Source organism: Hemiscyllium ocellatum, chromosome 35 (assembly GCF_020745735.1).
Source record: "Hemiscyllium ocellatum isolate sHemOce1 chromosome 35, sHemOce1.pat.X.cur, whole genome shotgun sequence".
NCBI lineage: Eukaryota > Metazoa > Chordata > Chondrichthyes > Orectolobiformes > Hemiscylliidae > Hemiscyllium > Hemiscyllium ocellatum.
In genome coordinates this window covers 37,734,121-37,878,299 of record NC_083435.1, presented here as the reverse complement: position 1 = coordinate 37,878,299, position 144,179 = coordinate 37,734,121, and the positions used below count along the sequence as shown (strand labels likewise).

At 44.6% G+C, this 144,179-nt stretch overlaps 2 protein-coding genes across 2 annotated transcripts; both read right to left on the bottom strand.

Moving 5' to 3' along the window:
• Positions 1-14,513: 14,513 nt before the first annotated feature.
• LOC132832477 (zinc finger protein 676-like) lies at positions 14,514-20,950 on the bottom strand. The gene is made up of 2 exons (XM_060850520.1): positions 20,485-20,950; positions 14,514-17,642 (listed from the first exon to the last, which is right to left on the bottom strand). Exon 2 carries the CDS (start codon positions 17,465-17,467, stop codon positions 16,451-16,453), a length of 1,017 nt encoding a protein of 338 aa, XP_060706503.1. The 5' UTR covers positions 17,468-17,642; positions 20,485-20,950; the 3' UTR covers positions 14,514-16,450.
• A 36,587-nt stretch (positions 20,951-57,537) lies between these two features.
• Positions 57,538-125,719, bottom strand: LOC132832638 (uncharacterized). The gene is made up of 12 exons (XM_060850719.1): positions 125,060-125,719; positions 124,482-124,742; positions 105,398-105,673; positions 105,010-105,288; positions 101,228-101,347; positions 93,080-93,397; positions 80,711-80,845; positions 76,191-76,451; positions 73,123-73,398; positions 72,728-73,006; positions 71,144-71,250; positions 57,538-59,605 (listed from the first exon to the last, which is right to left on the bottom strand). Exons 1-12 carry the CDS (start codon positions 125,109-125,111, stop codon positions 59,276-59,278), a joined length of 2,694 nt encoding a protein of 897 aa, XP_060706702.1. The 5' UTR covers positions 125,112-125,719; the 3' UTR covers positions 57,538-59,275.
• Positions 125,720-144,179: the final 18,460 nt, after the last annotated feature.

Genomic DNA, 144,179 nt, shown 5'->3' with positions numbered 1-144,179 from the left:
CAACAACTTGCCCACCAATGACATCAGGCTCACTGGTCTATAGTTTCCTGGCTTGTCCTTACCACCCTTCTTAAACAGTGGCACCATGTTAGCCAACCTCCAGTATTCCAGCATCTCACCTGTGACTATCGATGATACAAATATATCAGCAAGATGCCCAGCAGTCACATCCCTAGCTTCCCACAGAGTTCTCGGGTACATCTGATGAGGTCCTGGGGACTTATCCACCTTTATGCATTTCAAGACATCCAGCACTTCCTCCTCTGTAATCTGGACATTTTGCAAGGGTCTCCGACCTATCACATTCCCCCCACCTTCATCTACCTATCACATTCCCAGCTACCTCCTCCCTAGCCCCACCCCTCTCCCTCTTATCTCTCAGGCTCCTTGGGCCAAAGCCTCATTCCTGATGAAGGGCTTATACCCTGAAACGTCGATTCTCCTGCTCCTCGGATGCTGCCTGAGCGGTTGTGCTTTTCCAAGGCCACATTTGGAGTACTGTGTGCAGTTCTGGTTGCCCTACTATAGAAAGATAAACTAGAAAAAGTGCAGAGAAGATTTACTAGGTGTTTACCTAGACTGGAAGGCTTACGTTGTAAGGGAGAGTCTGGGTAGGCTGGGGCATTATTCTCTGGAGCTTTGAGACTGAGGGGTGACCTTATAAAGGTCGATAAAACCATGAGAAATATAGATAATTGAGAGAGGAACAGTTATTCCCCAGGGTAGTGCAGTCCAAAACTATAGAGCATAAAGGTGACAGGGGAGAGATACAGAAGGGTTCAGAGGGCAATTGATTTCACACAGAGGGTGGTGGAGTGTCTGGAACAGCCTGCCGGAGGTAGTGGTAAAGGCAAGCACAATTTTATCATTTAAAAAATGTTTGTATAGGTACATGTATGGGAGAGATTTAGAGGGATAGGGAGGCAATTGGAACACGTTTAGTTGTGAACACTGGGTGGCATGGACAGGTTGAGCAAATGCAACTCCAGCAGCAGAAATTGCTGGAAAAACTCAGCAGGTCTGGCAGCATCTGTCAAGAGAAATCAGAGTTAACGTTTTGAGTAAGGTGACCCTTCCTCAGAAAAGTTCTGTGGCAGAGTCAACGGACCGAAAATGTTAACTCTGATTTCTGTTCACAGATGCTGCCAGACCTGCTGAACTTTTCCAGCAATTTCTGCTTTCGTTTCTAATTTACAACATCTGCAGTTCTTTCAGTTTTAAATTGAGCGAAGGATGGGTTTCTGTGCTGTAAACCTCAATCCTAGAGTTCCTATCGTCAGAACAGTTACAAAAGAAGGAGAGAAGTTGGGTGAAGAGAATAAAATACTTTGACTAAGTTCTGCTCTTCCAGCTTTTTCCATTTTTATTTTCAGCTTTGGGCACTTCTTTGCTTTTGAAACTTACTTTGAAGGTTTGTTCGTCCCGATCTCTGTAATTCTGGTTCCAACTTTACTTGCAGCTTTGCACTTCAATAAGACGCTTTATGATTGAGGAAAGGCAGTTGAACATTTGAGCACCATGAATTTTCGCAAAATGACAGGATTGACCTGCCCAGTCAGGAAAAGCGAATTCCTTCAAATTGCTCCAAAAACTGGAAGGTAGGACTAGGGTGTGTTTTTCTTCCTCAGCTGATGCAGCAAATGGACTGAACAATCTCCTTTAGGGCTGTAAACCTTCGTTAATGATGCTTTCTGCACTTCAACGCTCTTTGTAGATCTGAATGAAACAGAGGCCCATATAGGCCTGAATCCAGAGAGGGTATGCTGGCTTTAGGCCACATACAGGATCATGCCCTTGTGTTGATGAATTGGGGCATCACGCTGCGGCTGTACAGGACTTTGGTTCGGCCACTTTTAAAATACTGTGTACAATTAAAACACTGGTCTTCCTTTTATCGGAAGGATATTGTTAAATTTGAGAGGGTGCAGAAAGGATTTTCAAGGATGTTACCGGGACTGCAGGGTTTGAGTTATAGGGAGACACTGAATAAATTGGGGCTGTTTTCTCTGCAGCTTTAGAAGCTGAGGGATGACCTTATAGATGTTTATAAAATCATGGGGTCACAGGAAAGGTGAGTAGCCAAGGTCATTTCCCCAGGGTGGGGGAGTGCAAAACTAGAGGGCACAGGTTTAAGGTGAGATGGGAAAGGTTTAAAAGGGACCTCAGAGGTGACTTCATCACACAGAGGGCAGTGTGGGTATGGAATAAGTTGCCAGAGGAAGTGGTAGGTGCTGGTAAAATTACAACATTTAAAAGGCATCAAGATGGGTATATAAATAGAGGAATATGGGCCAAATACTGGCAAATGGGACCAGATTAATTAAGGATATCTGGTCAGCATGGATGAGTTTGACTGAAAGGTCTGTTTCCATGCTGTATTATTGTGATCTCAGTCAGTATATTGGAGAGAGAGAGAGAGAGAGAAAGAGAGAGAGAGAGAGAGAGAGGAACCTGCCATGTTTGTATCTATGTTGTTCAGTACCCATTCTAGTCTCAAAAACAAGAATTCTGGCTCTTTTGTTTTGTGTTTTTGAAAATGTAGTAGTCAGTCGTAAGACATTATGGACACGTTTTTGAACCAAGCTAGAAATTGAGAGAGTTGAGGAGGGGAGTCCAGTCAAGGAAGATGGGAAGGGGCTGCTGAAGATTCTGGCAATCAGTCAGTGAACTTGTTATCGTCTGGGGTTTCTATCAGATTAGGCTCTGGGGTGAAGAAGTCCCAACCACCAAGAGGTGATGAGCAATCAAAGGCTGGCAGCCTCAGAGTGTCAGAGTCCTCTTTCTCCACACGGACAAGATTCCAGGTTATAAGACAGTTTGTTCAGTGAACCATCTACAATGAATGGGAGAATTTTGTCTCCAGAGTATTTGTGGTCGTGTAAGTGTCATCCAGGGCATTCTTCCCGTCCACAAAGGGTGGGATGTAGGCTGCTGTCAGGATAGGCAAGGTGAATACACAAGGCAGACAGCAGGCTGGCATTTTACTGAAAGGTATTCTGGGTCCCAGGTAGCAATGGCTCGCCTGAGTTGCCATGTTTGAACACCAGATGATGTTGATCAGGAAACATAGAGGCTCAGTGGTTAGCACTGAAGCCTCACAGCGCCAGGGACCCAGGTTCAATTCTAGCCTCGGGCGACTATCTGTGTGGAGTATGCACCTTCTCCCCGCATCTGTGTGGATGTCCTCTGGGTGCTCTGGTTTCCTCCCACAGTCCAAAGCTGTGCAGGTTAGGTGAGCTGGCCATGCTAAATTGCCCATAGTGTTCAGGGATGTGCTGGCTAGGTGCATTAGTCAGGGGTCAATGTAGAGTAATAGGGTAGGGGAATGGGTTTGGGTGGGAGGGTCAGTGTGGGCTTGTTGGGTTTAATGGCCTGTTTCCGCACTGTGGGGGTTTCTATAATTCTATCTTGTTGCCCTTTGCCTTACCTGAGGATGCAGAGCAATGCAGAGAGGTCTAAGGAGGAAAATCCATCACCTCAGACCTAGGTAGGTAGTGAAGGTACAGTGGCGGGAGTGATAAAAGACTGCAACCAGAGGAATATAGAGATTTCAGCTCAGGCAGAAATAGTTCCAGAGGAGGATGAGATGAGATAAGACCATGATAGGATTTAGGAATAAGAGCGACAGGCAGTCAATATAAGTCAGCAAACCTCGGGTTAACGGGGAATGGCACTTATTGTGTGAGTTAAGACTCAGGCAGCAGTGTTGGATGGGCTCAAGGTTAATGTGAAAGGTGAAGTGTTAGCCATGAGAATATCTGAATTGTCAAATCTAAAGGTAACAAAGGCCAAGATGAATCTTTCAGCAGCAGAGTTTTGAAATGTTGAGGGATTTATCACTCCTGCTGATAACAAGCCGAATAGAAAAGCTAAGGTTCAATTTTCAAATGTACTTTGATGCTGTGATTATCTGAGTGGCCATTCAACACTTTATTCGAAATGTAAAATGAATTAGGTTGATCAGGACGGGGTGGTGGGGAGGTGTACAGTGAGGGTGGGGGGTCAGTTCCAGAGTTTAAGAAATGCAGTCACTCAGCTGCATTTAAGAAGGGTGTGCTCAGGATCCATTCCTGGGATGAGACTGGAAGGAGCCTGTTCCCACTAGGGCTTAGCCCCATCTGACATTTCACATTGTCCTTGGGATGTACAATCAAGAATGAATAGTGTCTCAGAGCTTAATAAGTCTCACATTAATGTTGAGAATACCAACCATTGTATTGTGTCACTGTGTTAAACAGGTTAGACTTCAAACAGATCTAGCAACTCAAGACTGGACATCTAATGAGATGCTGTGGACTATCAACAGCAGCAGAATTGTACTCCATCACAATCTGTAACCTCATAGCTCATCATATCCCCTACTCAACCATTATCAACACATCAGGAGATCAACCCTAGTTCACTGGAGAGTGCAGGAGGGCAGGCTAGAACAGTACCAGACATTATCTGAAAAGGTGGTGTCACCCTGGTAAGGCGGTCAAACAGGACTACTTGTGTGCTAATGATAGACAGAGCTAAGCAAACCTACAAACAATGGGTCAGGTCTAAGCTCTGCACATCCAGTCATGGATGGTGGTGGTCAATTAAACAACTCACTGGAAGAGGAGGCTCCACAAGTATCCCCATCGTTAGTGATGGAAGAGCCCAAGGTATTAGTGTAACAGATGAAGCTGAAGCATTCATGATAATGCTCAGCCAAAAGTGCCAAGTCAATGGTCCCACTGGGATCTAACATTTGTTATGGGCATGAGGTGTGCAATCAAGAATAGAATGATCCCCAGCATCACAGATTCCAGTCTTCAGCCAAGTCGGTTCACTTCATTTGATATCAAAAAATGTTTGGAGGTACTGGATACTGCAAAGGCCCTGATAACATTTCGGCAATCGTACTGATGGTGCGTGCTCCAGAACTTGCAGCTCCCCTAGCCAAGCTGTTCCAGTACAACACTGGCATCTACCCGACAATGTGAAAAACTGCTCAGCTATGTCCTGTACACAAAAAGGACAGATGACTGCTCCATCAGTATACTCTCCATCGTCAGTAAAGGGATGGAAGGTGTCACCACCAGTGCTATCAAACAGCACCTACTCAGCAATAACCTGCTCAGTGACACCCAGTTTGGGTTCTGCCAGGGTCACTCAGCTCCTGACCTCATTACAGTCTTGGTTCAAACATGGACTGCATTCCAGAGAGGAGGGGAAAGTGACAGCCCTTGACATCAAAGCTTAATAGATGGCTTGGAAAGGGTGGACGCTAAGAAATTGTTTCCGTTAGGCGGGGAGACTAGGACCCGTGGGCACAGCCTTAGAATTAGAGGGGGTCAATTCAGAACAGAAATGCGGAGACACTTCTTCAGCCAGAGAGTGGTGGGCCTGTGGCATTCACTGCCGTGGAGTGCAGTGGAAGCCGGGACGCTGAATGTCTTCAAGGCCGAGATTGATAAATTCTTGATATCACAAGGAATTAAGGGCTACGGGGAGAATGCGGGTAAGTGGAGTTGAAATGCCCATCAGCCATGATTGAATGGCGGAGTGGACTCGATGGGCCGAATGGCCTTACTTCCACTCCTATGTCTTATGGTCTTAATTCAACTGAGTGTGGTATCAAGGAGCCCTGACAACACTGGAATCAATGGGTATCAGGGAAAACTCACCGCTGGTTGAAGTAATCTCTGGAATGCATGAAGATAGTTGTGGTTGTGGAGGGTCAGTCATCTCAGCTCCAGGGCACCTGTGCAGGAGTCCCTCAGGGTAGTGTCCTTGGCCCAACCATCTTGAGCTGCTTCATCAATGACCTTCCCTCTGTCATCAGGTCAGAAGTGGGGATGTTCACTGATGATTGCACAATGTTCAGCACCATCCGCGACTCCTCAGATACTGAAGCAGTCCATGTTTAAACGCAACAGGGTCTGGACAATATCCAAGCTAAGGGTGATGATTGGCAAGTAACATTCATGCCACACAATTGCCAGGCAATGACCATTTACAGTAAGAGAAAATCTAACCACTGCCTCTGACATTCAGTGGTGGTGCCGTCACTGAATCCCCCACTATCAACATTTTGAGGATTATCATTGACCAGAAACTCACCTTAGACTCATCATATAAATACAATAACAGATCACAGGTTAGGAATCCTGTGGCAAACAATTTACCTCTTAATTCCTTAAAGCCTATCCACCATCCGCAGGGCAAAAGGCAGGAGTGTGATGGGATCCTCCCCACTTGCCTGGATGGAGGCAGCCCCAGCAACACTCAAGAAGCTCGACACCATCCAGGACACAGCAGCCTGTTTGACTGACACCACACCCACAAGCATCCAGTCTCTCCACCAGTGATGCTCGGTAACAGCAGTGAGTACTGTCTACAAGATGCACTGTAAAGTTCATCAAAGAGCCCTATGACAACTCCAAACCCATGACAACTTCCATCTAGAAGCAACTACATGAAAACACTTTCAAGTTCCTCTCCAAGCAACTCACCTTCCTGACTTGGAAGGATATCACTGCCATGGGGTCAAAATCCTGGCATTCCCTCTCTCATGGATTGTGGGTCTCCTTATAGCACATGAACTGCAGTGATTCAAGAAGGCAGCTGCCCATCACCGTCTCAAGGGCAACTAGGTACAGGCAATAAATGCTGGCCAGGCAGCAATGCTCAGGTCCCATCGGTGAATTTTAAAAAAAGAGAAATGCAAACTGATTAGCAAGAGCCAACATGGGTTTAAAGATATTTTCGAATGTATCTGTTCAGCGATGTTATTATGTACCTCTTGAGCAAGTGGTACTTGAATTCAGGTATCCTAGTCTGGAAGGACTGTATGAATTTATAAAGGTCATGTGTAATGGGCTTCATTAGTCGTTCCTTCAAAAGATACTAAGTATTTGACAGGGCAATGTAGATTGCTGTAGATCATACGGACTTCCAGAAAGTATTTGATATATTTTCATATCGATGCAGTTTGCTAAAATTGAGGTTGATGGAATTAAAGGCAAACTTGGTCTTGATCGGAAATCAGAGACCTGTGGTAAGGGATAAGGACTGACATTAGAAGGAAGTGACTAGTGAACTATAATCTGGTGGGTATATATTAAAGTTCCACGTTGCTGCCATTCTGCTATTCCCACAAACTCTCATTAAAGTTTGTGAACCATAAATATAGAACTAAATGATGACTTTGTAGAGAATCCTTATTTTTTAAAATTTATTTTCTTTAAAAAATAAAATGCATAAAATTGTACTTGTAAGTAAGTATGTCACTGTTACTTTCAACAAATAAGAAAATGATCTATTAGAAAGTAGTTTTAGGATACTCTAACACTCACGGAAACTGAAGAACAACATCTGCATTGAACAGTTCAGCCTGAAATCAATTTTCTTCCTCCTAGGCATGTTCGTAAAAATGTGAAGATTACTAGAACCCCTCCAGTATGGGAACAAGTCCTTCACCCCAGAAACTCCCCCCCAAGCCTCCAAACAGTAAACCACCCAGATGCATTCCCTGAACCTATTACTTTATATATATTCCTGCCTAATGCACCTAACCTGCACATCCCTGAACACTCTGGGCAATTTAGCATGGCCAATACAGCTAACCTGCACATCCCTGAACACTCTGGGCAGTTTAGCATGGCCAATTTACCCGAACCTGCACATCCCTGAACACTCTGGGCAGTTTAACATGGCCAATTCACCTAACCTGCACATCCCTGAACACTCTGGGCAGTTTAGCATGGCCAATTCACCTAAAACCTGCACATCCCTGAACACTCTGGGCAGTTTAGCATGGCCAATTCACCCGAACCTGCACATCCCTAAACACTCTGGGCAGTTTAGCATGGTCAATTCACCTAACCTGCACATCCCTGAACATTCTGGGCAGTTTAGCATGGCCAATTCACCCGAACCTGCACATCCCTGAACACTCTGGGCAGTTTAGCATGGCCAATTCACCCGAACCTGCACATCCCTGAACACTCTGGGCAGTTTAGCATGGCCAATTTACCCGAACCTGCACATCCCTGAACACTCTGGGCAGTTTAGCATGGCCAATTCACCCTAACCTGCACATCGCTGAACACTCTGGGCAGTTTAGCATGGCCAATTCACCCGAACCTGCACATCCCTGAACACTCTGGGCAGTTTAGCATGGCCAATTCACCCTAACCTGCACATCCCTGAACACTCTGGGCAGTTTAGCATGGCCAATTCACCCGAACCTGCACATCCCTGAACACTCTGGGCAGTTTAGCATGGCCAATTCACCCGAACCTGCACATCCCTGAACACTCTGGGCAGTTTAGCATGGCCAATTCACCCTAACCTGCACATCCCTGAACACTCTGGGCAGTTTAGCATGGCCAATTCACCCGAACCTGCACATCCCTGAACACTCTGGGCAGTTTAGCATGGCCAATTCACCCGAACCTGCACATCCCTGAACACTCTGGGCAGTTTAGCATGGCCAATTCACCCGAACCTGCACATCCCTAAACACTCTGGGCAGTTTAGCATGGTCAATTCACCTAACCTGCACATCCCTGAACATTCTGGGCAGTTTAGCATGGCCAATTCACCCGAACCTGCACATCCCTGAACACTCTGGGCAGTTTAGCATGGCCAATTCACCCGAACCTGCACATCCCTGAACACTCTGGGCAGTTTAGCATGGCCAATTCACCCGAACCTGCACATCCCTGAACACTCTGGGCAGTTTAGCATGGTCAATTCACCTAACCTGCACATCCCTGAACATTCTGGGCAGTTTAGCATGGCCAATTCGCCCTAACCTGCACATCCCTGAACACTCTGGGCAGTTTAGCATGGCCAATTCACCCAAACCTGCACATCCCTGAACACTCTGGGCAGTTTAGCATGGCCAATTCAACCGAACCTGCACATCCCTGAACACTCTGGGCAGTTTAGCATGGCCAATTCACCCGAACCTGCACATCCCTGAACACTCTGGGCAGTTTAGCATGGTCAATTCACCTAACCTGCACATCCCTGAACATTCTGGGCAGTTTAGCATGGCCAATTCACCCTAACCTGCACATCCCTGAACACTCTGGGCAGTTTAGCATGGTCAATTCACCTAACCTGCACATCCCTGAACATTCTGGGCAGTTTAGCATGGCCAATTCACCCTAACCTGCACATCCCTGAACACTCTGGGCAGTTTAGCATGGCCAATTCACCCGAACCTGCACATCGCTGAACACTCTGGGCAGTTTAGCATGGCCAATTCACCCGAACCTGCACATCCCTGAACACTCTGGGCAGTTTAGCATGGCCAATTCACCCGAACCTGCACACTCTGGGCAGTTTAGCATGGTCAATTCACCTAACTTGCACATCCCTGAACATTCTGGGCAGTTTAGCATGGCCAATTCACCCGAACCTGCACATCCCTGAACACTCTGGGCAGTTTAGCATGGCCAATTCACCCGAACCTGCACATCCCTGAACACTCTGGGCAGTTTAGCATGGCCAATTCACCCTAACCTACACATCCCTAAACACTCTGGGCAGTTTAGCATGGCCAATTCACCCTAACCTACACATCCCTGAACACTCTGGGCAGTTTAGCATGGCCAATTCACCCTAACCTGCACATCCCTGAACACTCTGGGCAGTTTAGCATGGCCAATACACCTAACCTGCACATCCCTGAACACTCTGGGCAGTTTAGCATGGCCAATTCACCCTAACCTGCACATCCCTGAACACTCTGGGCAGTTTAGCATGGCCAAGTCACCCGAACCTGCACATCCCTGAACACTCTGGGCAGTTTAGCATGGCCAATTCACCCGAACCTGCACATCCCTGAACACTCTGGGCAGTTTAGCATGGCCAATTCACCCTAACCTACACATCCCTAAACACTCTGGGCAGTTTAGCATGGCCAATTCACCCTAACCTACACATCCCTGAACACTCTGGGCAGTTTAGCATGGCCAATTCACCCGAACCTGCACATCCCTGAACACTCTGGGCAGTTTAGCATGGCCAATACACCTAACCTGCACATCCCTGAACACTCTGGGCAGTGTAGCATGGCCAATTCACCCTAACCTGCACATCCCTGAACACTCTGGGCAGTTTAACATGGCCAATTCACCCTAACCTACACATCCCTGAACATTCTGGGCAGTTTAGCATGGCCAATTCACCCTCACCTGCACATCCCTGAACACTCTGGGCAGTTTAGCATGGCCAATTCAACCGAACCTGCACATCCCTGAACACTCTGGGCAGTTTAGCATGGCCAATTCACCCGAACCTGCACATCCCTGAACACTCTGGGCAGTTTAGCATGGCCAATTCACCCGAACCTGCACATCCCTGAACACTCTGGGCAGTTTAGCATGGCCAATACACCTAACCTGCACATCCCTGAACTCTCTGGGCAGTTTAGCATGGCCAATTCACCCTAACCTGCACATCCCTGAACACTCTGGGCAGTTTAGCATGGCCAATACACCTAACCTGCACATCCCTGAACTCTCTGGGCAGTTTAGCATGGCCAATTCACCCTAACCTGCACATCCCTGAACTCTCTGGGCAGTTTAGCATGGCCAATTCACCCTAACCTGCACATCCCTGAACTCTCTGGGCAGTTTAGCATGGCCAATTCACCCTAACCTACACATCCTTGAACACTCTGGGCAGTTTAGCATGGCCAATTCACCCTAACCTACACACCTTTGTGACTGCGGGAGGAAACCAGAGCACCTGGAGGAAACCCATGCAGACATGGGGAGAATATGCAAACTCCACACAGACAGTCACCCGAGGCTGGAATTGAACCCTGGCGCTGTGAGGCAGCAGTACTAACCACTGAGCCACCACGCTGCACTCTCAAAAACAAAACTGTAGAGTTGGGAGGCATCCCAACAGTCTCTGGTAGGAAGACTGCAGATTGCACATGAGTCATGTTGGTTCAGGATGGTGTTGGGCTGCTGGTCACCATAAGCAAGTGGCTGAGTATAACAAGGTGGCCCGGTTAAATGGCCGTCCCTGTTCCCTGGGACTTTGTCTCAGTCATATCAGGATGTTTCAGTCCCTGGAGCCCTCCGCTCTTATATCTCCATCCACTTTCTAAGACAGTCAGAGAGTCATACAACACTGAAACAGACCCTTCACTCCAACCAGTCCTTGCTGACTATAATCCCAAATTAAACTAGCCCCACCTGCCTGCTCCTGGCCCATCTCCTTCCAAATATTCCTTGTTCATGCACTTATCTAAATGTCTTAAACATTGTAACCATACCCACATCCACCACTTCCTCTGGAGCTTCATTCCACACAAACCACTCCCTGTGTTAAAAAAAATGCCCCTCATAGCTCCTTAAACCTTTCTCCTCTCACCTTAAAAGAGGTGATTCTCCCACCCTAGGGGAAAGAAACCTGCTATTCACTTTACCTAAACCCCTTGTGATTATATAAACCTCTTTCAGATCACCTCTCAACTGCGTAAGTGAAAAAAGTCCCACCTGTCCAGCCTCTCCTTATAACTCAAAAAGTTGATAAGGTATTGCACACGGGACTACTTAACAAGAACTCATAGTATTGGGGCTAGTGTATTAGCATGGCTAGAAGCTTGGCTAATGAATAGAAGATTGACTAATAAATAGGCAGAGAGTTGGGATAAAGGTAATACCTGTAACTAGTGGTGTCAAGAGGGATTTGGTGTCCTTGTGCATGAATCAGCAAAAACGAGCATTTATGTTCAGAGGGTAATAGGGAAATGGAGTGCTGGCCTTTATTTCAACAGGAATGGATTATGAGAGTTGAAGTCTTGGTAAAACGGATCAAGGAACGAGTCAGACCACACCTAGAACGCCGTCAACAGATTTGCTCCCCTTATTGAAGGAACATATTGGTTACTGGAGGCAGGCAGCAAAGCTTCACCGAGCTGTTCTACGGTATGGAGGGATCTTCTTACGAGCCAAGGCTGGACTGGTTTGGTCAGTACTCATTGGGGTTTAGAAGACTGACAGGCGACCTTACTGTGATATTCACAGCAAGCTTGATAGGGTTGATGTGGGGAGGTTGTTTCTTGATGCAGAGTCAGCGAGACTTGTAATGTTAGTTTGCTCTGTCTCTCTCTCTCTCCGTGGATGCTGCCTGACCCGCTGTGATTTCTGGCGTTTTTTGTTTTGGGTTGTTTTCCCTTGTTGGCCTTCTGCTGGCATACTCTCACCCACTCCCCTAACCCGTAATCTCAGGGTCAGGTGGTGCTCATTTCAGACAGCGATGAGGGGGAAACTCTTCTCTCAAACAGAGGTGAATCTGTGGAATTCTTCACTACAAATGGCTGTTCAGCTGAGTCATTCAAAATGTTCGAGGTTGAGATAAACAGATTTTTAATCTGTAATGGAATCAAAAGGGATGAGGAAAAGACAATGGTGGAGTTGAGGATTAGTCATCTCATTGAATGGTTCAATAGACTTGACAGGCCAAATAGAATCCTAGAATCCCTACAGAGTGGAAACAGGCCATTCAGCCCAACAAGCCCAAACTGACCCATTCCCCTACTACTCTACATTTACCCATAACTGATATACCTAACCCACACATCCTTGAACACTATGGGCAATTTCCCATGGCGATTCACCTGACCTGCACATCTTTGAACTGTGGGAGGAAACCAGAGCACCCAGGAAACACATGCAGACACAGGGAGAATGTGCAAACTCCACACAGACAGAGGCTGGAATCGAACCTGGGTCCCTGGCGCTGTGAGGCAGTAGTGCTAATCACTGAGTCACCGTGCTGCCCCCACTTCTGTTTCCCCACCTAACGGCCTCATGGACAGTGATCTGGATATGAAAGAAACAAATAATCCGAGGTGTGTGAGTTCACAAAGACCCAAAACTCTAACAGCCGATGAGGCAGAGTTGAGGAGGAGCAGAGACAGTGGTTAATATAGCCAGAATCATTCATTTTTTATGTTAAAAACAAGAAAATGGTGGTGCAATAAAATTGTCAAAGGTGAGGGGGGGGATCAGAGGAGCTGACAAAATTGGCACAGCAGGGATAAAATATTGGGAATTTTATCAAAAAGGAATTGCTGCTATATAAAAAATGAAGCACTGGCATTTTTTGTAGTAATAAATACTACAGAAAATACTACAGTAAGAAAAAGCTGAGACCCACAAGTGCACACTGAAGGGTGTTACCAAGGGTCAGTAATAACAGTGTGAATCTGATTAGAAGCACAGACAATTTTTGAGCTGGTTGGGGAATTTGTACTGAAAGTGATTCCCACGGGAAAGGGTCTGGATTTAAAAGCAGGCAATGTTGGTGATTTCATTCAAACAAAATCTGCTGAGTGGAACAAAGAAAGAATGGCCCAGCTCACCTTTGAAGGGTAAATTACTCTGGCATTTTCTTGTTATCAGTCTGGGGCATGGACATGGTGAATAGCCAAGGTCTTTTTTACAAGGTAGGGGAATCCAAAACTAGAGGGTGTAAGAGAGAAAGATTTAAAAGCGACCAAAGGGGTAACTCTTTCACAAAGAGGGTGGTACGTGTATGGAATGAGCTGCCAGAGGAAGTGGTGGAGGCTGGTACAATTACAACATTTAAAAGGCATCTGGATGTTTATCTGATTGGAGGGGTTTAGACAGTTATGGGTCAAGTGTTGGCCAACGAGACTAGATTAGTTGAGGAGATTTGGTCGGCGCAGACAAGTTGAATGGAAGGGTCTGATTCCGTGCTGTGCAACTCTGTGACTCTGATGGAACATTGTTGGGACAGAGGAGCTGCCTAAGGAGCTAGCAAGGTTGGCAATGCAGGGTTTGTGCTTGGTACTCACACTGGTACCCAATGCCAGCAAATGTTGGGCATGCAGGGAGTGGGTATGAGAAACAGGTCCTATCTGCCATTTTATAATTACTCAAGTTGTTCTAAATCTGCAGAAATCAAATACTCAAGCCTGAAAGTATAAATAGTAAAAACTAAGGCAAACTCTGATGTAAAGATAATAATGATGAAAATAGCACAATTTGCAAGTTATGTGAAAAAGATCCAGAATGTAAAATACATAACGAGGGCTCTTGTGATACAGCAGTAGTGTCCCTACCTCTGAGACAGGTGGTCTGGATTCCAGCCCCAACTGCTCCAGATGATCACCGTCATAAGATGTTGATTAAAATAACCAAACAAATGCCATAATTTAATAACTACAGTTAGGTTTTAAGGTACACTGTTAGTCACAAATGGTTACTCAATTGGCAGCATAATTAAAAACATTCATCACTTGTTTCCAGTAACTATTCGTGTAGTTAGCTGCATAGATGCTGATAACCACTTATGCATTGGCCTTTGCTCCAGAACTGAAGAGTGTGGTGCTGGAAAAGCACAGCCAGTCAGGCAGCATCCGAGGAGCAGGAGAGTTGACATTTCAGGCATAAGCCCCCCATCAGGAAAGGTCAATTTCTGATGAAGGACTTATCCCCGACTCTCCTGCTCCTCAGATGCTGCCTGACCAGCTGTGCTTTTCCAGCATCACACTCTTCGACTCTGATCTTCAGCATCTACAGTCCTCACCTTTTCCTTTCCTCCAGAATGTCTGTTCAGGCTAGTGGCAATGATGTATGTTTGTTGGGCAGGTCCGCACACATTATCAAAGTGAAAGGTTTCGAGGAGGGGCGAGCAAGGTGCAGCAGAAACAATGACAATTTATTGAGTGACTGTATTCGACAACAGAAGACATAAGTGATGCTTAGTGGAAGATCCTTGTTTCAATTTGTAAAAAGCAGCATGCTAATAGACCACTTATTTTAGGCTAAAGCTATTTATCAAATTTATTGCAAGGTATAAATTTAGTCAGCAGAGAAACAACAACTACAATGAGGGTTCTTGTAGCACAGTGGTAGCGTTCCTACATCTGGGCTAGATTGACGGGGTTCAGTCCCATCTCAGGCTCTGGTGGCCACGAAGGTGACATAATAAGATCAAACACAAGTTGTTTTACTAACATTGATGTTTAAATAATTTTCCAAAACCAAGATATTTAAAAGCTCTTGGGAAGTATTGTCCTCAAAGTTTCACAGATTTCTGGATGATCGGTCCTATATGTCCAAGATGTTTTCCTGTTCCATGGTTATAGCGCTATTAGGTTGAACTAAGTGAAATCCTGGAATTGAGACAGTCCCCTGGAAATATATTCTGTCAGTTTTGCTTGAAGTAAAGGCCAGCTTCCCTGAAGGTCACCCTCATCAATCTTTGATAATTGATGGTAATATTCAATCCACAATATTGTCAGAAGGAGGCGAGACATCCAATGGGAAGATATTTGCTTTGCCCCTCTCGTTAGTAAACTTGCAAAAAAAGCTTCTTGAAGTTAAACAAATGGGATAGGATTGACATTCCTTCACTCATGGATCACTGCCTGCTGATCTTCAGTAGTAGTCTTGGTAACTCTCCCTTGCTGGTTTACCACTGCCTTCCATTCTAGGTACAAGTCAAGAAGACCGGTCCTAAGACTATCTTGGCTGGAATAGAAATTAAACCCGCTGTTAGTATTACTGGGAACCCTCCGGCCAACTGAGCTAATGGATGCAATATCACAAGCAAATTAGGAATCCTTTCTGATTTTGAATGTTCACTACAAAACAATTGGTGCTAGTTGTTTGTGGTCAAACATTAACAAATAAAATTAAATTCATCTGACAGAAAGTTGAACAGAAAACAAAATTCCTGTGTGATAGTGTTGCTACAAATGTACATTAATGAACATAATATGGAAATATTTCACACTATTCAATAGGGTGAAGAGCCTGTTCAATATAACCGTGCCATACAAATGACCAATGGCCAGACAGATATTCTTCCTGTGGCCAAATTAAAATTTAAAGGTTGAAAGCAAAGATCACTTCAGAGTTTGAATAGAAAGTCAGATAAGAAAGAACTTCTTAAGGAAGTCATACTGTGGAATTTGCTTAAAAATGTGGAAGAAAGTCATTGAGGAACTTTACAAGTGTGTTGAAGGAATTCCTAACCTCTTGTGGCACATATTCGAGGTTCAGGCATATATTATCCAGAATGTTCTGTGAAGGGTCAGAAGTGACCAAAGGCGATAGATGAACACAAGAGTGGAGGTGACTCTGGGTGTGTCGTCTGTTTATAATTCTTTGCCTAAACAATCTTCCCATTCCCCTGCAGAGAGTGGTTATACCAGTATACTGCAAGAGAGGAGTTAACAAAACAATCCTGATAGATGTCATGTTGGAGTTGTCGAATGGTAGAATCTCACAGCATTGGAGCATCGATAGCTTTATAAAAGAGACACTTTTCTGTGCTCCTTTCTCGGAATCCTTCAAATCCTTGCAATTATTTTTGAAAGTTACCACTGAATATGCTTCCACCTCCTTATGCAATACATTCCAGGTCGTTGCATCAAGTATTCTTCTACTTTGCGAAGGTACGGATGGAAGGATTTCTATGCAGTGTGAATGTGTCTGTGTATTTCTAGAGAGGAGGAGTAGGTAAAACAGCTCTGACAGAAATCGCACTGAAAACGTCTATCACCCTGGTGTGAGAGCTGGTGTTTCAGAAGGTCTGGGAACACGGTGAACCCTTTGTTGCAAAATTCACATTTGAACGGCTTGTCAGCAGCCGGAATGCACTGATGTCTCAGGAAGTAGGAAGAGCTCAAGAAAGCTTTGTCACAAACCTCGCACCTGAATGGTCTCTCCCCCGTGTGGATGCGCTGGTGGACCACAAGGTACGCCGAGCTGCAGAAATCTTTGTCACAAGTCTCACACCTGAAGGGCCTGTTGTCTGTGTGGCTGCGCTGGTGAGTTCGGAGGTACGATGAGCTGCAGAAATCTTTGTTACAAACCTTGCACCGGAACGGTCTCTCCTCGGTGTGGGTGCGCTGGTGCTTCCGGAGGTACGAGACATTGCAGAAACCTTTGTGGCACACCTCACAACTGTACGGTCTCTCGCCAGTGTGGATGCGCTGGTGCACCACTAGGTAAGCAGAGCTGCAGAAATCTTTGCTGCAAATCTCGCAGCGGAACAGTTTCCCTCCTTTACCAATGCACTTATGGTCCAGGAGACCTGTCGAAGTTAGGAACGCCTTGCTGCAGGCTTTGCACTTGAACGCCTTCTCCTCTGTGTGGGTCCGCCGATGGTCCACCAGGTGTGACTGCTTCAGGAATGCTTTGTCACAAACCTTACACTTGAACGGCCTCTCCCCTGTGTGGACACGCCAGTGTTGCAGCAGTGTTGAAGCCTGTGCGAAGGCCTTTTCGCAACCTTTGCATTTGAACGGCCTCTCGCCTGTGTGGACGTGCCGGTGCTTCACAAGGCTGGACGAGTGGCTGAAAGCCTTATTGCACACCTCACACTTAAACGGCCTTTCCCCAGTGTGCATGCGGTGATGGCTCACTAACTCCGACCACTGTTCAAAGCTCCACCCACACATGTCACACTTGTATGGTTTCTTCCCCATGTAGATGCCCTTAGGCTCCAGGACACTCTGGACTAAGGCTTTGCCAAAGTCTCACCCCTCAATAAGACTTGAAGCCGCCTGTATTATGGAGTCCTTCCTTTGATAATGAGTAGGATATACCCCTTCCATGTTTTCTTCCTGTATTCTCAGTAAAGTTTAATACAATCTGATCTTCCTGTAAGATAAAAACAAAACGTTACATGTTAGGCAGGCTGTTATTTTTCTAAAATATTTTTATTGAAAACCTTTTTAAATCTTTTACAAAACATCTATATACAAAAAGGGTAACACCATCAAAACAGAAAGAAAAAAAGGCAGTACAACAAAGCCATAACGCTGTATTATTATTAATGCATGACCTACTATTTTACAGAACAAACACACCAACCTTAACTTAAACTAAACTACAAACATATTAAATAAATACTAACTTAAACTGTTTTGTTTTATTCGCGTGATTAGGTATTGCTCATTTTTAGTCATTAAAGTCATTCTGGTGGCACAGTGGTTAGCACTGCTGCCTCACAGCGCTAGAGACCCGGGTTCAATTCCCACCCCTGTGCAGAGTTTGCACATTCTCCCTGTGTTTGGTCCGGTTTCCTCCCACAGTCACAAAGATGTGCAGGTTAGGTGAATTGGCCATGCTAAATTTACACTGTAGTGTTAGGTGTAGGGGAATGGGTCTGGGTGGGTTGCTCTTCAGAGGGTCGGTATGGACTTGTTGGGCCGAAGGGCCTGGTTTCACGCTGTAAGTAATCTAATCTAAATAATCAGAGCCTTCACTTAATGAAACTTCCCTGCTCCTGTCTTTTCAACTGAGTGAGGGTCCCAACTTCATTGCCGCGATCATCAGTCCAAGACTGTCAGCTTCCTTGCCCATATCTGTTCTTAACTTCATGAGTAAGTCACAGACGGATCTTTCTGGACTACCTTGGTTGAATGGTTAAAGCACTGAGGTTGAAATTGATTGGTGTTTTCCAATATAAGTTTGAGTCCTGCTGACTACACCTAAAAGGCGGCTCTTGGAGTGCAGTGCTTATTCCCTATCGCTCAACACGTCATAACATATCCAAATAGATTGGTTAAAAACCTGTCCAATATGTACTAACATTAAAACTGAACAGCTTCCAAAGCACTTACTTTAGCTTTCACATTTACCAAGCAGAAGATGACCTATTGTCCAGATGTGGTTTCACTCAGCACATTCTGATGTAAATCCAAATGCTTTTCTTATAATCCCATCAAGATCCCATTAGCTTTGAAGGTAACAGACATGCAGATAAGTGACGGGCTTTCCTGACCTCCCAATGTCACTCCAGCAAGACTCCATTGTGAAGCAGCTGAAAGTGGCGACTGTACTGAGTCTGGGGGCTTGGCCCTGAGCATTAACTTGGAATGATGGATTTGGTCTGAGGTGACGCCTATCTGAGCTCAATTCCAATCACCCTGGCACAGAGAACTTAGCCCTAACATTGGACATCTCAAGATGCATTTCCTGGCCAAGATCCATGAGTTGGAGTGGATTGATAACAAAATTATGAATGTATAAAAGTTAAGATTTTTACAAAGTGCTTTCAAAGCAAACTTTACGATTGGTATGATGGATTTTACATGTTGATGTATAATTGTATTTTGAATATTACTATGCTGATTTATTGCTGTTATTCACATTTGGGTTCAGGTATTCAAATAGTATCATATCAGAAATTAGTTTAAGAATCACTGCTGCAGATTTAAGATATCCCCATTGTTATGTTTCAATGTACATTCCTGTCATTCAAGAAATTTCTATTTGTTTTATGGTTAAGTGCAAATCACCACACCCCAAATACTGATTAAAAATCTTTCTCAAAACTGTCTCAATGTCTGTCTTCTGTTTCTTTCATGTGACAGAATAATACCTTAACTTCAGAAGGTGACAGAATAATACAGATGAACTGAAAAAATGTTGATCAAACATCAAAGATCATACGAACAATACCACAACATGCATTTTAAAGTAAGAACTTTAACCTTAATTGCCGCTTGAAGAACAGACAGGTAGACGGATGGAACAATTGCCCTGTCCTCCTCATTGTAGTATTTCTGCTGTATTTCTGCAGTTCGGAATGTTACCCCTATTGAGGAGCTGAGCAGAAAACCAGCTGGAAGGCGGCTGAGTTCAGCTTGAGAAATCGAACTACATACTATCGTATAGTTCAAAAAAATGTGTGTGGGGGGGGGTGCAAAAAAGAAATGACAAGAAACATTGCGCCAACAAGATGTCCAGTGTGGAAATTAATCCAGGTTTTGTTTTTATTCTGTGGGCTGAAAGCTGGAGTTCTCCTCCAGAAGCTACACAAATAACTTCAGTCTCCAGGATTTCGTCCTCATTTCTGATTGCATCCTGACTATCAACAGTGGAGACTGCTCTCCTCCTCCTAGCCCTGGTCCCTCCTTCCCTTCACCTTCACAGATATACCTTGTTTTGAATGTCTGGAACTATTCCTCTGAGCTCCCAGTGGAGCCCCCTGCTGACCAGCTTCTGACCTGTTACAGCTGGGGAGACCCTCCGTTAAAATCCCATTCCCACTCCCCCACTCCTGTCTCTGCAAGCTTCCGGGTGAAAACTAAAACTCAGACGTAAATAATTGTGGGGAAAAAAAGGACTGCCAATCGAACTCATTTCAACCCCTCACTTGGCATTTAAATTCATATGGCAGTGAACCACCTTCCCCCTCTTCTGGATAAAGCAAAGAACGAGTTAATAAAACATTAAATCATGAAAACGTTGCAAATCACACTCAGCAGAGTATGGCGGTTCTCATCATACATAATGACTGAGCTGGGGGTAAATTTAGTAAGTTATGATGAACAATTTCCCCTGAGCGAAGTTTTATTTTCAGCCCAAACCTGTCAGGATAAAACCAAAGGAAAGAACATCAATCTTGGTCTTCTGTCATGGCTGTAAGGTTACGTTAAGGTTATTCCTGGATCATAACAAAATCTAATTACTGTACATGAAACCAGCCACTTACGTTCCGCCCAGCCTTCTCAGAGAGCATCTCTTACTGGAAATGGTTTTTGGTCTGAGGTAGGGTAATCTATAAGGACATGCTGCAGCGTTTTCATCATCCCTGTCAATTCAGAAAGGAGACGGTGTGTGTCATCGCAGTTTCCAATAAACACTCTCAATGTCCAACACTCAGCTCCAGCCAAACAATTCAACACACGGGAACCTCTCAAATGGATCCTCTTGCACAGACCCCAGGAGCATTTGCTGTTCCCTTCCTGAGTCCCCTCTGGATTGTCCGACCGCCTGACTCGGAGAATAACATCACACAACCTGTCCAAATCTCATTCCTGCACCGTCTTCACTCCTCCCACTCGAATGCAGACGTAGACAGGAACTGAGCATCCTGCAAACAAAAGGGAGGAATGTTAGGGGACACTGAGCGGACCGTTTTGACTGGCATTTCTAGCGACGAATCAGGGACTGGAGTAATCCAGCCCTCCCTCGGTCTGTTGTATTGTCAATCACAATTCGCAACCAGTCAGTCTGCACTGAGAGCGGGACTTCCACTGTGCTGAGAGTGGAAGCTGATATATCTGAGGAGATGCTGTATCAGCACAGACACAAAGCTTGGCTTGATAGGGTTAAACACATATCGAGTTATGTGCTTGGACAAGGGCGCCCTCACCAATATCAAACAGGGATTCCAAAGTATAACAACAGATGCCAAATATTAATAATAGTTGTACACTTCCCCAGTGTCACAGACACAGCAACAGTCAAGACAAAGGCTGGCGGTGAGAAGGTCCCTCTCCCCCCCACACACACTAATTGCTCATGCATGCCCCGAGTCTCGCCATGTCTACAGCCGGGAGGACACTGTTGTCCACCCCCTTCAGCAATGCTCCTTTTCAGTGCAGGCTGGAAAACCGTGTCAAGTTTCATCTTGATCAACGCCTGGATGCCGGAAGCTGCTTTACCGGATGGTCCCAGGCTGATTCTTCCAGCAAAAGGCGGAGTGAGGAACAGGCTGAATAGTTATTGTACATCAAGGGGCTGGGAATGGGCGAACCCGCTCAGGCTGTGTGTTTGACACATTTGTAGATATTAACTGAAATTGAAAACATCGGGGCGACATAGCCTTTTGGAATAATTTTGGATATGGTTTGCATCTCATGTAATGTCAACTTTGAACAGTCATGTGATGTACTTTAAGCCCAAGGTAACGTTTATGCTCCGTTTGAGTGTCCTACCTTATCTTATCAAAATCTATCATCATGACTCTCCCTTGTCTAGTCTCCCCTTAAATGCATCTGCACTATTCCGAAGGGCCTGTTTCCATGCTGCACACCTCTATGACTCTATGTAGTACCGCATTCTTTGAATAAACTAGTTACATCTGAATTATCTTGTTGACTGTCTGTATTGATGGCCTCTGGTTAGACCCTTCCCTACAAGAGGACTCGGCCTGTTTATTTCTTACTCCTGACTTCTGTTTCCTGGAAGCCATTGGGTGATTATCTCAGCCATTTGTCTCCCATGCTCTGACATTATGCATTATGAGACTGTTATGAGGCCCATTTTCAAAGCCCTTTTGAACATCCAGACAAACTGCATCTATTACCTTACTGCTGCAAATAATGACTAATAGTGGTTCTGGCACCAGTCTCTGTAGAACACTAATTTTCATCATTTGTCAATCTGAAGATCTACAGCTTTTGTTTTCTGGTTTGCAGTCAGCTCATGACTCATTCAGGTACTTGTCTCCCATTTCTTTGTTCTCAACTTTAATCTGTGTTATACTGTATCAATGGCATTTTAGAGAATCAATTTTAACTCAGGTGAACCCATTGCAGTAAGTTAAAATCAGGCTCATTGTTAGCTGGTGTGCTCTTACCAACTCTTGCTGTAAATTTCTTCAATAATTCTGAGAGTGTGGTCAAATATGATCTTCCCTTTCAAAATCAGTGCAGGGGGGATCCAAGATGGCGGCGACCCAGCAAGACTGAGTCCACAGTGCTCTACCCAAAACTTGGGCAAAGTGGATCACCCACCCCCACCACACTCACTAAACCATTTATAATAGTTGTTAACCTTAAATAGTTACCTATTAGTACATTTAAATAGTCTAATACTAGCTGGAAAATGAGTAAAGGGAAGGGAACAGGCGGCTCTAAGAAAGCAGGGACCCTTCCCCCACCCTCTCCCTCTTCAGCTGCAACAAAGGTGTCTTCAGCCACTTCAGGAGAGTTACCAATGAAGATGAGCTTTGAGGAGATGTTTGCCAGGTGGGAGGCGAAGATTGATGCTTTTATCGATGAGACTCGGCAAAGCAGAGAAGCACTATCAGCCGAGCTGCAGAAGCAGGGCAGAGACATTCAGGAATTGGAGTGCCGAGTCAGAGAGGTGGAGTCGAAGGCCGCAGCCTCAGAGACTGGGATAAAATCAACAGCCGACCACATCCGTTTTCTCGAGAATCGAGTCCAGAACCTAGAAAACCACATTGATGACCTCGAAAATCGATGTCGTAGAAAAAATATTCGGTTGTTGGGCCTGCCCGAGCAGGAAGAGGAAGGTCAGCTGACAGCATTCTTAGAGCATTGGCTGCCACAACTTTTAAATCTGCATAATGGATCAGGCCAGGTAAGGGTAGAATGGGCCTACCGGGTCACAGTACGTGGGCCCGGCTCAACCCAGCGCCCACGCCCAGTCCTGTTCCAGCTGCAGAGCTATAGGGAGAGGCAGATGCTCCTGGAAGCCTCAAGAAATCTGGGAAAAGATCCCCAAGCTATGACCCACAAAGGATCCAGGATCATGCTGTTCCAGGACTTCTCCCCAGCTTTGGTCCGAAAGAGGAAGGCATTCGATGAGGCGAAGAAGCGTTTAAGGGACTTAAATATCCAGTACTCCTTACGATATCCAGCGACGCTACGCCTTAGCCACGAAGGATCCATATATAACTTCAGATCACCGGAGAAGGCTAAGGAATTCTTGGACTCTCTTAAATAAGCTGTAAGAGATTGTGGACGTTGGTCTGCCTTTCCCATTATTTTGGTTTACATACCTTCATCTTTTCCTATCTTTCCCCCTGTGTGTATGTATATATATATGTTGGGGCGTTTGGTTAATGTTGATGGGGAGAGGTGGTTACCTTATTCTATTTTACTTCTGTTTTTAGGAGCGGGGTTGTTTTTCTTTCCCCTGTTATTTTGTGGTATTATATTTAAGTATTACATGTTGAGATTGTAATCTTATAGTTATATATGGTATTAATATTCCCAAATATATTTAGGTGTGGGTGGGGGTGGGGTGTTCACTGTTAACTCTAGCTTTATATTATATTTGAATTCTCCTCATTTTATTGAGGAACACCTGGGTCAAGGGTGGGGCACTGGTTGGAAGAGGGTAAGATGGACTGTGGGAGAGGAAGTGACGCTCTCTGGGAACAAGGGAGAAAATCTCCAATTCGGAATGTTTTATATCTTTTATACTTAGAAAGAGTTTTTTGTCATATTGTTTTGAGTGTATCAGAGAGTCTTTACTTTTGTAAATCTTGTATGCTCCATGCTCGGGATGTTCTAGATAGGGTTTCCCCTCCCGAGGGGTCTCGGATCTGTCCAGACGATTATGGCTGAACAGTCGGTTAAGTGGTGCACCTGGAATGTCAGGGGGAGTAATTCGCCAGTTAAAAGGAAGAAAATATTATCAAATCTTAAGAAGGAGAGAGTTGATATAGCTCTCCTACAGGACACACACCTGTCGGATAAAGAACACTTAAAATTACGACAGGGCGGATTTGATCAGGCCTTTTTTTCCTCTTTTAATTCAAAAAGCAGGGGAGTCGTTATCCTTGTCCGGAAGAACTTCCCTTTGAAAATTCTAAATCAGATAAAAGACGAATCTGGACGATATATTTTGATTAAAGCTCTCATAAATGGAGAGGAATATGGGATCTTAAATGTGTACTGCCCCCCGGCACACCCCTTTAAATTCATAACGGAAGCTTTTTCAAAACTGATGGCCTTTGGTGCCCGTCATACAATTATAGGGGGAGACTTTAATTGTATTATGGATCCGGAAATAGACAGGATTCCCAAGAGTGCCGCTGGAGTATCTCCCAGATCTAGACAACTGGCGGACCTGAATAAAGAATTAGGATTGGTAGATGTATGGAGATGTCTCCATCCACAGGGTAGAGATTTTTCTTTCTACTCTAATCCACATAAATGTCACACAAGAATTGATATGTTTTTTGCCCCATCGATTTTTCTAAATTCTATAGCAACCTGTAAAATAGGTACTATAGCAATCTCTGACCATGCCGCTGTATACATGGAAACTAAGGTAAAGAACAATGGGACATCCGCTCGGCATTGGCGTATGGACCCCTTCCTGATAAAAGATAGCAAATTTTTAAAGTACTTCTCCCAAGAACTTAAAACTTTTTTAGAAATTAATACTGGTACGGCTAGCAATCCGTCAATGATGTGGGAGACCATCAAAGCTTATGCACGAGGTTTGATCATCTATTCAGCGATCCAGAGGAAAATGAAGGGAGAGCAACAGCGTCTGCTCGAAGCTCGCCTAAAAGCAGCCGAAACAGCATACGCTGATAGACCTTCTATCACAAAATTGCAGAGGATTACAGCTCTTAGGACAGCTTTAAACACCGCGCTTACTCAAACGGCTAAAAGGGAAATATTATTTGCGAAACAAAGATTATATGAATATGGCGACAAACCGGGTAGATACTTAGCATTTCTTGCAAAGAAAAAGAAAGCCCCTCAAACTATTCCGACCATCAAGGAAAGTACAGGTACCCTGACTCATGGTCATAAAAAGATGACCTTTAAAGAATTTTATTCTGAACTATATAGATCGCAGGATTGTGAAGATAGGATTAGGAGGATGCAGTCATTTTTAAAAAATTTGACCTTCCCGGACCTGACTCCGGAACAGGTGTCGGCCCTAAATACCCCTTTAACAGTCCAAGAAATACTTGAGGCAATTAGGCAACTTCAGAGCGGAAAAGCACCGGGCCCGGATGGTTTTCAAGCTGAATTCTATAAAGAATTTACAGGAATATTGGTTGACCCACTTATGGATATGTATAATTTTGCGCATAGTCAGGTCTGTCTCCCACCCATGCTGAAAGAAGCAAATATTTCTCTTATCCTCAAAAAAGGAAAAGACCCAGAAGATTGTGCATCCTTACTAAATGTAGACTTTAAAATTCTCTCAAAAATGTTAGCACTAAGACTAGAAAGGGTACTGCCATATATTATAAAGGAGGACCAGACGGGATTTATTAAGGGCCGCAGATCATCCAATAATATCAGAAGGGTCTTGAATATGATCCAAGCCTGTCATCAGGGAAAGATACCAGGAGTAGTAATTTCATTGGATGCGGAAAAGGCATTTGACAGGGTTGAATGGTCATATTTATTTTACACATTGGAAAGGTTTGGCGTTGGACAGGTGTTTACCAAATGGGTTTCAACATTGTATAATGACCCCAAAGCAGCTGTTATTACTAATGGGTTAAGATCGGATGGCTTCAGTGTGGGTAGGGGCTGCCGTCAAGGATGTCCTCTCTCACCATTGTTGTTTACACTGATAATCGAACCATTAGCAGAAGCCATCCGGACTGATCCTAATATAACGGCCCCGAGGATTGGTACAGGTAAACACAAAATTACCCTCTATGCAGATGACGTTCTCTTATTCCTCAGTAATCTTTAATGTCAGTGCCTCGTCTAATTCAAGTTATTAATACATTTAGTGCATTCTCAGGCTATAAAATTAATTTTTCAAAATCGGAAGCCATGCCAATGGGTGGTCTGGCTATGATACCCCACTTAATGGACGGATCCCCTTTTCCCTTCCGTTGGTCCCTGGAGGGCTTCTTATATTTAGGTATTTTTATCACGCCAGTATTTGATCAGCTGTATAGGGCTAATTTTGTACAATTAATGGAAAGGATAAGGCAGGACCTCCAGCGATGGAGAGACCTTCCGACTTCCTGGCTAGGGAGAATAGCATTAATTAAAATGAATGTTCTGCCCCGTATCTTATATCCTATGAGAATGCTCCCGCTGATGCTGCCAAGGCTAGCCCTACGTAAATTATATGGCTGGTTGGGCTCCTTTATTTGGAACCATAGACGGCCCCTTATTAAGCTGAAGAAGCTACAGCTTCCACAGGCAAGGGGAGGACTGGACTTCCCAGACTTTAGGAAATATCAGTTAAGCTCCCTACTAAGTTACATAGCTGATTGGGTTTCATCTGATCCACAATCAATTTGGCTGGATATCGAAGCCTCCCAAGTAAAATACCCACTTATTAACCTTTTATTTTCAGATAAGAGGAAAATCATTACAGACCACTGTAAAAATCCCATAATATTAAACACAATTAAGGCCTGGAATATAATGCGGCAAAATGAGGGTAACTCACATAAAACATCCCCCCATGCACCAATAGTAGGCGCATGGGGATTCCAACCGGGGATTACAGATGCCACCTTTAAACTCTGGAGATCCAGGGGCATCTCATGCTTCGGGGACCTATTTAAAAATGGGATCCTGATGTCCTTTGAGCAGCTGCGTCTGAAATTCGGAATACCTAATGGGGATCTCTTTCGATACTTCCAAGTTCGAGATTATATACAGAGGAAGACTACATTAATAGATAGTCTTTATAAATCAGACAGAGAACGTAATGTCTTACGACCAGCGGGGGCATCCTCCGTTAGTACTATATACCATTTGCTACATGATGGAGTCTCAGGAGACATGGATGACCTGCTTAAAACATGGGAGCAGGACTTGGGGCTAGAAATCTCTGAGGATATGTGGAATGACATTTGGGAAAATGCTAGAAGAATTACTATCTGTAACAGAACTCAGGCTATCCAACTAAAGATACTTCATAGGGCCCATATAGCTTCGACTCGACTGGCAAAATTTAAGGCAGGAGCATCTCCAATGTGTCCCAAATGCAAAATAGAGGTGGGTACTCTTGCACATTGTCTGTGGACTTGTCAGAAAATCCGCAGATACTGGACTAAAGTGGCAAATACCCTGACAGAAATTTTAGGAACGGAAATTAGGGTGGACCCTGTATCTCTCCTTTTGGGCTTTTCGAACCTCTCATCTCTGGATATGCATGGGAAGAGACTATTTTCTATTCTCTCTTTCTGTGCAAGGAAAAATATTTTGGTGAACTGGGTGGCTGAGGGCCCCCCTGGACTTTCAAATTGGCACAGATTAATTATGGAATATATCCCCCTTGACTTCCTCACAAATATGGTGCACCGAAAGACTGAATTATTTTATAAAATATGGCAGCCCTTTTTGAATTATATAAATGCAGATATTTCGGCTATCCTAACAAGGGCTTTTATTTAGTGAAGATTTCAGACCGGGCTGCTCCGGGGCCCCTTGGGAGAGGAATCCTGCGCGAATACGGGTTTTATTATATTTGATGTTTATACATTCCGAGCATGTAAGAGACTTAGGTATACACTCTGGTTAGTTATAGGTTAGGTTAGTAGAAAGTTGAGTTTTTTTTTCTCTTTCTTTTTTCGTTTCTTTTTTTTTTCAGTTTTTGTTTTCTTTCTTTCTCTTTTCTTTGTTAAATGACTATTGTATATATGATTTAATTGTATATCAATGTTTGTATTTGAGAGTTTTGTTTATTTTTGTAAATTTGCAAAAATGTTAAATTTCAATAAAAATATCTACAAAAAAAAAATCAGTGCAGAGTACTCTTATTATATTTTCAGTTTCTAGCTACTTTCCTAACTTTCCCATTTCCCAACAGATCCAGTTTTCACCAGTGGTGGACTGGGTATGGGACATGGCTCATCCAGAGGGAAACCCAAATCTAAACCCATGAGGACCACTTTCACTGGACAAGAGCCTTATCCCATGCTGTATGAGTTAGGAACGTTTGAGTCAATGTAAATACTCATAAGGTCTGACACTATTAAGTCGTTTAAATGGCCAGCTCTTGAAATGTGAAAATAGCCTTAGCCTGCCTTTCTCAGTTTCAATAGATGTTTGCTGACATTAACCTTAATGCTGCCATTATAGCATGATAAATACTTGGCTACTTCCACAGTCTCACAGGGTGGCACAGTGGTTAGCAGTTTTCTCGATTCTAATTTCACCTGTTTTGGATCACTAATTATTTTCAAATCAACCAGTTCAGCCATATTCTGGAGGCAAGTGGAGCTGAATCCAAGACTTCCATCCCAGAGGTAGGGACACTACTACTGTGCCATAAGAACCAATGTCCTTGGCCATACTGAAACAAAGTCATTACTTAATCTGCCATGTCTTTAGTGTAGTCTATGATATTATAGTGCCCAGTATTAAGTGGTCCTACTTCCATCACAACTGCTTAGGATAGAATCCCTACAGTGTGGAAACAGGCCATTGGGCCCATTGAGTCGACATTGACCCTCCAAACAGCATCCCACCCAGGCCAATCCCCCTACCCCATCACTGTAACCTTGCATTTCCCATGGCTAACACACTTAACCTACACATGCCTGGACTATGGGGTAATTAGGCACAGCCAATCCACCTAATATTTTGTGTTAGCTCCTTGATAATTTAACTTCATTTTACCACTTCCCCTCCTAATTGTCTCTTTGTCTTTAGTTGTAATCTCTCTGTATTCTCCCTATCCATTAAAATTAGTACCGTACAAGAAAGGGTGCAATTATTTGGTCTAATTTATTCAGTCAGGTCATGATTATTTGATCAGAGAAGTCTGATGTGTTTGGATGTTTTAGGGACTTTTGTATTGCAGTAATGGTACCCTCACTGCTGAGCCGAAAGGTCCAGGTGCAATTCCCACTTGACTCAGAAAGATGTGCCAACAAAATAATTTTAAAAAGTTTCTTTAAATTTTGTTTCTTCGATTGATACTGGATTATGGGTGGGTCCGCTACTTGAACAACCACCTAAATATTCTACTCTCATTTCCCAGCACTATGAAGGTTTCTGCCTTTTACAGACAGTGAGTTCCAGAGTCCCAGTGTGGTCTGGGTGAAACATGTTTTCCTCACATCCCCCAGAAACCTCCAGCCCTCTACCTTAAATTGATGCCATTGGTCATTGATCCCTCCATTCTTCATGACATGTTGAGGGGTGATGGTTGGATTGCCTCTTAGAGAAGATGGTCATTGCTTGCCATTTGTGTGCACAAGTGTTAATTGTCACTTGTCAGCCCAAGCCTGGGTATTGTCAAGTCTTGCTGCAATTCAACCTAGACTTCCACAGCATTTGAGGAGTCAAGAATGGTGCTGTTGATTGTGTAATCCTCGGCGAACATCTCACTTCTGACCTTATGATGGAGTGAAGGTCATTGGTGAAGCAGCTGGAGTTGGTTGCGCATAGGACACTACCCTGAGGCGTTCCCTCAGAGATGTCCTAGAGATGAGATAGCTGACCTCTAACAACTACAACCATTTTCCTATGGTTCCAACCACAGTGGAGTGTTTTCCCATTGAATGATGGAGTGCTCACTGGTGTTGTTTTTGTCATAGTTTGTAACTATAACTTCATGCATGAGTGTTATAATTACTGTAGTTTAGTGATTAGGTAATCACTGGTGAATGTTTTATTTACCATCGTTGCTTTCTTATTAGTGTGCTTTATACACAGTGCTTTGTGCTGACTAGATTGTCACTGATAGAACATAGAACATAGAACAATACAGCACAGAACAGGCCCTTCGGCCCACGATGTTGTGCCGAACATCTATCCTAGATTAAGTACCCATCCATGTACCTATCCACTTGCCGCTTAAAGGTCGCCAATGATTCTGACTTTACCACTCCCACGGGCAGCGCATTCCATGCCCTCACCACTCTCTGGGTAAAGAACCCACCCCTGACATCTCCCCTGTACCTTCCACCCTTCACCTTAAATTTATGTCCCCTTGTAACACTCTGTTGTACCCGGGGAAAAAGTTTCTGACTGTCTACTCTATCTATTCCTCTGATCATCTTATAAACCTCTACCAAGTCACCCCTCATCCTTCACCGTTCCAACGAGAAAAGGCCGAGAACTCTCAACCTATCCTCGTACGACCTATTCTCCATTCCAGGCAACATCCTGGTAAATCTTCTCTGCACCCTCTCCAAAGCTTCCACATCTTCCTAAAGTGAGGCGACCAGAACTGCACACAGTACTCCAAATGTGGCCTAACCAAAGTCCTGTACAGCTGCAACATCACTTCACGACTCTTGAATTCAATCCCTCTGCTAATGAACGCTAATACACCATAGGTCTTCTTACAAGCTCTATCCACCTGAGTGGCAACTTTCAAAGATCTATGTACATAGACCCCAAGATCCCTCTGTTCCTCCACCTGGCTAAGAATCCTACCGTTAACCCTGTATTCTGCATTCTTATTTGTTCTTCCAAAATGGACAACCTCACACTTGGCAGGGTTGAAATCCATCTGCCACTCCTCAGCCCAGCTCTGCATCATATCTAAGTCTCTTTGCAGCCGACAACAGCCCTCCTCACTGTCCAGCAATCTTCGTATCATCTGCAAATTTACTGACCCACCCTTCGACTCCCTCATCCAAGTCATTAATAAAAATTACAAACAGCAGAGGACCCAGAACTGATCCCTGCGGAACTCCACTTGTAACTGGGCTCCAGGCTGAATATTTACCATCTACCACCACTCTCTGACTTCGACCGGTTAGCCAGTTTTCTATCCAATTGGCCAAATTTCCCTCTATCCCATGCCTCCTGACTTTCCGCATAAGCCTACCATGGGGAACCTTATCAAATGCCTTACTGAAATCCATGTACACTACATCCACTGCTCTACCCTCATCCACATGCTTGGTCACCTCCTCAAAGAATTCAATAAGACTTGTAAGGCAAGACCTACCCTTCACAAATCCATGCTGGCTGTCCCTAATCAAGCAGTGTCTTTCCAGATACTTATAAATCCTATCCCTCAGTACCCTTTCCATTACTTTGCCTACCACAGAAGTAAGACTAACTGGCCTGTAATTCCCGGGGTTATCCCTATTCCCTTTTTTGAATAGGGGCACAACATTCGCTACTCTCCAGTCCCCTGGTACCACCCCCGTTGACAGTGAGATATATTTACTGTAGTTTGGAACAGGATTTCAAATGTCCATGTTATATTTGTTATAGTTCAGCAACTGGATCCTTGCAATTCAGGTTTATATTGGCAGTGGTTTAGTGCCTTGGTGCTTATTATTGCTTCCAATTACTATAGTTAATTCATAATGTCCTCACCAGTGTGCTTTATATTTACACTGGTTAATGATTGGGTTCTCACTGGTGTATTGTATTTACAGTGATTTAATGATTAGAGCATCATGTGTGACCATTATGTTTGAAGTATTAGACTTGTATTTATGTCGTGTTTTTCACAATAAAGTCATTTTCCCAAGTAGGGCCATTGTTGTCATGAAGGAGCTGATTTGCAATGGGCAAACTCTTACAATGGCAATTTAATAACAAACAGATCATCTACCTTTGACATGCTGATACTTACTGTGGTTCAATTACTAGATCTTCAACTAGAATAATTAGAATGGGTAATGACTGAATCCATCTATAAATGTTGTGTTCCTAATAGTTTACTGATTAGATCCTGACTGGTATATTATGTTTACTTTCCATTTAGTATTATTTATCAATTTGATTCAAAGGGAATGTCATATTCGAGACTGAATTATCAACAATTAGCGTTATATTTAAAGTAGTTTAGTGATAGGAGTCGCATTGGTCCAAGATACTTTCCTGCAGTTTAGAGACTGGATCCTCACTGGTCATTGCAATGTTCTCTGATGCCTCTGCAGTGGTCACAGAGCTGGCTGTGTTAGGATCATTCTGATATTTGATTTTTTGTGACACACTCCAGGCAGGGTGTATCGTCACGTTGTTATAATTGGCTTATTGCTCTTAATCCCTTGTCCCTTTATCTCAAGAAACAGTTTATTCCAGAAAAGGTTATTGCTGGTTCTTTCAATCCATGAAATGTTATGAAAGTTGACAGTATCTCACAGGTTCAAGTCCTGCCCCTAAAGTGTGTCGTAACATCTCTGATCATGTGGATTGTACAACATCGATAGGTGAAGATGCAGTGTTTGAGACAGCAGCAGACATCAGTCCAGGAATGATGCCGTTATATTTAGATCAAGGAACACCAACAGAAATACTGACTGAATGCTCCCAGCTCCTGATGAGTTGGGTCATGGTGAGGTAGTTGGGAAAAGACCTCCAAATTTAAAAATAAAATGAGATTGTTGATGTTAACAAAAATATACGTTCAAGGTTTCATTGGCAAGTTGAGATTTTCATTAGTGTGTGGCAAAAGGTATATTTGCATATATTCACATTTCATTACCGCCTTATTTAGATGCAGTTTCTATATCCTCCCATGTGGCTGAGAGAAACTCGACAGTGAGAATTCCTGACGTTAGAATGTGAGCAGGAGCCTGCGGGCTCTAGTTTACCACTTGCTACATCTCCTCAGCAGTCCCCATCATCTCAGGGTGTGCTCCAGCAGCTGTGAACCTTACCCATGGAGGATGACATCAGACCTGTACCAGACTTACCACATCATCCAGGCACATTTTGAGGTCTGGAATTGGAGTATTGGAGGCTTCTCCTTGGAGTGCCTGACATTTCACAGTGTGATGCTGCTGCCAGACTGCCTTGTGGGATATGGTGTACAATCAGTCAAAGGCTGCATCTGATCTCACTCCAGGTTCAGTGTTATTGCAGTCCAGGGAGTGGGCCATGGCCAGTCACAGAGTCATACAGCGCAGAAACAGGCCCTTCGACCCAAATTGTTCATGCTGTCCAAGTTTCCTAAACTGAACTAGTCCCAGTTAGCCTGGATTTGACCCGTCCTGCAGTTCCATCCAGCCTGGGGAGTTGAAGTAAGTCAAGAGAAGAACAGTACAGGCATCAGTAAGGATTCAAGCTGCTCATTGGTCAGGGGTTGCTATATCACTCATTAGTTAGAGTCGCTGTTCTAAGTTGGTCAGAACGTGGGTCACACTTAATCCTGAGGGGGATCTGCGCACTTAAAGTCAAGGCCGGCCGAACAGAACCACTGCTGTGATAGAGAAATTGGGCAAGTCAATTCTGAGGTTGGAGACAACACGCTGGGCTGCTGTCTGGACAATAATTATGAATGGAGGAAACGCAACATATGAAAGTAGGAGATGACAGTCAGTCAGACAACAAGGGCTTGTAACGTTGTCAGTGAACACCATCTTGGCTTCAAAGGGGCAGACAGTCCAATATAATGGGTAGCATGGCTGAGCTGAAGACCAGGGCGAAAGTGAGGACTGCAGATGCTGGAGATCAGAGCTGAAAATGTGTTGCTGGAAAAGCGCAGCAGGTCAGGCAGCATCCAAGGAGCAGGAGAATTGACGTTTCGGGCACGAGCCCTTCTTCAGGAAAGAAGAAGGGCTCATACCCGAAAGGTTGATTCTCCTGCTCTTTGGATGCTGCCTGACCTGCTGCGCTTTTCCAGCAACACATTTTCAGCTCTGAAGACCAGGGCCTCAGGAGTGAATGATTGCAGAAAGAGATGGAAATGAAAGATGAAGGTGGAAACAAATAGAAACTGAGGGTTAACATCGAGTGCAAGGATGAAAGAACATGTAGGTTTTTGGGGGCTGGTAGATTACTAGGCTGACTCTGTGACCTGAATTACCTTCCTTCCACATCTCAATTGCAGAGGTGCAATGGAACTGGAAAATTGCGGTGACCACACCAGCAGGGGGTGGCGTAAGAGTTCTTGTTCCTGTCTGAGCATACAGGTGCTGCTCGTGAACAATATGAGGCCCTTCAAAGGCAGTCCTACAGCACGGAAACAGGCCCTTCGGTCCAATTTGACTATGCCGATGATATCCTAAACCAAACTAGTCCTATTGGCCTACGTTTGGCCTGTATCCCTCTGAACCTTTCCCATGCAGAGTCCAACTGTGTGGGACACAACCAATCCTGACGACATCACTGGTATCTCAGATTGATCAGAGTCATTTCTGTGAAGCAGAAGTAATCACAGTCAGTCTTAACAGTGTGGTCACCTGCAGGCCATAATTCATAAAGACAGAGCAAGTGCTCATCGCATTTCACAAAGACTTGGAACTGATTTCCTCTGACCTTTGAACCAAGTATTGACCAACATGCTTTTGGATTTACAGCTGCCTTTCTGGCTTGAAGTCAATGGTGATGGTGGAGTTGGGGGAAAAGCTTTCAATCATCCCACTGCCGTGACAACATCTGACTGAATTTGTGTGCCTAGACTTGTGCTGGATACATTAAAATAAGGTCCACTACGTCAACACAGAAGCATTCCATCCCACTTCTTGTCAGAGTCTTCCATGTCCCACGATGTAGAGGTCTGCTCCAAACTATTATTTCTGTGTGATTCAAATGCTGAGTGCTTGCGTTACTATAAACCTTTTTGTTTATTGATATTCCCCCTGCAGGTTGGCTGGGACTATGACCAGTGGATCTAACCAAAGCGAGGTCTTCCTCTCTGTGGTCATACAATAACCTAAACACAGAGACACTAATGAGGAACTAATGCACCAGTAATAACCTGCAGGAGCTGCTGGATGGCTCCATATGCAAACGTCACAGCTGAAGGTCTCTTCAGGATGCAGAGGAGTGAGAGAATGCCTGGATTGGTGGCTCAATGGTTAGCACTGCTGCCTCACAGCACCAGGGTCCCAGGTTCGATTCCAGCTTTGGACGACTGCCTGTGTGGAGTTTGCACATTCTCCTCGTGTCTGTGTGGGTTACCACCGAGTGCTCAGGTTTCTTCCCTTGATCCAAAGATGTGCAGGTTAGATAGATTGGACATGCTAAATTGCCTGTAGTGTTCAGGGGTGTGTAGGTCAGGGGTAAAATGTAGAGGAATAGGGGAGGGGAACGGGTCTAGGTGGGAAACTGTGGATTTGTTGGGCTGAGGGGATTCTATGATCTGTCAAGATGACAGTGGAACGGCAGGTTTGTTTGTGGGATCCTTCGCTCAGGGCTTGTCCACTTTCATTCTTTCTTTCGGTGGTGTTTTCTATCGTTTTTTTTCTCGTTTTTTTCACCGCCTGTTGTGGTGGGTGAATCGGCAGCATTCGCACAGCAGTGAGAGTGGGCCATGTACAGGATGGGGAGGTACCTCCTGACAGTCAGAGACAGCAGTAAGAGTGGGCCGTGTACAGGATGGGAAACAGCCCCCTGACAGTCAGAGACAGCAGTGAGAGTGGGCCGTGTACAGGATGGGGAACAGCCCCCTGACAGTCAGAGACAGCAGTGAGAGTGGGCCATGTACAGGATGGGGAGATAAGACTTAGACTTTAATATCTCGACGTTTTTCTTACCTTTTTGTTGTCTTTTGTTTCTGCTGCATTTTTAAAAAATATTTTGGTTTTGGAATCAAGATAGCGTCAGAGAATGGTAACTTTCAACAGTTTTCACTGTACTCATGTACAGTGACAGTAAAGTCTTTAATAAAAAAAAATCTAATTCTGATTCAAATCTTTGATACCATTTTCTCCAGTTGGGTGAAAGGCACATTACCACCTCAGGCTAAGGAAGGCCCAGGACTCCGAAGCAGTGCAATGCCATCTGCTGTAGCAGGACAGTGACCACAAGGGCTGGGCGACCACGTGCAGTGCATGTTAATGCATCTGGCCCCTTCCAGATTTCTCACTGGGAACCTGTGTGGGATCTCTCTATTCTTAATCCGCTAATGGATCAAGGCTGTTGACGGTGAAATTTGTGCCAGATCACACTGTTTTATCTTATTTCCCTGTGTCAAGGTCAGCAGTGTAGCCTGGGCAATATTCCTTGCCAACATAGCTGGCTTCTCTCAGGTGTGGCGTGCGATCACTGTATACCAGTTGTGTTGAGAGCACCGTATCGAAACAGAACTGACTTCATCAACAGAAAAGGGCAGTGTCTGTGGTCATCTGTATTGCAGCTTTGAAGTCTGTACCACGTGTCCTGGAAGCTTCCAGGAACACCGATTATAGGTCAGATGCTTTATCAGGATGGTTACGGAGGACAAAGGTTATTCTCTGCAAAAATTCCTGATGATTAGTGATTTTTGAGAAGATTTTGTAGCTCAGGTTAATGATAAGTATGTAAGTTAGCTCACTGAGCTGGAAGGTTTGTTTTCAGACGTTTCGTCACCATGACACAATAATGATGTCACCTAGTCATGGTGACGATACATCTGAAAACAAACCTTCCAGCTCAGCGAGCTAACTTACATATTTATACCTGATGATTGGGTAGATATAATACAGCCCATTTTCTATCAGGGTTATCATATAGTCGATAATTGGCCTCCTGAAGATGCAGTTCTAATGCTTGGATGGAAGGGATTCCTACAGTCCAGTCCAGACCAAGTGTGTCACAGATTCCTCATACTCTGTGTTCTGTAGCAAGCAACAAAGATGTGCTGGATGCTGAAGGGCTGGGAGAGCGGCTTTCAAGAAAGAAGATGAGGTCATTGTACAGAATAAATCACCTTCAGCACGATAGAGTAATGCAGCAGTGGGCACAACAGGGAGGAGATAGCTGAGTAGTGTTACTGTTTGGCTATTCATCTAGAGACCCAGGAAATGTGTTGGGGATCTGGGTTTGAATCCTGCTACGGCAGCTGATGGCATTTCAGCTCAATTTTTTTATTTATTTGGAATTAAGGGTTTAATGATGATTGTGAATCCATTATCGATTGTTGGGAAAATCCCAACTGACTGACAAATATCCTTTAGGGAAGGAAACTGCCATCCTTACCTGGTCTGGCCTACATGTGACTCCAGACCCACAGCAATGTGGGTGACTCTCAACTGCCATGTGGGCAATTAGTGACAGGCAATAAATGCTGACCTAGCCAACGAGACCCACATCCCATGACTGAATAATAATAAAAAATGTCAGACAAGATTTAATTTACATCTGGTTGCAGTAGATAGGAGCAGGATGCAATGACTATTTACTGACTAAATTTTGTTATTGATTAAAGGTTAAGTAGTCCCTATTTACTCCCACAAGCGAATGCAGCTAACTTTGTTTGTTTTTTGCTCACTTTTGCTGTTGTCCCGTAATGTTTTCTATCTCTTTGAGGCTTTCCAGGACATGATGCTGCCATATCGAATAATAGCAAGATGCTGTGCAATGTCGGGCATTAGCTTAAGAGTAGCACTCCCTTAGAGAGGGTTGTAGGATGGTGAGGCACTCAGGATGGGCAACCAGTATGGAATTGGCGATGTAAAATAGCAACCCATTTAGGAATGTGAGCTCGTATTTCCAATGTCTCGTTACCTGTGCCCTCAGAAGCTTTTGGCTTTCATTTCCCTCACTCTAGGGGCCCGGTGAAGGGGTATTTGTGGCTGGCAGCAATTGAACATCAAATATGGCACTGGCAGTGGGCATCCCAGTAGTGACATATACTTCCACCAGAACAACAGAAGTGTGGCACACACATATGGGTAAGGGCGGGTTGCACTTCAGCGGGTCAGTGTGGACTTGTTGGGCCGAAGGGCCTGTTTCCACACTGTAAGTAATCTAATCTAATCTATATTGAGGTGAACAGTTTAAAGCTGCATGGGATAACTCACACGAGCTCACAGAGAGAGAAGCCCTTTATGAAACTTCATGTGAAGCAGCAGCTGCAGAGGAATAGAAAAGTTAGGCAAAGAGAATTCTGAAACCAAAAGTATAAAAATTAGATTCGGGCTTTGGCTGTGTGGATGCAGAAAATTTAAACTCAAAGACTTTACACCAAACCAATGCTAAGACAGCATGAGAACATCACTTTGACTGGGACAGTACATCCATCCTGGGTCTGGCTCAAACAAGATATACACGGGAATTCCTAGAGGTCTGGCATTCAAACTGGAACTCCATCAATAAACACATTTGGACCCCATTTACTAACCTCTCCGAAAAAGAACTGGTTATTATATCACTCACATTAACAGACCAAAACATATTAATAGAAGCAGGACAGAACACCAGCGCTTCATCAGAGGCTCACTGATAATGTTACCCAGTATGGTGATGAAATGTCTGAGAACAAATCTGTCAGCTCAGCGAGCAAACTCACAACTTGAACCACAGCCACAACCACAACCCACAGCATTAGGAAGCTTATCACCATCACACAGCATGGAAACAGACCCCTCAGTCTAAACAATCCATTGCCAATCATAATCCCAAACTAAACTAGCCCCAGCTTCCAGCTCATGGCCTATATCCCTCCAAACCTTTCCTATTCACGCACTTAGCTGAAAATGTCTTGCTGGAAAAGTGCAGCAGGTCAGGCAGCATCCAGGGAGCAGGAGAATCGACGTTTCAGGCATGGCCCTTCTTCAGGAATTTCCTGAAGAAGGGCTCATGCCCGAAACGTCGATTCTCCTGTTCCTTGGATGCTGCCTGACCTGCTGCGCTTTTCCAGCAAGACATTTTCAGCTCTGATCTCCAGCATCTGCAGTCCTCACTTTCTCCTATCCATGTACCTACCTGAGTGTACTTTAAATGTTGTTATCGTACCCACACCCACCGTTTCCTCAGGATGTTCATTTCACACGCTAACCACCTTCTGTGTAAAAAAGTTGCCTGTCATGTCATTTTTAAATCTCTGTCGACTCCCCTTTAAAACACACCCCTAGACTTGACATCTCCCATCATACCATTAACCCTATCTATAACCCTCAGGATTTTCTAAACCACACTCCAGTGAAAAAGGTAAGACAGAGTTTAAGATAAGTTCTGAGTTACATTTACTGATTTGAAATCTGATGGAAACTTTTCTGAATGTAAGGAATTAAAAAAAAATTAAAACCCATTCATCAGCTATCTCAATAACCAGCGACCTTACCGAGCCTGTCAATGCTGCATGCTGTGTCAGGAGGAGAAAATAGCAGCCGGCCTCAATATCATTCATTCCACTCAGAAATGCTGGAGTCTAATTCACCAACACGGAGCATCATAATGCACTTTGACTAAAATTAGTCATCCTGAAGCAAGTTACTGGCCATCTCCACCCTACAAGTGGATGGTTAGCTCGGATGGTTAGACTATGATGCTAATGATGCCAAGGCCAAGTGTTCAATTTATCCTCGCCAACATCCCCACCAGCCATTAATTCTGTAGTGGTGATGTTGGGCGGCACGGTGGCACAGTGGTTAGCACTGCTGCCTCACAGCGCCAGAGACCCGGGTTCAATTCCCGCCTCAGGCGACTGACTGTGTGGCGTTTGCACATTCTCCCCGTATCTGCGTGGGTTTCCTCCGGGTGCTCCGGTTTCCTCCCACAGTCCAAAAAAATGTGCAGGTTAGGTGAATGTTAAGTTGTCTGTTGTGTTAGGTGTAGGGGTATGGGTCTGGGAGGGTTGCGCTTCGGTGGGTCAGTGTGGACTTGTTGGGCCGAAGGGCCTGTTTCCATACTGTAAGTAAACTAACAATCCAGAGCACCAGGCTAACATTCTGAGGACATGGGTTTAGATCCTATGTGGCAGATGGTGAAAATTGAATTTAATAAAAATCTGGAATTTAAAAACTTTAGTATATTGTTGATATTGTAAAAAGACATATCAGGTTCACTAATGTCCTTGAGGAACCTAAGGCTACAGGCTGCAATTAAATGCGTTGTGGTTCTGTTCGCCGAGCTGGGAATTTGTGTTGCAGATGTTTCGTCCCCTGTCCAGGTGACATCTTCAGTGCTTGGAAGCCTCCTGTGAAGCGCTTCTGTGATGTTTCATCTGGCATGGTTTGTCTCTGCCGCTTCCGGTTGTCAGTTCCAGCTGTCCGCTGCAGTGGTCGGTATATTGGGTCCAGGTCAATGTGCTTATTGATTGAATCTGTGGATGAGTGCCATGCCTCTAGGAATTCCCTGGCTGTTCTCTGTTTGGCTTGTCCTATCATAGTATTATTAGTATTAAATACATTGAAAATGGTTTTGAAGAGAACTTGAGAAAAGGCATAGTGTTACTGAACCTTGCACAATATAGTGTGAAACTCCGAAACCCATTCAGAGGAAACTATGGTGGAGTTTGTATTGAAACTGTTCTTCATGACTGAGATGACTTAGGGGAGAAGCCAACGGGCTATGACAAGTATCAGTGCCAACCCCAGTGTAGTTCAACATTATTACAAATGTTCTGCCAACAATCACACCTTGCAAGTTAATCTATGCACCAGACAACGGCCTAGTGGGATGAGTGCAGGCCTGTTAACTCAGAGACCCAGGTAGTGTTCTGGGGACCGGGGCTGAATCCTGTCCCCAGGGGGAGTTTGAACCCAATAAAATTTTGGGAATGAAAGTCCAATGATGACCATGAATCCATTGTTGATTGTTGGAAAAAACACATCTAGTTCAATAATATCCTTCAGGGAAGGAAGCTGCCATGCTTACCTGGACTGGCCTACATGTGACTCCTGGCTCATAGCTATGTAGTTGACTCTTGACTGCCCTCTGGGCACATGATGGCCTAGCCAGTGACACCCTCATCCCAGTGAATGAATAAAAAGTGACGTGTTGTGCCATCTAGGATCCGTCTCTCTGTATTTTTGATCTGACCCTTCATAAAAACGCTCCGAAGTTGACAGACAAGTTAGAAACTAGTTTGGCATAACTTAATCTCAATATCTTAGGCAAGGAGTCTAAATCTGCACTCAATACTTCAGCTGTGGTATCATCAATGCTCTGTGTGATTGCAGTAAGATGTCTTTATTCGTATACTCAAATCCTGCTGTAATATAGGGCAACTTGCCATCTGCCTGTTTAATTGCTTACAGCATCTGGAAATTAACTTACACTGACTCAAGTGCTTTGCCAGTCTCTCATCTTTGAAGAAATATCGCTGTTAATGATTCAGATGAAGGGATATACCATACTGCAGCCAAGTTCGCTGGTGATACAAAAATAGTAGGAGAAAGACTTCTGCAAAGGATAGAAAAACACTTCAGAGAGGTACAGAAAGGTTAAATGTGTGGACAAGGAATGAAATGGGAAGAAAATGTTTTGCAGATGGAGTTTAATTTGAGAAGATATGCAAGTATCCACTTTGAGAAGAAGAATAGAAAAGTACAGTATCATTTAAATATGGGGAGACTGAAGAATGTGGAACAGAAACTGAAAAAGGGGAACTATTATTTCAATGCAGACAGGCACTGCAATCGAGAGTGTGGTGCTGGAAAAACACAGTAGGTCAGGCAGCATCCGAGGAGCAGGGGAGTTGACGTTTTGGGCACGAGCTCTTCCCGAAACATCGATTCTCCTGCTCCTCAGCTGCTGCCTGACCGGCTGTGCTTTCCCAGCACCACCCTCTGGACTCTGATCTCCAGCATCTGCAGTCCTCACTTTCTCCCAGACAGACACTGCAGAATGCTACATTGTAGCTTGTAGATATTCAAGTGATTAGGAAGGCAAATGGAATGTTAGCCATTATTACAATGCAATGGAATAAAAAGATAAAGAAGTCTTGCAACAGTTGTGGAGACGTTGGTGCAATCACACCGGGAGTGCTGTCCAATTTCGACCACCTTTCTTAAGGAGGGTTTCAGAGGCAGTTCAGAGAATGTTTGATCGCTGAGATGAGGTGTAGATTTATGACGTAAGAAAAGGTCATGAGGTAAACCCATTGAAGATTAGAAGAATGAGAGACGGACGTGTTGAAACATATCACACCCTGTGGGTCCTGAAATGTATTTTGCTCTCGTGAGTGAATGTGGAACTTGGGACATAGGTTTAAAAGATAGGGTTGCCAATTTGAGGCTGACGTGAGGAAGAATATTTTGATTCAGAAGGTTTTTTTTGTCGATCGAGTTCTCTTCCTTGAAGAGTGGTGGCAGCAGGGTTATTGAATATTTTTAAGGCTATGTTAGATGGAGTCTTGGGTGACATGGGAATCAAACGATTTAAAGGTTAGATCAGCCGTTCTCAAGTCACAGAAGGGCTCAAAGGCCTACCCTTGCTCCTGACCCTTTGTGCTAGTGTGATCACATTTTCATTTATATCTCACCTTTCAGGGATCTGTGGACATTTCCCCCAAGACTCATCTGTTCATCAACACTTTTCAGAATCTTGCCATGTATTGTGTGTTCCCCTGTGTGGTTTGCCTTTCCAAAATACACCATCGCACTTCTCCATATTGAACTGCACTTGCCACAGTTCTGCCAATCTAACTATCTTCCTGAAATCTACACTTGTCTTCTTTACAAAAATCTGCAAACTCCTTAATCATAGCCTCTACTTACACTATCATTGATATACACCAGAAGAAGGAACCTAGAAGGGAAAGGGTTGAGACTCTGAAGGGAGATTACAGAGAGTTAGGTAGAAATTTAAAAAGGTGGTCCTCAAAAGTAGTAATATCTGGATTACTCCCAGTGCTACGAGCTAATGAGGGCAGGAATAGGAGGATAAAGCAGATGAATGCATGGCTGAGGAGCTGGTGTATGGGAGAAGGATTCACATTTTTGGATCATTGGAATCTCTTTTGGGGTAGAAGTGACCTGTACAAGAAGGACGGATTGCACCTAAATTGGAAGGGGACTAATATACTGGCAGGGAAATTTGCTAGAACTGCTTGGGAGGATTTAAACTAGTAAGGTGGTGGGGGTGGGGGGAGGTGGGACCCAGGGAGATAGTGAGGAAATAGATCAATGTGAAATGGGTACAGCTGAGAACAGAAGTGAGTCAAACAGTCAGGGCAGGCAGGGGCAAGGTAGGACTAATAAATTAATCTGCATTTATTTCAATGCAAGGGGCCTAACAGGGAAGGCTGATGAACTCAGGGCATGGTTAGGAACATGGGACTGGGATATCATAGCAATTGCAGAAACATGGCTCAGGGATGGGCAGGACTGGCAGCTTAATGTTCCAGGATACAATGCTACAGGAAGGATAGAAAGTGAGGCGAGAGAGAAGGGGGAGTGGCATTTTTGATGAGGGATAGCATTACAGCTGTGCTGAGGGAGGATATTCCCGGAAATACATCCAGGGAGTTATTTGGGTGGAACTGAAAAAGAAGAAAGGGCTGATCACCTTATTGGGATTGTATTATAGACTGCCTAATAGTCAGAGGGAAATTGAGAAACAAACTTGTAAGGAGATCTCGGCTATCTGTAAGAATAATAGGGTAGTTATGGTAGGGGATTTTAACTTTCCAAACATCGACTGGGACTGTCATAGTGTTAAAGGTTTAGATGGAGAGGAATTTCTTAAGTGTGTACAAGACAATTTTCTGATTCAGTATGTGGATGTACCTACTAGAGAAGGTGCAAAACTTGACCTATTCTTGGGAAATAAGGCAGGGCAGGTGACTGGGACGTCAATGGGAGAGCACTTTGGGGCCAGCGACCATAATGCTATGAGATTTAAAATAGTGATGGAAAAGGATAGACCAGATCTGAAAGTTGAAGTTCTAAATTGGAGAAAGGCCAATTTTGACGGTATTAGGCAAGAACTTTCAAAAGCTGATTAGAGGCAGATGTTCGCAGATAAAGGGACGGCTGGAAAATGGGAAGCCTTCAGAAATGAGATATCAAGAATCCAGAGGAAGTATATTCCTGTTAGAGTGAAAGGGAAGGCTGGTAGGTATAGGGAATGCTGGATGACTAAAGAAAATGAGGGTTTGGTTAAGAAAAAGAAGGAAGCATATGTCAGGCACAGCAGGATAGATCGAGTAAATCCTTAGAAGAGTATAAAGGCAGTAGGAGTATACTTAAGAGGGAAATCAGGAGGGCAAAAAGGGGACATGAGATAGCTTTGGCAAATAGAATTAAGGAGAATCCAAAGGGTTTTTACAAATATATGAAGGACAAAAGGGTAACTAGGGAGAGAATAGGGCCCCTCAAAGATCAGCAAGGCGGCCTTTGTGTGGAGCCTCAGAAAATGGGGAAGATACTAAATGAATACTTTCCACCAGTATTTGCTGTGGAAAAGGATATGGAAGATATAGACTGTAGGGAAATTGATGGTGACATCTTGCAAAATGTCCAGATTACACAGGAGGAAGTGCTGGATATCTTGAAATGGTTAAAGGTGGATAAATCCCCAGGACCTGATCAGGTGTACCCGAGAACTCTGTGGGAAGCTAGAGAAGTGATTGCTGGGCCCCTTGCTGATATATTTGTATCATTGACAGTCACAGGTGAGGTGCCAGAAGACTGGAGGTTGGCAAACGTGGTGCCACTGTTTAAGAAGGGCGGTAAAGATAAGCCAGGGAACTATAGACCGGTAAGCCTGACCTCAGTGGTAGGCAAGTTGTTGGAGGGAATCCTGAGGGACAGGATGTACATGTATTTGGAAAGGCAAGGGATAGTCAACATGGCTTTGTGCGTGGGAAATCATATCTCACAAACTTGATTGAGTTTTTTGATGAAGTAACAAAGAGGATTGATGAGAGCAGAGCAGTAGCTGTGATCTATATGGACTTCCGTAAGGTGTTCGACAAGGTTCCCCATGGGAGACTGATTAGCAAGGTTAGATCTCATGGAATACAGGGAGAACTAGCCATTTGGATACAGAACTGGCTCAAAGGTAGAAGACAGAGGGTGGTGGTGGAGGGTTGTTTTTCAGACTGGAGGCCTGTGACAAGTGGAGTGCCACAAGGATCGGTGCTGGGTCCTCTACTTTTTGTCATTTACATAAATGATTTGGATGTGAGCATAAGAGGTACAGTTAGTAAGTTTGCAGATGACACCAAAATTGGAAGTGTAGTGGACAGCGAAGAGGGTTACCTCAGAGTTTTACAGGATCTGGACCAGATGAGCCAATGGGCTGAGAAGTGGCAGATGAAGTTTAATTCAGATAAATGCAAGGTGCTGCATTTTGGGAAAGTAAATCTTAGCAGGACATATACACTTAATGGTAAGGTCCTAGGGATTATTGCTGAACAAAGAGACCGTGGAACAGGTTCATAGCTCCTTGAAAGTAGAGTCGCAGATAGATAGGATAGTGAAGAAGACGTTTGGTATGCTTTCCTTTATTGGTCAGAGTAATGAGTACAGGAGTTGGGAGGTCACATTACGGCTGTACAGGACATTGGTTAGGCCACTATTGGAATATTGCGTGCAATTCTGGTCTCCTTCCTATCGGAAAGATGTTGTGAAACTTGAAAGGGTTTAGAAAAGATTTACAAAGATGTTTCCAGGGTTGGAGGATCTGAGCTATAGGGAGAGGCTGAACAGGCTGAGACTGTTTTCCCTGGAGTGTCGGAGGCTGAGGGGTGACCTTATAGAGGTTTACAAAATTATGAGGACCATGGATAGGATAAATAGATAAAGTCTTTTCCCTGGGGTCAGGGAGTCCAGAGCTAGAGGGCATAGGTTTAGGGTGAGAGGGGAAAGATATAAAAGAGACCTAAGGGGCAACTTTTTCACGCAGAGGATGGTACGTGTATGGAATGAGCTGCCAGAGGAAGTGGTGGAAGCTGGTACAATTGCAACATTTAATAGGAATTTGGATGGGTATTTGAATAGGAAGGGTTTGGAGGGATATGGGCCGGGTGCTGGCAGGTGGGACTGTATTGGGTTGGGATATCTGGTTGGCATAGACAGGTTGGACTGAAGGGTCTGTTTCCGTGCTGTACATCTCTATGACTCTATGACTCTAGTATTGAACTGTGTGTGACCCCACTGGACTCACTTGACCGTCACAATCTGCTTCCCCTGTGATACAACAGGGATCACCCCTCTGCTAATTTAAAACAGCCATACCGTAAAGATTCACCTGCCATCGGTTAAAATTCAAAAGGCAAAAGCTTATCCCAGAAGTTACTAAAGTAAAAATGAGCAACTTTATTCTTTAAGTACAACAGAGAATATTAAAACCAACAACTATTTACAACTTATTTATTTTAAACTTATCTTTTACCTCCCACTCTACATTACTAGCCCAATAAAAATCTTGATTAAGATTTACAAAAAATATCAACTTTCAAAACCAGCCAGCTGTTGAATCTTCTGTTTGTATCTTCCTCTGCAGATTTTCCTCTGTCGTCTTTTTGATGTTCTGCTGCGCAAACTTCTTATAGACAGATACCTCTCAGAGAGCTGTTCTGTTAGCAATCTGTACTTGATGATGACTTAGCAGTTCTCCTTCTAACTGTTCAAAATGTCCAGTTTTATACCCCAAAATATCAGGTCATTTCATTGGTTTTAATATTATCAAAATACCAAATTCAAACTTGATTGAATTCTGGTATCTTGGGGCATAATTTGGCCAAATTTGAATCTGTTTTTAGGTTTCACAGTAACCCAGCTGCTGCTATTTGTTTCAACCAAACGTTACATTGTTATCTTGTTCAGGACTCTCTGTGCCTCTCGAAGTCTGCAACAGCTTCTCGTCTCTCTCCAAGGTACAGTACATCTCTACACCTTCATAACACCTGCCACTCAGCCGATTCTGGATCCAGTTAGCCAGGTTTCCTTGGATCCCATGTGTATCAACTTTTGCTTTCAGTCTTCCACGCAGGACCTTATCAAAAGCGTTTCTGAAGTCGAAGTAGACTATATCAAATGCATTACTCTCAACTACACACCCGGCCAGCTCTTAGGAAAATTTAATCAAGTTATCAGACATGATCTTTAGATTAGATTAGATTAGATTACTTACAGTGTGGAAACAGGCCCTTCAGCCCAACAAGTCCACACCGACCCGCTGAAGCGCAACCCACACATACCCCTACATTTACCCCTTACCTAACACTATGGGCAATTTAGCATGGCCAATTCACCTGACCCACACATCTTTGGACTGTGCGGGGAAACCGGAGCACCCGGAGGAAACCCACGCAGACACGGGGAGAACGTGCAAACTCCACACAGTCAGTCGCCTGAGTCGGGAATTGAACCCGGGTCTCAGGCGCTGTGAGGCAGCAGTGCTAACCACTGTGCCACCGTTAACAAAACCATTGTGACTGTTCTTGATTAATCCTTGTCTCTCTAATTGCCAACTAATTCCGTCCCTCAGATTTGCTTCCAATCGTCACCCCACCATTGAGGTTACACTGCCGGTCTATAGTTTCCCTTCTTGGATAGTTGTGCCACACTGGATATTCTCTAATCCTCTGGCACCATCCTGTGGCCAGACAGGAATCGACAATTGTATTGAAATACTTGCCATTGACAATGCCAAATCCTCGTTTGCCTCAGTTTCAGTCTCTGCTTTCACTGTCTCCCATACAGTCTTACTAATTTCTCCCTTTTGTTTTCAAACACTCCTCCAAATATTCTTGACGTTGAACTGATCAGCAAATCTATTAGTGTGTAGGATAGCTTTGATATGCCCTATCCTAGCATCAAGCTCATTCAGCCAAGAGATGGCTCGATCACTAACTAAGTGGATGCAGACAAGATTGATCATGTAGTGGGTGGAGCTGCAGGAATCTCAACATGTGATCACTTTCTCAAAAACACTAAGAGGAAAGGGAACTTGTTTGCTTGATCCATTTGCTTGGTAACTCTGAATGCAGGATGGTTTTTGGTAAGTTGTTTCAGTTATCACACAGTAATGCAAGTGTGTACAGCCCCTGTCTGTCACTAGATTGTGGTATTTCATATATATGTATGAATCATACGTTTAATCTTTCCTCATCATATACATTTAACATATCCAAAAATATTAATAACCATCAAAATCCTTTTAAAAATCATGGGAAAATATGTGAATTGTGTTTACTAGGGAAACATATAAAAAGTAAATTATTACTGTTGATGAAATTGCTTCATGATATATATAGTCTGAATTATCATCTGATGGGTTATATATTCCAACAAATTTCAAATTCTAGGGGTTGCTATACATTCTGATGACCTAAAAAATCGTGTTCTGCTCCGTACCTAGGCCAGGCTACATGATCAGATCTTATACATTTACGGTCACACTCTGACTTGAAGGGATTGTGAGGGTCCCTAATGAAGTACTGTGCAGTACAGTGAGGCACTGAGTGTGAAAGGTGTCCGAGTGAAAATATATTCAGTCACTTAATACTAAAATAGTAATAAATTATCCACTGAGGTGAGGGCTCCATCCTCTAGTCAATTACTCCCCACACAGATTTGTCCAGATATTTAATTGCCGTTAAAGATGACACCAAGGTGGATGTTTTATTGATATGCAGGTGATTGCTGATTAAAGTTAATACAATTTCAAAGTAAATCACTCGATACAGTACAGATGTCTAACGGAACAGAAATAATTGTTGCAAGGTTATAGAAAGTTAATTCAATTCAGACAAAGTTGGTGAGCAGAAATTCAAGAATCTATTTATTAAGACCATAAAACGTAAGACATAGGAGTGGAAGTAAAGCCATTCGGCCCATCAAGTCCACTCTGCCATTTAATCATGGCTGATGGGCATTTCAACACCACTTACCCACATTCTCCCCGTAGCCCTTAATTCCTCGTGACATCAAGAATCTATCAATCTCTGCCTTGAAGACATTTAGCGTCCCGGCCTCCACTGCACTCTGTGGCAATGAATTCCACAGGCCCACCACTCTCTGGCTGAAGAAATGTCTCCGCATTTCTGTTCTGAATTGACCCCCTCTAATTCTAAGGCTGTGTCCACGGGTCCTACTCTCCTCGCCTAACGGAACAATTTCCTAGCGTCCACCCTTTCCAAGCCATCTATTATCTTGAAAGTTTCTATTAAGTCTCCCCTTACTCTTCTAAACTCCAATGAATACAATCCCAGGATCCTCAGCCATTCTCATATGTTAGACCAACCATTCCAGGGATCATCCGTGTGAATCTCTGCTGGACACGCTCCAGTGCCAGTATGTCCTTCCTGAGGTGTGGGGACCAAAACTGAACACAGTACTCCAAATGGGGCCTAACCAGAGCTTTATAAAGTCTCAGTAGCACAATGGTGCTTTTATATTCCAACCCTCTTGAGATAAATGACAACATTGCATTCGCTTTCTTAATCACGGACTCAACCTGCATGTTTACCTTCAGAGAATCCTCGACTAGCACTCCCAGATCCCTTTGTACTTTGGCTTTACGAATTTTCTCACCGTTTAGAAAGTAGTCTACGCTTTTATTCTTTTTTCCAAAGTGCAAGACCTCGCATTTGCTCACATTGAATTCCATCAGCCATTTCCTGGACCACTCTCCCAAACTGTCTAGATCCTTCTGCAGCCTCCCCACTTCCTCAGTACTACCTGCCTGCCCACCTAACTTCGTATCATCGGCAGACTTCGCTAGATTGCCCCCAGTCCCTTCATCCAGATCATTAATATATAACGTGAACAACTGTGGCCCCAACACTGAGCCCTGTGGAATTAAATTCCCAAAAGAATTTTAAGGTTAAAATTTCATTCAATGATGTTAAATTTTTGCAACAAGACAACATTGCCTGGAACCACACCTTGTCAAATAATTGAACACAAGCAACATCATTAGTAACTCCCTGTTTAATTATTTGATTTAAATGTCTGAAACTATAACAAAATAATTGAAAAGCATAAGAATAATCTAGTAAAAATGTTAATGTAATGCATTATAACATTTTGATAAGGTCCCAGGGAGTGTTGCTGAACAAAGAGACCTTGGAGTGCAGGTTCATAGCTCCTTGAAAGTGGAGTCGCAGGGAGATAGGATAGTGAAGAAGGTGTTTGGTATACTTTCCTTTATTGATCAGAGTATTGAGTATAGGAGTTGGGAGGTCATGTTGCGGCTGTACAGGATATTAGTTAGGCCACTTTTGGAATATTGCATGCAATTCTGATCTCCTTCCTATTGGAAAGATGTTGTAAAACTTGAAAGGGTTCAGAAAAGATTTACAAGGATGTTGCCAGGGTTGGAGGATCTGAGCTACAGGGAGAGGCTGCAAAGGCTGGGGCTGTTTTCCCTGGAGCATCCCTGTGCAGTCAGCATTTGAAAAGAGAACATATAATGAAAAGTGACTCTTTTTATATCTACTTTTAGATCCTGATTAGCCTCTTGCATATTTAGTCATTTTATTTTGGATTTACCATTAATATTTCTTTCTATCTAACTGATTCTGAGCAGTTACTTCCCTGTCATACAGAACTGACAAAAGGCAATCAACACTTGGAAGGGATCATTTACAGGGAAAGGGGAAGAACTGTAACTAAATAGATAACTCTAAGAGTTATCACAGAGGCAGGATAGGCTGAACAACCTCCGCTTTTGCTGTTGAGAATGTGGTGCTGGAAAAACACAGCAGGTCAGGCAGCATCTGAGCAACAAGGAAATAGCCCTTCATCAGGAATCATCCTATTTTGCTGTACTAGTAGAAAATGATATGAGCTTGAGGAACATATCTTTCTCCCCATTAAATAGCTCAGATGATGGAGCTGTCTGCTTCTCTCAGCATATTCAATACCTGCTTCAAATTTAAACAGTCCTTGATTTTACTTTAGTCATTTGCTGATTTAGGGTCAATCCTGCACACAGAGAGAAGTTGCTGGGTGAAAACAATAAATTTAAAACGTAATTAGTAAACTAGAAAAGCTAATGGGAAATCAAGGATTGGAAGTCAATTCTGTATCATTTGAATACTTACTGAGGAAATGATCTTTCTCCACAGATGTTGCCAGAGCTGGTGAGTATTTTCAGGATTTTCTGTTTTCCCGCTAAAAGGACAACATTTTGATGCTAGTGCCAGCAGGAATATTACAGCTTCTGTGTCGTTAGTTGAAATTTCTTCAGTTTTTTTAAGAAAATAGTTTCCAGTTGATGTGTTTATTCTTTAAACTCAAATTGTTCCAAATTCTTGTTGTATCATTCACTGATAACTGTTAATTCCTGTGTTCATTCAGCCCTCTACTCTGGTCACATACAGCACTGTGTTGTGAGCTGTTCCAGTTTATACATACAAAGGGCATTGAAATAACTCCACAGAGGAGAGTCACTATATTGCCCTTTATTTACACCTGCATTGTACTTGACCCTGGTCTGGCTTCCTCAGAGTGAGCTGTCAGAGTGAACAGGATGTCTGTAATTCCTGTTTCGATCTGTCAGCTAGAGCTCCCTGATTGGACCAGATTAACAGCCCCAATCATGGAACTCATACTCTTTGAGGTCCACCGGGCTGACATCATTCCGATCACTGCATCCCTCCGGTTTAAGTCCCGGGACGTAGGCAGTAGATAGTTTTCCTTTAGCTTCTCCTGGGACATGTCCACACTGGGTCTGTTTCCTTTGAGTCAGATTAGGATGCGGCTGGTCTGTTCTGGAGCTCAGCCTGCCTCTTTTGCCCTGAGCATCTCAGAAGAAATTCATCCTCCCCTTCAGGTGGTAAAGGCGTGATGGTTGTTCCATCACAGTGTCCATGCTAGCCTCTGAAGCTTCTTCACTAGGCAGAGGGGGACAACCCATTGGTTTCTGGCTGTTCTGAGGGGGGGAGGTGTGTGTATGTTTTGCTCCCTCCCTGTGTGTAGCTTTCATGTGGTCCACGTGCTTGTTCAGGACCACCTCACTGAGCCAAATGTTGTACTTCACAGCTCCTGACCTTGCACCAACCAATTCTCTTACTCATGCAGAGGCACTCCTATAGGTCCAGCACCAAAACCCCTCCTCCATGAGTAAACAGTCTCTCTTGCTTAGAGGAGTCTTGTGTCAAGTATTGGTGTTCCTGATGCCATTTCACCCCAGCTCCCAGGTCAAGGAAGAGCAGGTTTAAGTTAGTACGTAGTCTTCGCCCCAAGGACAACTCTGCCCGAGCCACCCCTTTGGTTGCATAAAGGGTGGTCCGATAATCAAATGAGAACAGGGACAGTTTGGTATCGAGTGAAGCTGTAGGCTGTTTCCTTCAGCTTGCCTTAACAGTTCAGCCTGTTACTTCTGCTTGACCACAGGATGATGGATGGTATGGAGCTGTCCTTATATGCCATTCGACTTCAGGAAATACTCAAATTCCCTGCTGGTAAATGATGGCCTATTGATGTACCTGCCAGTGGGAGCATCACCAGTGATGCACCTGCCAGTGAAGGCAGTGCCAGTGATGTACCTGCCAGTGGGAGCATCACCAGTGATGCACCTGCCAGTGAAGGCAGTGCCAGTGATGTACCCGCTGGTGGGAGCACCAGTGGTGATGTACCTGCCAGTACCTGCAAGTTTTCCAGCTTGTAATCGCACGCACTCTGGGTGAGTGCCCACCACTGAATTCGTCCTCTTTATGTCAGCCCTTGACGGGTTTGAGGTTTGCTGTGAGTACAAATGTACATCCATAAAGATATCGGTAGCACATTTCTCCCACCAAAGATGACCACTGAAGCTTCTTTCTCTATCTGGATGTATTTACACACTGCATCAGCCAAAGTCCGGGAAACAGACACATTGGGCATTCCTCTCCATTGGGCCGTCTGTGAGCCAACACTGAATGGGGAGGTATTACATGTCAGCAGCACATCTCACTGGGTATCAGAGTGTGTCAGCACCTTAGATGGCGAAAGCTGCTTCTTCACTTCCCTGAAGACTACATTTCCAAGGCTGACCAGTCTTCAGTTGGAAACGTAAGGATGTGTGGTTGGAGGCCAGGTTATGGAAGGACTTCCTGTAATCATTCACCAGCCTACGCCCTAAGCTGTGGGATGTGGGAGCTGGAGACACCTTTGAGGGCCCTCACTTTATTCTCCAATGGGTGTAAACAGGTCTTACCGACACTGTAGGTCAGCTCGGTCACTTGGTGTGCCTGGAACAGTTATTCTTCCCTTCTAGGGCAGACACCTGTCTTGCAGAAATACCCAAGGACCATGTCCAAGTTCTTTCAGTCAAAAATCACATGACTCTGGGTTATAGTCCAACAGGTTTATTTGAAACCACAAGCTTTCATAGACCTGCCCCTTCCTCAGTCAGCTAGTGAGGGAGAATACTTTCGACTCAGGCTTTATGGTAATAGATTAAAGAATCACACAACTGATATGAATGTATTGAACAAACCTGGATTGTTATTAAGTCTCTAATCAGTTAGAATGGAGATACACATTTTGTGGGATTAATGTGTAAATCCCAGAATTTCTTCCAAGTCCCTGCCCCGAGATAACTTAAGGTTTTATCAATCTAAAGGTGACATCTCAGGGCAGTGTATTTTAGGTGAGACCTTGTTTCAAATGTGATTCTCGGTCAACCTGGAGTCAGACCGGCTTCATTTCTAAAGTAGGAATTTATAAAGTGCCACACTGACTGACTGCCTACAGATTGTCTGCTTTTTGAACAAAATTGCATGTTTCTGCAAATACAAATCTACAAATGTAAATTCACCACATAGACTGATATACGTGTATGTGTATGTGTGTGTGTGTGTGTGTGTGTGTGAGAGAGAGAGTGTGTGTGAGTGTGAGGGAGTATATGCCTGTGAGAAAGTGTGCGTGTGTGAGACAGTGTCCAAGTGAGAGTGTGTTTGTGTGAGAGAGTATGTCTACGTGTGTGTGCGCGTGTGTGTATGTGTGTGTGTGTTTGTGTGCGCGCGTGTATGTGTGTGTGTGTGCGTGTGTGTGCGCGTGCGTGTGTGAGTGTCCAGTCTCGCGGGTCACCTGTAGTGTGACATGAACCCAAGATCCCAGTTGAGGCCATCCCCATGGCTACGGAACCTGTCTATCAGCCTCTGCTCGGCCACTCTGCATTGTTGCGTATCCTGAAGTCCGCCTTGGAGGACGGTCACCTGAACATCCGAGACTGAACGTCCTTGACGGCTAGTCCTTCAAATGCTCTTTATTAGCCTTCCCAGTTATTAGCACATCACCCAGAGAAATGGCAGCCTGGAGTAGGTCTTGTAAAATGTTCTCCATCGTCCACTGAAAGATGGCACAGGCCGATGATATCCCAAATATCAGCCTTGTATATTGGTACAAACCAGAATGAGTATTAATTGTAGCATACGTCCGGGAACCCTCATCTAACGGCAATTGCATGCCCACATGGCTCATGTCCAGCGACCTGAAGAGCAGCCCCTTGTCAGCTTTGTGTAGAAATCCTCTCTGTGAGGGGGTTGGGTATTTGTCCAGCTGTGAGCAGCAGTTTACTGTTGATTTAACATCCCCTCATCGGTGAACTGGCCTTCACAATCAGTACGACTGGTGATGCCCATTCTGCACACCATCCCAGGCTGATGATTCCTTTGTTTTCCAAGCTCCCGATTCCTGCCTGCACAAAGAGAATGGCACTGGGATGGCCTTGCAGAATTGTGGAATTACTTCAACGTGTAAAGGTGGCCTTAGCCCCTTGGATAGTCCCAGGACCTTCCTGAAAAGGTCTGGGCATTTAATTCAGACTTCACTTAGGCAGCCATTTTCTCATCGAAAAATGTTGAGCCAATCAAGGTGAAACTTTCTAAACCCATTTCAGCCCATCAAGCTTGGGCCTGAGCCTTTTCCTACAATCGGTGGGAACTGAAGTGTACAAGATGATAAGGGGTTTAAATAGGGTTGACAATGAGAACCTTTTTCCACGTATGGAGTCAACTATTACGAGGGGGCATAGCTTTAAATTAAGGGGAGGTAGGTATAGGACAGATGTTAGGGGTAGATTCTTTACTCAGCGAGTCATGAGTTCATGGAATGCCCTGCCAGTAGCAGTGGTGGACTCTCCCTCTTTATGGGCATTTAAACGGGCATTGGATAGGCATATAGAGGATAGTGGGCTAGTGTAGGTTAGGTGGGCTTGGATCAGTGCAACATCGAGGGCCGAAGGGCCTGTACTGTGCTGTGTTTTTCTATGTTCTATGTTCTGTGAACCAGCTGCTTCTTAGACGAGACCGTAAGCCAAGGTTGTACCCATAATCTGTCAAGGTTCCCCAGGAGAGGTTCTCAGCCTGGCTGAGGTCTTACATAAACCCTAAAGGCTGGAGTCCAGAGGGAATCTAGTTAAAGCCTGGCTCTGCAATCACTGATACAGCCGCACCAATCTCAACCTCCATTAGAACTGGGTGACCATTTAATCAGACGTTTATTTTGATTGGTTCTGATTTGGATGTTGCTAAGCAATTTAACTGTTCCAACCGTGTGAAGGTGGGCTTTCCAGGGTGGGTACTCTCCTGGATCCTGGGCTATGAGTTCTCTTACTCAAGTCAGGCAGAGTGGGACTGCTTTGCTGTCTCGGGTCTGCACACTGGCAGCAACTACAATGCCCTGCTGGCCCAAGGTTAAAAATCACACACCAGGTTATAGTCCAAACGGGTTTAATTGGAAACACTAGCTTTCGGAGCACTGCTCTTTCATCACCTCAACCACCTGATGAAGGAGCGTCGCTCCGAAAGCTAGTGCTTCCAATTAAACCTGTTGGACTATAACCTGGTGCTGTGTGATTTATAACTTTGTCCACCCCAGTCCAACACCGGCCTCTCCAAATCATGACTGCTGGCCCAGATCCTCGAAAATATGTTAACCGTTTGGTAGAGGCTTGGCTTTGGTTTTGGTTTTAGCTGTGACCTGGAGTCCCTGCGTTCAGGGTGTGTCCATGGTGAGGCTATGCAATTGTGGTGTTCCCCAAGCTCAGTCACCCTTACATCGGAACACCCTGTCACCCCTTAAACCCCTCTTGCTGCACTTCAGAACGACCAAGCCAGTTGTAGTGCCTGGTTGAAGTCCAGTTGGGCTTCAGCCATTAGGTCCCTTAGCATTGGTCACATCATTTAATCTCAAATACCAAATGGTCTCTCAACATCTCATTATGGGTTACACCAAACTCACATGCCTCTGCTGGTCACCTTAATCTCATCAAAAATCCCCACAAGGATTCTTGAACTGCTGAGTAAAACTGATAGCATCTTCGAATTACAGGAGGTTTGAGGTTGTAATATTCCTTAACTAAATCCGTCATCTCTTTGAATGGTTTTAGCTTCAGGAAGCACTTACCACCTAATAACCAAAAAAACCTGGGGCTCTCCAAGCTATCAGGAGAATTACTCTTTGCTTTGCATCTGCCCCTGTGTCATTTGCCTAGAAACAATAACACATTTTTACCAGGTACTGAGCCGAGCCTATGATGGCAGGACTGAAACGAGTCAAGGTTACCAAATAACACCATAATGGCGGAAACGCTTACCCCGACTCAAAGATGAGCCAATTTCTTCAGGAGCACTTCTTTTTCTGTCTCATTGCCACAAATATAACCCCACAGCAGCCAGCGTCCCATCACCACGTCACCCTTTAATTACACTTGGTAAGTATTTGACACTAATCCGCCTTCCTCAGAACAGAATCTCTGACTTCCTGTTTATTTCTTTTCCTTGTTTTCCCCCACACTCGTGCCTAACTGCGGTAGTGCTTATATTTTTCCCCAGGCCCCATGTTGTGTGTGTGCAGGTGTCCGACACAGTGACGAACAAAGTGTATAAATCTTTATTTATATTCCACCACACATTCCATTTATTCTATTTTTTTCTGCGATCTGCAATTCACAAGACAGTACTGAAGAGGCCGGAATGCTGCACTGCAGTATCCACACGATGTTGTGTGATAGATTGCTAATTCCTTCTGCAACATATGAGATGACTGTGGGCTTTAATATTCTTGACTCCGTGACATGCAAAAGTATTTAATAACTATGGTGTGGCATAAACTCCTTATTTAATGATTAACTGCTTTAACCGTGGGTGCATAAACTAGAGCAATTACTGTAACGTCTACATATAACATTATGGCACTGAACCAATATTCCTGAAAGGTCAAGCAATAATCCAGAGAAACATGAGTGGGATAACTCCACAAAGGCTGGTATTCTGTCACCAAATCACCCTTTATTCACACGTGGAGAGTCCTTGACAGTGATCGAGCCCCCTCAGAGCTAGCTCTCAGAGTGGCCGAACCTCTGACACTCCTGTTTATTTTTAAATTTTTTTAATTTAACCCCCACCCTACCGCCTAACTGCGGTAGTGCTTACTTTCACATTCCATTTATTTTTTTTTAACTTTTTAAATTCTTTTTTCTTTTTTTCTCTGAGTCAGCTCTCAGAGTGAATGTTACCTCTGACACTCCTGTTTATTTTTTTAAAAATTCTTTTCTTTTTTTAACCCACACACTATCGCCTAACTGCGGTAGTGCTTATTTTCATATTCCATTTATTTATTTTATTAAACAAATTACAAAACAGTTTACAAGAAAACATTTACAGCTGTACAAGAGACAGCATTTTTACAAGGAAGAGGAGCAGCAAAGCTAGGCCCCAAACCCTACTGTTCAACCATATTCCAGGGAGTTAAGGACACACCTCAAATCCCAGTTCCACATATGACAAGACAGTGACAATGCTAAAAATGTGTTGCTGGAAAAGCGCAGAAGGTCAGGCATCATCCAAGGAACAGGAGATTCGACATTTCGGGCATAAGCCCTTCTTCAGGAACCATTTTCAGCTCTGATCTTCAGCCTCCTGTTCCTTGGATGCTGCCTGACCTGCTGCGCTTTTCCAGCAACGCATTTTCAGCTCCGATCTCCAACATCTGCAGACCTCACTTTCTCCATGAAGACAGTGACAATGGCATTTGTACATTAGACAATACTGTTACATACAGAAGTGCAGACAATACAGACTCAGCAAGCCCCCGTCCCTCCCACCTTCCGACCACGCTGAAGCAGCCCGCTCCTACCCACCTTCCAGCTTCACTAACCACCCTCAGCATCTTTTGACCATCTCTGGGGCAGATATTCCATTTATATCTGTCAGCCAGGGCTCCCTGATTGGGGCTGTTAATCTGGTCCAATCAGGGAACTCAGATTCTATGAGGTCCAGCTGGCTGACCTCATTACAATCATTACAGACAGCACAGCACAAAAAAATTATATGCAATTTATTGGATGGATGCTTGGTACAGATATTCTCAACAATATCCTTTCCCCAGTCCTTCACTCTTTCAGTCAAATGATTTGTAGTGATAGAGCTTTCAATCTGTTGTTTAAAGCACTGTTTATTAATCTTTTCAGACTGAAAAGTAACAGTTCCCAACTTCTCAGTAGAATCTGTCACTCAGTTTCTCCATAAATACCCTAATAATCCCAGCCAGAGCATTCCCATTATCTGAAAGAGTTAATTCCTTGAGATCTGCCCTTCCCAGCGGATAACTCACTGCAAACTATCCAGTGCATGGCAGCACAGCAGAGAACATATTCATCACTTGTGCTGCACATCAGTAATAACTCATTAAAACTACCACTATCCTTGACATGCAGGATCACAGTCATTTCCCCAACTTCGACGCCGTACCTCCATGTTGTATAATTTCCAGTCCAGCTCTTTTTGTGGTGACCTTTCCTCTCACTGTTTGAAAACCTTGAATATGCTTTCCTATTCAATACTGGTGAATAACTTGTCTTGACGTAGGGTGGCACGGTGACTCAGGCTGCCTCACAGTGCCGTGGATCCAGGTTCGATTCCAGCCTCGGGTTGCTGTTAGTGTGGAGTTTTCTCCCCGTGTCTGTGTGGGTTTCCTCCAGGTGCTCCGGTTTCCTCCCACAGTCTAACGCTTTGCAGGTCAGGCAGATTGACCATGATAAATTTCCCATAATGTCCACGGATGTGCAGGCAAAGTGGATTAACAATGGAAAATGCAGGGTTACAGGGATGGGCTGGGGGGGATGGCTCTGGTAGGATGCTGTTCAGAGGGTCAGTGTGAACTTGATGGGTCAAATGGCCTGCCTCTGCATTATAGAGATTCTATGAAATACAATTGTGAAGCTGACCAGACCTTCCTTTCCCTTGTGAGCACAACTTGCCATCCACATTCATTTCAATTTCTATGTTCCTTGCAATTAATGTTAGTCCTTCAAACTCTGGGAGACACAGTCTAGGCTTGACTTGGTCATTCAGAACAGGTTCTTTCTGAATAAACTCTGCATTGCCTCTTGTTCCTCACTGGTGGTTAAGAATTCAGTTACATGGCTACCTAGATGATATTTCACTGTGTTTCCATCAGAAACATTGCTAGCAGGATTTAATTTGTCTGTTTCTGAGGGACTCTCTTCTTTATTTACGGCTTCATTCCCTTCCTCCAGGCCATGTGGATATTTGGACTCTCTCTGTAAGGGCTGTGTTTTGAGCTGGGCCTCAGATTTGCTCATCAGCTTCAGTTCCACATTCTTATCCATGACTTCCTGCTGATGGAGGGTGGGCCCGGTCTCCAGAAAGACCTGAGCGGGAATTAATGAAAATATTAAACCGCGTTATAACTGAGAAAAATGTAAATGTCCCTATTAACAGGCCAGTAACAGTAAATTTGGAATCATTACATTTTAAAGTTCTTTTCAAGGATTTATATCGAACAGCTGTTTTGGATTTCTTGTTGAATCAGCTGACTGCTTCTTGTCGTTTATATAAAATGATTTAGAAACAAATATAGGAGGCATGGTTAGTTAATTTGCAAATGATACTGAGGCAGCACAGTGCCTCAGTGGTTAGCACTGTCGCCTCACAGCTCCAGGGACCCAGGTTTAATTCCAGCCTTGGGTGACTCTCTGTGTAGAGTTTGCACATTCTCCCTGTGTTGGCGTGGGTTTCCTCCGGGTGCTCTGGTTTCCTCCCACAGTCCAAAGATATGCAGGCCAGTTGAATTGGCCATGCTCAATTACCCCATAATGGTCAGGGATGTGTAGGTGAGGTGGTTTAATCAGGGCTAAATGTAAGATAGTAGGGGATGGGAATGGGTCTGGGTGGGTTACTCTTCCGATGATCAGCGTGGACTTGTGGGCGAAATGGCCTGTTTTCACACTGCAGGGAGTCTGCTCTATGAGCATTGAAATAGGTGATGGTGTGGACAGTGAAGAAGGTTATATCAGAGTACGATGGGACCTTGATCAGACAGAACAATGGGCTGAGGAATGGCAGATGGAGTTCAATGTAGGTAAATGTGAGGTGTTGTGTTTTGGAAAGACAAATCAGGATAAGCCTTATACTGTAAATGGCAGGGCCCTGGAGAGAGCTGCTGAACAAACAAACCTTGGGGGTACAGGGGCATAGTTCCTTGAAAGTGGAGTTCCAGGTGGACAGGAAGGAGACGCGGTATGCTTGCTTTCATTGAGCACAGCCTTGAGGATAGGAATTGGGAGTATATACTGCGTCTGTACAGGACATTGATAAGACTGTTTTTGGAATGATGCGTACAACCTGTCTACAGGAAGTATGGTGCTAAAGCTGAGAGGATGCAGAGAAGATTTCCCATGATGCTGCTAGGATTAGAGGGTTTGAGTGATAGGGAGGGGCTGAATAGGCCGAGGCTATTTTCCCTGGAGCGTCGGAGGCTGAGGGGTGATCTTCAGGAAGTTTATAAAATTAAGGGTACGGATAGGATTAAAAGACAAGATTTTTTCTTAAGGTTGGGGGAGACCAATACCAGAGGGCATAGGTTTAGGGAGAGAGGGGAAAAATATAAGAGGGATCTAAAGGGGAACGTCTTCACACAGAGAGTGGGGAATGTACAGAATGAGCTACCAGAGGTAGTGGGGGAGGTTGGTACAATTCCAGCATTTAAAAGGCATCTGGATGGGTATATCAATAGGAAGGGTTTGGGGGATATGGGCCAATAGATCGTATTGGGATGTCTGACTGGGATGTGATATATCAGGGAGGGTGATGGAGACTGAGCTGTTAACGCTCTGATATATCAGGGAGGGTGATGGAGACTGAGCTGTTAACGCCGTGATATATCAGGGAGGGTGATGGAGACTGAGCTGTTACCACTGTGATATATCAGGGAGGGTGATGGATCCCTCAGTCCAGGAGGCAGTCACACCCTTTCCCAAAGGGTCTTTGATTCGTTCAGTAGTCAAGGGTACTAGTACTTAATTGTCTATTACCCTGCCCCCCACGTCCTCATTCCCCACCCCCTACGTCCTCAATCCCCTCCCCTGGAAGCACAGGGGCTAGAGGGTGGAGGAGCGAATGGACGAGGGCTCCATGGTACACAATGCCATTGATGTGTGGAGAATTAATGGGAATATATAAGTGGTAGGGATCAGCGTTTTCAGTGAGATAGACTAAGTTCTCTGCAGCTGAGAGTTCAGAAGATTGTGTTGCTTGCAGCTACTTGAGTTCAGGACATCAGCACAGGGTTAAAGAGGATCTGGCAGTAGGAAGGGAATGATCCCAGATCATCCTCCACATTGGCAACAACAGCAAGAGTTGGTTTTGTGGGATAATGAGCACCTTGGAGGGCACTTGCTGTCGAACTGGGCAAAGTGGGGGCACTGCTCACCTGACCTGTGCTATGTCCAGTGTCCTGCTGAGTTGTACAGTGACATCCCTGCTGTTTAGTTCAAGGCTAAGGGAGAACCTTTGGGAAGATGTGAAAAATTCAGGCAGTGTTTGCTGACACTGTGCATCCATGTTAATCCGGAAACACGCCCAATTCCAGGCACATTCCAGCATCATGCCAAACTTACATGTATGTCATACAAATTTTTTTCTCTGCATTTGTGTATGTTTCTGAAGCAGGGATCAGTGAGAGGGAGTGAGGACACAGGATCGGGATATGGTGGGAGTGAGGACCGGATGGATGGGGAGAGAGGACATGGTGGGGAATGAGGATGTAAGGGGGAGGGGAAGAGAATGGGAATGTGGGCGGGGAACAGGCACGTGGGGGTGGAGGGGATTCAGGACGTGGGTGGAGGGGAACGGGCACTTGGGAGTGGAGAGGATTGAGGACATGGGGGGAGGGGAATGAGGACATGGGGGGAGGGGATTGAGGACGTGGGGGGGGGGAAATGAGGACGTGGGGTCGAGGGGATTGAGGACCTGGGTGGAAGGGAATGGGCACTGGAGTGGGGGGGGGGGATTGAGGATGTGGGGGGCAGGGTAATGGGCACGTTGGTGGAGGGGAATGAGGACATGGGTGGAAGGGAATGGGCACGGGGGGGGGGGGGAGGGAAGGGGATTGAGGACATAGGGGGTGGGGAATAGGCACGTGGGGGTGGAGGGGATTGAGGATGTAGGGGGTGGGTACGTGGGGGAGGGAGGGGAATGAGGACATGGTTAATGAGGAGGTAGTGGGAATGCAGAAGGGGAAGGAATGTGTAAGCGGTACCCAGGAAGCCTCCAGCCCTCCTCCTTCCAACCCTCCCTCCCTTTCCCTTTTCCCTCCCCCACTCCTTCCCCCTCTCCCAGGTCCATCCCCACCATTTCTTGGGAACCATGTTGCCTTCCAATCCCCTCTACTGAGCACACCCCCAATTTCCTGGGCCTGTTCCCACCTTTTCTCCGGTTCCATTACCACTTATCCAGCTTCCTCGGACCCATTCCCCCTCAGGCAGGTACCATCAGCACCCCCTGTAGCGTGCAGACCCTGTGGGAGACATTAGGGTTCAGGACATCAGCACAGATCATACTGTGGGAGATATTGGGCCTTGCTCCCCCCATTCCCCCAGACACGTGGGAATTAAAAGTAACACCGAGCGTGCATGCACTTGTGTCAGCAAACACAATCAGGTCTTAACTGGAAAAGATAAAGCAAGAGATCTAGATACCAATAAGGGAAATGATGATCAGTGTATGGAAGGAAGGGACAGAGCATACACGTTAGGTGTGCACTGGAGATGAAACTAGAAGTTACAAGAATATTAAAAAGACAGAACTAAAGGCTCTGTATCTGAATTTGCAAAGCGTTTATCACCGATGGAATGAATTGAGAGCACAATTAGTTTTAATCTGACAGCTATGACAGAGACATGGTTACAAAATGAAAAAGACAGTGTCTAACATTAGATGCGATTCTACAACTGGACAGCATTTGTTGGATAATGCTGAGTGTGCATGGAATTATGCTGACAACCAATGTAGGATTGAGGGTCAGAGAGGCCTACAGCACAGATACAGGCCCTTCGGCCCAGACTGGTCCATGCAGACCAAAATATCCACCCACGCTAACCCCATTTCCCTGCACTTGGCCCATATCCTATTAATCCTTTCCTATCCATGTATTTGTCCAAATGCCTTGTAAATGCTGTTAATGTACCCGTCCCAACCACTTCTGCTAGCTGCTCATTCCATCTGCATACCACCCTCTGTATAAACACGTTGCCCCTCTGGTTCCCTTTTATTCGTCCCCCTCTAACCTGAAACTGATGTCGTCTTGTACTGGATTCCCCAACCTTGGGAAAAAGACTGAGTGCATTCACCCTATCCATGCCTCTCATGATGTGATACACCTCTCTAAGATCCCCTCTCAGTCTCCTACGCTTTAAAGAAAAAGGTCCTAGCTGGTCCAACCTCTCCCTATAACTCAGACTGTTGTGCCCTGGTAACATCCTTGTAAATTTCTTCTGCACCCTTTCCAGTTTAATAACATCCCTCTTGTAACAAGGTGACCACAACAGAACACAATACTTGAGCTTGGCCTCACCAATGTATAACTGCAACATAACTTCTCAACTTCTATCCTCACTGCCCTGACTAATGAAGGGCAGTGTGCCAAAAGCCTTCCTCACTGCCCTGTGTCTACCTGTGACTTCACTTTCACACTGCACCTGAGCTCCAAGATCCCACTGTTCAGACTCGCACCCTTTTGTGTACTGGATGTGTACTCGATATATCAGTTGCCAGTGCTCTGACTTGTTCTAACAGAAAGCACGTGTGCCTGCACTGTGATGGTTCAATTAAAGACAAGGTGACAGCCATTCACTGCTTCATTTCTCAGGGCAATGCCTGACTAATCAGAGCCAACCTGCCGAGTTTGAAAGCAAAATGATGTCTGTCAGTTCACAATCAACCGTCATTAACTGTTGCATTCTCCAAGCAATGTCTACCAAAGTCCACTTGCCAACCAATCAGCACTGTTCTCTCATACCGTATAAATACTTTCAGCAGTACCACAGGTACACATTCCTTTATCCAAAACCCTCGGTGGCCAGCTGTTTTTCAGATTTTGGAATAAATGACAGTTAAACAGTGAAATTTTAAAACTCTTACCAAACAGCAGACATACCTGGGAGTACTATAAGCCCTGAGACAGAATTGACCCCTGCTAATGCTGGGCCACGCCACCAAGTCTGAGTGAGACGTGGGTCAAGTGGGTGTGAAGTTGGGATAACCGTTTGCAAACAACCTTGTTACAAAGAAAAATGTTTTACAAGAACATTAAGGATTTCGGATAAAGGATTGTGTACTTGTAAATTCTGTATTACCAAATGTCTATTTGTTTGGTGAGACAGAGATATACAATGAAGACTAAACTTCGCAATGCCAACACAGCCCAACTTACACACAGGTTAAGACAAAGTAAGTTTTCTATTGAAATTCTTTAAGATTATATTAAATCTGAGGTTGTGCCAGATTTAATTTCTAAGTGTATTGATAATGAGATACATTTGGCACGATAAGATTGAACAGATGGTAATAGGCTTATCATTTCTCAAATGATAAGTGTTGAACTTCAAAGGGACTTTATTGTCCTTGTTCATGGGAACTGAAAGTTACAGTTAACAGCAAGCAATTAAAGCAAATGACATGCTGTCCCTCAGTGTAAGGGGATTTGAGTACAGGAGTAAAGACACTTTACTGCAATTCTATTGAGATGTCACCTAAACTACTGTGTGTAGTTTAGGTGTCCGTACCAATGGAAAAATATACTTGGTGCAGATAGAAATTTTACCAAACTAATTACTGTGATGGAATGATTGCCCCAGGAAGTAAAGTTAAGAAAACTGGGCCTTTATTCTCTTGAGTTAGAAGAATGTGAGATGATCTCACCCAAACATAACCCATTTTCCAGTGGTCAACAGGGTCAATGGAGGTTGGCTGGGAGTTAGGAATTAATGCCTGTGGGACTCAGCCCAGATTAGGGGGTACCTCACTGAGGTCTGAGGTGGGAAGGAATTCATTCACTCAGAACCCGGTGATGCATCGGTACGGACTGTCTCGGGAGGCTGGGAATGCTCAATTGTTCGTATGTTGAGACTGAGATCAATAATGTTTGGCATATTAAAGAACATCAAGGGATATGAGGACAATGCAGGAAAATAATGTGGACTATCAGAAAATGAATGGTGGAGTAGGCCTGAAGAGCTGGCCTCTTGTTTGTTGCACTACAGGTGATCCCACTGCACTATATACACACACGCGCACGCACACATACACATACGCACACACATACACACACACACACACTCTCATACACATGCTCTCTCTCATATGCTCACAAATACTTCCCCCACACTCAGACTCACACACAGCACCCTCTCACAGACATATACCCCATTACAATCTCGCATAGACACACACTCTCTCACAGACACTCACACCCCCACACCCACCCACTTGCACACACACACTCGGTTTCCCCTAACATACACCCACATAAGTTTGTGAGGTGAATTTGTACTTGCAGAATTACACTTTATTTTGCTCAAAAACTGCATAAATCTGTGTAAAAGTCTTAAATCCCACTTTGGAAATAGAATCAGTCTGACCTAACATTAACCTCACACCTTCAACGCACTATCAGAGCTGAAATGGCACCTATTGTTAAAGCTATCTTGAGAATGTAACTTTAAAAAAAGTTCTGGGATTCTGGGTTCCTATGAAGGAACCGAAGCTAACATGATCATACTAAAAGATGAAAGACTCAAGCTAAATTTGTTTAATATTACATTCCATGACACTGCAATCCTGTTGTTATAAATTCTGTGTCTTATGGTCCTGTTCCACAACCACCGGATGAAAGAGCAACGCTCTGAAAGTTAGTGCTTCCAAATAAACCTGTTGGACTATAACCTGGTGTTGTGTAATTTTTAACTTTGTACACCCCAGTCTAACACTGGCTCCTCCAAATTATTCATTTGTTATGTTCTTATTCACTGTCCAGGCTCACTCTCTAGATGACCAATGCTCACTTACCTTATTCCTTTCCTTTTTAAATATCCATAAATACCCTTACTGTTTATTTCTAACTAGCATACTCTATTTTCCATCCTTATTAATCTGTTAGTTATTCTTTGCAGTCCTTCTGGCCAATCTTCTGACCTGACATTTCTGGAATGGGACACTTGTGGTTTCAACCTTAGACTACACTTAACTTCCTTTAGTTGGCCATAAGTGACATATTCTTCCCTTAGAATCTTACCTTCCACTGAGGAGGAATCTTGGTACTGTGAAATATATCTCCATAAATGGCTGACACTGCACCTTCATTGACCCATCCCTGAGCCTAATTTCTCTATCTTCAAGCCCCCAGAACTACCCTTAGTGAAGTTTAAAACCATAGTCTTAAATCCACACTGGTCCTCCTCAAACAGAATGGGATGTTTGATTATATTGGGATAACTGCTCCCTCGAAGCAACTTTATTCTGTGATTATTAATTAACCCTGTCTCATTGTACATTATCAGATGTAACCAACCTACTCTCTGGTTATCTTTACAACATGCTGCTCCATGAAACTGTCCCCAAAATATTTTATGAACTCATCATCCACAGAATTTACCAATCTTTCTTACTTATATATTTATGGAATAAAATCACCTATGTTCACTGCTGTACCTTTCTCACAAGTCCCCGGTACTCCTTCCTGCATCACCCATCCTACAGCATGGTGGGTCTTGGGGAAAATCTGAACAAAGCCGAGCTGTTATCGCCGTCAATCACTAAGTGCTACATTCTCCATGGCAACACCTCCATCAGAGCCCACTTGCTAACCAATCAGCACTCTTCTCTCATATATGTTGCTTTCCCTTTACATTAACACTCACGTGAATTCCCCTGATGAGTGCAAATGAAAAACTCAAAATGTGTCTTTTTCTTCAGCAACACTGAAGCTCTGAACTACCAAACGGCTATTTGGAGACGGAGGTACAACAAAGACCAAACATTAGGATATCAAACACACAGCGCAACTTCCAGGTAAGTTTTGAACTTTTCTCCAAGCTTGTATTAAACTGAAGGAGGTGCCAGGTTTTATTTCCCAATGTATTGATGATGTGAAGGTCAGACCCAGTCCCCCTGGCTGATGGATGTTTATGAGAGATCAGATGTAAGAAACACGCTGTATTTCTGATCCCTCACCAATGTGGATAACCTCACATTCCTCCACATTCCATTCCATGTGTGAATGTTCTTGTCCACTCACTTAGCCTTTGCAAGTCATCTTGTACCCTTCTTACAACCTCCTCTAATATCTAATTTAGTGCCATCTGCCAAGTTGGAAACATTAAATTTAATCCCACATCCCAATAATAAGTTTAAATTGTGAATAGCCAGATCCCCAGCACAGTTTCCTGTGGTGTCTCACTGACCACAGCCTGCTCACCTGAATACGACCCACTTTTCCCTATTGTACGCTTTCTGAATGTTAACCTTTCCAGTAGGTTCACCCAAATCACATTAATAAAACTAAATACTGAATAGGTGGATGAATTGAGAAGGTACTTTGTTTTTGAGGATAAACAAAATCACCAAAATATTTCTGAATCAGACGAGAAAAGGAGACAATGATAATCCCTCAGGATTATTGAAAAAGCTGTCAGAACACACACTGACAAACTCCCAGATCATAGACTTATACAGATGGACAGCATGAAAAAAGACCCTGCAGTCAAACTCATCCAAGCCGACCAGCTATCCTAAATGTATCCAATCCAATTTTCCAGCATTTGGCCCATTTCCCTCGAAACCCTTCCTTATCTGGATCCCTTTTAAATGTTGTAATTGTACCAGCCTCCACCACTTCCCCTGGCAGCTCATTCCATACACACGCCACCCTCTGTGAAAACACTGTGCCTTATCATCCTTTTAAAGTCTTTGCCCTCTCACCTTAAACCTATGCCCTCTAGTTTTGAACTCTCTTACCATCCTCTTCCTAGCGTCTTAAAAGGAGGTGGCACAGCAGTTGGCACTCACAGCGCCAGGGACCCTGGTTCAATCCCAGCCTCGGGCAACTGCCTGAATGGAGTTTGCACATCCTCCCATTGTCTGCGTGGGTTTCCTCCCACAATCACAAAGATGTGTAGGTTAGGTGAATTGGCTGTGCTAAATTGCCCATAGTGTTCAGGGGTGTGTAGGTTAGGTGCATTAGTCAGGGGTAAGGGGAATGGTCTGGGTGGATTACTCTTTGGAGGGTCAGTGTGGACTTGTTGGGCTAAAAGGCCTGTTTCCATACTGTAGGGAATCTATGAAGTCATCGCTGAGACAAAGGATGCATTTGTTTTAAATTTCCTAAAGTCCGTAAGGTTGAAAAATAGTCAACTTGACTCCTCTCTTCAAGAGACAGACGGTGGGAAAGTACAGGTCAGTTCACTCACTTCTGTCACAGGGAAAATGCTGGAATGTTAATAAAAGAGGCTGTACACAGATACCTCAACAATCTCAGTGCAATCAGGTTGGGTCAATGTGCTTTTGTGAAACTGCAATCATATTTGACTAATTTATTTCTTTGAGAAAGTAGCAAGCAACTGGTCAAAGGGAACATTGTGGAAATTGTGACCTCAGGTTGCCAGAAAGCATTTCACAAGAGACCACATCACAGGTTACCACATACCAATGGTAACGTGAAGTTGCGTAGACAGAGGATTGATGACCTAATATGAGAGATAGATTATGTAAAAACCTGTCATTTTCAGGTTGGCAAGATGTGACGAATGAAGAGTCACAGTGATCAGTGCAGAGGCCTTAATTATTTACAATGTAGATCAATTTGGTTTAAGGAACTAAATAGATGGTTACCAAATTTATTGATAATTCAAAGAAAGGCAGCAAAGTTAGTAGTAAAGAGACACTGGAGTCTGCAGAGGGATATAAATGGACAAGCATATGACAGCTGGTTTAGAATATGGTTAATATGACCTTGACCAAAGAGAGAACAAAGAAAAAACTTACAACCCAGGAACAGGCCCTTCGGCCCTCCAAGCCTGAGCCGATCCAAATCCACTGTCTAAACCTGTCACCCAATTCCTAAGCATCTGTATCCCTCTGCTCCCCACCTACTCATGCGTCTGTCCAGACACAACGTAAATTAATCTAATGTGCCCGCCTCTACTACCTCTGCTGGCAACGTGTTCCACACACCTTGTCCATTTTGGCAGCAAGAATAGGGAGTAATATCTCATTTAAAGGGAGAGAGACTGTGGAACTCTGAAGGGTTAAGATACATGATTCACAGAAAGTTAGGATGCAGGTACAGCAAGTGATTCGGAAGGCTAATTAAATGTTGCAGTTTAATGTAAGAGTTGATGCATAAAAGGATGTTGTGTTAAAGTTTACAAGGCATTGGTACTACAGCATCTGCAGGACCACCCACAGGTATGATCCCCTCATGTAAGATAAAGATATAGATGTATCAGAAGCCGTTCTGAGAAGGGGTTGCTAGGTTACCTTCTGAAGAATGTTGGACAGGTTGGGCCTCTATTCATTATAGTTTAGAAGTAGGAGAGATGTTCTTACTGGAACACACGAGATCCTGAGGGGATTTGATAATGTGGATGCTGAAAAAATGTTTCTATTGTGGGAGAGACTAGAATCATTGGATTCTTAGTTTAAAAATGAGGGATCTTCCATTTCAATGAACTGGGAGAAAATTTCTTTTCTGTCAGAGGATTGTGAATCTTCAGAACCTGTTTCTCCAGAAAGCAGTGAATGCAGGGACATTAACATTTTTTAAAGGTAGTGTTGATCTATTCTTGACCAACCGGGAGTCAAAGGTTATTTGGGGTCGGTTTGGAATTGAGGATTATCCCTGTGGGCCTAGTGACTACTACTGACCAAGCCTTTTGTTCATTAAATGGAGGTAGGAATAATGCACTATTCGGATTTACTAAAGGCTTTCGATAATTTATCACATGAAAGTCTCTTGAGTGAGGTCAGTATACGTAAAATGAAAAGATAAGTAGCACATTATTGTTTTGGCTGCCACACTAACAAAATGACGTGGAGGTTTTGGAGAGGATACAGAAACAGTTGACCTGGGGGTTGCCTGGTTTGGAGGGTATGAGCAATGAGGAGAGATTCGACAAACCTGGTTTGTTTTCACTTGAATGGAGACTGAGGGCTGTCCTGATGCATGTTTACAAAATTATGAGAGGCATGGATAGAATGAATTCTCAGGGTCTTTATCCCAGGGTAGAAATGTCAAATACCAGGGGACATAGGTTTAAAGTAAAGGGGGGAAAGTTCAAAGGAGATGTGAGAAGCAAGTTTTTTTAGAAACACAGGCTGGTAAATACGTGGAATGTGCTGCCAGAGGCAGTGGTAGGAGCCGGTATAATAGCAATTAAGAGGCATCTTCACAGAAAAATGAATCAGCGAGAGATAGAGGGATGCAGATCGCAGGGAGGTAAAAGGATTTTAGTTTAAAAAGGAGCCATGTATCAGCACTGGCTTTTCAGGCCAAAGGCTCTAAAGGTAAAGAGACCGGAACTGCACACGATACCCTCGGACTGAGGCTCCCCAAATGTAGCAAGATGTCTTCACTCCTATCGTCAAACCCTCTGGTGATAAAGGTCATTGTGCTTTGGTTAGATCACACATTCCACATTACCATACTAAACATGGCCAATTCACTCATTATTCCCTCAGTTCTACCTTCCTCTTTCTCAATGTCCAGTACAGGAGATTCCCCCAGACTCACCCTGTCCCCTCATTCCCCATTCCCCTCTCTCTCACTCTCCCCTCTCAGCGCCCTGTACTCCCAGTACAGGAGATTCCCCCAGACTCCCCCTGTCCCCTCATTCCCCATTCCCCTCTCTCTGAGTCTTACCTCTGTATGACCGTCTCCAGCTGATTATCCCGAATATAACCGCCAGTCCAGCGACTGATCCAGTAATAATAAGTATTATGGAAAGGTGGGACCACTCTCCGTTTTCTTCTAGAATTTGAAACACATTTGAATAACACCAGTATTATTTTTGTTCCTGGACCCATTCCCAATTTTTTGTTGATTGGGGACCATTTTAACCGATCCCACTCCTTGGGAATTGTTTAGATTGATTGAAATGCTGCTTTGACCCTTATCTGATTTCCCTGTACAGTGAAGTCACAAAAGATCCCATTGATGGGGATATAAACATCACGTTATTCCAAACCTAGGGGGTTACCCTGTTCCCATTCTCCCTGGTGTCTGTGCTCTGTCCTTGTTCAATCCCCAGAGCTACATTGGACAGCCCAGGAGGCAGCATCACTGATGGTTTTCATATCAAACTTCAAAGGGATGAGGAATAAACAGAGCGGCACGGTGGCTCAGTGGTTAGCACTGCTGCCTCACAGCACCAGGGTCCCAGGTTCAATTCTCAGCCTTGGGTGACCGTCTGTGTGGAGTTTGCACATTCTCCCCGTGTCTGTGTGGGTTTCCTCTGGGTGCTCTGGTTTCCTCCCACAGTCCAAAGATGTGCAAGTCGGGTGAATCGGTCATGACTAAATTGCCTGTAGTGTTAGGTGCATTAGTCAGAGGGAAATGGGACTGGGTGGGTTACCCTTCGGAGGGTCGGTGTGGACTGGTTGGGCCGAAGGGCTTATTTCCACACTGTAGGGAATCTAATCTGAACTGACTGTGGGAAACTGGGCTGAGCTGATAATGAAGAAAAAGACAGAGAAACAGTGCCGACACTTAAAAAAAAAAGCACTTGGTCCAATCTAACTCCAGGAATTGGTGCTAATTTACTGCAGTGAACCCACCATAGTGAAGAGATGAAATAAGTGAGAGAACCCAGCTCAAAGAAAAGGCTCCCACAAATGTCCAGCGATAGTGGGACAGACACTTGGGTATGGATCAACTAATCAAACAGAATTTGGGTGGATTTGTGAACTCAAAAACTCAAGTGTAAAGCTGACAGTGGAATTTCTTTGGAATTGAGCATCTTTAAAAAGAATAAACACAATGAAACTTTGTTTTTCTGTTTGTGTTAATGTCGTTCTAACTGTCCTGCGTTGTTTCCTTTTGTGTAACTAACCCGTGCCCTGTGTTTGAAGAGTCACTGTAGGTTCTTGTGAATATGTTTCAGTGTCCGTCAGCAACATAAATAATAAAAATGTCAAGAAAATGATCCATCAAGTCAGACTTTCTAAGTATCCTTAAGACTGGGATTGGGAGGTCTTTGGTTTCTCAAGGAATCAGGGCATCTGGGAAGCAGAGAGTCAAGAGGATTGGAGGACAATGACTAGCCATGGTCATGTCGAATAACAGAGTAGAATTCATAGTGTACTTTAAAGTTTTAGGATTTTCAATTAAATTGTGGGGAAAATCATCCATAATCTTGTTGAATGGTGGAAAGGATTCAAAAGACAGACAGACAGACAGACAGACACACACACACACACACACACACACACACACACCAGTCCCTTACCCCACTGATAGAGCTTGCCCTCTGCCAGGCTGCTGTGTTCAATTTGACAGGAGTATTGATCCTCATCCCCAGCATTGATCTCAATCTCTTTCTGGATCTGATGGGTCCCATCGTGGTTCGGTCGAACCCCCGAGGATTGGGTCTCAGACATGACCTCTCCATTCCTTAGCCAGGTCACCTCGATGTCTGCAGGATAAAACCCAGTGACCAGGCAGGAGAGAGTGAGCGGCTTGTCCTGACCATTGGGCTCCCTCCTGGAGATGAACACTTCAGGCTGAACTGTGATGGGAAAGGGTGAAAACACAAACAACAGACAGACACTGAATGGAATGGGAGAACGGTTTCATAGATCAGTGAGGTTAGATCAGAACATGGAGCAAAACAGAAACACATACCTTTCCTTTCAAAGTATTGTTTTCCGAAGTGTAAACGTGATTTTAAACGCTCAACAAGTTCCTCTTCCAAATGCCATTTCCAATGCCTGTTCCACGCTTTATCCGAATCCCAGTTCTCCTTGATCTTCACTGCAAAGTGATTTGCTGCGACCCATCTCATTCTGTCCGGCTCTAAACTGATAAAGTCCTTTCCATCAAACCCAACATTCATCGATCTCTTAATAGAGCCATCAGCAGTGATCACAACAGTCCTTATGAATTGCAAAATATGCACTCCTGCCAAAGATAAAATGAGAAACACAAATTAATTGTTCGCTGAAAAGTTCCTTTAAAATCAGACATCACCCTGCTAGCTGAGTGTTACCCTGATGGATTACTTGGAGGGTTCTGTTACAGTAACAAGATCTCTCAGTGGGATCAGTTTCACATGAATCGATTCCTTGTCATGTAAACCCATAATAAGACATAGGACCAAGTCATTTAACATTGAGTCTGCTCTGTTCTTCATTGCCGACTTGATTGTGGTCTTAACTCCACTTTGTTTCTTGCCACTGACAACCCATCACTCATTTGTAGTGTTCTGACACGGGTAAACTCCCCTGCTTAATTTAAAACCAGGAACCCAGAAAAGATTTATCCCATGCAGTAATCTGTAAAAATTCGAGTGGCCAAGAACTATGTAAAGTAAAACTTAACAACTTTATTTCTCAAAGTATAACAAAGAATAATTAACCAACCACTACTTACAATTTATTTCTCTAACCTATCTTTTACTGCTCCTTTTATAATACTAGTCTGATAAAATTCCTAATTAAGATTTACAAAACAACACTTCTTATCTCAAAACCAGGTAGCTGTAAGTTCTTGCCTTCAGATCTTCCTGTGTCCTCTTTTCTCCTTGTTAGGAATTTCTGCGTCACAGGTTACTGATCAAAAAGGTACTTTTAAGAGAGATATTTTTTCAAACAGTCTGTTACATGCTAGGACTTGGCAGTTCCCCTCTCAACTGTTCAATTTTCCCCAGTCTTATACCCTCAAAGCATCGGATTGCCATTGGCTTCTAATATTGTCAATGTACTCAAGGCAAATGGGATTGTAGTTTGATTTTTGTTTCGGGTATAACTTAAACTGGTTGGCCTAAGGTGACTCTGTTTTTTTGTCGTTTCCGGGCAACTCAGTGAGTGCTGTTTGTTCTTAATCAAATGTTACTTTGTAAATTCTCCAGCACTCGATATGCTTGCCAAGTCCTTCACTCTTTTAAAGGTACACCCACATCTTCAGAACAGTAGATCAAAAATCTGTCTAAATCAGCCCAGCTTAGATTTAATTAACTAGTGCACTAGCAATTACAACCAATGTACCCACCATCTCTGCAACTATTTAAGAACCTAGGGATGCAACCTTTGGACTCATTAGTTTATCTTATGTCTTTTCCCTGTAGTGACAATGTTTAGTTTAAGATTCGGTGTCTTCTGTTTTGAAGTTTACGACATTTGTCCAAAGTCATTGCCATTTCCTTGTTTCCCATTATTAAACTCCCCAGTTTGTTTCCAACTCTCCTTACACAGAATCCAGAGGTAGGCCTGGGTATTGCTCAGGCACATGTCAGTGCACTAAGTGCTGCGCTCTGCAATGATGTTACCAATGGGCAGAGTGAGAAGTGGGAAGGGACCAAGAATAGATTCAAGGCAGATACCAGAAGTAACACTAAGGGAACAGGGAGAAACGTCATTAATACTGATTCTCAGATTGCTTTAGATAGAAAGGACTGGATCCAGGTAAGTGAAGTTCCAACCAGCCGATGGTCTCGAGGCTCGAGGGGAATGCTATGGACAACTGGGAATGGCCCTTGTTTCCCAGGCAAGGAATATTTGTAAGCCTTTGTGGTCAAGTTGGTATGAGCTGATTTGTTCCTTGGCGTTTTGTCTGTCCACTGACAGCTCCATTTTGAACAGAATTTTTATGCAAGTTGTACTTCACTAACACCTTACACTCGAGTAACGAGGAAAGAGCTACTGGAGGAATGAGGAAGAATTTCTCAAGGGAATAACCACCTGAGAAAGCAGGAAAACGGGGAAACTTACCACCGTCAGGTGATACAATAAATATCTGTGGACATTGAGAAGAAAACATTATTGTAATCTGGTAATGATAGCTGACAAGAAAGAAAAGAGAGATCTTTCATGTAGGTGCAGTTAGAACATTCAAAAAATATTTGGATAGATACAGGAATAGGAAAGGTTCATAAAGATATGGGTCAAGGACAGGCAGAGGGGACTTAATTAGTTTGAGAAATCTGGTCAGCATGGACAGGTTGGACCGAAGGGTCTGTTTCTGTGCTGTATGACACTATGGCTGCAGACAGGTTGAGAAAAGGTGAAAAGGGAAAGTGATTTTTCAACGCGGTCAAAGAAAGTGAAGGGATAAGAGCTGTTCCGGGAATGGAAAGCTGATCGGTGGGATGCAGATATAAGGTTCCTGTGAAGATGAACATGCTTTCGGGAGATGACCACATATTTAAAGCTCCTGGAGAGGAAAGAGAGGTTGGAGATTAAGCAGCAACAGGACAGGTATCTAGCTTTTTCTCTTTTACAGGAGGGTGATGATAATGGTAGATCTGAAGGAAACAGGGACAGAGGCCAAGGAGTGGGAAATGACAACAATAACAGCCACGGCAAACGCAATGAGACAAAGTAGTAAAATAAGCCCATTATTCACACGGGCAGTTGCATAAGGAGTCCATTTATGGGACAGAACAACACGAAGAGGTGGTTTGTAACAACAAACACAGGACCCTGATTGCCAGATGGGTATCATTGTTTTATATATTTCTGATCGCAGCTTCACTGCTGTGCAGAAGCTGATCCCATATGATAGTGTGCATCAGTGCAGGATTTGCTGCCTATTGGCCACTAGGTAGCCACTCCACAGCTGTCTCATACAGTTGTGGTCAGAGTGTCCCAACTCGTGTATGTCTCAGTCTCACCTATTGCAGTCTAACTGTGGTTGTATCCCGATCTGCTCTAGACAGGGCAGCTAGTGGGGGGAATCTGTATCAGTAATCTTACCAGACGTTTGGTTTGCACTTTTCATGACCGTCCTCAGGTTCTCCCTTGCCTTGGCAGAATGTTCGTTCCCTTGCTTTGTGAGAATTTTCCAGTAATTAGCATCGTACGCATCTGTCATCCACTGCTGCAAGGAGACTGTCTGACGGGTGTCACTGTCATAATAGGTCACAGGAACTCCATTGATCATTGTTGCACCAAAGTATTCAGGCAGGTCAGTTGTGCCAGAGACAGCCATAAAGGCTGCAGTGTAAATTTTGCTGTCTGTAGATTTAAACAAAAGTGAAAGGGTCAGGTTTGTGTACTCAGTCAAGCAAAGCCCATTCCCAAAAACCCTATAATCAATGACAGGAGTCACTCAAACTGTCAAATCCACTGTCTCAAAAAGCAGCTACAAACAGTACTGCAGTCAGTGGAGTTTCTGATTATAACACCCAGATAGTAACACACTCCATTCTCTTGTTTTTTTACATATAGAAAGACCTCTGCATTTCTGGCAGAAGGTTCTTAGGCTCCTTCAGAAATGTGCAGCCATACCTCTGTCATGACAAGTTAGCATGGTGGCTCAGTGGTTAGCACATAGCCCACCAGGGACCGGTGTTCAATCACATCCTTAGATGACTGTCTGGGTGGAGTTTGCACATTCTCCCAGTGCCTGTGTGGGTTTCCTCCCACAGTGCAAAGATGTGCACTGGCCGTGCTAAATTACCCCGTATTGCCCACGACCCACGCGTAGCAGCAACGTCTGGAACCAGAGACCAATGCCATGATTGGTGTGCCAACAATCATCATGGAAGATCAGAGCAGCTGTGTATGGCACAGTTACGCAGCTTAGAGTGAACGCTGAGTGAATGTCCAAAAGAGCTAGCACATGCACCTCTGCATTGGCCAGGAATGGAATCAGGAAATTCAGTACTTGTGGATGCATGTGAAGTATTCCAAAAAAACTATCAACTTTAATAGCAGAAGAAGCCTCTAAATCCGCATAACGATCCATCCTGTCCTCAGATGAAAGTAGAGGACTTACTCATGTATCAAGGAAGAGGACAGCCTTGTGATTGATTACTTTTCTAAATTTCCCATTGTTCAATAACTGAACAACACAACAAGCTCAACCATTGTTGACATGATGGATGATAGTTCCAATTTTGGAGCATGTGGCCAATTCTCAAAATGGCCATCGGGGTATGTGCAAATAGGCAAGGTGATGGCAGTTACTGGTTACTAGGTCTGCCCAAGCCAGACTGAACAAAGAAAATTACAGCACAGGGACAAGCCCTTCGGCCCACCGAGCCTGCACTGATCCAGATCCTCTATCTAAACCTGCCGCCTAGTTTCCAGGGATCTGTATCCTTCTGCTCCCTGCCCATTCATGTATCTATCTAGATACATTTTAAATGTTGCTATCGTATCCATCTCTGCTGGCAATGTGTTCCAAACCCCCCACCACCCTCTGCATAAAGAACTTTCCACGCATATCTCCCTTAAACCTTTCCCCACTCTGCTTGAACTTGTGACCCCTAGTAAGTGAATCCCCCACTCTGGGAAAAGTTGCCCTCTTGCTATCCACCCTGTCTACACCTCTCATGGTTTTGTAGATCTCAGTCAGGTCCCCACTCAGCCTTTCTTCCTCGCTTGCACCCTCTTCAAAACACCTACATCTTTTTGATAATTTGGCGACCAGAACTGTACACAGAATTCCAAATGTGGCTGGGCCAAAGTCTTATACAACCGTAAACATGACCTGCCAACCCTTGTACTCTATACCCCTTCCGATGAAGGTAAGCATGCTATATATCTTATTGACTGCTCTAATGACCTGTGTTGTCACTTCAGGGTACAATGGACCTGAACACCCAGATCTCTCTGTACATCAATTTTCTCCAGGACCTTTACATTTATTGTATAGTTTGCTCTTAAATTGGATCTTCCAAAATGCATCACCTCGCATTTGCCCAGATTGAACTCCATCTGCTGTTTCTCTGTCGAACTCTCCAATTTACCTATAGTCTGCTGCATTTTCCCCTTCACTATCTGCTACGCCACCCATCTTTGTGTGATCTGCAAACTTGCTAATCAGATTACTGATACCTTCCTCCAGATCGTTTCTGTATATCATAAACAACAGTGGCCCGAGCACAGATCCCTGTGGGACACCAGTGGTCTCCATGTTGAGAAACTCCCTTCCACTACTACTCTCTGTCTCTTGCTGTCCAGCCAGTTCTCCATCCATTTAGCTTGTCGCACACCTTCGACCCCATGTGACTTCACTGTTCCCATCACACTGCATTGTGTTTTGTTTAAAATTCGCTCATGGGATGTGGGCATCACTAACAGTTTGTGGCCTGCCCCCAGTTGCCCTTGAGAAGTGGGTGCTGAGCTGCAGTCCATGCGCTGTAGTTAGACCCAGAGTGTGTTGGGTAGGGTTCCAGGATTTTGACCTAACGATATATTTCCAAATCAGGATGGTGAGTGGCTTGGAGGGGAACTTATTCCTATGTGTCTGCTGCCCTCGTCCTTCCAGATGGAAGTAATTCTGCATTTGGAAAGTGCTGCCTAAGGATCATTGGTAAATTTACACAGTGCATCTTGCACATGGTACACACTGCTGCTACTGAGCATTGGTGGTGGAGGGAGTGGATGTGGTGCCAATTAAGTGGGCTGCTTTGTCTTGGTTGGTGACAGGTTTCTTGAGCGTTGTTGAGGCAGCGCCCATCCAGGCAAGTGATGAGTATTCCATCACTCTCCTGACTTGTGCCTTGAAGATTATGCTTTGGGATGTCATGGGATGGGTTCCCTGTCACAATATTCTTAACCTCTGACTTACCCTCGTAGTCCCCTGTATTTATATAGAGTGTCCAATTCAGTTTCTGGTCAATGGTAACTCCCAAGGTGTTGATACTCGGGATTCAGTAATGTTAACACCATTGCATTTGTCTCTTATTGGCAACGGTTATTGCCTGGCATTTGTGTGGCACAAATGTTAATTGCCATTTGTCAGCCTAAGCCTGGATATTGTTCAGATCTTGCTGGATTTGAACATGGACTACTTCAGTATATGAGGAGTCACAAATGGTATTAAACATCAGGATGTTCAATGATGATTGCACACTTCTGAACCTATGATAGAGGGAAGGTCATTGATGAAGCAGCAGATGGTTGGGCCAAGGAATCTACCCCGAGGGACTCCTGGTGCTGAGATAACTGATCTCCAACAACCACCTTCCTATGTGCCAGGTATGACTCCAACTGATAATCATTGATTCCAGTCATCAGCTCCTTCACCTTTAGACACCTCTTCAGTTACCTTCACCTTTCTCATTTTCTCTCCCTATCTCTCTCTCTCTCCAGCTCCACACGTCCCCCACCCCCCAGCCCCAAATCATTAACATTTTCAACGAGGATTCTGTAACTCCTGCCCTATGTCCACCTCCCCACAGCACTTTCACAATACCCTTTACTCCAAAGTGGCTGGTATAAAGGGGAAAGGGCTCCCCTCTCAACAGGGAGAAACAACTGGGGGTGTGTTTAACCTGAGGGTCACCGTGACTCAGGCAAGGGGTGAGATTGAGAAGGTGGGACTGTCATGGTAACCACAACAGCTACAGGAATGAACCAAAGCTGAGGCATATCAAACCAACTGCCCAGTCAGTTCAGCTCACTGACCCCCGCACCCGCTCAATCAGTGTAACCCTCCATTTAATACCAGCACCCCACCATGGACACATTCACCTTGCTCTTTAGTGAGCTCCCTGCAATGTGAAACCTCTCCGAGCAGTTGCTGCTCCACATCCATTCACAGTTATCCCCCACCCCAGTGATCCTTCTACACTCCAGCCTCTGTCCCTCGGTCACCCTCCTGGACAACTCAGGCTCCACACACCCAAACTCAAGCATGGCCTGGTGACCAGGGTAAAGCAGGAGCTCCCACAGAGCTCTGTATACACGGCCATCAATCTGACAGCACCACATAGCTCACTTGTGTAAACACCAACTGGGAAGCGAGGTTGAATTCTGGCTAGCGGATCTTTCACTGAACGGAAATGATAACACAGATGCAAAATAGGTTTCCAATGCTGGTTGTTGGAGAGTTAGACCCAGCCTCGAAGCACTTAGTGATGAATTTGAATTCTGCCACGGGGATTCAGAATGTTAAGTCTCCCTCTCTCCTCCTTTCAGACAGCCCCCAGGAATATATGGCTCGTCTGAATTTTGGACTCTTGCCCAAATTTGTTTCCCCTGTGTCTCTTTCTTCTGAGCACCAGAACATTGTATCCACGGGAAGAGGGTGGGGGAAGGTCAGACTCACAGATATAAAAACACGAGCAGAGACAAAAAAAAACAACGGAGAGACAAACATATCTGAGTAGTTCTGTCTAGACCCAGAGACCAGCTCTCCACAAGGTAATGCAGTATTTTGACACACAGTTTCCTACAGTCACTGACAATCCCATTCCTCAAAAAAACAAAATCCCAAGGAGGAGAAGCGAAAGTGAGAATGGAAAACGGAATTCTGTACTCACCCGCAGAGACCCGGGAGAAACACCAGAAGATGGGAAAAAGGATCAGCAACATTCTGGGAGTGCAGCATCCCATCAGGGACTGGGAATGGGAGGCTCTGGGGGGGGGGGGGGGGGGGGACAACTCGTGCCTATGGACTGAAGAGAAATAAAACACAACACAGCAAGTTTATCGAGGCTCCATTTTCCTGTGAACGCTGAAATCTACTCATTTCCGGATTCCCAACTACAAAAGGAGAGGGGAGCTGATTGGTTATCGCCATAAAACTCCCCAATGAAGGGGATACCCAGGTCTGCTCCCCAGTTCCCAGGACGGTCAGTCACCGGGAGGGTGAGGGTCCGGGGGGGAGGGAATATAACCAGGGAGGTTGGAGATGTGACCTTCTGGATAGGAAGGGGGTGAGAATGATGATCTGAGAGACAGAGACAGAAAACATCAAACCTTTGTCAGCAAATAAACTTTCTCAATTTCAATTTCTGCGCCTCCAAATGTTCCCCACCTTTCCTATTGAAGGTGACAGGAAGCCGATCAGCATCTTATTTTTAACAAAAGCACAAATTACTGGAATAAAGTATTCCCGCTCAATTCAGACCGTCCCAGTTTCCTGACCCCGACTGTATTTAGTAGGTGTCTACCTGTCCAGTAAAACCCATGAAGACCAGTATGAATCCAGTATAAACAGCCCAGTTGGAGAGTCCCTGGTCTGCCTGCCCTGGCAGAAGCTGGTCAGCAGCTCTGGGTTGGTACTGGAGGGAACCTCAATCTCAATCATTCTGTTGGTCTGAAGTCTGGCACCAGCTGGTGTAGAAAATCCAGGGCAGAATGTGTCCGTGATCTCATTTTTTTTATTTACAGACAGCCCTTGGCACCCGGACCCCAACCCTCACCCCGACCCCTGACACCCCATCCTCATAGTTCTTCATTCTCCCAGTCTGACAGTTCCTCACTCCCCACCCCCTCACTCTGACTCCCCCACCCTCACAGCCCCTCACTCCCTAACTCCCCCACCCTCACAACCCTCACTCCCTAACTCCCCCACCCTCACAGCCTCTCACTCTCTACCTCCCCCACCCTCACAACCCTCAGTCCCTAACTCCCCCACCCTCATAGCCCCTCACTCTACCTCCCCCACCCTCACAACCCTCACTCCCTACCTCCCCCATCCTCACAGCCCTCACTCCCTAACTCCCCCACCCTCACAGCCCCTCACTCTCTACCTCCCCCACCCTCACAGCCCCTCACTCTCTGACTCCCCCACCCTCACAGCCCCTCTCTCCCTGACTCCCCTACCCTCACAGTCCCTCACTCTCTGATTCCCTCACCCCCACAGCCCCACACTCTCTAACCCCCCACACTCACAGCCCCTCACTCCCTGACTTCCCCACCCTCGCAGCCCCTCACTCTCTAACCCCCCCCACACTCACAAACCCTCACTCCCAAACTCCCCCACCCTCACAGCCCCTCACTCCCTGACTCCCCCACCCTCACAGCCCCACACTCTCCGACACCCCCACCCTCTCAGCCCCTCACTCCCTGACTTCCCCACCCTCGCAGCCCCTCACTCTCTAACCCCCCCACACTCACAGCCCCTCACTCCCTGACTCCCCACCCTCACAGCCCCTCTCTCCCTGATTCCCCCACCTGACTTACTCGAGAATCTGAAAGATGTCTGACCAGTGGATTGGTGGTTAGCACTGTTGCCTCACAGCGTCAGGGACTAGGGTTTGATTCCAGCCTCAGGCGACTGTATGGAGTTTGCACATTCGGCCCACAATTGCAGGCGTTTCCCCCAGGTGCTCCGGTTTCCTCCCACAATCCAAAGATGTGCAGGCCAGGTGAATTGGCCATGCTCAGTTGCCTGTAGTGTAGGGGAATGGTTCTGGATTCCTCTCCGGAGGGTCAGTGTGGACTTGTTGGGCCTTTTTCCATACTGTAGGGAACCTAATCTAAATTTCCACACTATTTGAGTGAGTGAGATACTTCACCCAGTTAAAAATTCATAGCCAGTTAGAGCTTAGAATCATAGAAAGCCTGCAGTGTTAAAAGCGGCCATTTGTCCCACCGAGTCAACACCGGCCCTCTTAAGAACATCCCACTCAGAGCCATACCCTGACCTATCCCTGTAACCTCCCATTTATTTTGGCCAATCCATTGACCTACATATCCCTGGTGATTATGGACAATTATAGCATGGTCAATGCACCTAACTTTCACATCTTTGGACTGTGGGAGGAAACCAGGGCACCCAGAGGAAACTCATACAGACATGGGGAGAACACGCAAACACCACACAGAAAGTTACCCGAGGCTGGAATCAAACCACCATACTTCTGCTCTGGAGCTGAAATAGCAGACACTGAGGGAGACGCAACCAAAATGTGGTCAGCAGAATCCATCTCTCTTGCAGTTAACTAATAAGTTTCCAAAACAGACAGATGAATGTGTAGGGGGAGGACACCACATCCTTGTTCACTGCACGAGAAGCCGGACTAACCAATACTTTCTGCCATCTAGACAAGACGATGGTGAGGGAGTTGCTTCACCTCATTGAAAAGCTGCAGTACAGTGCAGCAGGGACTGGACAGCACCTGAGAGAAGCAGAGCCCCAACAGATATGGGACAGGTCTTTACCAACCCCCTCCCAAAAGCAACAGGATAAGGCAAGTTACATCTCCTGGGGTTTAACCACCTCTCGCGCAGTGTGAGTGTTATCAACGCTGATTATTGGATAAAGTGGGAATTCACAATTTTGGGGGATAACGTAATGTCATGGATAGGGGAAAAAACCCAAAAAAATGCTGGAGAAACTCAGCAGGTCTGACAGCATCAGTGGAGAGAAAAACAGAATTAAGATATGAGTTCCATGGCGTCTTCCTCACAACTTGCAACCTTTCTCTATTTTTATTTCAGGTCGTCAGTATCTGCTTTTATTTTAACTTCTTGTTGGTCAGCAGAAAAGAGAGAGTATGTACCACCACTTTCCAGTGAATTGGAGTTCCACAGGGGTCTGTGCTGCGCCCTCAGCCTTTTAGAATTTATCTCAATGACTTAGATGAGGGGACAAAGCTAAATTTAGCTAAACATACAGATGACACAAAGATAGACAGGGAAGTGCGTTATGAAGAAGGTATAAAAATGACACAGATCAAAATAGTTAGGTTGAGTGAATTGTCACAAATCTGGCAGATATAGCTTAATACAGGAAAACGTAAAGTTGTTCACTTTGACAACAAGATTAAAAGAGCAGTATTATTTAGTTAGAGCAGATTCTAGGTGTTATAATGCATGAGTAACTAACATTGGTGTGCAGCATGTGATTAAGAAGACAAATGGGATGCTATCCCTTATTACAAGAGGAATTGAACATGGATATGCTTTAGTTATCCAGGGCATTAATGAGGCTGCATCTGGATTAATGTGTGCAGTCGTAGACTCCTTTGTTAAGGAAGGATGAAATGCATTGGACGTGACTCAGAGGAGGTTTATTGGATTGAGATTTGGAATGTGCAGGTTCTCTTATAGAACAATACAGCACAGAACAGGCCCTTCGGCCCACGATGTTGTGCCGAACATTTGTCCTAGCTTAAGCACCTATCCATGTACCTATCCAATTGCCACTTAAAGGTCACCAATGATTCTGACTCTGCCACTCCCACAGGCAGCGCATTCCATGCCCCCACCACTCTCTGGGTAAAGAACCTATCCCTGACATCCCCCCCATACCTTCCACCCTTCACCTTAAATTTATGTCCTCTTGCAACACTCGGGGAAAAAGTCTCTGACTGTCTATTCCCCTGATCATCTTATAAACCTCTATCATGTCACCCCTCATCCTTCGCCGTTCCAATGAGAAAAGACCTAGCACTCTCAACCTATCCTCGTACGACCTATTCTCCAGTCCAGGCAACATCCTGGTAAATCTCCTCTGCACCCTCTCCAAAGCTTCCACATCTTTCCTAAAGTGAGGCGACCAGAACTGCACACAGTACTCCAAATGGGGCCTTACCAAGGTCCTGTACAGCTGCAACATCACTTCACGACTCTTGAATTCAATCCCTCTGCTAATGAACGCTAACACACCATAGGCCTTCTTACAAGCTCTATCCACTGAGTGGCAACTTTCAAAGATCTATGAACATAGACCCCAAGATCCCTCTGCTCCTCCACCTTACTAAGAACCCTACTGTTAACCCTGTATCCCGCATTCTTATTTGTCCTTCCAAAATGGACAATGTCACACTTGACAGGGTTGAACTCCATCTGCCACTCCTCAGCCCAGCTCTGCATCATATCTAAGTCCCTTTGCAAACGACAACAGCCCTCCTCACTATCCACAACTCCACCAATCTTTGTATCGTCTGCAAATTTACTGACCCACCCTTCGACTCTCGCTTCCAAGTCATTAATAAAAATTACAAACAGCAGAGGACCCAGAACTGATCCCTGCGGAACTCCACTTGTAACTGGGCTCCAGGCTGAATATTTACCATCTACCACCACTCTCTGACTTCGACCGGTTAGCCAGTTCTCTATCCAACTGGCCAAATTTCCCACTATCCCATGCCTCCTGACTTTCCGCATAAGCCTACCGTGGGGAACCTTATCAAATGCCTTACTAAAATCCATGTACACTACATCCACTGCTCTACCCTTATCCACATGCTTGGTCACCTCCTCAAAGAATTCAATAAGTCTTGTAAGGCAACACCTACCCTTCACAAATCCGTGCTGGCTGTCCCTAATCAAGCAGTGTCTTTGCAGATACTCATAAATCCTATCCCTCAGTACCCTTTCCATTACTTTGCCTACCACCGAAGTAAGACTAACTGGCCTGTAATTCCCGGGGTTATCCCTATTCCCTTTTTTGAACAGGGGCACAACATTCGCCACTCTCTCCAGTCCCCTGGTACCACCCCCATTGACAGTGAAGACGAAAAGATCATTGCCAACAGCTCTGAAATTTCCTCTCTTGCTTCCCACATAATCCTAGGATATATCCCGTCAGGCCCGGGGGACTTGTCTATCCTCAAGTTTTTCAAAATGCCCAACACATCTTCCTTCCTAACAAGTATCTCCTCTAGCTTACCAGTCCGTTTCACACTCTCCTCTTCAACAATACGGTCCCTCTCATCTGTAAATACTGAAGAAAAGTACTTATTCAAGACCTCTCCTATCTCTTCCAACTCAATGCACAGTCTCCCACTACTGTCCTTGATCGGACCTACCCTCGTTCTCGTCATTCTCATGTTTCTCACATACGCATAAAAGGCCTTGGGATTATCCTTGATCCTATCCGCTAAAGATTTTTCATGCCCTCTCTTAGCTCTCCTAATCCCTTTCTTCAGCTCCCTCCTGGCTATCCTGTATCCCTCCAACGCTCTGTCTGAACCTTGTTTCCTCAACCTTATGTAAGCATCCTTCTTCCTCTTTACTAGACATTCAACCTCCCTCGTCAACCAAGGTTCCCTCACACGACCATCTCTTTCCTGTCTGACAGGTACATACATATCAAGGACACTTCGTATCTGTTCCTTGAAAAAGTTCCACATTTCAATGACATCCTTCCCTGACAGCCTGTGCTCCCAACTTATGCTCCTCAGATCCTGTCTTGCCTTCCCACAGTTGTAAAACCTAACCTGTTGCACGCACCTATCTCTCTCCATAACCAAGGTGAAAGTCACAGAATTATGGTCACCATCACCAAAATGCTCACCCACTAACAAGCCCATCACTTGTCCCGGTTCGTTACCAAGTACCAAATCCAATATGGCCTCCCCTCTGGTCGGACAATCTACATACTGAGTTAGAAAAGCTTCCTGGACACACTGCACAAACACCGTCCCCTCCAATCTACTTGATCTAAACAGCTTCCAATCAATATTTGGGAAGTTGAAATCGCCCATGGCTTCTGCACCTTTCCAAAATCTGTTTCTCCACATCTCTGCTGCTATTGGGGGGAAACACCCAACAAGGTGACTGCACCTTTCCTATTTCTGACTTCAGCCCATACTACCTCCAAAGGCAGATCCCCCTCGAACTGCCTTTCTGCAGCCATTATACCATTTCTAATTAGCAACGCCACACCCCCTCCTTTTTTACCACCCTCCCTAATCTTACTGAAACATCTGTAACCAGGAACCTCCAACAACCACTCCTGTCCCTCTTCTATCCACGTTTCTGTGATGGCCACAACATCGTAGTCCCAGGTACCGATCCACATCTTAAGTTCACCCACCTTATTTCTGATACTCCTTGCGTTGAAGTATACACACTTGAACCCATCTCTATGTCCGCAAGTATTTCCTGTCAGTGCTACCTTCTCCACAGCCTCCCTGCGTTCCTGGACATCCTGAAAAACAGCTAACCTACTTGCTGGACTACAAGTCCGGATCCCATCCCCCTGCCAAATTAGTTTAAACCCCCCCCCGAAGAGTGCTAGCAAGCCTACCCCCCAGGATATTGGCGCCCTTCTGGTTCAGGTGCAACCCGTCCTGCTTGTACAGGTCCCACCTTCCCCAGAATGCAGTCCAATTGTCCAAATACCCTGAAGCCCTCCCTCCTACACCATCCTTGCAGCCACATGTTCAACTGCACTCTCTCCCTATTCCTTGCCTCACTGTCATGTGGCACCGGCAACAACCCAGAGATGACGACTCTGTCCGTCCTAGCTTTTAGCTTCCAGCCAATATGCACCATGACTTCTGGCTGCACACCCTCCCCTTTAAGGATTCTGAAGACACGGTCCGAGGCATCTTGGACCCTGGCACCCAGGAGACAACAAACCATCCGAGAGTCTCGCCCATGTCCACAGAACCGCCTGTCCGTCCTCTAACTATAGAGTCTCCTATAACCAGTGCTCTCCTCCTCTCCCCCTTTCCCTTCTGAGTCTCAGAGCCGGACCTTGTGCCAGAGACCCGGTCACTACAGCTTACCCCTGCTAGGCCGTCCCCCCCAACAGTATCCAAAGCGGTATACTTATTGTTGAGGGGAATGACCACAGGGGATCTCTGCACTGCCTGCTTCCTCCCCTTCCCACCTCTAACTGTTACCCAGCTACCTCTGTTCTCTGATGTAACTATGTCCCTGTAGCTTCTATCTATCGCCCTCTCAGCCTCTCGAATAATCCTCAGTTCATCCAACTCCAGCTGCAGATCCCTAACGCGGTCTGTGAGGAGCTGGAGCTGGCTGCACTTCCTGCAGACGAAGTCGGCAGGACATCGGTGGTCACCCCTACCTCAAACATCCTGCAGGAGGAACACTCCACTGCCTGTGCTGCCATAACTCTACACTTAGTCAACCAAACAAGAACACTAAATAGCTTTATGAGAAAAGTTGACCAGACCAAGTTTGTTGACACTGATGTTTAGAAGAATGAGGGATGATTTATTGAATTTTATAAAATCTTGAACAGTCTTGATGTGGAAAGAATGCTTTCTCTTGTTGGTCAGTCCAGTACTAGGGGACACTGTTTTAAAACTCTCCTTTCAGGAGAGAGATCAGGAGATTTTTTTTCTCTCTCAGAGGCCTATGCAAATTTGAAGGTGATGGAGGCAGTGTCATTGAATATTTTTAAGGTAGAGGCAGGTAGACCCTTGTTAGGCAAATAGGGCAAAGTTATCAGGGTAGATGGGAACTTGTGGAAGTTGAAACACAAGCAGATCAGCCATGATCTTATTGAATGGTGGAACAGGCTCGAAGGGCTGAATGGCCTAATTCTGCTCCTGGTTTATCAGGACTGATGCACAAGAAACACAACTTAGAGAGGGAGTATCAATTTATACAACTTGGGAAGAGGGTGCGGAATGGTTGAAATGTGGTTGGCATGGAAATGCATCAGAGCTGAAAATGTGTTGCTGGAAAAGCACAGCAGGTCAGGCAGCATCCAAAGAGCAGGAGAATCAACATTTCAGGCATGAGCCCTTCTTCAGGAATGAGCCTGAAGAAGGGCTCATGCCCGAAATGTTGATTCTCCTGCTCTTTGGATGCTGCCTGACCTGCTGCGCTTTTCCAGCAACACATTTTCAGCTCTGATCTCCAGCATCTGCAGACCTCACTTTCTCCATGGAAATACAGCGGGACTGTTACGTCAGCCTCAGTTGGCTGATTGAACGAGAGCAGGAGGTAAGTTTTGTTCTGTTAGGGGCTTGACATGGGGAGGACAGCAAGTATTGGCATTCCCATAATCCCTTCCTCAATGAAAAAGGTGCGGTACTTCGCCAAATGCCTTTGTCTGTAAAGACCAGATTTGTGTACGTGAAAATATCAAGTTTCGAGCGTGCAAGTCTACCGGATAATCTTCAATTGGTTTCTGATGTAATTCTCAGCTGCGTAAGACCTGTTTAGTAAATATTGTCTAAGAGCAGTCTCATGTGTAAAGTTGGAGATGGTATACTGTGGCTTGTAAGCAGAGGCCGGTTGGGCACAATCAGTTTGTGGTCTGCTCAGGATGGTCAAAGGGATGAGTTGTTTGCTGCAGTCAAAGATATGTTGTGATGTGTGGCTGACACCATTCCCATCAAAACTCATTTACTATATTATAGGGTAGTCCCCGGGCTGCAAATGAGTTCTGATCTTGAGTTCGTTCACAGGTTTATTTCTGTGCAGGTCAGAACACAATGCAGCACAATATAGAACAGCCATTCATAAGTACAGGAAGTGTTCGTATCTTGGATCTTTAAGATTACACCGCTATGTGGGGTTGCATTTCTAAGTGTGAGAATTTGTAGGCCAGATGCTCATAAATTAGGGACTTCTGTGTGTTCTTATTTGTGTGCTCGGCGAGACCTTTTCCTGCCTCGACAGCAGCATCCCGTTGCTTCAGAATTCCATTTGTGTGGAAACTGCAAAGTCATAGTGTGAGATGACTGGCTCAGCTGCTCCGAAGTTTGGATCATTTCCTCTTTCCAGGGTAGTCTGAGGTATATAGGTCACCTCTCAGGGTTGAAAGTGGAAGTCACAGCCCCTTTCAGGAGTTTGTACAAAACACAGCAAAGGTTGATCTGATCAGCGAATCTATTCTTGTGCAAGATCATCTTGATAGGCCCTATCCCAGCATCAAACTCACCCGGTGAGCAGATGGATAGAGCTTTACTCACCAGTTTGCAGACAAGATTGAGCTTGTAGTGTATGGAGCTGTAGGAATCCCAATATGTGATTGAAAGGAGTAACAAATCCATGAGTAAATTTCTCAACAAACACTTTGAGCAAAGGGAACTTGTTTGACGGCTCCATCTTAACGGTAACTTTGAGCCTAGGGTGGTGTTTCATAAGTTCTTTCATGACATCATTTGGTAATGCAAGTGAATACAGCCCCAGTCTGTCACTAAACAGTGGTCTTTCACTCTTCTGTATGAACTATATGTTTGATCTTTCCTCATCATACACTTTTAATAAATCCAAAAAAATCATAACATTTAAAATCCTTTTTTGAAATCATGCAAATATGTGAATTGTGTTTATTTAGGGAAAATGTGAAAGTAATTTGTTGCTGTTGATGAGACTGTTTCATGTTGTATAGTCTGAATTATCATATGATGGGTTATATATTGCAAATTCCAGGGTTGCTGTATATACTGATGACCAGAAAGTGTTCTGTTTAGTATAGAACATAGAAAAATACAGCAGTACAGTCCCTTTGGCCCTCAATGTCGCGCCGACCGAAGCCTACCTAACCTACACTAGCCCAATAACCTCCATATGCTTATCCAATGCCCGCTTGAATGACCATAAAGAGGGAGAGTCCACCACTGCTACTGGCAGGGCATTCCATGAACTCACAACCCGCTGAGTAAAGAATCTATCCCTAACATCTGTCCTATACCAACCTCACCTTAATTTAAAGCTGTGTCCCCTAGTAACAGCTGACTCCATGTGCGGAAAAAGGTTCTCACTGTCAACCCTATCTAAACCCCTAATCATCTTGTACATCTCAATCAAATCTCCCCTAAACCTTCTTTTCTCCAATGAGAACAGCCCAAAGTGCCTCAGCCTTTCCTCATACAATCTTTCTACCATACCAGGCAACATCCTGGTAAACCTCCTCTGCACTCGTTCCAATGCCTCCACATCCTTCCTATAGTATGGCGACCAAAACTGCACACAATACTCCAGATGAGGCCGCACCAGAGTCTTATACAACTGCAACATGACCTCAGGACTCCGGAACTCAATTCCTCTACCAATAAAGCCCAGTACGCCATATGCCTTCGTCACAGCACTATTTACCTGGGTGGCAGATCATTTATCATTTTCAGTCACACTCTGATATGTAAGGATTGGAAGAGTAATAATTGGTAATCAGCATGGAGAAAGTGTCAGACTAAAAGCCTGTCAGTCACTTAGTAACAAAATAGCAATGTATATGTAATTCAGTAAGGTGAGACATCCATCAGTTAGTAACTTACTCTCCATGCAGATTTGTACGGGTATCTAAGAGTTGTTAGAGATGATGCCAAGGCAGATTAAATAATACTTTATTGGCATGCAGGTTATCGTTGATTAAAATTAAATTAAATACAATTTCAAAGTAAATCACTTGATAAAGTACAGATGACTAGGGACTAGAAACAATTGCTGCAAGGCTATAGAAAATGATTTCAACTCAATCAGAGCTGGTCAGCAGAAACTCAAAAATCTATTTTTTACCGAATTAAACTCCCAAACGATTGCAACAAGAATCTAGGCTACATTTCAGACAATTTGCTTTGTTCAATAATTTAAAATTTTAGCAACACAATAACATTGCCAGGAACCACATTTGTCTTCATAACTGAGTAACATCATTTTAAAATAATTCCCTTTTTAAGTACTTGATGAAAATATCTGAAACCAGAAAATTGTAATATAATGTATAAGAATAAGCTAGTCAAAATGTTAATGTTGTGCATTCTGATATGAGCCACCTGTTGCAGTTCCTGTTGGTTTCTGACATTACTGATATACAATGACCTTAAACTGTCCATGTCTCCAACTTTAAAATAACACAGAATTAAAAACAGAAAACAATGCACAACAGGCCAGTCAGTATTTGAAAAGAGAACATGGGAGTGAATCTTTTAGATTGAGATCCACCACAGTCAAAAATGAAAAAAGTTAATCCTACTTTTTCTGCCTTTTGTTCTCTTGCCAAGTTTGATTGTTTTATTTTGGATTTATCATTACTATTTCTTTCTACCTAACTGATCCTGAGCAGTTAACTCCCTCTCCTACAGAACTTACAAAAACCAATTGTTTACTACTTGAAAGGGATCATTTACAGGGCTATGGGGTAGGGGAAGGCCTGGAACTAAACAGATAAATCTTCAAACAGCCAGTACAGACTGAACAGCCTCCTCTTTTGCCTCATCAGCACATAATGGGTTTGAGGAACATATTTTTCTCCTCACGTGATTGATAACTTCCTGCAGAATATCCAGTGCAAGGGAGGAACTCATTCATCACTTGTGCTGCACACATTGGTAATAACTCATCAAAACTCTCAGAGAGTAGTAGGGGCGTGGAATGCACTGCTTGCAACAGTCGTAGACTTGCTAAGTTTAAGGGCATTTAAATGGTCATTGGATAAACATATGGATGAGAATGGAATAGTGTAGGATGGATGGGCTCCAGATTGGTTCCACAGGTCGGCGCAACATCAAGGGCCGAAGGGCCTGTGCTGCGCTGTAATGCTCTATGTTCCAAAACTATCTTTATCCTTTACATGCAGGATCACAGTTATTTCTCCAACTATGATGTAGTACCTCTTATGTTGCACAATTTCCAGTCTAGATCTTATTCTGATGACTTTTCCTTTCACTGTTTGAAACCCGGCTTTCCAATTCAATATTTGTGAATAGCTTCTCTTGAATGTGGTACCCCGGTGGCTCAGTGGTTAGCACTTTTGTGTCACAGTGACAGGGACTCAGGTTTAATTCTATCCTCGGGCGACTGTCTGTGTGGAGTTTGCACATTCTCCCCGTGTCTGTGTGGGTTTGTTCCGTGTGCTCTGATTTCCTCCCATAATCCAAACACGTGCAGGTTCAGTGGATTGGCCATGCTGAATTACCCACAGCATCGAGGGAGATGTTGGCTCGGTGGGTTAGCCATGACAAATACAGGGTCACAGGGATAAGAGGGGTGTGGGTCTGTGTGGGGTGCTGTTCAGAGGTGTGGTCTTGATACACAATGGGCCAAATGGCCAGCTTCCACGCTAGGGTGATCCTATGAAATGCATTTATAAATACAATCAGACCTTCCTTTCCCTTGTGAATGCAGCTTGCCATCCACATTGATTTCAATTTCTACGCCCTGGCAATTATTTTCAGTTCCTCCAAACTCTGGGGTACACAGACTAGTGTTGGGTTGTAATGGGGATCTTTCTCAATGTGGATTGCACGGCCTCAATAAACTCTGCATTGCCTCTTGTTCCTCACTGGTGGGTAAGAATTCAGTTACATTGCTACCTAGATGATATTTCACTGTGTTTCCATCAGAAACATTGCTTGCAGGATTTAATTTGTCTGTTTCTGAGGGATTCTCTTCTTCATTTGTGGCTTTATTCCCTTCTTCCAGGCCACGTGGATATTTGGACTCTCTCTGTAAGGGCTGTGTTTTGAGCTGGGGCTCAGATTTGCTCATCAGCTTCAGTTCCACATTCTTATCCATGACTTCCTGCTGATGGAGGGTGGGCCCGGTCTCCAGAAAGGGCTGAGCTGGAATTCATGAAAATATTAAACCGCATTATAACTGAGAAAAAATGTAAATGTGCCTATTAACAGGCCAGTAACAGTAATGTTGAATCATAACATTTCAATGTCATTTTCCAGAATTTAAATAGAATAGCTGTTGTAGATTTCCTCTTTAATTTTCTATTGACAACAATATAGAGCTTTGATTACAAACCTTTCTGAACTACACATTGCCCCTATGAGAGAGGGAGTAGGACTGAGACAGACAGTGGGATAAAACAAAGTAAAACAGTAAGAGAGGGAGCTTCACTCTGTGTGTCGAGTGGGTCAGAAGAAAAGTGAAGAGTGGGGTCATCGGGAGACAGGATTGCTCAGTGAGTACTTTGCTCTTTTGTTTGGAATTGTGACATTTACTGTGTAATCATAAGGTTTTATTAATATTGGTAACATTTACTAACGGTAATGAAATTCACAGGGAGTAGTGGATTTTAATAATTTAACATGAATGAAGAGAAAATAATACATTAATGAACAGATAACAAAGATGGCAGGGCAGGTGATGCTACTGCAGAATTGCTCCTGAATGTTGGTGTGATCAGGACAAACCCATCTCAGTAATTGTCTGTGCCTGAGAACCATTGAAATGTTACAGCACAGAAGGCTGCCATTCAGCCCATTAGCCCATGCTGATCCAAAGATACCCGATTTCCTTCCTAATCTCATTTTCCTAAACACAGCCCAGAATTCTTGCAGCTTGCAGCTTACAGCTTACAGAAGGAGCAGATCTAGGTACATTTTAAAAGTGGTAAGGGTCTCTACCTCCACCACTAACACAGGTGGTGAATTCCAGATACCCACCATCTTCCATGTGAAAAGATTTTTCTTCTCACATCCCTTCCAACCTTTCTGCCACTTAGCTTGGATCTATGACCCTGAATTTTTAATCCCCCTGTCAAGGGAAACAGATTCTTCCTGTCGACTCTATCTCTACCTCACACTATTGTGTATCTCTCAATCATGTCACCCGTCAGCTTTCTCAGGTCCAAGGAAAACCTCCCCAATCTCTCCAATCCCTCCTCATGGCTACGTTTCTACTGCCCTGGCAACTTTCTAGTAAATCTCCTCTGCACTCTCTCCAGAGTAATTACTTCCTACCTCTGATGTGGTCACCAGAAATGCACTCAATACCCCAGTAGACCCACCAATGTCTGATTCATTTTCATCATTTATCACCATTTTTGTATTCTCTCCATCTGCCAGTGGAAGACACCATTCCATATGCCTTCTTTCCAGCCATATCTACTTGCACACCAAGATCTTCTACTTCATCCACCCCGTTCAGTATATTCCCGTTTATTGTGTGTTCCCATTTACTGTTTGATCTCCGTCAATGTATTGCCTCACACTTATCAGGGTTGAACTCTATCTGCCACTTCCTTGCCCACTTCACCAACCTATCTATATCATTTTGGAGCTTACAGCTAATCTCTAAACTATCCATTAAATGGCTAGTTTTTGTGTTTTCAGATTTCCCAGTTGTATCCCCATCCACATTCAATTCCAAATCGTTAATGTATCAATCCAACGGCAGGGGATCCTAACGCCGAGTGCTTCAGAGTACCCACTGGAAACAGCTTTCCATTCACGAAGGCAGCCACCAACATTACCCTTTGTTTCCTGTTACTGAGCTAACTTTAATCCAATTCAACCTTGTATCCCATGGGCTTTTAATTTTTGCCCAATTGGAATCTTGTTAAAGGCCTCACTTAAATCAACGCAAGCAACACCAATGACTACCCTCATCGATCCTCTTTGTCACTTCCATCGAACTTGTCACTTCCTCAAAGAATTCAATCACATTTGAAAGACATGACCTTCCCTTACCACAGCCACGTTGACTATCCCTGGCTCGTCCATGTTTTTCTAAGTAACAGTTTATGCTATCTTTCAGGATTGATTCTAACAAGCTGCTCACAGCTGAATGAAGACTAACAGGCCTATAATTGTTTAGCATTTCTTTTGTACTCATTTTAAATAATGAAATTAGATTTGCATTCCTCCAATCGCAGAGCATTACAGCACGGAAACCGACTCTTCAGTACAACGCAGCCATGTTGAGTAAGTTTCCCAAAATATACATCGAGGAGACAAAATGCAATAAAACATTACCAGGCTAATTCCTGGGATGGAAGTACTGCTCTAGGAGGTCAAGTTCAGCAGATTGGCCCTTTACTCTCTTGAGTTTGGAAGAAGCCGAGTTGATCTAATTCAAACACAGCACATTCTTACAGCCTTCAACAGGGTAAAGGGAGTTAGAAATTAAGGAGTGTGGAACTCGGCCTCAGAGTAAGGGGAAGCTCATTGAGGACTGAGATGGTGGAGACTTCTTTCACTCAGAGCCTGGTGATTCCTTGGAATTCACTGTCCCAGAGGCTGGGGATACTCAATTGCTGAGTTTGCTGAGACTAAGATCAATAATGTTTGCCATATCAAAAAGCATCAAGGGATATGGGGATAGAGTCTAGAGTGTGGCGTTGGGAAAGCACAGCAGGTCAGGCAGCATCCGAGGAACAGGAGAATCGACATTTTGGGCATAAGCCCTTCATCAGGAAATAGTGCAGGAACATGGTGTAGATGATCAGCCATGGAATGGTGGAGGTGGTGTGTGAGCTGGCTTCCTGTTGTTCCTGTTTGTTACATCCTTAATCAATCTCCAAACTCACTCTCTAGATGACCAATGCTCACTATACTTTCGCTATTTTCCTCTGTAAATATTTATAAATACCCCTATTGATTCTTTATTTCTAACTAGCATACTCTATTTTCCCTCATTAATCTGTTAGAAATTATTTGCAGTCCTTTACAATCTATCCAATCTTCTGATACGCCACCCATATCTATGGAACTGGGCGCATTTTGTTTCAATTTCGACTGCACTTAACTTCCTTCAATTAGCCACAAATGGCCCATTCTTCCCTTAAATCGTACCTTCCAATGAGAAAGGGTCTTAGTATTCGGAAATATCTTGAATGGTTGCCACTGCATTTCCATTGACCTATCACTGAATCTAATTTCCCTGTCTTTGTGCCCTCATAATGGCCCTTATTTAAGTTGATTTCAGCCCTGGTGTAGATGGTAACATATTATTAAGCATGAATAGGGGATTGATTACCTAACAGGAAAGATAGAGTACACAATTGTATAATTTTCAGGTTGGCAAGATGTGAGGAGTGGGGTGTCACAGTGATCAATGCAGGGGCTCAATCATTTACAATTTATACCATTGATTTGGTTTAAGGAACTAAAAATATGGTAACTAAATTGGCTGCTGATGATTAAAAAATGCAGGAAAATAAGACAGAGGAGTCTGCAGAGTGATATAAATAGACTGAGAGATTGGGCAAAAATATAGCAGCTGGAGTATACCATGGGAAAATAGGTCCTTGTCCACTTTGACAGGGAGAACAGGAAGCAGCGTTTTATTTAAATAGAGGCAGATTGCAGTATTTGAAGTGTAGAGAGTTCTCAGTGTTCTCTCACATGATTCACAGAAAGTTAGCATGCAGGTACATCAAGTGATTAGGATGGCTAATGAAATGTAGTTTACTGAGAGGAAATATAAAAGTAGGAATGTTGTGCTACAGTGTCGAAGCTATTGGCTCGACAGCATCTGTAGGACCATGCACAGGTCTGATCGCCTCATGTAAGATAAAGATATAGATGTATCAGAAGCTGTTCTGAGAAGGGGTTGCTAGATTACCTTCTGAGGAATGTTGGACAGGTTGGGCCTGTATTCATTCTAGTTTAGAAGTAGTGGATAGTGTGGATGCTGAAAGAATGTTTCCTCTTGAGGGAGAGACTAAAATCATTGGATACTTAGTTTAAAAATGAGGAATCTTCCATTTCAGTGAACAGGAGAATTTCTTTTCTCTCAGATGATGGTGAGTCTTTAGAACTCTACCCCAGAAAGTAATGAATGCAGAGTTATTGAAAACATTTAAGATAGAGTCAATTTATTTTTGACCAACAGGGAGTTATTGGGAGTAGGTTTGGAATTGAGGACACAGTCAGATTAGCCCAATGACATACTGCTGCGCCTGTGTCTTTTGTTTATAAAATGGAGGTAAGACTAATGCACTATTTGGATTTGCTAAAGGCCTTTGATAATTTTTCACATGGATGCTTCATGACTAAGGCCAGTAGACGTGAAGTGAAAGGAGGCGTAGCAGAGTTAATAATATCGAACCACAATCTGTCTGAATGTTTAGGCTGTTGAGAACACTTGGCTCATTGTTCATACAGTTTAATTTAACTTGTCGTTTCAGACATATAATTTTTCAGTTTCAGATTAAAGATTTTAATAGTAGCATCAAGCTGACAACGTGAATGAAGTAAATATAATTTAAACAAACTTGCAGTAAGTTACACTAAACGTTAACTGGAATCTTTCTTGCAAGGTCAGAATAAAATGTGTCAACAACATATAAATGAAGAGACTATCATCATGCCTTAGTTGTAGCTGAAGGGTCTCCGTGGGGCGGCACGGTGGCACAGTGGTTAGCACTGCTGCCTCACAGCGCCAGGGACCTGGGTTCAATTCCCGCCTCAGGCGACTGACTGTGTGGAGTTTGCACATTGTCTGCGTGGGTTTCCTCCGGGTGCTCCGGTTTCCTCCCACAGTCACAAAGATGTGCGGGTCAGGTGAATTGGCCATGCTAAATTGCCCGTAGTGTTAGGTAAGGGGTAAATGTAGGGGTATGGGTGGGTTGCGCTTCGGCGGGTCGGTGTGGACTTGTTGGGCCGAAGGGCCTGTTTCCATACTGTAAGTAATCTAATCTAATCTGCATATTGTAAATGAAAGATGTAATTAATATAGGAAACTTGCAGACAAATTGAAGCTGAGAAATGTTTTGCAAGCACTAGCTGATGTCTGGTATTCCTCCTCGAGTCAACCATAGCCTACTTGACTTGTTCTCCTTCCTCCCTGGTTACTCACTGACCACCACCAGCAGTCTCCATGCTCAGCAGCCCCCGGTACCATCCCTCCTTTAAGCCGGTGAGGGAATTAAACAACAATCATTGTGGAGAAGCTCATGCAGTCCAGCTAATGGGCCCTATGCCTCTCACCTCATTGGAAAAGACATGTTGCGGTTGGTTAAGTCCTTTCTTGGTATGAAACGGAGAACCTCACACTTGCTTAAATAAAAATTCATCTGCCACAGCTTTGCCCAATCACCGAATCTATCAATATCATGATGCAATTTTATGCTGTGGTCAACACTATCTACAATAATGCCCAATTGTGTGTCATCCACAAATGTAAATATTTGACTTTTAATGGCAAGTGGTTTATCGTTATTGTGAATAAATGAGACTCCAACAGAGCTCCCTGCAGGACACCACTTTGAATACTTGTCCATTACTCCAACCCTCTATTTCCAGCCACTCAACCAATTTCCAATCCATGTCAGTAATTTGCCTTCAATTCAATGGATTTCTACCTTGGGTAATAATCCTTTCCACATTCGCGAACATATCCTCTTCCTCTCTCTCCCTCTCAAGTATGCAGATGACCCTTCTTTGAATAATCATCTGTAATTATATTGTTAGGAAGGTGTAGAGGCGAACTGTACCTCTAAGAGAGTTGAAAAGCCAGCAAGCACTGACAAAGCACAAAGTTCTGAACACGGTAACAATGTAACACTAGGTTGAAACAAATAGCAGCAGATGGTTTGCCATGAAACAAAAACAGACTCAAATTCAGCCAATCGGTTTAAACTATGCCCCAAGTTACCGAAATCCAATCAAATTTAGTACCTTGATAATATTAAAACCAATGAAACAATCTGATGTTTTGGGTTTAAAACCAGACATTTTTGAACAGTTAGAGGGATAAATGCCAAAGACCAACAAATGCAGACTACTAGCTGAAGAGCTCTCTGAAAGGTACCTGTCTGTGGGAGTGTATGCAGCTGACTGGTTTTGAAACGTGGTTACTTTCTTTTTTGTAAATCATAATCCTTTTTTTAATTGGACTAGTATTGTAGAGTGGGAGGTAAAAGAGTTGTCAATAGTTATTAGTTTTAATATTCTCTGTAAGACTTAAAGAACAATGACTTTGAGGATAATTCTTTGCCTCTCGAATTTTAACAGATTATAGCACAGTGTGAATCTTTTCTGTGTTGCTGGTTTAAGTTAGCAGAGGGGTTTACCCCATGTTGCAACAGTATCTTCCCAGGGGTTTGAGGGCTTTTAGAGGCAAAACACACATGCAATGAAACTCACTTAGAGAAAATACTTAAAATTAAGGAAGAAAAGAAATACAAGGAATTAATAAACTTGAAGAATGTGAACTTAATTGGCAAATGGATTTCAACATAGATATGCGTAACAGAGTGAAACTGGGTAAGAGGAATAAGGAAACCATTTACAGTTTGGATAATAAGGGCCAAATCAGGTAGAGGAACATTTTTCATTAGATGTTGCCACACAGTTTAATATGGTGTTAAAATGGCCATGTACTCAAGTTCATTTCAAAAGGAATAGAATTAAAGCCTCATTCCATATTCTACAGATTGACAATCCTTTGTCTGAAATCCCGAAATCCAAAAAGCTCTGAAATCCAAAGTTTTTTCCTGAACTTGTTTTCTCATTATCGACGTTGTTTGGTGTGCAAACAGTTAACACAACACCAGACCCACTCGACCCACATCACTCAGGCATAGTGTAGCAGCACAGCCCAGCATAGGCAGGCGTCAATTCTCTCTCTGTGTTCATAGTCATCACACATGTGTCTGCTGTTCGGTAAATTTTTTTATTTTTACTATGAAAATGTCATTTAATCCTTTATCCAAAAAATTCTGAAATCCGAAACACAGCTGGTCCAGAGGGTTTCGGATAAAGGATTGTCTGCCTGGAATTGTTAAATTCAACGTCTGTATGTGCAAGTCAGTAAAACCAAGAACAGTTAAAAGAATGGTAACAAGAAAAGACCGAAGTTCACTAGAGCAACTATCGAAGTGAAACATGTCCACTGCTTTACAGACAGTCGGAAGTGATCAGTGCGAATAATCAATAATTGACAGGAACTCTGAGACACACATACACCCACCTTTGATGCCTGGACGTTTTGCCACATGGAATTTTGTTTACCCCTTTGTATGTTCCTTTCCACCCATAACATCTGTGTCACATGCTTTGCTTTTATTCTGGGTACTAATCAGGAATGGGGGTGGATCTATTTAGTCTGGGTACTAATTAGGAATGGGGGTGGATCTATTTAGTTATTTTTAAACAAAGTTTTCATCATATCGTACCAAATTATAATTTTTTTTCTTGCATTTTATAAAAGTTGTTACAATAAATAGAGATATTTTAGTATTAATGACAAAAACTGTTGAGAATTGAGTTTCTCCTGTGTAGCAGTCACATTGGCTCGATGATCCTTTTCCTGGTTCCGCTGGGATGCCATCCAGTTCCTGATGGCCTGTGGGACATGCAGCATGATAATCAATGTAGCTGCCCCCAACTGGGTCTTAAAATAATCCCAGCAATCGGAATGCAGCAGGATGCTGAGCCTTCACTGTGCTCACTCAATGGCAAGTTTATTCTGTCCTCGGTAGGGAAAACAAAATTACACCCAATACTCCAGAACTGCAGCTCTCCAATTGTATCAGCATTTCCTTACCCCTGTTATCAAATCCCCTTGCAATAAAGACCAACACACCATCGATGTTTGCTTTGATTATACATTTCACATCGCCATATTACACACGGTCAATTGACTCACTCTGTCCTCACAATTCCACATTACCCCCCACTCTCTCTCTCTCTCTCTCTCTCTCTGAGTCTTACCTCTCCATGGCTGTTTCCAGATAAGTATTCCAATTATCCCGACAAGAACAGATAATGCACTGATTGTTGACCCGGTTAAGATTCCGAGATGAAGGTATCCCACACTATTTTTTGGAATTTCTGAAACATAATTGAATAATATCAGGATTGTTTCTCTGATCTACAATATATTTTCAGTGTTCTGTTGGTCTAGTTTGATCCAGGAAGATGTTATACAACCTCAGGATCAACATGACTGATATTTCCACATGGACAGTATACTGACTGAAAGCATCTCTATTTCAACTGAAACACAGGTTAGCTCTTCACACAAACACCATGATAAAAATCAATCCCCAACCTGTTCACAAACCGATAATGTACTGCAAGGGCAGAGAGAGGTTAGGGACATAGCAATTAAGGCATTCAAGACTTGAGCAGCTCGGCTGTCACTCCATTACTGCTCTGAGGGAGTGCTGCACTGCTCAGTGGCTGGGGGAGCAATGCTGAGGCACTGTCCATGGAGCTGTTGGAGGGGACATACTCAGGCAATGTTGCACTATTCTGAGGGAGTGCTGCACTGTTGGAGGGTCAGTACTGAGCAAGTACCGCACCGTTGGAGGGTCAGTACTGAGGGAGTGCTACACCGTTGGAGGGTCAGTACTGAGGGAGTGCCACACTGTTGTAGGGTCAGTACTGAGCGAGTTCCGCTCTGTTGGAGGGTCAGTACTGAAGGAGTGCCGCACCGTTGGAGGGTCAGTATTGAGGGAGTGCTGCATTGATGGAATGTCAGTACTGATGGATGGAGGTGTTGCACTGTCAGAGGGTCAGTACTGAGGGAGTGCCGCACTGTCAGTGGGCCAGTACTGAGGGAGTGCTGCACTGACTAGTTTTCTGTTCTTGCTGCTGTGGGAATTGAATATTATGTAAATAGAGAAAGACTGCAGAAAGCTACAGTATAAATCCTCATGTATAAATCACAAAAAAAAATGACCAGCCTAGTTCAGTGAGTGACAGGGAAGACACACGGGGTGTTGGTTTCAAAGGCTGGATGTTGTTCAAAGGGAACGGAGTGGAAAGGTCAGGAGGTTTTGCTAAAGTTGTACAAGGCAGTATTCAAGTCACGACTGGAATACCGTGGTCAGTTTTTTGTCCCCTATCTAAGGGGAGATATAAAACAGTCCAAAGAAGGTTCCCTAGGCTGACACCAGGTATTGAGTGACTGTTTCATGAGTAGGTATTGAGTTGGTTGGACACGTACTCATTGGAATTTAGGAGAATGAGAGGTGACCTTCTGGAAATACGCAAGATTTTGATGGACTTGACAAAGTAGATGCAGAAAGATGATTTCTCCTTCGGAGAGAGCTTAGACCAGAATATATATTTTTAGAATTGGTTGTGCATTTAAAGTAGAGATGACGAGGTCTTTTGTCTCCCAGAAGGCAGTGAATCTGTGGAATTCCTTATCACAGAGATCTGACGAGGCTACAGAAGGGCAGGTCAGGAGCAACACCCGCTAAGTCTAAAACAGGTGTCAACCAAGTGAAGCCACAACTTACCCATCAAACCGAGTAATCATCATGTGATAGGCCAGACTAAATGTTCCTGTAATAAATAGATCAGATCCAAACTCTGCAATCCTAACATACTCTATCATGAAGGTTCATCGCAAACAGCTAAATGGTATGGAAGACCCACAAATATCTCTACCTTAACCAAAAGGAAGCCAGTTAATAAGGTGTCGGTCTGGTAAAGCAACATTTGTGGGTTTAAACTCTGTCCACACTTCCAAATGATTGCCTGAAGCAAGTTCCTTGTATCCACTCAGAATTATACTGAAAGCTGCCTTGCTGTTCTGCCAGGTACAATGTTTTCCATCTTGATCTCAATGAGAAGTCAGGTAGGCAAAGGGAGCCAAGATGGAGAGTTTGTAGAACGTTTCAGGTTAGAATGTCACATTCACTAGCTAACCAGAGGGCAGACTGGACTGGACTTGATACTGTGCAAAGTGATAACATTAATTAGTGAAAACTCTCCACTGCAACTGTTGCTAAAGGTGTTCAACCATCTTCAACTGCTTCATCCATGAGCTTCCCTCAATTTTAAGGGACAATATTCAGTTTCATTGGTAACTCCCCAGGTGCTGAAGGAATCCGTGCGCATGTGCAATAAAACCTAGTTCCTATTTAGGACTGGGTGGGAAGTGATAAGTAACCTTCATACCACCCAGTGCCAAGCAACGTCCATCACCAACAATAATCCAACCAGTTTCCTTGATGTTCAATGACATGACCATCACTACGTTTCTCACCACCAACATCCTGGGGTTACCATTTACCAGAATCTTAGCTGAACCAGTTATATCAATGCTGTGGCTGAACAGCAGGCCAGAGGTTGGGAATTCTGCGATGAGTAACTCACATTCTGTCTCCCCACCGCTTGCCCTGCTAGTCATAAGACAGCACTGTGGTAGCATACTCCCCAATTACTTGGATGAGTGCAGCTTCAATAACACTGAGGCATCTCAACACTATCCCTGACAGACCGGTCAGCTTGATTGTTATCCCATCCACCCCCTTCATCTTTCAGTCCCTCCATTACCTACACAGCAGTGCTGCAGCGGGTACAAATAAGTAGAGGTGGTAATGGGATAGAGGGTGATAAAGAAATGAATATGATGATAAAATAATGGGGTTCATGATGGGATGGTAGGGTTGTTTTTATATTCATCCATGGGATGAAGGCATTGCTAGATAGGCCAGCCAGTCAATGGGCATTGCTATGGGTCTGGAGTCATGTGTAGTCTAGGCCAGGTAACGATGGCAGATTTCCTTCCCGAAAAGGTATTAATGAACCAGATAGGTTTTTCCTGACAATTGATAATGAATTCATGGTCATCATCAATCTCCTTTTTCAGGTTTTGAATTAAATTCAAATTCCACCATCTACCGTGGCAGGCTTCAAACCCGGGTCCTCAGAACATTACCTGGGTCTTTGGAATCACAATCCAGTGATAGTGACAGGCCATCGTCTCCCATGGCAATGGGGTAGGAGGGTAACAAGTGTGCATTGACAGACACAATGAGAGTCAGGTGGATGAGGCAGTGAGTGTTTCAGAACCTGCTGTCATAGTGTCGCTTCACTTGATCTCACCAGCAATGTCATTCTTCCAAAAGGATTTAAGGAAGTGAGTATAAGATCTGCGTGTCGAGAATACACTTTCCCTGTGTCCCTCTTATCATTTAAATGGGCTCAGCCATATTTATAAACACCAGCATTTACTTCCATAACTAGATCCAACTTTAAGAACCGAGCTTTCTTTTCTTGTTTGATTGTTTAGAAAACCTAAATTCTCAAGGTATTCAATTCTAGTTCAGTAACATGTCAGAGATTTAACCTCAGGCTCTCTCCGTGTTTACATTCTCTCATTAGGATAAGTAGAAGCAGGAGTAGCCAGATCTGCTTACTCTACCTTTCAATACAAACTTGGATCATTTCATGCCTTAACCCCACTTTCCTGCTTATTCCCCAGATCCCTTCATTCCCTGAGACATCAAACTCTGTCCATCTCAGACATAAATATATTCAGCAGTGGAACATTCACAAACCTATAGGGGGCACAATTCCAAAGATTCATAATTCTTCATAGGTGGCTATTTCTAAAGGGCTGTACACAGAACAAGGAACTCGCCAGTGTCTTGGGATTAGTGACTGCAGCCTGTATCTCATTCACCTTCCCTTCTCAGTCATGCATGTACTCTCACACTCTTGCTGCCTCACATTTCCAGTGCAGTGTCCCTTACCCCACTGATAGAGCTGGGCCTCTGCCAGGCTGCTGTGTTCAATTTGACAGGAGTATTGATCCTCATCCCCAGCATTGATCTCAATCTCTTTCTGGATCTGATGGGTCCCATCGTGGTTCGGTCGAACCCCTGAAGATTGGGTCTCAGACATGACCTCTCCATTCCTTAGCCAGGTCACCTCGATGTCTACAGGATAAAACCCAGTGACCAGGCAGGAGAGAGTGAGCTGCTTGTCCTGACGATTGGGCTCCCTTCTGGAGATGTACACTTCAGGCTGAACTGTGATGGGAAAGGGGGAAAACACAAACAACAGACAGACCCTGAATGGAATGGGATAACGGTTTCATAGATCAGTGAGGTTAGATTAGAACAAAACTGAAATACACACCTTTCCTTTTAAGATATTCCTTTCCAATGCTTAAGCGTGATTTTAAACGCTCAACAAGTTCAACTTCCATCAGCCATTTCCAAAACTTGTTCCAGGATTCATCAGAATCCCATTTCTGTTTAGTCTTCACTGCGCTGTGATGTGATGCGACCCATCGCATTCTGTCTGACTCCAAACTAATGTAGTCCTTTCCATCAAAGGCAACACTCATTGTTCTCTTAATGGAGCCATCTTCAGACACCTCAACATTCCTTATCCATTGCAAAATGTGCATTCCTGTCAAAGACAAACAGGGAAATAAATCAAATTTTTAAGGGAGAAAGGTAATCAATGGGTTCAGCATTGGAGTAAATTTCTCTGATGGCTCAGAATTATAGTCCCTGACACACATTTGCACCCATCATTACATTAGTAACACCCTCTGTGAACTTGCTATTACAGTTTTTGATCCCACAGTGGGCACTGTATATCCTCTGGGGGCTCAGATTTACAACAATAAGTTTCTCTATGTTCAGTATTACAACAGTGGGTCTTTCCGCCTCATAGAGTCATAGAGATGTACAGCACGGAAACAGACCCTTCAGTTCAACCCGTCCATGCCGACCAGATATCCCAACCCAATCTGCCAGCACTTGGCCCATATCCTTCCAAACCCTTCCTATTCATATACCCATCAGAGCCCTTTTAAATGTTGTAATTGTACCAGCCTCCACCACTTCCTCTGGCAGCTCATTCCATACATGTACCCGCCTCTGTGTGAAAACGTTGCCCCTTAGGTCCCTTTTATATCTTTCCCCTCTCACCCTAAACCTACGCCCTCTAGTTCTGGACTCCCCAACCCCAGGGAAAAGACTTTGTCTATTTATCATATCCATGCTCCTCACACTTTTATAAACCTCTATAACATTAGATTAGATTCCCTACATGTGGGAATAGGCCCTTCGGCCCAACAAGTCAACACCGACCCTCTGAAAAGCAACCCACCCAATTCCCCTAACCTGCACATCTTTGGACTGTGGGAGGAAACCGGAGCACTCAGAGGAAACCCACGCAGACACGGGGAGAATGTGCAAACTCCACACAGACAGTTGCCAGAGGCTGGAATTGAACCTGGGACCCTGATGCTGTGAGGCAGCAGTGCTAACCACTGAGTCACCGTGCCGCCCTGGTGAGGTCACCTGGGGTCACCCCTCAGCCTCCGATGCTCCAGGGAAAACAGCCCCAATGTGTTCAGCCTCCCCCTATAGCTCAAACCCTCCAACATAGAACATAGAACATAGAACAATACAGCACAGAACAGGCCCCGTCGGCCCACGATGTTGTGCCGAACATCTATCCTAGATTAAGCACCCATCCATGTACCTATCCAATTGCCGCTTAAAGGTCGCCAATGATTCTGACTCTACCACTCCCACGGGCAGCGCATTCCATGCCCCCACCACTCTCTGGGTAAAGAACCCACCCCTGACATCTCCCCTATACCTTCCACCCTTCACCTTAAATTTATGTCCCCTTGTAACACTCAGTTGTACCTGGGGAAAAAGTTTCTGACTGTCTACTCTATCTATTCCTCTGATCATCTTATAAACCTCTATCAAGTCACCCCTCATCCTTCGCCGTTCCAATGAGAAAAGGCCTAGCACTCTCAATCTATCCTAGTACGACCTATTCTCCATTCCAGGCAACATCCTGGTAAATCTTCTCTGCACCCTCTCCAAAGCTTCCACATCTTTCCTAAAGTGAGGCGACCAGAACTGCACACAGTACTCCAAATGTGGCCTAACCAAAGTCCTGTACAGTTGCAACATCACTTCACGACTCTTGAATTCAATCCCTCTGCTAATGAACGCTAATACACCATAGACCTTCTTACAAGCTCTATCCACCTGAGTGGCAACTTTCAAAGATCTATGTACATAGACCCCAAGATCCCTCTGTTCCTCCACCTGACTAAGAACCCTACCGTTAACCCTGTATTCCGCATTCTTATTTGTTCTTCCAAAATGGACAACCTCACACTTGACAGGGTTGAACTCCATCTGCCACTCCTCAGCCCAGCTCTGCATCATATCTAAGTCCCTTTGCAAACGACAACAGCCCTCCTCACTGTCCACAACTCCAACAATCTTCGTATCATCTGCAAATTTACTGACCCACCCTTCGACTCCCTCTTCCAAGTCATTAATAAAAATTACAAACAGCAGAGGACCCAGAACTGATCCCTGCGGAACTCCACTTGTAACTGGGCTCCAGGCTGAATATTTACCATCTACCACCACTCTCTGACTTCGACCGGTTAGCCAGTTTTCTATCCAATTGGCCAAGTTTCCCTCTATCTCATGCCTCCTGACTTTCCGCATAAGTCTACCATGGGGAACCTTATCAAATGTCTTACTAAAATCCATGTACACTACATCCACTGCTCTACCCTCATCCATATGCTTGGTCACCTCCTCAAAGAATTCAATAAGACTTGTAAGGCAAGACCTACCCTTCACAAATCCGTGCTGGCTGTCCCTGATCAAGCAGTGTCTTTCCAGATACTCATAAATCCTCAGTACCCTTTCCATTACTTTGCCTACCACAGAAGTAAGACTAACTGGCCTGTAATTCCCGGGGTTATCCCTATTCCCTTTTTTGAACAGGGGCACAACATTCGCTACTCTCCAGTCCCCTGGTACTACCCCCTGTTGACAGTGAAGACGAAAAGATCATTGCCAACGGTACTGTAATTTCCTCTCTTGCTTCCCACATAATCCTAGGATATATCCCATCAGGCCCGGGGGACTTGTCTATCCTCAAGTTGTTCAAAATGTCCAACACATCTTCCTTCCTAACAAGTATCTCTTCTAGCTTACCAGTCCGTTTCACACTCTCCTCTTCAACAATACGGTCCCTCTCGTTCATAAATACTGAAGAAAAGTAATTGTTCAAGACCTCTCCTATCTCTTCCAACTCAATACACAATCTCCCACTACTGTCCTTGATCGGATCTACCCTCGTTCTTGTCATTCTCATGTTTCTCACATACGCAACCTTGATAACATCTTTGTAAATCGTTTCTGAACCCTTTCAAGTTTCACAACATCTTTCCAATAGGAAGGAGACCAGAATTGCATGCAATATTCCAACAGTGGCCTAATCAATGTCCTGTACAGCTGCAACATGACCTCCCAACTCCTGTACTCAATACTCTGACCAATAAAGGAAAGCATATCAAACACCTTCTTCACTGTCCTATCTGCCTGTGACTCCACTTTCAAGGAGCTATGAACCTGTACTCTAAGGTCTCTTTATTCAGCAACACTCCCTAGGACCTTACCATTAAGTGTACAAGTTCTGCTAAGATTTGCTTTCCCAAAATGCAGCACCTCACATTTATCTGAATTAGACTCCATCTGCCACTTCTCAGCCCACTGGCCCATGTGGTCAATATCCCGTTGTAATCTGAGGTAACCTTCTTTGGTATCCACTACACCTCCAATTTTGTTGTCATCTACAAACTTACTAACTGTATCGCTTATGCTCACATCCAAAACATTTATCTAAATGATGAAAAGTAGAGGACCCAGCACCAATCCTTGTGGCACTCCACTGGTCACAGGCCTCCAGTCTGAAAAACAACCCTCCACCACCACCCTCTGTCTTCTACCTTTGAGCCAGTTCTGTATCCAAATGGCTAGTTCTCCCTGTATTCCATGAGATCTAACCTTGCTAATCAGTCTCCCACAGGGAACCTTGTCAAATGCCTTACTGAAGTCCATATAGATCATGTCCATCGCTCTGCCCTCATCAATCCTCTTTGTTACTTCTTCAAAAAGCTATGTTGACTATCCCTAATCAGTCCTTGCCTTTTCAAATAAATGTACATCCTGTCCCTCAGGATTCCCTCCAATAACTTGCCCACCACTGAAGTCAGGCTCACCAATCATTAGTTCCCTGGCTTGTCCTTACCACCCTTCTTAAACAGTGGCACCACGTTTGCCAACCTCCAGTCTTCTGGCACCTCACCAGTGACTATTGATGATACAAATATCTCATCAAAAAGCCCACCAATCACTTCCCTAGCTTCCCACAGAGTTCTAGGGTACTGGGGATTTATCCACTTTCATGTGTTTCAAGACATGCAGCACTTCCTCCTCTGTAATATGGACATTTTCAACATGTTTCCTACAGTCTATATCTTCCATATCCTTTCCCACAGTAAACACTGATGCAAAATACTCATTTAGTATCTCCCCCATCTCATGCGGCTCCACACAAAGGCCACCTTGCTGATCTTTGAGGGGCCCTATTCTCTCCCTAGTTACCCTTTAGTCCTTAATGTATTTGTAAACCCCTTTGGATTCTCCTTAACCCTATTTGTCAAAGCTATCTCATATCCCCGTTTTGCCCTCCTGATTTCCCTCTTAAGTACACTCCTACTGCCTTTATACTCACCTAAGGGTTCATTTGTTCTATCCTGTCTATACATGACATGGGTTAGGTATGATGTGAATAAATATCTGTGAGCTGTGCCTTGCAATAATGGATACACTATGTACTCATACATTAATAAAACCTTTATGTCTGTGCCATCTTTGAAAGGGCACTGTGCACCTGAACAAATATTGGCAATCTGCTGCTGCCCATCACTGGCAACCTAATGACACAGTAGCCATAAAGGCATATTCCCCACAGCACATGGCTGACATTATTTACGTCACACATACAATTCCATTCTCTCACCTCAGTCACTGTTTAGCCACCACACTGGACCTGTCCTTGGCCAAGTCCTGGCTGAACACCCTGTAAGGCAGTGTTACATTGATCCTAATGCAACTTGCCACTGTCCAGTGGGGATACAACACAGAGAGACAAGCAAGCAGACATTTCCAAACACAAACGTCAACTTTTTTTTACCAAAACTGAAATGAAGCTATCAGAGACTGAATTACATCCCACAGTGCCAACCAGGTTTTGGTATCATGACTGAAAAATGTTCCAGTCCACAATGATCTGCTGCCACCAGTCTCTTCAATGAGGTTCTGTCAAGTGTGTTTTGTTTGTGCAGCTGAGCTCTGTCATGGTCAATGTCAGCTTCCCCTCCAGCCAATATTCCCATCCTCATCCTCAGAAGACTGCTCCCATTCCCAGCTCCTCCATATATCAGCTTTTTGATTACTGCGTTACATGGAGCACAGCACACCAGGATGATGTGACACACTCTGCCTGGTCTATACTCAGAATGATCCAGCATATACTCTGGGGAGACGGAAACTGAGTGTTCATGTTTCAAGTCCGATCTGACTCTTACTCAGTCAGACCAGACAGGAAATGCTAACTCTGGTTCTCTCTCCACAGATGTTGCCAGACTTGCTGAGTTTCTCCAGCTTTCTTTGTGTTTGTTTCAGATTTCCAGCATCTGCAGTGTTTTGTTTTCAGCCCTGTCCTCTGCTCTGGTTGAAGCATGGACAGCATTGATTGTGGAGTGCAGCTGGTTACATAATGACGTCATGGTCACATGGTTTACTATCTCCGTAGGTTAACTATTTAAGTCATTTATATCTTCAAGTGGGTTAGTGTCACAGGAAAGGATACAAAATAACACTGGCACGAGGGTAAATCTTATTTTTCCTGTTGAATGCTAGACACTGATGGAACTGAATTGGCGGATCTTTACTCTCCTTTGGGTTTGATGTGGTGCTAGGTAGGTTGAGTGAATGGAATGAAATCTGGGCCTAGACTCTGGAAGGGTTCCTGCAGATTGGAGGGGAGCTAATGTAACCCCACAACTTAAACACCACGAGAGAGTAAACAGGGAACTATAGACCAGTGAGTCTGAGGTCAGTAGTGGGGAAGATGTAGACTCCATTCAGGATTTTATTGCAGAGCATTTAGAAAACAGTGGTAGAATCAGACAGAGTCAGTATGGATTTCTGATAGGAAAATCATGCCTGACCAATGTTGAGGATGTGACAAGCAGAGTTGATTGGAAGAGCTAACTGATATGGCCTATTTATTCTTTCATCAAGCTCCCACAGGACAAAAAACAGGAAATGACATCACCACAGGAAATGACATCACCAACCCAAAGAAACCCAAGCAAATAAATAGAAAGCAGGAAACATCAGCAGTGCTTCGTTTGGAGGGTCACTGAAGATGTTACCTAGCATGGTGGCGAAATGTCTGAAAGTGAGCCTTCCAGCTCAGCTAGCAAAACTACACCCACAAGCTCCCACATATTCGATTAATGTGTAAAATGAAAGCACATGAGATTGGGATGGATTGGTATTGAGATGGGTGGAAAATTGGTTAGTAGGCAGAAATCTGAGTAGGAATAAAGAGGGCCTTTTTCTAAATGGCAGGCAGGCAGTCGCTAGTGGGGTACAGCACCAGGACCCCAGCTATTAACAGTACATGTTAATTACTAAGATGAGGAGCCTAAATGTAATATTCCAAAGTATGCAGATGACACAAACCTGGGTGGAAAGATGAGCAATGGGGAAGATACAGAGTCTTACGGTGTGGTTTGGATAGGCCGAGTGAGTGGGAAATGCATGGCAGATGCAGTGTAATGTGAACACGTGCGTGAGGTTATGATTTTGCTAGCAAGAATATAAAGGCAGATATTATGGCGGTAAATGGTGAGATGAGACCTTGGTGTCATAGTGCACCAGTCAGTGCAGGTGCAGCAGACAGTAAAGAAGGCAAACTTACTAGCTTTCAGAGCTGGACAACCACCTGAGGAAGGAGCAGTGCTCTGAAAGCTAGTGCTTCCAAATAAGCCGGTTGGAACGTAGCCTGGTGTTGTGTGATTTTTAACTTACTGAACCTTTCCTGGGCAGTGATGAGGTTCCATCTGGAAGATTGCACACAGTTTGGTCTCCTTATCTGAGGAAGGATGTTCTGGCTATGGAGGGAGTGTGGCAAAGGTTTACCACATCAATTCCTGGGATGGCAGGACTGACGGATGAGGTGAGATGGACTAGGTTAGCACTATATTTACTGAAGTTTCGAAGGATGAGGGGAAACCTTCAAAATCCGAATAGGACTAGACAGCTTCAATGTCGGAAGGAGGTTTCTGATGAGCCAGCGATCGTAGTTTAAAAACAAGGGGCAAACCTTTTAGGACTCAGGACAGAAATGCCTTCACCCAGAGACAGTGAGTCTGTGGAATTCACTCCCACAGAAAGTGGTTGGGGCCAAAACACTGTGTTTTCAAGAAGGAAGTAACTACGGCTCTTGTGGCTAAAGAGCTGGAATTGGAATGGTGGGGAGGGTGAGATTGCGGTTTTGATGAGCAGATTGACAGGGTACATAGAACATAGAACATAGAAGGATACAGCGCAGTACAGGCCCTTCGGCCCTCGATGTTGCGCCGACCGAATCCTACCTAACCTATACTAGCCCAATAACTTCCAAATGCCTATCCAATGCCCGCTTAAATGACCATAAAGAAGGAGAGTTCACCACTGATACGGGCAGGGCATTCCATGAACTCACAACCCGCTGTGTGAAGAATCTACCCCTAACATCTGTCCTATACCTACCTCCCCTTAATTTAAAGCTATGTCCCCTAGTAACACCTGACTCCATTAGCGGTAAAAGGTTCTTAGTATCTGCCCTATCTAAACCTCTAATCATCTTATACACTTCTATCAGATCTCCCCTAAACCTTCTCTTCTCCAATGAGAACAGCCCCAAGTGCCTCAGCCTTTCCTCATAAGATTTTCCTACCATTCCAGGCAACATCCTGGTAAACCTCCTCTGCACTCGTTCTAAAGCTTCCACATCCTTCCTATAGTATGGCGACCAAAACTGCACACAATACTCCAGATGAGGCCTCACCAGAGTCTTATACAACTGCAACATGACCTCAGGATTCCGGAACTCAATTCCTCTGCCAATAAAGCCCAGTACACCATATGCCTTCCTCACAGCACTATTTACCTGGGTGGCAACTTTCAGAGATCTGTGTACATGGACACCAAGATCCCTCTGCTCATCCACACTACCAAGTAGCCTACCATTAGCCCAGTAATCCATCATCTTGTTATTCCTACCAAAGTGAACGACTTCACACTTAGCTACATTGAATTCCATTTGCCACATTTCCGCCCAGCTCTGCAACTTATCTATATCCCTCTGTAACCTACCACTTCCTTCCTCACTATCCACAACTCCACCGACTTTTGTGTCATCCGCAAAAGTAGCAGGCTTGAGGAGTCAAATCGGTCTACTCTTGCTCCAGTCTTTCTGGGTTCATATGAAATACGCTGAAAATGTGTTGCTGGTAAAAGCACAGCAGGTTAGGCAGCATCCAAGGAACAGGAAATTCGATGTTTCGGGCCAGAGCCCTTCATCAGGAATGAGGAGAGGGTGGATTCATATGAAATAAGCCAATGTGATGGTGGCTGCTTTAGCCTCAGACTCTAGAAATGTGAGTGTTGCTGGCAAGACTGATACTTACTGCTCATTTACAGCTGTCTGTCAAGAGTTGAAAGTGAACTGCCATCTCACACTCTCTGTGGTGAAAGTGCTCCACACTGCTGTGAGAGAAAGACTAAAGAGTTTATTTCAAATAAAACATTATTTCTTGAAATTATTAACTTTGTGTCTTTGGTAGAACAATATTTTTTTCACTAGTAGTATTTTTTTCTAACTCAATATCCTTTCTATGTTATTGTTAAATGCTTTAAAAATGAAGAGGGTTTATCAGGCAGCAGTGCATGCTGAGTGATCCTCACATGCTGTGCTCTGAGCAGATGGAGAAGGGGAGGTGATGGGCACTGAGGGGTTGTGTAAGAAATGGGGAAGTGTGTTGTTTTTGCATATATAGAAACGCAAGAGTGTGTATGTGTAGAAAAGAGGTACAAAAAATACATCAGCTAAGCAAGCATTAGGGAAATGTTTCCTAATCCTTAATGTATAATTGTGGATAATTGAATACTAACTTTACTGCAGAATGATTAAAGTAAATAATTTCTTCATAACATTTGAAATAATAGTCTCAGCAAAACAGTTGAGGTAGCTGAAACGCATAGACTAAGCACTTTGTTAAAACGTATGTTCAGGAATGGAATGTACCTATGGACAATGGAAGATGTTACAAGTAAGGTGAAGAAGGAACATCAAGATACAAGTTTAGCCTTGTGTTGGCACTTACAGGGGGAAAAGTTGTCAACTTAGAGACAAGGGGGCAATAAGGGTGGAGCATAGCTGGGCAGTGGCAGAATACTAAGAATGATGGGTAATGTAGGAATAGGGAGAGATGACCTCACGCAACTCAAAGGTATAACTGTGTAGTGCTTTGAATTCTCGTTGCTCATTTGCTTCTGCAATTGATGCCCTTACTTGCAAGTTTGTAATAAATTGTCTTGTTTCCAGTTTTGGTGGTCTCATCTAAATTTTATTAAGTTTGTTTCTAACAGTTGTGAGGGCTCTGGCCCGAAACGTCAAATTTCCTGTTCCTTGGATACTGCCTAACCTGCTGTGCTTTAACCAGCAACACATTTTCAGCTGTGATCTCCAGCATCTGCAGACCTCAATTTTTACTCTGAGTGCAACAGCGATCTTCCCAGGAGGAAGATGAGGACATTGAGTAGGAAGAACATCACCATTTGCACAATAGAGAGCAGCAGCATCGGACACAGTGAGCTAAAAGTTAACTGGCAGCCGGTTCCAAGTGTTAGATCAAATCGCGATTCATTGATTGTCAATTTGTTGCTGCCCTCAAAAGGCAAGTAGACCTTGTTTAGTCTCAAAAGCAACTGCTGCTTTATGTTGGTTCTTTCTTTGTTTTTCGTGTTGTGTAATAAATGTTGACAATAATGACCATTTGACTTTACAATATCAGATGCTCCCTCATTCAGGGAAAAATGAACATTCCTTCAAAGTTCTAACATTGTGTGTTGTTTTATTCCTGTAGCTGCATTACATTGACAGTTGATCAGACAGGCAATGATTTGAAATGCAACATTTTTGAATGAGAGAAATTAGAATGAGAATGAGAATCCCTGCAGTGTGGCAACAGGCCCTTCAGCCCAACAGGTCCACACCGACCCTCCAAAGAGTATCTCACCCAGACACATTCCCCTACCCTGAGTACTTGAGATTTCCCCTGACTAATGCACCTAGCTTACACATCCCTGAACAGTATGGGTACTTTAGCATGGCCAAGTCACATTTTTATAAATGTGAGATTCTACTTACAAGTGAAGTGTCGCTGTACCATCCTGTGCCCACTCACTAAGTAAAGGTGTAGTCCTGGGGTCTACAGCTGAGTGCAGGGAGATTGCCCTATCGGGGACTCTGTTGGCTATGAAGGTTTAGGTGGACCGCCTTGATGGGGAGGGGAGAGGTGTTTGTAGCTGGAGCTCCCAGCCACACTAAGATTGAATAGGCTTCCTCCTACAACTGGGTGCCAGATAGCACTACCCCATCTCCTTGACAGAAAGGAACTTCTGGAGGAAGGTCAAAATCCCTTGTGCATTCTTGCCTTGCTGTTGATTCTGGGCACCAATGGCGACTGTATTGGAGTACAGGTCTGTATCAGTTTCTGCAGTCACTGAATGTTCTACTTGACTTCAAGATGGTGGCATAGGAGGAGGGCTGAGCCAGGGGCCCATTAGCTTTCTTTCTCTTTTTATTCTTTTTTTTAAACCTTTACGCTTTTGCTTTTTGTCTTTGTTTTCATTTCTATAGACCCTGGGGAGTGGCGGGTGAAGGAGGAGGCCTCCAGCACCAGCAACACCAGGATGAAGTGGACACAGCTTCAACCCAACCAGGGGGTCTCCCAGCAAGACAGGGGAGCAGGTCTCGGGCTGACTCCCCCTGGACCAGACTTGCAGGCTAGGCCGAAGCTCCAGGCTGCACCTATGCCTGGGGCCTGAAGGAGCACAAACAGATGGCAGGTTGGCAGCAGCATCTGGAGTTGGGTTGGATGAGGAATAGGAGGTATGGGACCCTGCATATCTGGAGGAAGGTTGGATGGGGAACAGGAGGTATGGGACCCTGCACACCTGGATGAGCATGGGATAGGGGTTAGGGGGTATGGGACCCTGCATATCGGGAGGAGGGTTGGATGGGGAACAGGAGGTATGGAACTCTGCATGTTGGGAGGAGGGTTGGATTGTGGACAGGAGGTCTGGGACCCTGCACATCAGGAGGAGGGTTGGATGGTGGACAGGGTATCGGACCCTGCACACCTGGATGAGCATGGGATGGGGGACAGGGTGTATGGGACCCTGCACATCTGGAAGAACATTGGATGGGGAACAGGAGGTATGGGACCCTGCACATCTGGAGGAGGGTTGGATGGGAAGCAGGGATTTTGGGACTCTGCACATCTGGAGAAGAGTTGGATGGGGAACAGGAGGTATGGGACCCTGCATATCGGGAGGAGGGTTGGATGGGGAGCAGGGATTTTGGGACCCTGCACATCTGGAGAAGGGTTGGATGGGGAACAGGAGGTATGGGACCCTGCATATCGGGAGGAGGGTTGGATGATGGATAGGGGATATCGGACGCTGCACACCTGGATGAGCATGGGATGGGGGACAGGGGTATGGGACCCTGAACATCTGGAAGAACATTGGATGGGGAACAGGAGGTATGGGACCCTGCATATCGGGAAGAGGGTTGGATGAAGAACAAGAGGTATGGGACCCTGCATATCGGGAGGAGGGTTGGATGGGGAACAGGGAGTATGGGACCCTGCATATCGGGAGGAGGGTTGGATGGGGAACAGGGAGTATGGGATCCTGCATATCGGGAGGAGGGTTGGATGGTGGATGGGGGATATCAGACCCTGCACACCTGGATGAGCATGGGATGGGGGACAGAGTGTATGGGACCCTGCACACCTGGAAGAGGGCTCGATGGGAACAGGGGGTATGGGTCCCTACACACCTGGAGGAGGGCTGGATGGGAACAGGGGGTATGGGTCCCTACACACCTGGAGGAGGGTTAGATGGTGGATAGGGGATATCAGACGCTGCATACCTGGATGAGCATGGGATGGGGGACAGGGTGTATGGGACCCTGCACGTCTGGAGAAGGGGTGGGTGGGGAACAGGAGGTATGGGTCCCTACACATATCCAGACCCAGCTCACACACGGTGGTTACAGGAGTGGCAACAGCAGAGTCCTGGAGCCCGTTACAGAGACCCTGGGGCTTGATTCACAGACTCTAGCCAAGCAGGAATGGGAAGAAGAGACAAAGACCAACTCTATTGCAGTAAAACATTGCGTTATATTCAGTGTTTCAAATGGTGCTGAGTGTGGTGACACTATGTTTCAAACACTTTTTCCTGTATTTTTATATAGATGTGACAATAAATCGAAATCTCAATCGCAGTCTCCCACCTGACCATGGAGACAGTCAGACACATATGCCAGAGCTGGCACAGCACCCAGTTTATGAAGGGACACCTGCTTGCTGCTCCTTTGTCTGGTTGTGGATTTGCACAAAGTTGGTAATGGGCTTCCCTCTTGCCTGGAGCTGAGCAGGGTCCTGGGCTCTGGTCAGTCTCCAAGTGCCAGCAGCCTGGGCCTGGGTCAGTGGTGTGCCCCTCACTGTACATTAGCTCACACACCCACTGGGGTCTCGGTACCTGACCTGTCAGAGGCTGCTGAAGACAGTGAGGGATCAGTGGCCTCTCCCTCGGAGGGGGAGGAGAAAGGGGAGAGTTACCGGAGGACGCAGCCCGTGCCTGCAGAAGGTAAGCGAGGGAATTGGTCAAAGCTTGAGCGAGCTAAGCAGACATTTAGTGCAGAGTTTGATGGGAGCACAGCATGATGGGTCTTATTGTCCGCGAGGACATGCTGAGATCAACATCAGCCCACGAGCATTCGCGGTCTCTCATCCTTCCCACATGAGGGGGCTGACAAGACAAACATTGGCCTCTCCATGACCCGTCGTGGTGATTTCTCCCAAAACAATACAAAGGGAGGGACTGAGTGAGCTGAAAGTGGCTCTTGGTTAGGGATGAGGAAAGCTCACAAGGTGTGTGCGTAGGAAACAGAGAGCAAAACAGGGCCGGTGAGTTGTGGGGATGGGCTGGGTCACAGCCTTTGAGTGGAATTGCCGCATGCAAGAGTGAGAGTGTAAGGGCATGAGCGTTGGTGGGAGGTGGGTGCAGTGGCGGAGTTAGAATGGGTATGAGACAGCAAAGAGAATATGGCAGCACTTAGCTTCGCACTGCAGAAGGCTTCAGACTTTCTTGAAACATTGCTGTGTGTTCCTCTGGGTCATGGACGTGCCACTGACCCAGGCAGTAACCTCAGAGCAGGGCCTGGTACTGTGGTCTCCGCCAGCAGCCCTGGACAAAGACGATGACCCTCCTGTCCATCAGCAGGGCCTCCAGGTGTCGCTAACTAAAACAGGAAGCTAGCCTGGGTCTCTCAGACATCTCCTTTAGAAACTGGGTGATGGCACAAACTGTGACGGATAATAGCTGGCCGAGAGCATTTGAAAGGGCGCACAGCCTCAGTTTAAATATGGCCTTGGCGATGTAACCACAAGACATTCTCAGTCCTCCTAACCATTCTTGCCACTGCAAGAGCATGTGGGAGCAGGATTCTAGCCAGCTGACGCCTGGAGGAAGAACGCCTCATCCTCTGCCTTGGGATCCTCCAACCACACCAGATTAATGTGGATTTCACCAGTTTCCTCATTTCCCCTCCCCCTACCTTGTCCCAGATCCAACCCTCCAACTCAGCACCGTCCTCTTGAACTGTCCCACCTGTCCATCTCCCTTCCCACTCCACCCTCCACTCTGACCTATCACCATCACCCCCACCTTCACCTACCTACCGCCTTCCAAGCTCTCTTACCCCCAGCCCCAGCCCTGCTCTCCTATTTATCTCTCAGCTTCCTTCCCACCTTCAACCCCACTCCCCCCCCATCATTCCTGATGCAGAGCTCATGCCCAAAACGTCGACTGTCCTGCTCCTCGGATGCTGCCTGACTGGCTGTGCTTTTCCAGCAACACACTCTCCAACTCTGGAGTTTGGAAGAGGGAGGGGTTACTTGACCGAAGTGTGTAAGATCCTGAATACTGTTGAGAAAGTGGACGTGCAAAGGATTTTCTCTTAGTGGTGAGTCTAGAATGAAGGGCACTGCTTTAAAATGAGGTCTCCCTCTTTCAGGACAGAGAAGGGAAGAATTTTGTTTCTCTTTAAGGATTGGGAAACTCTGGAACTCCTGGCATTAGAAGGTGGAGGAAGCGGAGTGATTATATATTTTTAAGACTGAGTCAATAGATTCCTTTGGGCAAGGGAATGCGAGAGTTATTGGGAGTCGTTTGAAATGCAGAATTCAAAACACAAATGAAAAAAAAACAAATCAAACAGCCCCTGGCTCCAGTTTCATATGGCAAAGTTACAATTGCTCGTGGAGGTAAATCCCTAATAAAGCCTCCAAAAACTGACATTTAGCCAAAATATGAGAAAACTCAGTCCGCCATATTCCTGCCATTCCCTGTGGTTCCACCTGGAGGTGCTGTTCACCATCAATGTGACCAAACGAATCACCCTGAGCACGTGAGAACAGGTTTCCCTCCACACACAGAACCCTGCGTTATCATACACAGAGTTTGCTGCTTTCCAAAGTTAAAGGGTATCATTCCAAATCCTGGGAACCAAATACACCAACATGGCAGGCTTGATGAGTTGTACATGAACCTCCAAATGATATCGGATAAAATGCCAATAACAGGCTTGTCAGCAATGTCAGAGGTAATGGAATATAAAGGACAGTTGCAGCATTGATAGGAACTTGCTGAGTGACAAGGAACAGGGTTGTGATTAATGGCTGTTTATCAGAATGGAACCAATTATATGGACACAGGAATTTCCCAGGGAATGAAGCAGTGCTTTTGTTGAGCTGTAATCATGATATAGACATGGATAGATAGGGTACAATCTCCTGTATTCCTGATGAAGGGCTTTTGCCCGAAACGCCGATTTTACTGCTCCTCGGATGCTGCCTGAACTGTTGTGCTCTTCCAGCACCACTAATCCAGAATACAATCTCAAAGCATACAGGTGAACTAAAATATGGATTTATTGTCAACTGCAGGACTGATATTGTTAAGCTTCAAGAGGACATAGATTAATGAGTGGTCAGATAAGTAGCAGATGAACAAAGAGACCTTGGAGTGCAGGTTCATAGCTCCTTGAAAGTGGAGTCGCAGGTAGATAGGATAGTGAAGAAGGCGTTTGGTATGCTTTCCTTTATTGGTCAGAGTATTGAGTACAGGAGTTGGGAGGTCATGTTGCGGCTGTACAGGACATTGGTGAGGCCACTGTTGGAATATTGCGTGCAATTCTGGTCTCCTTCCTATTGGAACGTTGTTGTGAAACTTGAAAGGGTTCAGAAAAGATTTACAAGGATGTTGCCAGGGTTAGAGGATCTGAGCTACAGAGAGAGGCTGAACAGGCTGGGGCTGTTCTCCCTGGAGCGTCGGAGGCTGAGAGGTGACCTTATAGAGGTTTACAAAATTATGAGGGGCATGATTAGGATAAATAGACAAAGTCTTTTCCCTGGGGTGGGGGAGTCCAGAACTAGAGGGCATAGGTTTAGGATGTAGGTTTAAGTTTAGGGGAAAGATATAAAAAAGACCTAAGGCGCAACTTTTTCACACACAGGGTGGTACGTGTCTGGAATGAGATGCCAGAGGAAGTGGTGGAAGCTGGTACAATTAGATGGGTATGTGAATAGGAATGGTTTGGAGGGATATGGACCGGATGCTGGCAGGTGGGACTAGATTGGGTTGGGATATCTGGTTGGCATGTACAGGTTGGACCGAAGGGTCTGTTTCCGTGCTGTACATCTCTGTGATTCTGTGAATCTATGACATTCAACAAGGAGGAGCACAGACTGTAGTACTGAGTTCAGGATGGATAAAGGACAGGCAGTATAAAGCAAAGGCTACAATTCTAAAGGGATGCAAGAATAGAGTCACCCACTGTGCTATAACCATAAGTTGTCAAAGGTAGCAGGGCAGGTTGAAACAGTGTAAACAGACAGATAAAATCACAGGGTTATATATAAAGGCAAAGTGTACAACAGCAAGAAAGGTGATCATGAGCCTTTACAAAGGAAATATGGTTCAGTCTCAACTGGAGCTCTCTATACAATTCTAGTCCCACACTTTAGGGAAGTTATTAAGGGTTTAAGAGAGGCCTTACGAAAACTGTACAAAATGGTTCCTTCTGTCATACAGGTTGGAGAAGCAGGGGTTATTCTCCTTGGGTAAGAGAAAGGATGAGAGAAGAGAAGTTTAAGTGGGGGTTTCATCAAGGTTATAAAGATCACTTTTATTTTTTCAATTGTGAACTAGAAGGGGAACGAAACTGCTTTAAAATAGGAAGCTGTGTACGGAGGTATGGGTAACACGTTACTGGAACACATTGTGGTTTTTATGTGTAATGTTTCCTTATTCAAGCAATTTGGGAGAATGTTAAACACATCATCACTGTGTGGTGTGTATGGGGTGTGTGTGGGTGTAGTGTGTGGTGTGATGTGTATGGTATGTGTGTGTGTCATGTGGTGTGGTGTGTGTGTGGTGGGGGGGTGTGGTATATACAGTGTGTGTGTGTGTGTGTGTGGGGTATGGTGCATGTGGTGTGTGGGTGTGGTGCATGTGGTGTGGTGTGTGTGTGTGGTGTGTTGTGGTGCATGCGCTGTGTGTGGTGTAGTGGATATGTTGTGGTGTGTGTAGTGTATGTTGTGGGTGTGGTATGATGCATGTGATGTGCGTGTGTGTGTGTGTAGTGTGGTGGGTATGATGTGGTCTGTGTATGTGTGGGGGTGTGTATGTATGGTGTGTGTGATGTGGCGTTTGTGGTGTGATGTGTGTGTGTGTGTGGTCAGGACAATTCTGCTCAGACACACCCAGTTGTGTGGGTTCAGGAGAGCTCAACATCGCCACAGCTTCTTGACTAGTTCCTTGATAGGCTCTGGCCTTGTACACGGACAATACAGAAGCTTGTAGCTCGCGAGCGGAAAACACCTTAATCTCTCTCTGTCTCTCATATCCTCACTCATAATTTCCCTGCAAACTGTTCTCCCTGAAAATTCTCTTGTGGAGAATGAAAAGGAAAAAGAAAAAATAAAACCTTTAGAGGCACAAGATTCTGAACCAGTGAATAAAGGCCTGAGAACCAATATCTCCACAACCTCATGTCATTAGCACAGAACTGGAAGGAGTCAAGGGAAAACAATCACTATTATTTAGGCTCCAGATTAATGCCGGAATTGTGCTCCTCTAGCAGTTTTTTATCTTCCCGTCCTATAATATTGGTTTTTTTTTGTGCGTCTGTATGTGTCTGGGAATTTTAAAAGGGGATAGAGTTTAACTTATAGAATTCTAAGTTAGCAATTGATGTTTCTTTCTTGTTATTGGTTAAAATCGGTTTGACCGTAACTAATAGTTACTTCCTCATTAATTGAAAAGCCTGGTGTGCATGACCTGAGTTACAGGGTTGGTTGGAATTCGGCAATTTGTAGTTTACTCAAATTTTCACACTTATAATGCCTTTGGGAAAAGTGAGGCTGGATTTTCCTGTGAGTTGTTTGACTTCTTCTGGATAGAATTGGTAGATTGCACAGGGAGAAACTGTTCCCATTTATGGAAAGGTGAAAGGGGTCACCCAGTTTCTGGGACTGGCAAAGGAACCGCTGGCAACATGAGCGAAAACTGTGCCCGTCATGGCTCAGTTGGTAACAATCTTGCATCTTAGTCACAAGGATTTGGTTTCAAGCTGTACTGTAGGCCTCAACTCAGGACTGATCCTCCCAGGAGAACGCTGCTGTCTGAAGGTGTCATCCCTTTAATAAAATGTGAAACCAACACCCCACCAGCCTGTGTGGGTATAAAAGCTCTATTTTGAAGTAAAATGGGGCTATTTGCCCCAGTATCCAGCCAAAATGTATCCCTTACCTAACATGACAAAAACCGGTGATCTGAGATGGTCACACTTCTGTCTGGGGAAGTTAATTGTGCACACGCTGACTGCCACATTTCTGGCATTGCAATAGTCCTACAATTCAGAAGCACTTATATGTCCTCAATGTGCTTTTAGATATTTAGTGGTTGCGAGAATCCCTATATAAATACAAGGCTTTCCTTTTAAAAATGGTGTGTTCTCCTAGTGTCGAAAGTGCTTCCTGAGAGTGGAGACGGGATTTAATAGAGGCATTCAAGAGGCAGCCAGCTGCTTATACATTGAGAAAAGGGGAGCATGACAATGTGGAGGGAAGGTTGAAGGAGTGGGAATGAGCACAGTTACTTATATACAGAGCCAGATTAGATTCCAAGGCCTGAACCATAGTCATAGTGTCTTACAGCACGGAAACAAACCTTTCAGTTCAACCAGTCCATGCCAGAATATGATCCCATAAAAAACTACTCTCACCTGCCTGCTCCTGACTCATATCCCTTTAAACCATTCCTATTCATGTACTTATCCAAGTGTCTTTGAGACATTGTAATTGTACCCACTTCCTCAGGTAGTTCGTTCCTCCATGTGAACAAATTGTCCCTCTTGTCTTTTTTAAATCTCTCTCCTCTCACCTTAAAAATATGCCCCCTACTCTGGGAATACTCTATCCTAGTGAAAAGACACCTCCCATTAACATTATCTGTACCCCTCGTGACTTTGTAAACCTCTAGAAAGTCGCCTCTCAACCTCCTAAGCGCCAATCAAAATAAAAGTCCCAGCCTTTGTCTATAAATCAAAACTTCCATACCCAGCAGCATCCTGGTAAAATCTCTTCTGAACTCTCTCCAGCTTGATAATGTCCTTCCTCTAACAGGGCGACCAGAATGGGATACACTGCTCCAGAGGAGGCCTCACCAATGTCCCGTACAAACTCAACATGACTTATTTCTGTGTTGCAAACATTCTATGATTCTATAATGAGCTCATTGAACATACTGGATGTCAAGACATCTATTTTTAATATGGGTAACAAATGTGGCCAGGGTGACCCACATATGGTACATTCTCATATTCCATTCTGTTGTATAACTGGGAGCTCTCTGGTACCTATTAAACAGGACAGCTCTGGGGGAACCTGAGTGGATAATCTTACCTGATGTTTGGTTTGTCCCCTTCATTATTGTGTTCAGATTTTTCTTAGCCATGGTCGAAAGTGTATTCCCTTGATTTGTGAGGTATTCCCAGTATTCCTCATCAAAAGAATCCATCATCCACTGCTGCCGGGGGACTGTCCGCCTGATGTCACTGTCATAATAGGTCACTGGAACTCCATTGATCATTGAGACACCAAAATACTCAGGTAGTTCAGCAACGCCAGAGGTTGCCATAAATGCGGTAGTAATGGTATTGCTCTCTGTAAAACAAACGATTAAAGAGACAAGTCATTTACAACACCACCAACTGAACAAGTAAAGCCCAGCCCTATAACCACACTGGGCCCAGAGAGACAGACACAGAGAGACGGCGGGATATACAGTACTACACAGAAAGGTGCAGACACACACACACACACTGCAGATACAATTGCAAATACCAATTCATCTCCTGTATTGCGACACGTTTCCTACATTTCTACCACCAGTAAAATCACAGTGAATTTCCAGTCCACACCCAGGGCTGGAGAAATGAGAGAGAGAGAAATAAGAATGGGAAGCTGAATTCTGTACTTACCGGGAGAGACCCTGGAAAAACACAGGGAGATGGAGAGAAGGATCAGCAACATTCTGGGAATCCACAGGGATTGGGAGTGAAACAGTCCGGGGAGGACAGAGGGGAATAGCGGAAACAAGGTTATCAGCACTCTATTTTACGCTGAATTTGAAAATACCTCATTTCCTGAACGAGAAACTCCAGCACCAGGGGAGAGCAGGAGGGTTTGTTCGTAAAAGGATATCCAATGAAAATGACATGTAGTCGTCCGTCATGAGTTACCAAGAGGGCAAACTCGGGCTCAGTCAGCAGTGAGGCAGAAGCCCCGGCGCAGCTTTCACATTTTGCCTGATGTGGGGGGCTGGAGTCAGTCACTAAGACAGTACCGCATTGCTGAGATGTCTCAGTCTATCACGATGTGGAGATACCGGTGTTGGACTGGGGTGTACAAAGTTAAAAATCACACAACTCCAGGTTATAGTCCAACAGGTTTAATTGGAAGCACACTAGCAGTCTATCCCTCTATCTTATGTCTGTCAACCTCTTAGGCACAGACAACAATCTGCCCAGAAACAGAAATAGCTGGAGCTACCCAGCAGGTCCGGGAACTTCTGTGAGCAGAAATAACAGAGTCTAGTGACGCTCCTCCTGGACCAGGCCTCTCACTGGCCTCAGCAATGGAGGATCGGGTTCCCAGAAACTGCCAGTCAGTCAGAAAGCAGCAGCTTCCGGGTACCAGGGGACAGCTCAATGACTCCGGTCCAGAAGAGATCCAGCCTTTAAGTGTTTTGTTTCACTTCCCGCCGGACTGGGGCTTTGCAGGGGCTGGGAAGTGGGGAGATGTCAGAGACAATAGCAAGAGGCTGCAATCCATGCCTCAGAATGGGACCGTTGGAGCTAGTCCCCTAACTTACCTCACATCTGACCAGCAAGTCACCATAATATCCCAGGGCTGGTGTTTACTGGTAATACAGTATATACTTGTTGGCTTTCGGGGTTCAGTGATCACAGTTACCTAATATAGACAGTCAACCATTTATGGAGAAAGTGAGGACTGCAGATGCTGGAGATCAGAGCTGAAAAATGTGTTGCTGGAAAAGCGCAGCAGGTCAGGCAGCATCCAAGGAGCAGGAGATTCGACGTTTCGGGCATAAGCCCTTCTTCAGGAATCATTCCTGATGAAGGGCTTTGGCCCGAAACGTCGAATCTCCTGCTCCTTGGATGCTGCCTGACCTGCTGCGCTTTTCCAGCAACACATTTTCAGTCAACCATTTATTACAATTTTTCATAGTTTACTAATTTTAAGAGTTTGTAAAGAAGTAAAGCTTAGACATAATACATTAGTTAATTAGACAAATAAAGTATATCATTGTGACAATTGGGGATGGTTCACTGATACCAGAGGACAAACAGGTCATTATGGAAGGTTTCAGTGCTTTTTTATTTCAAAAATATACTTTATTTATAAAAATGTCTTTATATACATACAGTCAGTGAAGCAGTTCAGTTCTGTGCAGTAGTATATGAAGGAACAAACAAATATTGGAGTTTGACTCTATCCAACAAACGAACCCAACCCACTTCATATTTGTACAAGACTGTATTTACATATAAGTGAGGCACCAGGAGGGTCCAGTAACTGAACAGACCCCCATTTACCTTCACCTCAGACGGTAGTCTTTCCCCATTGTGCTTTGGCAGCTGTTACCCAAACTGTAGTGCGTCCTTTAACACGTAGTCGTGGACCTTGGAATGTGCCAGTCTGCAACACTCGGGTCAACGCCTTGTTCTGGAAGACCAACCAATTTCGGGCAGGCCAAAGAGCATCTTTCTCTGAGTTGGTCCTTCAGGCACAGTCCATGTTTGTTTAGGTGTGCATCCTGCAGATCAGCCCTGTGTCACAGAGCTGCTAGGGATACACCTTGACAGAAACCACTGGACCTTTCTTTGCAAAGGCAGAATCCAGCAGGAGGCTGTGAAGGTAACATGGTACTCTTGAGTCAGAATGTTAGGGAAATCTTTCCTCAGTTTTCCTCCTCTCCTTCTGGTCTGTCTTCCACCAGACTGGTGAGGATGCTCCATGGAGACTGCTGTGGGGACCATCCGATGAGAACTGCCCCTTAAGGAATTTCTCCTGCCCCTGGCACTTATTGTTGTGCCCTATTGCTAGGGGCAGCTACCTTAGATTGGGTCAGTCAATTGTCCTAACCTTTTTGGCCAATGGCTATATGACAATACTCATAAGTGTCAGCTGAGCTCCTTATTGTCCCATTGCACACCTTCAGCTGACAGTTAGTTTACCTTTGTGTTTTCAAAAACAACACGCTGATAACAGAGTGCCTTTGGCACCATAAATTGTCAGCATGGCTTGAATGGGCATTATGACCTCTGTGTTTTACATAATTTTTCCCTTTGTTTTCAAATGCTAGAAATTTGGAAAGCTAATCACTGCTGTAATGCCTGTTAAAATGAAATTTCATGCTACATCATAAACACAAGGAGAATTCCGTTTTTAAGTGACCACAATATCCAACTGGACCCAGGTCAATTTTGGAGAGTGTCATTGAGTCATAGAGATGTACAGCATGGAAACACATCCATGCTGGCCAGATATCCTAACCTAATCTAGTCCCATTTGCCAGGATTTGCCCCATATCCCTCTAAACCCTTCCTATTCATATATCCCTTCAAATGCCTTTTGAATATTGCAATTGTACCAGCTTCCACAACATCCTCTGGCAGCTCATTCCATACACTCACCACCCTCTGTTTGAAAAAGTTGCCCCTTTGGTCCCTTTATAAATCTTTGCCCTCTCACCCTGAACCTATGCCCTCTAGTTCTGGACTTCCCCAACCTATGAGTGAGACTTGTTGCCTGTGTGGTGCTACCTAACCTCTCTTCGGCAGCAGAAAGGAACTCCACTGTCAGGATCGACCAGGAGTGGGTGGCACCTCTAAAGTACAGTTGTGCAGCAGGTGAAGTGCTGTCAACTTATGTTATGGACCAGACCAGACCCTCTCAAAATATTTTAAGAAAGTATCCTGGATCCTAAATTTTAACTTATTTTAAACGCAAACATAATTTGCAGTGTTCAAGCTGCAATGCGACCTGTCAAACTACTCAATATTAAGTGAAACACAATTTCTTAAAACACTGCTGTTAAAATACAAGCAAAGGAAACAGAATTCAGAATAACTTGACTCAATCGGAAAACTTAACTGAATAATAGATACAGTGATTAATACTAATTAACTGTTCCAATATAGTAACGTCCCATAGACACATTCCTTGGCAAAAAGACACAGTCCGAAAAGTAGATTTGTCTCCCAGGTAACCCAGCAGGGGGGGAGAATCCCTGGCTTTCAGTTGTAACAGAGAGAGAGAGAGAGGGAAAAGATAGCTTCTTTGAGTCGACAATATCAACTGCTTAAAGCTAAACCCAAAAAACTTGTTAACAAATCTAGAAAAACCTATGATTTGGAGATGCTGGTGTTGGACTGGGGTGTACAAAGTTAAAAATCACACAACACCAGGTTATAGTCCAACAGGTTTAATTGGAAGCACTAGCTTTCGGAGCGACGCTCCTTCATCAGAAAAACCGAGAATGCGTGAGAGTTGGCCCCACCCATTCAGGCTGTTTCAATTATTCCAACTTTAAAAAGAAAATCCCAGGGCCGCCCAAGCTGTTTACTCTAGCGGTTTTGTAGACTGCCCGGTACCTCTGCCTTACAACCACTCTTTGAAAAAAACCAGAACACAGTAATCTCTTAGAGCCACATTACAGTCTGGAGCTGTCTTGCCAGGTTTCTTCTTCTGAAAGATGGCGAACAGACTGACAGCCAATTGCCGACAGACAGCTGGAGACCTTAGTGGACAGGGTGATGCAGAGCAGGGCTGTCTCTCCTCCAGGACTGATTGGAGATATCATGTGACTCATGCTACCAGCTTCTGTCTGCTACCTCGCATTCACTATTGGTACAGGCTGCACCTTCCACTCATACTAATGCAGGAAGCATCTTCTCACACACTCTCACACCAACCTCCACTAAGCCAGCATGGTCTCTCTGTGCTGCTCACTCATTCACTCAAGACACCCTGCTGCCCCTTCCCAGCCTGCACCTGTGCCAGGGCCTTCGATGGCCCAGAGTAGGGCAGTAAGTGGCAAGACGGATGTCGGTGTGCCCACTGTATATCTCCTCAGCTCCTACCTGGTGAAGATCACACTATATCTGTCGTGATGCCAACATCTTCATTTTCTGCCAATCAATTATGAATCATTGCCCATTTTGCAGTGCTGCTCTTCCATTACCCTCATTATAGTTATCCCAACTTCAACCCCTCTCTTGCACTGCATTTATCTCTTGTCTGTTGGAGATACCAGTGGAATCTGCATGCACTCCACTGTCATAGAGTTATAGAGAGTCACAGAGATGTACAACATGGAAACAGACCATTCATTCCAAATTGTCCATGCCCACCAGATATCCTAACCTAATATAATCCTATTTGCCAGCACTGGCCCATATCCCTCCAAACCCTTCCTATTCATATACCCATCCAAATGCCTCTTAAATGTTGTAATTGTACCAGCCTCCACCACTCCCTCTGGCAGCTCATTCCATACACGCACCACCCTCTGCATGAAAATGTTGCCCCTTAGGTCTCTTTTATATCTTTCCCTTCTCACCCTAAACCTATGCCCTCTAGTTCTGGATTCCCCCATCCCAGGGAAAAGACTTTGTCTATTTATATTATCTATGCCTCTCATGATTTCATTAAGGTTAACCTTTTCACTAAGGTTACCCCTCAGCCTCCAATGCGCCAGGGAAAATAATCCCAGTCTGTTCAACCTCTGCCTATAGCTCAAACCCTCCAACCCTGGCAACATCCTTGTAAATCTTTTCTGAACCCTTTCAAGTTTCACAACATTTTTCCGATAGGAAGGAGACCAGAATTGCACGCGATATTCCGACAGTGGCCTAACCAATGTCCTGTACAGCCGCAACATGACCTCCCAACTCCTGTACTCAATGCTCTGACCAATGAAAGAAAGCATACCAAACGCCTTCTTCACTATCCTATCTACCTGCGACTCCACTTTCAAGGAGCTATGAACCTGCACTCCAAGGTCTCTTTGTTCAGCAACACTCCCTAGGACCTTACCATTAAGTGTATAAGTCCTGCCCTGATTTGCTTTCCCAAAATGCATGAGGCAGGAAGTCTTCTGGTCTACCTTGGAGGAGGAAGTCACTGCTGCCTCAGAGTCAAGGCTGTCCTTCCTGCACCCTCCACCAACTCAGACACTGAGACCTCAGTGGGTGTTCCAATTCGATTCCTGTTGGGAGAACATACTGGTGAACATTGCACTGTCATTTCTCCACTGCGGCTCAAGGCGAAAATGCCTCAAGTCACTGATCACAGAGTCATAGAGGTGTACAGCACGGAAACAGACCCTTCGGTCCAACCCGTCCATGCCGACCAGATATCCCAATCTAGTCCCACCTGCCAGCACCCGGCCCATATCCCTCCAGACCCTTCCTATTCATATACCCATCCAAATGCCTCTTAAATGTTGCAATTGTACCAGCCTCCACCGCATCCTCTGGCAGCTCATTCCATACACGTACCACCCTCTGTGTGAAAACGTTGCCCCTTAGGTCTCTTTTATATCTTTCCCCTCTCACCCTAAACCTATGCCCTCTAGTTCTGGACTCCCCCACCCCAGGGAAAAGACTTTGCCTATTTATCCTACCCATGCGTCTCATAATTTTGTAAACCTCTATAAGGTCACCCCTCAGCCTCCGACACGCCAGGGAAAACCGCCCCAGCCTGTTCAGCCTCTCCCTGTAGCTCAAATCCTCCAACCCTGGCAACATCCTTGTAAATCTTTTCTGAACCCTTTCAGGTTTCCCAACATCTTTCCGATAGGAAGGAGACCAGAATTGCACGCAATATTCCATCATTGACCTAACCAATGTCCAGTATAGCCGCAACATGACCTCCCAACTCCTGTACTCAATACTGATGAAGGGCTTATGCCCGAAACGTCGAATTTCCTGTTCCTTAGATGCTGCCTGACCTGCTGCGCTTTTCCAGCAACACATTTTCAGCTCTGATCTCCAGCATCTGCAGACCTCACTTTTTCCTCAATACTCTGACCAATAAAAGAAAGTACTTGCAGGACTGTCAGAAACCAGGCGACTGCTCAAACCCCCAGCAAGTGACGACCTCCCTGGTGTCGGCAATAACTGCTTCATAAAAATGCCTGAACAGACACAGGAGCAGCAGGCAGGCTTGTTGGAAGGTAATCTTCCTCAAGGACTGTGGGACTCCGCCAACATTGTTTGCATCATGCTGCCTCTTGGTAGCTGAGTGTCTGGGGTAGTTTGGTCGTTGCCATGTCCTGGGCAGCCAGATCCAGACCCATCAGTGTCTGCTGGATGATTACACAGAGCTGCACCTCAGCCTTCTAACCATTGATACTTAGGACCAACAGCACAGCAACAAGGGGGTCGAGGAATCTTACCCTTCACTCCGTGTACCTCTTCCTCAGAAGGAGACAAGGCAGTGACAGTAGGTGAAATGAAACTCAGTGCAAGTTGGAAGAACAGCATCCCGTTTCTCACATGGGTTTCCTGCAGCCTTCAGGACTCAATATCGAGTTCAATAATGTTAAGGCTTAGAACATAACAGCTCAGTACAGGTTTTTCGGCCCTCGATATTGCACCAGTCTGTGAAACCGACATGAAGCCCATCTAACCTGCACTATTCCATTTTCATCCATGTGTTTACCCACTGACCATTTAAATGCTCTTAAAGTTGGCAAGTCTACTACTGTTGCAAGCAGGGCGTTCCACGCTCTTCCAACTCTCTGAGTAAAGAAGCTATCTCTCACGTCTGTTCTATATCTATCACCCCTCAGTTTAAAGCTATGACCCCTTGTGCTAGCCATCACCATCCAAATAAAAAGGTTCTCACTGTCCACCTAATCTGACCCTTGGATTATCTTATACGTCTCAATTAAGACACCTTTCAACCTTCAACTCGCTAACAAAAACAGCCTCAAGTCCCTCAGCCTTTCCTCATGGGACCTTCCCTCCAAACCAGACAACACCCGAGTAAATCTCTTCTGAACCCTTTCCAAAGCTTCCACATCCTTTCTATAATGCGGTGACCAGAACTGTACACAATACTCCAACTGCAGCCGCACCAGAGTTTTGTACAGCTGCAGCATGACCTCATGGCCCTGGAACTCAGTCCCTCTCCCAACAAAAGCTAACACACTGCATGCTTTCTTAACAACCCTTCATCAGGAATGTGGCCTCATTCCTGATGAGGGGCTTTTGCCCAAAACTGATTTTCCTGCACCTGGGATGCTGCCTGACCTGCTGTGCTTTTCCAGCACCACTCTAACCCTGACTCTGATCTCCAGCATCTGCAGCACCAACTTTCGCCTTCTTGACAACCCTATCAACCTGGGTGGCAACTTTCAGGGATGTATATACATGGACACCGAGATCTCTCTGCTCATCTACACTACCAAGAATATTACCATTAACCCAGTACTCTTTATTCCTGTTGCTCCTTCCAAAGGGAATCATCTCAAACATTTCTACATTAAACTCCACTTGCCACCGTCCAGCCAGATTCTGCAGCTTATCTATGTCCCTTTGTGACCTACAATATCATTTGGCACTGTCCACAACTGGACTGACCTGTGTCATCTGCTACTTCACCAAGCCATCCTTCCACGCCCTCATCCAGGTCATTTATGAAAATGACAAACAGTAGTGGACCCAAAACAGATCCTTGTGGTACACCACGAGAAACTGAACTCCAGGATGAACATTTCCCATCAGTCACCACCCTCTGTCTCCTTTCAGCTCACCAATTACTGATCCAAACTGCTAAATCACTGTCAATCCCAAGTCTCAGTATTTGGTGCAATGGCCTGCCATGGGGAACCTTAGCAAATGCCTGACTGAAATCCATATACACCACGTCAACTACTTGAGCACCATCTTTCATTTCCATACCCCAATCCCGACACACCAGGCCTTGTCATCACATGGGCAGCGAATCCATTGTCAGCTACAAATGGTCCCCATTAACAGGAATGATTCACCCAGGCTGACCTTCGTACAATCCTGTGTCTGCCCAGCTCCTGGTCTCTCTCTCTCTCTCTCCCTCTCTGGATTCCATCTCCACCTATCGTTTACACCATCCCCCCATCACACCCACCCAATCAGCAGATGAATACCATCCTTTACCTAGTCCTCATCATTTCTGAAGTGAGGTCACTGGAACTGAAGCGTTAGCTTTGTTCTCTCTCCACTGTTGCCAGACCTGCTGAGTTTTTCTAGCAACTTCTGAGTTTATTTCTGATCGTCAGCATCTGTTTCCTTTTCTTTTGGTTTCGTGACGATAGTTAGCCAGAGCAGAGGGTTTCCAGTAAAACTCTCTGACTTTGTCATGTGGCACTGATGATGAGTACATTTCCTAGGCTGGCCTCCTCTCCCTGCTCCCTCAAAGACCATTTGGCCTGTTCACCTCCTGAGTGACACTTTGAAGGAATACCCCATAGCCATTTACCGTGAACAAAGGAGGTCATGTGTGTGTGTGTGTGCATTCATCACTGGCACCAGGACTATGGGTGGACACCACACCTGCTCAGCTCCTGTGCATACTCCAGCTGGGTGACCTTGGTCTCCTGTTCCCAAACATGGGGAAGAACACCTCCTATCCTGCCCTGAGGCGGACCTGCTAGGAGGCATTACAAGCTGTCAGGTACCAGTCATTGCAAACCGTAGGGTGTCAGTCATTCCAAACTGTAGGGAACCGGTCATTGCAACTGTATGGACCAGTCATTGCAAACTGAAGGGCACCAGTCATTGCAAACTGAAGGGCACCAGTCATTGCAAACTGTTGGCTACCAGTCATTTCAAACTGTCAGGTACCAATCATTGCAAATTGTAGGGTACTGGTCATTACAAACTGTCAGGTACCGGTCATTGCAAACTATCGGGTACTGAACATTACAGACTGCCGGGTACTGGTCATTATAAACTGTAGGGTACTGGTTATTGCAAACTGTCGGGTACTGATCATTACAGACTGTTGGGTACTGGTCATTACAAATAGCAGGGTACCGTTCATTACAAACTGTCGCGTACTGGTCATTACAAACTGCAGGGCACCTGTCATTACAAACTGTAGAGTACTGGTTATTGCAAACCATCGGGTACTGGTCATTACAGACTGTCGGGTACTGGTCATTACAAACAGCAGGGTACCGTTCATTACAAACTGTAGGGTACTGGTCATTACCCACTGCAGGGTACCAATCATTGCAAACTGTAGGATACCGGTCATTGTAAACTGTATGGAACCCGTCAGTGGAAACTGTAAGGACAGGTCATTGTAAACTGTTGGGTCCCAGTCATTGCAAACCGCAGGGTGCCGATCATTACAAGCTATCGGGTACTGGTCATTACAAACTGCAGGGCACCTGTCATTACAAACTGTAGGGTACTGGTTATTGCAAACTGTAGGATACCGGTCATTGCAAACTGTCGGGTACCAGACTTTGAAGACTGTCGGGTATTGGTCATTGCAAACTGTAGGGTACTGGTTATTGCAAACTGTAGGATACCGGTCATTGCAAACTGTCGGGTACCAGACTTTGAAGACTGTCGGGTATTGGTCATTGCAAACTGTCGGGTACTGGTTATTGCAAACTGTCAGGTACCAGTCACTGCAAACTGTACGGTACCAGTCATTGCAAACTGTAAAGCGTCAACCATTGCAAACTGTAGGGTACCATTCATAGCAAGCTATAGGATCCTGGTCATTGCAAACTGTAGGATCCCAGTCATTACAAACTGTCGGGTCCCAGTCATTGCAAACTGTCGGGTACTAGTCAATTCAAACTCTAGGGCACCGGTCATTGCAATCTATAAGTTACCCATCATTATAAACTGTAGGGTACCAGTCAGTGCAAATTGTAGGGTACTGGTCAACTTAAACTGTAGGGCACCGGTCATTGCAAACAGTGGAGTACCGGTCATTGAAAACCGGTTATTGCAAACTGTAGTGACCGACCATTACAAACTGTAGGTTACTGGTTATTGCAAACTGTAAGGTCCTGGTCATAGTAAGCTGTTGGGTAGTAGTTATTGCAAACTGTTGGGTACTGGCAATCACGATGTTGATTGCAATCTTTGAGGAAGTGACAAGGAGGATCGATGAGGGTAGTGTAGTTGCTGATGTCTACATGGATTTTAGTAAAGCATTTGACAAGGTCCCACATCATAGACAGGTCAAAAAATTAAAAGCCCACGGAATTCAGGGTAATGTGTCGAACTAGATTCAAAGTTGGTTTAGTAACCGGGGAAAGTGAGGACTACAGATGATGGAGATCAGAGTCGAGAGTGTGGTGCTGGAAAAATACATCAGGTCAGGCAGCATCCAAGGAGTAGGAGAATCAACGTTTTGGGCATAAGCCCTTCATCAGGGATGAGATTTGTGGGCCCGGGGGCTGAGAGATAAATGGGAGGGGAGGGGGTGGGGTTGGGGGAAGGGAGCTGAGAAAACAATAGGTAGATGAAGGTGAGGGAGAAGGTTCGAGGGTGGAGTGGATAAATGGGAAAGGTGATGGACAGGTCAGGAGGGCAGTGCTGAGTTGGAGGCTTGGCTCTGAAATAAGCTGGGAGGAGGGGAAGTGAGGAAACAGTTGAAATCCACATTGATCCTGTGTGGTAGCAGGGTCCCAAGGCGGAATATGAGGCGTCCTTCCTCCAGGTGTCAGGTGGTAAGGGTTTGGTGGTGAAGGAGGCCCAGGACCTGCATGCCCTTAGTGACGTGGGAGGGAGAGTTGTTGTCCTGTTAGTAACAGGAAACTAAGGACAATACTCTTGGCTGACCTTGCAAATGGAACGCTTTCTCACGGTATTGTGCAGTGTTGGGATCCATGCTGTTGCTTTTATACATTAATGATTTGGACTTGACCATTGGGGGTGGGGATGGGTTGGGGAGTGGGAGTTGGTGGAGAGGCAGGGTGTGGGGATGGTACCACAACTAGCCCTCGAGTGGCTAGTGTACAGGCTAGCTGTAAATCCAAAATGGGGATGGTAGGCGTGGGCAGGCAAGTGGCAGGTGGAGTTCAACTCTGATAGCATATGAGGTAATGCATTGAGGAAGATCAAACACTAAAACCAAATGTTTGTGCAATGGGAATATACTGCGAGAGGTTGATGAAGTAGGAGATCTTGGGGTGCAAGTAGCTAAGGTAATGAAGAAGGTACATGGAATGCACTCCTTCAGTGGTAGAGGTGTAGAATAGACAAATTGGGAGCTTATGATGAAACTGTATAAGACACTGGTGAGACAGTAACGGGAGGATTGTGTGCAGTTCTGGTTGGAAAGCGAGAGTAACAGGAGGATTGTGCGCAGTTCTGGTTGGAAAGCGAGAGGAAAGATCATCAGAATAAGATCGAGACCAGAAATTGTGCAGTATTGGAGGTTCCATGCCCGAGTTTGGGAAATGATTGGGACATTTTTAATGAGCTATTACTCATGTGTGCAGCACAAATGATGAATAAGTTCCTCTGCTGCGCTCCCATACACTGGATCTGCTGAAGGGAGTTATCAGTCAAGGTTAGAGTGGTGCTGGAAAAGCGCAGCAGGTCAGGCAGCATCCGAGGAGCAGGAAAATTGACGTTTTAGGCAGGAGCCTGATTCCTGATGAAGAACCCCCGCCCAAAACGTCGATTTTCCCGTGCCTCAGATGCTGCCTGACCTGCTGTGCTTTTCCAACACCACTCTAATCTTGACTCTAATCACCAGCATCTGCAGTCCTCACTTTGGGCTTGCAGGGAGTTATTAGTCAGTGAGAGAAGGTTTGGAGGTAATAATATTTGCAATAATGAGAATTCCCTGCTGATGATTAGTTGGGTATTTAAGGGGAAACTGGGTGACAGATACCACAGAGAAGCTGGGAAATGTTACTTTTCAATCTGATAAGATTAACAAACGGTACTTTAAACACCAATTTGGATCTTTTTAGTCCAAATTATTAGACTGAAAGAGTTAACTATTGGGGGAAGGATATCGTTGGGAGAATCTGTCACATCCTGTGTAATTGTACAAACTGGAATATCTCACATCACAGTGTTGGACATCACCAGAATAGAGGGCTGAATGGACACAGAAATTAAGCATTATTGGTGAACGATAGAGCAGTAGTTTGCAACAATTTGAGTTTAAATATTAAACACATCAAACATTTCCTGAAAAATAACTTCAGAAATGTAAATTAACAGCACAGAAGCTGGAAAACTTTGGCCTTATGGCATAAAATCAGAAATTCCTGGAAATACTCATCAGGTCTGGAAAAATTTGGGGAGAAAGAACTTTTCCCCAGTAAGTATATGAAAGAGACAGAATTGCTATATTTGACACTCAATCCTTGATTTCCTATCAGCTTTTCTAGTTAAAAACCAAACTTTTGGATTCATTATTTTCATGTAGACACTTCTCTCTCTATGAAGGATTGACCTAAGAACAGCAAATGATTACAACAAGATCAAGGACTGTTTAAATTTCAAACTAGTATTGAATGGATAGAGAGAACCAGAAGCAGCAGCATCTGAGAGATTTGAGAGGGAAAATCCTGATCCTCAAACCCATATCATTATATCCTGATACAGGAAAGGAGGAAGCTCTTCAGCCCATTTGCCTGTGCTAGCTGTTTGAAGAGTTACCAGTTCAGTTCCAGTCCCTGTCCTTTCCCCATAGCCCTGTACATTATCCCTCTAAAGTGTTTATCCAATTGATTTTTGTGAGTTCTGTTTGAGAGGGAAGTAACTGCTCAGGATCTGTAAAGAAATAGTAATCGTAAATCCAAACTAAAACAATCTCAGTGGCAACAGGATAACCTGGATATAAAAAGCAGAAAAAGTAGGATTAACTTTACATTTTTGACTGTGGCAGATCTCAATCTGAAAGATTAAATTACATGTTTGCTTTTCAAATGCTGACTGACCTGTTGTGTATTTGCATTTCTTTCTGTTTTTAACTCTGTGCTATTTTAAAGTTGGAGACATTGACAGTTTATGGTCATTGGATATCGATACATAAAGAAATCAGCAACTAACATCAGAAACCAACAGAAATTGCAACAAGTTTCTCATAATACAATGCATAACATTAATATTTTTGTAAGATTAATCTTATATTTGTATGTTTCAATTTTATGATTTCAGATATTTTTATCAAATACTTAAAAAGAAGATAACAAATGATGTTACTTGTGTTCAACCATTGGACACATATGTTTCCTGGCAATGTTACCCTGTTGCTAAAATTTAAAATTTGAATAAAACAAATTGTTGACTATGTACCCTATGTTCTCATTGCAACCATTTGGGAGTTTATTTCCATAACAAATAGATTATTGAATTCTGCTGACCATCCTTGTCTGAATTGAATTAATTTTGTATAATCTTGCAACAAGTGTTTCTATTCCATTAGTCATCTGTATTTTATTCAGTGATTTACTCTGAAATTGTATTAACGTTAACTTCAATCGACAATCACCTGCTTGTCAATAAATTATATTCTTTATTCCACCTTAGTGGGCGGCACGGTGGCACAGTGGTTAGCACTGCTGCCTCACAGCGCCAGAGACCCGGGTTCAATTCCCGACTCAGGCGACTGACTGTGTGGGGTTTGCACGTTCTCCCCGTGTCTGCGTGGGTTTCCTCCGGGTGCTCCGGTTTCCTCCCGCAGTCCAAAGATGTGTAGGTCAGGTGAATTGGCCATGCTAATAGTGTTAGGTAAGGGGTAAATGTAGGGGTATGGGTGGGTTTCGGGTCGGTGTGGACCTGTTGGGCCGAAGGGCCTGTTTCCACACTGTAAGTAATCTAATCATCTTTAACAACAATTAAATACCTGTACAAAGCTGCATCGAGAGTAATTTATGAGAGGATGATGTCTCACCTTACTGAATAACATATCTATTACAATTTTATTACTGAGTGACTGATATGCTTTTACTCTGACACCTTTTCCATACTCTTTACCAAGGATTACTCTAATAGTGACCCTCCTCATCCTTACACATCAGAGCGTGACTGGAAATGTATCATATCTGTTAACGTGGCCTGACACAGATACTAGACAGAACACTTTTTCTGGATATCAGCATGTTTAGCAACCCTGGAGTTTGAAATTTGTTAGAATATATGACCTATCAGGTGATAATTCAAACTACACCCTATGAAGCAATCTCATCAATAGCAGTAACTTATTTTTATATTTCACCATAAATATACATATCAATCATGTTTATTTATATGATTTTAATAAAACAATTTTGATTATTTTGTTTATTTTTAGATATGTTAAAAGTATATGATGAGGAGAAATGAAACATATAGTTTGTAAAGGAAAGGGAGACACACCACTATTCAGTGATAGACAGAGACTGTATTCACTTGCATTACCATATGATAGCATTAAACAACTTGCCAAACACCATCCTGCACGCAGATTTACCAAGGAAATGGGGCACTCAACCAAGTTCCCTTTGTTCAAAGTGTTCATTGACAAAGTTGCCAATGGATTCTGTTCTCCTATTGATCACACGTTGGGATTCCTAAAGACTCACACACGACACGATCAATCTCGTCTGCAAACGGGTGAATAGAGCTCCAGCCATCTGTTCACAGGATGAGCTTGATGCTGGGATATCAAAACTATCCTACACAACGATTGATTCACTGATCAGGTCAACACTTGCTGTGTTTTGTATAAACTCATGAAAGGGGCTGTGGTTGTCCCATACAACTCAGACTACCCTGGAAAGAAAAAGTGATCCAAAATTTGGAGCAGATGAAGTCAACATTTCATGCTATGATTTTGCAGTTCCCACACCAAGGCAGTTGTCCATTTACAGATTAGATTAGATTCCCTACAGTGTGGAAACAGGTCCTTCGGCCCAACCAGTCCATTCCAATCCTCCGAAGAGTAACCCACCCAGACCCATTTCCCTCTGACTAACGCACCTAACACTAGGGACAGTGGGAGGAAACCCACACAGACACAGGGAGAACCCATGTAAACTCCACACAGACAGTCGACAGAGGCTGGAATCGAACCTGGGACCCTGGTGCTGTGAGGCAGCAGTGCTAACCACAGAGCCACCGTACCACCCATGCTGCTGTCAAGACAGGAAAATGTCTTGGCTATCACACCAATAAGAACTGGGGCTTCCACAGTCCAAAGATGTGTAGGTTAGGTGGATATGCCAAGGTAAATTGCTCTATAGTGTCAAGGCCCAGGGATGTGTAGGCTAGATAGGTTAGCCATGGGAAATGCAGGGCTACAAGGATAGGTTCAGCTGGTGGGTTTGGGTGGAATGCTCTTCAGAGAGTTGGTGTGGACCTAATGGGCCTTATGGCTTCATTCCACACAAGAGGAATTTTAAGTTCTGACTGGCTTTGTATTTTTAACTCGGTGAGAGCATCCCACTCTCCATCTGCTAATCAGTGTGGAAGTTAGGAAGGCAAATGGAATTCGTCCTTCATTGCTAAAGGGATTGAGTTTGAAAACAGGGAGGTTACTTTGCAGCTGTACGGGGTGCTGGTGAGACCACACCTGGAATGCTGTGTGCAGTTTTGGTCTCCTTACTTGTGAAAGGATGTACTGGCACTGGAGGGAGTGCAGAGAAGGGTCACTAGATTGATTCCGGAGTTGAGGGGGTTGGCTTATTAGGATAGGCTGAGCAGATTGGGATTATACTCATTGGAATTTAGAAAATAGAGGGGCGTGGGATCTTACAGAAACATATAAAATTATGAAGGGAATAGATAAGACAAAAGTAGAGAGTTTGTTTCCACTGGCAGGTGAAACTAGGACAAGGGGGCACAGCCTCAAGATTAGGGGGAGCAGATTTTGGACTGAATTGAGAAGGAACTTCTTTACCCAGAAGGTTATTAATCTATATAACTCCCTGCCCAGGGAAGTAGTTGACACTACTTCAGTAGATGTTTTTAAGGCTAAGATAGATTTTACAGAGAGAGGGTGGGTAGGTGGAGCTGAGGCCATGAAAAGATCAGCAATGATATTATTGAATGGTGGAGCAGGCTCAATGGGTCAGATAGCCTACTCTTGCTACTAGATTAGAGTGGTGCTGGAAAAGCGCAGCAGGTCAGGCAGCATCTGAGGAGCAGGAACATGACATTTTGGGCAGGAGCCGTTCATCAGCACCACTCTAATCTAGACCCTGATCTCCAGTATCTGCAGTCCTCACTTTCACCTACTCCTGCTCCTAGTTCTTAGGTTCTCAATCCTTCAAGCTTCCAAGTAAGTCATTTCTGAAGGTGTCCACCATTTTAATTTCAGATGTACTCCCGTTAGTTTTTTGTTTCTATCAATTCTTCCACCATTTCTCAGTGTGATTTCAACCCTTATAACTTCTCAGAGTTTAACCTGCTTCTCCAAACCTATTTGGATATACTGCCCCCTGCAGGGTCACTGAACCTTGAGTAGCTTTGTGGAACCTTTCTGAAGTGGATTAAACCTCAGCACGCCCTGCCAGTCCCTGGGACCCAGGTGGAAATCCCTCTTTACTGGATGAGACCCTTTGTGCCCTTTTTGTTTCCTCTGAACTCTCTCTCCTGACCTTATTCACTTTGGGGGGGCTCTATCTTGGCCTCCAACAAGTCCTAGTGCTTGCCTGGTCTCAGCCTTTTGGGGATATAGTGACTTGCTTGATATCAGGACATACCCGGGTAGGAAATCTGAAACCTGCTGGTTCCCGTGATGATCAAGGAAACAAACCGTTGTGTGTGTCACACGGTGCATTTTAACTAATACCAGGCAAAGAAACTGCGAGTCGACTTTTCACAATAATAACAATAATAAAGGATAATATTTGTTAATTTAACACAATTAATAACAACAGTATAAACTATATTATAAACTAACAATTTACACTGCAAATCTAATCATCTATTGTGTGCTTTACCTTAATTCTGGATGATCATATCCCACTACATTAGATGCTGGCTTTGATCCATGAAGGGGTGATCATTTGGTCACCTTCTCCTGGAGGTCCCAGGGGTATCTTCCCTTCACAGTGGTTGGCCTGAGGGTGATGTTGCAGTGATTCCTATAGGTGAAAGTCTTTCTGCCATTTTGGGGTGGTCATCATCTGGCAATGGATGAATCAGGGCTCGATCAGCCAACCAGATGTTGGCATATCGATGGCAAGGTGGTCCTTGGGTTTTCATTCCTGAAGGTGCTGGGTGTGTGTAGCCCTCTCTATATGAGGATGTGAGGTGCCCTTGTGTCTGGTACACACCCCGATGTTTTTGATTGTCCTGGGGATGGTATTCTGGTCGATTCTATTCAGTCCCAAATTCAGGTGTGTATTGTACTGTCTGCAGCCGCTGGGTCAATTACATGCTGTCTGTCTGTAACTGCCACCTGTCTAGATCCTGCAGCTTGTTTATTAACACAGTTACTTTGGTCAACGTTTGCCTCATTTTCCCAGCATGCCTCAATTATTGTCTCATCTTAGTAAATCTGTCATAAATCTATCATTTTGGGTGGCCCGTCCAGCCTTAAAATGGTGGGTGAGGTCTGTAGTGATTGAAATGAGGTTAGACAGATAGATCTTTTAGAATATGAGTTCCCTGATTGGGACTGTCAATCTGGTCCAAGCAGGGAGCCCTGGCTGACAGATAGAAGCAGGAGTGTCAGACAACCTGGTCACTCTGAGAGCTGGCTCTGGGCTAGCTGGGTCTGTGTCAACTACTATGCATGTGTTATTCAAGGGTGACTTGGTGACGGGATAACAGCCTTCATTGAGTTGTTTTAGTGGTGACAGGAGAAAAACCTGACCCTGAAGAAATTCATTAACAAAAGTCTTGTTTGAATTGGGGGAAGCATTTTTCAGGCATCACGCCATTATTTGAGAAGTTTGACTTGTTCGATCCTGCTGTTGAAATCTGGGTCCTGTGTGTGGGAAGAATACGTCATTTTTACCAGACAAATAATATTGGGGTAGTCAAAAGCAATGAGTAATTCTCCTGACATTGTGTAGATCCACAGTTTTCACAGTTATTAGGATCCTATCTCGCCCAGAGGCACCAGATAATAAAACTATTCAAGTGTCAATGGGTTTAGTTGAGGAACATTACAACTTCAAACTGCCTCTAATTCTGAGTCGTTATTGATTTTTCTCACACGTAAGGACAGCTCCATACCATCCCTCGTCTGATGGTCTAATGGAAAGAATGGCCCGAAGTTTGCAGGCAGGCTTAAAGAAGCTTGATACCAAACTGTCTCAGTTCCTGTTTCATCATGGGACCATCCCTCATGCAACTGCAGGGCTAGCTCCAGCAGAGTTGTGAATAGGGACAAGACTCCACACCAGGTTAAACCTGAGATTCCTAAACCCGTGGGTGAGGGCAAAGTGACATCAGGAATGCCAATACTGAACACAAGACTCCTCCACCTGAGGGAGACAACTTATTTTGTGGGTTGAGGTGAGGTCGGCGCGAGGTCAGCTCCCATGATGTAGGTCCTGACCAAACCTGTGGGTCAGATGGAAGCTGTAATTAACAAACAGGACAGGAGCAAAAAAATACTCAGCCCCTCAGTACACCCAGCAAGGCTGTCAGAACCCATGGATCCTCCCTCTCAGCCTAGCATCAAAGAATACTCTAAGGATAGAGATGTACATGTAAATGCCACAGCCTCAATGCCATTACCAACTGAAGAAGGTGATGAATTTTAGCCAAGACACTCCAGGTGCAAGAGGCGGGCTTTGATCTGCTTCACGCTGTCAGTATCTGAGAGAGAGTCAGAGGAACTGGACCGGAGTGAAAATACCCCAAGAGGATAAAGATTGGGCCTATTTGCCAGAACTTCGGGGGTGGGGGGGAGGGATGCAGTGATTGGAAGGAGGTCAGCCAGATGGACCTGAAAGAATATGAGCACCCTGACTGGACCAGGTTAACAGCCCCACTCAGGGAGTCCTGGCTGATAGATGTAAGCAGGAAGGTCAGGGGTTCTGTTCACTTTAACAGCTAGCTGGGTCAGTATCATGTACTGTGCACGTGTAAATCAAGG

Excerpts from the sequence above, each read along its gene's own strand:
- LOC132832477 (XM_060850520.1), bottom strand. The coding sequence starts at position 17,467 with ATGGGGAAGAAACCATACAAGTGTGACATGTGTGGGTGGAGCTTTGAA.
- LOC132832638 (XM_060850719.1), bottom strand. The coding sequence starts at position 125,111 with ATGTTGCTGATCCTTCTCTCCATCTCCCTGTGTTTTTCCAGGGTCTCT. Across the intron at positions 101,348-105,009 it reads GGCCCAGCTCTATCAGTGGG|AAATTCCAAAAAATAGTGTG; the intron begins GTAAGGGACACT and ends ATTATGTTTCAG. Across the intron at positions 76,452-80,710 it reads TTTCTCCCGGGTCTCTGCGG|ACAGCAAAATTTACACTGCA; the intron begins GTGAGTACAGAA and ends TTAAATCTACAG.